Below are 141,567 nucleotides of genomic sequence, written 5' to 3' on the forward strand. Positions count from 1 at the left end.
TTGGGCTTAAGAGTAGGATTATAAACACTTATAAATAAAATTAATATTTAGATAAAAATATTGAATAACAAATGTGTAAAAATCTTAATAAAAATTCCTAATATTTTTTTTATGATAAAAACTTCACAAATACTTGAAAAATATAGATATTGGTTCACAACCTTAATGGACTTGTACAACAAAATAACAATAGCACACGACTATTTTGGGCCACTTCATATGCGTATCCCAAGAGTATCTCATAGAAAGACATCTAATCAATCTCTCCAAATACCACTATGCTTACTTCTCAAAATTATATATGATAAGTTGTTAAAATAAATGGCTCAAAACAAATCCTTTGAATTTTAACTACGTGCGTGTGTGTGCACATTTTTAAGCATATAACATGTGTTAGATCCATACCACATCATCAATCTTCGTTATCTCATGTGTAAGGAACATCGATATAGTCTGACTCTTTATCAAATCTTTATCAATTTGAAATAGATATTGGTGCATATGGGAAACCATCTCCAATAAACATAGTAAAAAATGCAAAAAAATTGTGGGGTAGAAGATGGTAGCTTTGTTAACGGTGGTGGCCGCAATAGGTTGACCTGTACAAAGTCTCAACAGTGATAACCATCTAAAGGGATGATTTGACAAAGTGTCCTAACCTTACTAAGGTAGTTAGGATTTTACCCCCACTAAGGGTCCTTGGGCTCAACTTATGCATTTGAAAACATGATCCAATAATTAAGAACTTTGAAAGAAAAAAAAATCCTAAAAAGAAAATTTATTTTCAACTGTTGAATTTCAATTTTAAGTTTGGGAGTTATGAGGAAGTTCGGTAGCCATCCATTTTCAAAACCTTGGATCAAGTTAAAAAATATTATTTTTCGTTTTTATTTTTATTTTTTATTTGAGTTTTTCAAAACAACTTAGAGGGTTGTGGTGTTGGATTAGTGAGATGATAATCCATTTGAATGAAACGACCCTTAGTAAGGCTCAAATCCTTACTAAGTTAGTCAAGGAAATATTTCTCTTCGATAGAAATCACACATTATGTTGGTAGAGATCAATTCTACATTTTCACGTTCGCTATGACGCTGAAACAATCCACCATCAAAGCCTTATCCCAAAAATCTGGGATTGGCTAAATAAATGTTATTCTTCCATTCCACTCAACCCAATACCATACATTTGTTATTAAATGAAATGTCTGATCAATTCAAAAGTAGTAGATTTTTTACATTGACTTCCAACTCAATGCAACTCTACTCCTTTATCCGAGTTTGGAATTGGCAATATCCAAGCACATAAGAAACACATAGATTTACTTCGCTCCCTGAAAATTGAGATTCATCCACAAATCCACACTAATTCTACTAGGGAGAGAAAACTCTTTGTTACAGATTATTCTTTTTCATCAAATAAAGAAAAACTTATCTCCCAAGAAATATAATAATAATTTTACAATAATTCCAATGAAAGTATGGAAATACCCTTAGAAATTTTTTAGTGGAATGATTAATAGTAACTCCTTGCTAACCAATACCACCGGGCTTTACAAATTATAACAACTCTAATCCATTTAGTATTTTAGGTTATTACAAAAATAAATTTGATTGATCAATCCTCTAAGACAGCATACTACATTTTGATCAATATCAAATACATAATTCTTCACTTGAACCAAACAAAAGCATACGCCATTGGCAAGTATTATATAATAAATTGAGATGAACATTTATCATACCTTAAGTATTTAGTATAAGCAAAATTAAATATTTTTTGCATTCCAACCTCCAGGACTATCAAGGGTGGTTTTACAATGGAGGCTATAGGAGCACTTGCCCCCACGATAAGTTTCAAAATATATGGATTAGTGAGTTATTGCAACAAATTTTAGTGGCAGATGTAAAAATTTGTCACTATTGCCCTTATACTTTTTTTTTCTTCTACTCTTAGATGCTCCTACAATTATTATTTCTTTTTTCACTCTTAGTTGTCCCCACTAAAAAAAAGATTCCACTCTTGATTGCCCCCACATGAGCAAAATCTAAGTTTTACCTCTGAGGATCATGCTAATGTATTATATGTAACCTATTTTTTTTTAATAATATATTTATTTTCTCAAAAAAATTATTTGTTATTTTAAATCAATACTCGTGACTTTTGATGATTATGGTTTCAATCACTTTTTTTTTCTGTTTTCTAAATCTTTTGTTATGTTACTCCAAAATTCTCTAAAATTTATCTCAAAGTAAATTAATTTCCCCATTTAAATTTTGGCATCATAGTAGCCTAAAGCACAAATTTGGCGTACACGTTAGTTCACATATTTGGGTATTTTATCCTTGGATCAAGTGTATCTAAGGCGAAGGGCATTTCAGTCGTTTTCTACAAATTTAGTGTGATATTGTTTTTCCAAAAATGGGAAGAGTGTTAGCTTAATAAAAAACATTCCTCTTTGGATCTCAGAGGTTTGCTAATTTCGTAAGTCACCAAATGACAGAAACACCCCAATGGTTACAAATAACTAACTAGTATCTTCGCTTTTCAGTGACTAGGTTATAATTTTGTTTTATTGACGTGAAAGCCCATGAAAAAGGACAGTAATTACTGTCCCCATTCACAATCGCTTACCATCTCTGCACCCGTGACGTAGCCGCAAAAGAAGACTGTAGTATAATAGATACGACTGTACATCTACATTGGTGAGGGACTTATATAGGGTTCTAGCCTCATAGCTACTAATCTGATGAGGTGTAAAGTCAACGTAACGGCATGATTTGACCACCTATGGACATTTCTGTAACTTTTGTCAGATTTTCTAATAGCCAATATTGATGAGTGCCATCGTTTTTATTTTATTTTTTTACTAATTTGGTAAGAGTAAGACACAGCTTCCGTATTTGAGCTGTTTATCAATTATTATTATTATTATTATTATTTTTTAATTTGAGGGTTAGATACATAAAATTTTAAAATTTATAAATAAAATTTGGGTCAGGTTGAAAATACATGACATACGGTCTCACTTGACTCTTAACTAATATAAATATTTGTTATTACATATTTATTTCGAGTCAGGATGTGGAGCATGTTCTTGGGCCTCCAATGTTTAAGGTTTAAATAAATTTTACTTAGAAGAATAGTTAATTTTTTTATTTTAAATATGATATATTTTTTTTATTGATAGAATTATTTTAGGAATGCAATTTGATCTTGTTCAAATTGATAATTTTAAAATGATTTGATTTGATTTAGAATAAATTGTAATTTAATTTTAAATTATGAAATAAAGAATTAATTAATATAAAATTGATGAAAAATTATAAAATGAAATTGAGAATCGAATTCTTATGTAATAAATGATATTCATTTCATGAAATATTGTCCATAGGCATCGATCATTCATGTCTAACTATGATGGTGATTTCAGTTTTCATTTTATTGGGATAAATCTATTTTATAAAATAAGGGTATTATGGTAATATCGTAGTTCCACTCTACAGCTCCACTACACCGTGCAACATTCTGAACATCTGACAAAGTGGGACCCAAGGGAGCACCGGATCCTTTCGATTTCGTCTTCGCTGTTTCAGCAGGTGGACCCCACTAAGGGGCGCGTCATGGTAAGTGCGGGGCAGACAAGTATCATATAGCATCCAAAGACGTTTAGACACGTGGTCCCCACTGTCCCACGTTTCTGTTAATTGCTTTTTTTTTTTTTTTTTTTCTGTGGGGACCACATTAATCCAGTACATGGTTATTGCAACACGTGTCATACGAAAATGACCTTACTTATTAAGACAGAAGCGTCGGCAGAGAGAAGTTCTGAACCCAAAAAAAAAATAATAATCGAAATTAGGAAATATTATAATTCTTCTTTCTGATCTTTTCAATGACTAATATACCCTTAGCTTAACTATTAATACTAAATAGTATGTTTATGGTGTCATATACCCTTAGCAAATTAAATTCTCGTTTCTTTTCAACTAATTTTTCATACTTATTTTTTTTTATTTTAATTGGATAACTTTTATAAATCTTTTTATTATTCTAGTATGAATTTCTTTTATCATCAATTAGATTTCTTGTTATGCTATTGTTATTAAAGGATTAACAAACAACATATATTTCTTCTAATTTTACATTTGAACCAAATTTATCACAATCTATCCACCCTTCCCATGTGAGACCTTAGATTATAGATGAATAAGGATACATAATTGTATATATTTATAGGGATTTGCAATTGTGTATCTTAAGAGGGGGGGTGGGGGTTTGTGAGGGAGAGTTAGAAAATCACAACTCACAACTCATTATAGATAGTTCAAGGTGACGTGTAGTCCTACATGCTAAATGGCCATCTTTCACTCCCCATATTAAGTAACAAATTAGCGTGAAGTTATTCTCAAATCACTTGTAATTTAAAGACAATCACAACTGAAAAAAATAGCTCATTATTGTGAGTACTAGGCATTTTTTGCTGGTCCCAAGCCTAGATATAGGAGCATGGGTGTACAAGATAGGAAGTCGGTGCGTTAAATTATGTCAAATCCTTTAAAATGGATCCTTAACACGATCATGTATATCGTTATTAATCATGGATCCTACCACTTTACAAGATACTATCATGAGCTTCATTCCCTATCACATCCGCCTAACTACAATCATTGTATCCATTCGTCTAAAAATCAAATTCTATATGCTCGGTAAATTTTTTTAACCCACCAAGGGTTAGCTAAGACGGAAAGAAACGACTAGGTTTACTCCTTATGTCATGACTTCAAGTCTTTATATGCCCCTCCACATAAAGTGTTTACTTACCTGTCGTAACATGCGACAAGATGGGAGGTAGATTAGTCTCACCTAAGGTGGGGATACTACCTAGGTTACCAACAAACAATGCTCGATAATAATTTTTTTTGTAATTTCTCTACAATTCCAAATATTCTATCTTATTCTTGTAAGAACAAACTTCCAATTGGAAATTACTTGCTTCGATGTCTAAAAGACAATTAAAGAGACATCAAATTATAAGATTTATATAGTTCATTATCAAGGCATTCCCAACCACTTACATTATTTAAATTCTTCAAACCCAGATCAATAAATTACGAGGATACATCAATAAATAGCTAATGTCCACGCCGTAGAATCACTAGATTGTCCATTTCTCAATCATCATTAATTTAACATAAATTATTAAAAATATTACCTAATACACAATATATATTTTAATTTAACATAAATTATTAAAAATAGTACCTAATACACAATATATATTTTTATTTATAAGTACGAATCTATTATATAAGTCCTAAAGATAAAATGATTAAAAAAAGAAGAGGGAAACAAAGAAGGTTCTTCCATGACTTGGTTTTGTAAAGAGAAATTCCTTTGCCAGCTTGTATGATGGCATCTTCAATTAAAAAATTCACTTAGATGGAATAAATGGGTGACATTGGGAGATGGTCAATGGGAATAATATCAAGATAGCTGTAGGCTGTAGCTTTCTTCTCCAAGATTCAATATATGTTTGTTTATTATATATATCCATAATATCATCACATCCTTGGCCCTATTGGGTAATCTTGCAAAAAGTGATAAATTCATATAAACACAAAATTTTGCAATCCCCAACTTTGTTTTAAAATTTATTGCAAAACTTTGCCAACTTAATTAAAAAATTATTCCAAAACTCTGGTATGATTCTTAGACTTTGAAGGTATTTTTGTTTGTTTGTTTGCTTGTTTTACTAATCAAGAGCTAAAAGTTAGACTAACCTTGTGACATTCAAAAATATTATATGATGCCATGGGGTTGTAGATTCTAAGAACTTAAAAAAAAAAAAAAATTTGTCACCGTTGAATTTTAATTTTAATTTTGGGAACTCAGTAACCGTCCTTTCTCAATTCCCTAGATCAAGCTCAATTTTTTTTTTTTTTTTTGTAATATGAGTTTTTTCATAAAATCTAGAAGGTTGTGGTGTTAGATTGATAATGTAATAATCCATGTGGATAGAGGACATACAGACAAGAGAGAGAAATTTTCTCTCTATTACTGATGTCATTTGCACCACATGTCAAACGGCTGTTGGGCTTTGAGAAAAAAATCATTCATTCAATACTATCTCCTATTAATTAAAGTTTGTAATATTTCTGCCCATGATTTTAACATTTTGTACAGTTTTGAAAAGTTTCAATAAATTTTTTGATTTCAATTATAGCGAAACATTGATATTTCATGTTCTTGGATGTGTTCAAAGTGTTGCTGGCGAGAGTTTCAATTGTTCTCCTAATTGAAGTATTACTTTGAAACATGATTTTAAACCTTTTTTTTGCTAAATTATAAAAAATAAAAAATAAAAATAAAAAACAATAATGACGTTTCTAGTGAGATTGGTAAAGATTAAAGAGATGTTATATATATATATCCCTTAATTAATGGGTCTTGGGTGGGGAATGATTGATTCATGAATTTCAATGAAATTATTAAATGTATGTTGGAACAGTTTATATTTATTTACATCAGAAGAGTAGAGTAAACTATAGTTTTTCCATATAAGGTGAGGAAACCTTTGCTTTCTTGGTACGAAAGCATTTAGAAATTATAACCAAACACACAGCTTTCTTTCTTTTATATCCACACAACTGTCTTTTGAGGCGAAGTTTACGCGTTTTTAGATTCGTTATGCCGCGCGTAGAGACGTATAGTAGAGTCCCTTCTCTTTGCTTATCTGTCACTCCTAACCTTAGTAGCTCTAATTTATTTGTTTTGTCTGTAGATCTCAAACAGGAGGTACTGAGGTATGTGAGCGTGGATGACTGAGTGAGACTGCCTAACTTCTTATGACAGACAATGCTATAATGATCCTCGACTCAACTAACATCTAATTACACCACACCTCCATGTGCCAAGTGGCACATTATATCGAGCCCCACCGAACATCAATGTTTTCTCAGCCGTTCGATGGACCTACCAATTAAAAGTCAAATCTGATTTGTGAACTTTAGTCTTTGGATTGAAGCATTTTTCACCCATATTAAGTCAAAATCACAAATGGCTAAAATTTGAACATATTGGGATCATGAATTCTTTGTGTCCAACATTCGTTGTCTTTTTCGCGGAGTCTCCGATGCTTAAGTTAGATCTATGATTATTTTAACAGAAACCCCACCTTAAACTAACATATAATTTTCTTTCTATTTATAGGTTAATTAGCCTTATTAAATCCAACTTTGATAGTTTTCTTCCATTATGCTTCTCTTCATGACCTATTATTTATAATCGTATGGACCCATGATAGTCTATTTTTGAGATTTGTGCGCTTGGATTATCGATAAAAGATTGATTTTGCACATTTGCATCATGAGTTTTACACTTAGGGATTTTAGGTTATGATTCCAGTTCGATTAAGGTGTGTCAAGATTAGGAATATATCGCAACGAAAGTTTTGATTCTTAATTATTTTTTATTTTTGGAGTACTGTGACGGTTAATCTCAAGATCATAATATAAAGTATTCAAACCAATCACGTATCAATTAATTATTTACCCTTGATATCATTTCTTAAGGGGTTTCAAATATCAATTAATATTTGGATCTTCCAATCACAATGACTGGTATCAGCCAAACCCAAGTGCTCCTAGAGATTGAGTTGGGTTAATTTTACAGTCAAGTTGCACCCAAAACAAGCCGATTTGGATTAACTTTGACGGGTCAATGCCAAGTTAGCCCAAGTTTAAGACGACCTTGATTAATCTTGATGTTTCATGGTTTTATTTTTGTGTCAATTCCAGTATTTTATTTTGTTTGTTGTTTTTTTCCTTTGTGTCTTTCTGTGATCTGTTGGTGTTAAGCTAGCAATGTCATCTCAACACCTTGTCGGTTGGATATTCATCAAGATTTTTGGTGCAACTATGAGGATCACAAGGCAGTCTTAACTTTTGTTTCCAGATTTTTTTTTTTATTATAATAAAATAAAATAATTTAATGATGGAATGTACAACCGTAGGGCCCAGTATAGGAACGAGACAACTGGCCTCTTAGAGTACCATATCTCATCCAAATTCCCCCCGACAAATAAAATACCTCACAAGCCACACATACCAGTTAATAAGCCGAGATAAATCTCTGTGGGGTGACAATAAGGAGGCTTGAACTTGAGACCTCTCCCTTTTTCGAGGGAGGCCTTAGTCACTAAACTCAACACTCGTTGGTTTTTGTTTCCAAACTAGTTTTTACTAAACAACACCACGAACCAATTTGTGGTATGGGTTTGTAGAATTTCAAGAATGACTTATTTCAACTATTCTGATTCGATGAATTTTGTAATTGAGTTGAATAACTAGCGACGATACAAAAGTAGATAATGCCTCTTCTTCTTCCTTATCCTTCACATGTAAAAATGAGAATTTTTTCTATTCAACATCTAAATTATTTTACGTTATACTTATAACTTTCATGCTTGAATTATATATATGCACAAGCAAACCGAACTAATGTACCGAGAAAAGAATTATCTTGCCTACCCTAATTAACCTGGTTCGTTCTTGAGTGACTAATAGCTAATCCAAATTCAAATCAAAGGAATGGATGAACAAGGTAACATAGGTCTTAACCTTGGGATGACGAGGCAGCTTATCCCTCCACAAAGATTAAGGCCCCATGGTGAAGAAGCACCTCTTTGCGAATCAATTTTATAAGAATTGCTATTAGGGAATTGTTTGTTGGGGGAACAAGCATCTAAGAAGTGTTTTCTGATAAAAAAAATGTTGTTGTTTTTTTTTATTTTTTTTATTTTTTATTTTTTATATTTTGATAGTAATATTAAAAGTTTTTAGTATTTCTTAATCATTAATTGAGCCATTTTGGCATTGATTACAAAACCCATAACATTCTCCTCCAAAAAATATGTTACCTTAAATCTTTTCATACTTCCATGCAACGAACAGTAAATTGATCTGAGGAATTTCAATTTCTGAGCCATTATTATGACTTGTGTGACAACAAAATGTTGAACCATCATCAAACAATAAGTTCATAGATATAAAAATTTACACTACCTTGGGATTCACACTGATTGCTTGAGATTTATTTGTTCATAAGCTCTTGGGATCTCCGACGCCCAAATTAGGTTATAAAGAAATAAATGGTAGAGTAATAATATATGGGTGTGTGTGTCCCCCTTATATTTATAGAGGTTAAACTCTAATATTCTCTTAGATCCTTATCTAATTTAGAAGGTGGATCTTGATTGGAAAAGTATCTAATTAAAATTATTTCCTTATTCAATCTTTCCTTTTCAAGATTTCCCCTTGTTAAGATTTTTGACCTCGTCAAATCCTTGATTTTTAGATATTTGGGTTGATTGAGTCATTCCCCCCGCCCAAAAAAAAAAGAAAAAACCTACAGAAGTCTAGACTAATTATTGAGCTAAGGATCAAATCGGTCGAGCTTTACCACCAATTACTCTAATTTGGACAAGTTAGCTCGAATTTTCAGGATATGCTAGGAACTCTAGGTGTCACATGTCACCTCCTAGTACCTTAAAAAGATACCATCCACAAAGTTTATACCCAAAAGCTCTTTTGGGAAACAATAGCTAGACAAAGAATTTCCAAAAAGCACCCAAATGCATGATAAGCTTTAGATTTTGTCATTGTTAAAAAAAAGTTTATATCTATTAGAAGCATTTAGGGGAAATCCACATTGGATTCACAAATTTTCTAACCATAAACAAAATATTAGGTCACTTAATTGTTAATTATAACAGTTGGTACTAATTAATTAGTTTTAGTTGGGGTGTCCCATTCTTTTCTGTCACTAAAGTACTTGATTGCTTTGTCTTTTGTATATGGTTTGTCAAATTTTTCATTGGTCAACTTTTAATCTTCATTAAAAGCTAAAACCCAATCCACAAATAACATAAACAATTATCATTTAGAAGAAAACTAAACATTAGCATCAAATCCTTAAAAGGAAAGAATTACAATAGGACAAAAATCTTTGATGGACTTAGCAATCATATACCAATACTAATCATGTTGCCGACGCTAATATTTATTTAAACCATGATCATAACCTAAGGTTAAGGAAAATTTCTTCAGACACTATGATTGAGTTGACTCGATTTTGTTTCGAGGTAACTTGACCATTAGACTAATGTAACATTGTAACCAACTTTGTGGGTCAATTCGGTAAATCATCAAGTAAACTCGTTAACTTGGCGAAGTCAATTCGAAAATCTAAATGACACTACATTTAATACTTTTGAGGAGAAAAAATAAAAATTATTTTAAATGTTATAAAGTTAATTAATTTTTATTTGACTCATTGAATCAACTTGTGAGTCAGCTTATTGGGCATCAAAGTCAAGGCGAGTTTTCAGAAACTGAGTTATATGAAAGATTGTCGGTTTTTAAGAAATCTACAGTTCAACTGTTAAATCTAGTGAATTATGGGAGTATGATAAATATTCTGAAAACAGAAGAAGAGATTCTTTACAAGATTTGGTTTTTGAGAAAAAAAAAACCAGATTAAAATCATTTAGATTTGTTGTTATCCCTTTTAAATAACAATAAATGAAGATAGTTTTATTTAAAGGAAATTCTTAATCTCAATGATTGTTTTGCTACTTAACTATTCAAACATATTATTTTACAAATCTTAGAAAACAAATTTGGTAATTTTGACAGACCTGTGGGTTTGTTGAATATTTGAGATTTTTTTTAAAATTATTTTTTATGATGGGGTGTTCGAACTTATGTCCAACCAGTGCAACCAAGTGAGGGAATGGGTCAAGGCTTATGGGTCCCTCCCCAGGGCACGTGCAACGCCCACACATCACACACACCAGATAAGTGAGGGTACCTCTTAAAATTTCAAATTGAAGGGATGAGCTCTTGCCAAAAATAAATTGAATTTTCCCCCAAAAAAATCCTTGGTATATATATATATATATACATATATTTGCTTTGACAGGCCGTACATACTAATCACCCTAGCAAGTGTTCAATAGTTAAATATAATCAAGAGCATATAAAGATTCAAAAGAATGACCAAGGAAGCAAACCCAGTCACCCGTACCATCTCAACTAACCCTTGATCGAAATAAAAAATTAAAAAAAAAATCCTTGATATGTTCATGTGAAATGTTGAGATTTTGGGTAAGATTTAAGAGCTGGCAAATAAATCAATGATTAGAAAATAAAATAAATTCCATCCTATTCCTATAGAACTTTGCCAAATAAATCAAGAGTTCAAAGTTATAGGCCCAAGCCCATCTAATTTATAAACCTTAAATTCAAAAGCCCATATTTGCAGCAACTTTAAAATGTAATTAGTCTGAAGTTCAGCCTATCTTGGCCTCATTTATAAAATTTAAACATCTAATTAAAACCCTCCAGTGTAGCACATTGTTACACACAAAGGATATTTTATTTGGGCCACAGTTCTTTAGGCCTTAGTATTTCCTGAGTCCCTTAATTTTCTTCCCATTTTTTGTTGAGAATTTCTATAGCCACACCTTCTTATAACACACCAACCTTAGTGAGAGAGAGAGAAAGTTATAGAAGACAATTAGGATTAAGATGTGTAGTTTCTCCTTTATGTCATTTCTAAGGCTATTTATTCTTCTTTATGAATTGTTAGAATACTCAATGACAGATAAAGGGAAAGCGAGGAGCACATAAAGTAAGATAAGATGTGTAAAGAGGGAAAAAAAGAGAGAGAGAGAGAGAGAGAAGGATGTCTTCACCACCACTCCAGTTGTCAATTGCTTTCGACGTTTCGTTGTCACCAACTGCCACCGCCACAACCTTTGTGACTTTGGGCCCCAAACCTTTAATCAAGGGTGCTTTTGATGCTTGAGAGAGGGAGATATAGTATCGTGTTATAACAAAAATCATTTGAGACCGTTTGATTGGTGTGTTAAAAGAAAACGTTGGTCTGATAATAATTTATATATTTCTTTTGGAGAGCTTCTATTGGCACACCAACTTTTACATATAATACACCAATTTGCACTTGAACAATGATTTAATTTCAAAAGGATCCGTGTGTTACAAGTAAAATTTGTTGTGCCAATAGAATCTCTCTCCCTCCTTTATCAGGGACAAAGCACAAGTTCCTCTTCGTCCCTTGTGAGGACTATCAATGGGCTTGGATTTGGCCCAGCCCTCCATAGAACATGTGTTTGGGGCTTAATAATTAAGTCCAGTTTCCACATACTACCTATATGTTCAAGTAAGTTGGGAAAAAACTTCAAATATAATAAACATAGATCTAGGATTTGATCTTGAACAGAATATAAACATAAGTATGACATGACTCACAAGACAGTCGTGAGCCGAGTTGTTCAATCCGAGGCTGACCTTGAGTTTTTTTTTAATGCACTAGAACCTATAACTGTTTTTTTTTTGTGGTTAATGGAGGTGAAAGTGGGTTCAAAGGGATGTGAACCTACAACCTCAAAGTTATGTTGCAACGTATCAACTAACTGAGTCATGGGTCCAATCGTGAAGACCTCAAACTGCCATTCCCACATCCTTCAAAATGGGATTAGTCCCTAGGGTCAAACATTCCGATTACCTACTTAGAAGTTTCCCAACGTACAAGAGAATAAGTCAGAGACCACCCAATATTAAGCACATGACCAGAGGAAGCAAAACCCTGTCGTTAGTTTTACAGTTGAACCACAAGTTGTTGTTGTAGATGGCTCTATTCATAAAGTTTATAGCAGAAATGGCCAGGCCCAACTCCTACCCATCAATCATCATGGACCAAACCAGAAATTAGCTTCGAGCCTTTAGATATTAACCTGTCTCCCGAAATCCTTGGCCCCCATGGGCTTGCTTTGGAAAGATTGACTTTTCATTTTCCCAACAAAAATATGAACAATAACATGGGTTTAAGAAGGTGGACCATGGCATCATCATTATAGATTACACACACACACACACACACAAAGATTGATGTAAAGTAGTTTGAGAGGTTTTTTGCTTTCTTTTATCTCCATGTTTTGATTGACATTTGAAACTTGATTGAAATAATGGCCATTATTTGAAAGATAAAAGTGGTAAAATAAAGTTATTGTGGATTGACAACCATCATTAATTTTCAATAATGGCTGTCATTAATCTGATAACGATCCCCATTAATTTGTACAGTAGATAGTACTGAAAATTGAACATATTAGCATTAGCTCAACCTATACCTAAGTTTGGCTTGAAAGACCCCACAGGCATCCTTCCAAATAGGATCAGAACTATTTTTTTTGACCGGACAGCCCAATCCATAGACCATGGTCTTGTCCAGAGACTAGTCCCGGGGCTTATACACCACCCGCACAGCACACACACCAGGCAAGTGAGGGTGCGCCATCACGGGTGGCCCCTGAGGAATTAATGCTCATACTGGGTATCAAACTCACGACCTACATGCATTAGCCGCTTATCGGTCCGAAATTTCCATTGAGCAAACCCCTCAGGGTTTAGACATTGATAAAATTAATTATAAACCTATAAATATTTGAAATTGTTGGGAAGGGACACTAGTTTCCACACAAAAATTTGCCATAACAGATCTCATAGGATTTGAGATCGACCAATCATATTAGTCCGCATGTATTGAATGACATCTGCAATTTAGAAAACTACACTCCTTAAGCTTCACATGCCAAGTAGTTGAGAGCCTCTAAGATCTGTGAGGAAAAAGTCTGCGAGCGAAAAATCTCACCATAACATCATCTCCAATGAATGAATGAACATGAGCAAATTGTGGTCCTCCATTCAATGTCAAGCTTAATTATTAATTGGATTGAAAAATAATGGAAATTAAATATGGATTCGTCATGTAATTGAGAAGTAAAAGAAAACAAATAAGTGAATTCAGAAGCCACGACCTTAAAATTGCATCATCAACCATGAACCAACTAAGCTTATGGGTCCAAGCCCATCGCAAGACACACCATAACGTCATATTTCGGTTGTCTCTACTTGTCTATCCTAAATGATTTTAGAGTGTGTAGAAAATCGTGTGCAATAACAATAAAAATAGAAAGAACTTAACACAAAATTTACATGGTTCAACAACCTTGTTTATGTTCATGAGCAAAGATGATTATAATTGTTCAATCTTAGTTTCTATCAGAAAAAGTTTTCTCGTAGAAATCTTAAAACGAGTTTGTTATGAATATATAAATCATACAAAGATGATAAAATCTCCCATACGACAAATATTACAAAATTGAATAAAAATTCAAACTATAACCAAACCATCAAACCATGACCTCGAGCCATCTCAGAGTGGAATTGGACCCATCCATGGTATCTGTTCCTTAGTGTATAGTTCCTTTATAGCCAATTCAAAGGGTACAACTAGAAGAAGATAAGACACAAAGATTATGGCTTATATAGATATCAATTCCTTGATAAATAGCTTTGATGATGATAATGATGTTGACATCGATCTTGATATTTTTAGGGGAACGTTCAATGGAACAAATGTTTGAAAGAGACTTAGAAATGACAAGGTTATCACCAACTCTCTATAGAGATTGCATATTGTGCAAGAGATGGAGAATTAACGATTGGAGGTTTCTTAGAAAGTCAATGCTAAGATTAAGAACAAAGTCAAGTTTTGTTTCACCAGCATTTGACACCAACTCCACCAAAAATAACAAACGTTTGAGAAAGAGACTTTGGAATGAGAGAAAAGATGACTACAAACCAATCTACAGCTAAGCATGATCAGAAAGTAATCTAAACATATTGCTTACATGTTCGTGTTCCTTGAATAGACTTTGATCGATGATTTTATCTCATTATCTGTTTCATCCCTTTCAAACTCTCGGAAATTTCTCTCGATCGCATGGTTAAGATTATCCAAGCACTTCATTTTCATATGATGGCTATTTTAAAAAAGATGCCAATCAGATGGTTTAAACTGATTAAGCTTGGTATATACAGCGATTATAGTCTTCTTTTTTGATAATCGGTTATCCTTGTAGACAGCGGACCAGGCTTGTATCTGGGCTTTGCATAGTCAATAATAGACTATGGTCTTCTTGTTCAAGGACTAGTCCCGGGGAACATGCAACGCCCGCACATCACACTCATCAAGTAATTGAGGGTGCGCCCTCACAATTATAGTCTTCTTACCTTCCTAAAAATTGATTATAGGCCAAATTTAATCATGTTTGATTAAATCGACCGTGCAATGAATGATACTCTGCCAAAATAAACAAAATTATAAATGATTATTAAATTTTATTCTTAATTTGCTCTCTTTTACATAAAAAATTTAATCCCACATCACCACCATCATTAATCAGTACCATTAAAACATTTGAATATTGTTAGGAGCTGACATTTTTTTCGCTTTTCAATTCAAACGAATGTACAAAACTAAATAGTTTTTTTTTATTATCAAATAAGGACTAAAATGTAAAAGTTTATCTATTAAACCTGTAGCCTTGATAAGGTCATTGGTCCAAATTAGAGATACTCTTCATTTATAACCATTGAGATTGGATCATAGGTTGATTTAGAAAGAAATCACTCTATCAGGGTTCGATCTTAATAATTTTCTACATTTTAAAACCATGATCTATCTGTTGTGGTCACTGAAAAGGACTTTTCTAATCTCCAACGACCTTTGACTCACAAAAACATCCAACTTATAAGGTATATAAGTCAAAATGCATAAATTAAATCCTACTAACTTTTGTTTTTGTCGGTATTAATTGAATATTAAAATAAAAAAATTCAAAGAAATCATTTTCTATCCATCAGAACGATACAAAAAACTGTCACGGACGTAATTGCATATATTTAAGAGATCACATTTCATTGTCACCTCTAATGTCAGTCAAAGGCTGCTTTTAAGCCATATAATTTCTAAATCCACCCATTTTAAGTAATATTTAATGGTGTGGGAGGTTGATTAAAATTTAAAAACCCAATCCCCACATCTTACACTGCGTTTGGATAGAGCTTCTTGACGACTTCTGCTCTTGCGGGGAGCTAGCAAACGTTTGGATAGATTTTTGCTTTGGCGTGGAGAGGTTTTTGCTCTTGCGGGGAGATGTTTTTTGCTCTTTGTGGAGAAGCTTCAAAGACCTGCTCTTCCGCGGAGAGGTTTTTTGCTCTTGCGGGGAGTGATTGAGCTTTTGCTCTTGCACGGAGAGTTGTATCCACACAGGCCCTTAGTTCTAGTCCCTAAGAAGCTTTTCTCGGCCTCATCACTGAACCATTGATCATTTCCTCGGGATACACAAGAAAAAGATTTATGATTATGCATATCTCGTGATAAATGATCTATGGTTCTGTGATGGGGGCGTAAGAAAATCATTATTTATTTATTTTTATTTTTTTAATGAGAGATTGGTGGTATGAGACAAGATCTAAGGTATAGGAGTGGGGTTTTAAATTTTAACCATCCCCCTAATGTAGGATTAGTTTAGTCATTTTTAGTAGCCTCTTCTGGAAAACCTTTGTTTGAACTTTAAAGTACATATACTTAGTTTATTAATATATTTATATGCAAATAAGTATACTTTTTTTTAATAAAATAAGGTACTTTAGAATTTGCATAATATCAAGATCATATTTTTATTTAATAAAATATTAAATTATAAAAGAATTTATATCTAAATAAAATATACGAGTCCCAATTGACTCAACCGAATTTTACTAACTCGATCGAGATATTTTTTTTAAATATTGTCCGAGTCATTTCAAGACATCTCGGTTGTCAAACAAGACAATGTACTAGATGTTTATAAACAGTACCAAGATGACTCAGGCAAGTCATGTTGGTCTCGGACGAGATTTGAAAGCATGCTCTCTACTTCAAAGTCATTTCCTTACATGTATTTAATGGTGTTTGTAAGATTTACTGGTTGGAGATTGTCCACAAATACAGCGAAATGGGAGGCTAGAACCCCTTTTCTGAAAAACTTCTAGTACTTATTAGTTTGAATTTTTATAATATTTTTCATTTTAAGACTCTCCATCAAACATACAATCGACATGAGAGAAAAAGCAATGGTTCCCTTTAGATCAGTACAAATTTTTTTAGGATTCGTTTTTATTTAGAGTCTCCAGAGAACTTAAAAAGAGCGTCAATTTATCAATAGTCTTATTATTATTATTATTATTTTGTGGCTTAAATTCCGCCACCTACCTCCAGTGTGGCACTTTTAACAATCTTGATTTTCACCAAAAACCAAAACATAGTCCAATTACCCAATAAGAAAGCTTGAGAAGGTGTTGTTTCAAAATCCATCAACGACGAATTTACAGGTTGGGTTCAAAAATGTTATATTGTAAAAATCAGCCAAGTTAAATACATTACATATATGACATTTTAGCAAATAAATATATTTTTAATTTTGTAATTGTGTAATATAAATAAATATTCTATCCAATCATTGAATCTAGTGTTTTTAAAACATTGAGAAGAATCCGCATTCTCTAATCATTAGAGCCCAAATTCTTTATTAGCTTAAATTAAAAGGATCTACAATTTAGTCCTTGTTAAACAATCAAATTAGGTTCCGTAGGATAGATTTCAATTTTTATGTGTCTCTGATACATGTCCCTAATCATCTCAAGTACCGGAATCGAGTCAAATTTCAAATCAATGGGGGGTACGGGGTACTTATCAATTTCACTTTGATGTTCAAGTTAAATTAACGAACTAAAGAAAATGGGATTAGTTGGGCTTTGGCTTGTTCTGAAAATTCCTTAATTGTGTGTTCGTCTTTAACTATAAGCTACGTGGATTAGTTTTTGCTCCCTAATATTTTCCTTCAACTAATCAAATTTTGAAAGATTGGGCACTAATAAGAACAAATCACGAACTCTGTTTATTAATTTAGATGAACAATCCAATCAGCAAACAAGTCGGTGTGAGTAATCCACACATCTCTGGAATTTGTCATAAATTATTAAAAATCAAATCCTTTTTTTTTTTTTTGATCTCCACCTTCTCATGGCTCTTGACTATTGCACTTTGATGCTAAATTAAGATCAATTCACGAAAGCAAAATAAAGAATCAAATCTTTTTGGGTCATTAAATATGACTATATTTTGTGAATTTGAATTCTTCATTTATAGACTTCATATGATTGTTATATCTAGGATCTAAGCCTACTCCTTTTCTCGAGGATCTGAATCTAACCCTAGATAAGTTTCTACAGATCCAATTGAAGTGCACGCTCTTTGGTAGGGACAGTGAGACTGGACATGCTGTTCAATTTGAAGTACCTCAAGGTTTATGGCCATACAATCTGTGGAGGGGAAAAATACCCAGCCAATAGGATTCCGCCACATATAAACCTCCGTAAAGAAGAGTGAACATTGACCCTGCAAATCACACGAGATCAATACGAGTTGTCGAGAAATCAGTGATCAAATACTTAATTGAAGTAGCTATGTATAATGAATAATCAAGGATAAAGAAGATCTATCCTACGGCAAAAACTTTATTTATAAAGTTTTCGCGGATCCAATGAAAATATGAGAAAATTCTTAGTATAAAACTCGATGAAAATACTATTAAGTGTTCCTTTTTAATTTGATCGTCGGAGAGATTATAGTGCAAGTTTCATTTCAACACTTTCCTTATTAAATTAGTAAGGATTCAAATCTTATTAAGGATCGTTATGGATTACCACATTTGCAATTTAACACCAAAATCTTCTAGATTTTATTGAAAAACTCGTATTCAAAAAAATAAAAATAAATAAATAAAAATTTGAAGTGTTAAAAATAACTTTAAAAAAAAATTTCAGGGTTCGGTGGCTTCGGATCATGTTTTTGGATGCCACAATGTAAGACCACGATGACCCTTGAAAAAAAAAGGATCGCTAATTTGATGGGACATTTATTGCGTATCAGTTACAGGGGATTTTAATTTAAAATAAACAAAAAGTATAAGTGAAACAGAACAATTGCGCGACTCTCTTGGATTCACGTGGGGTGGTGGGAACCACAACTCTCTGATTTACAGTTTCTTTCAGAAAATTCAAAATGAGAAAGAAATTTAAATAATAAATTCACATTTCGATAATAATAATCAATCATAGATACCACGTTCGAATTTCTCCACAAATTCGTTGATTAAGTAAATAAACACAGAATTCACAGAGAACGAGACCCAATCAACCCGATTCATCTCTCTTCTCGTTTTTTTTGCTACGAAAACACTCAGTTTCACCTCTTAAATCGTTATTTGTTCCTCCAATTCAAACTCGGGACGACTCGGTGGGACTCGGTGGATACCCCATTTGCCATCTCCATAGATTCTCCGGAGCAAAACTGACCCGCCCATTTGAATTTTACAAAAAAAAAAAAAAAAGATCAGACCCATCAACTCGTCTCCCTCAAATGGTAAGAGAAGTACATAAATTAGTAGCCCAACTAGGTCAACTCAGTCGAATCGGTTTTATATCACTGTGCAACTTCGTTACAACGGTCAGTACTCAGTTTAGTCACTGTAAGGCCCACGTTCCCGAGTCACTTTTAACTCAGACGAGCTAATTCTCGGAGTCAGAATCAGAGTTTTTGCCCCGGACGATTCGCTTACCAGACAGATTTCTCAGCAAGTCCATGAAGAAGTGGTCGATATTCAGGCCAGAAATCAAGATTATTCCTCAAACCCACGTGGCAGTACCTCTGGAAGTCCTCGAGGTTCACGAAACGTCCCGAGTTACTAGACTCAGATCTGGAAAGGAATCGGAGGATTTCTTCGAAGAGTAACTCGTCGCATGGAATCGCTAACGGTCCTTGGTTGGTGAAGCCGTACTCTTCTTCAGCCTCGACGAGGAGTTTCTTGAAGACAGGGTGGTTCAGGTACGTCGCACGCACAACGAATCTTCTACAACCGGTTCCCACAGTGACCGCCACGTGTCCTGCTGGAACATCAGATGGGATCCGCCCGGACATGCGAGAGGCCAATGTGGCTTTGTGACGCCATCTTCGGAGTAATTGCCGGAGTCTGACAATGTGCCGAATTTTGTTGCATTTTCCGATGCCGGCAGACATTTTCCGTCGAAGAAAGCGAGAAGGAGAAGATAGAGTCGTTTTTGGGTGACTTATTGGCTTTTCTTTGTAGGAGAGGAGAGATTGAGAGGGTTTGGGAGGGAAGAAGAGGGTACAATATATAAAGGTTCGAGTACTAAAATACCCTTGCTTTTGGATATTATTACGAAATTGGTAATCCGTTGATGGAACTTTGTTTGAGTTAAGAGTTAATGACTACTGGGTCAGGTCAACCAAATCCGAACCAAACCTTTTTTAGGCAGTAAGGTTTTGACCCATTGGATTGAGGTTTGCTTTCTGGGTCAGTTTGGATCAGACTTGGGTAGGGTTTGAATAACCAAATCTATATTAAATGAGTGATTTTTTTTGTTGTTGTTGCTGTTATGTATATTTGATTTTATTCACATGATGAATATAGTAAAAACGAGTCAACTAAAGGTTCAATTAGGTTAGCTGGCAAAGTCTTTAGGTGATGATACCGATAACACCGAGTTACTAAACTCATCAGAAATAAGCTTCGTAATAAAATAAAATAAAATAACTAATTTCAAAATCAACAAATGTTGGGCGCGGTGGCCAAGGCATCACTCCAAAAAGGAAAAGGTTTGAACTCAAGCCCCTTATTTGACCATGCACTGGGATTTATCCTGGCTTACCTGATACGCGTGGTTTGTGATGTATTGCGTGTACGCGAGGGATTTGAGTGAGATATTGTGTTCTAAGAGGCTAATTGCCTTGTCCTTAACAATGTAAGTCTTAAGTTGATCATTAAATGTCGGGAGATATACTATAAAAATTTTGATTAAATAAAATTGACCTAGCATATCAATTTTTCCTTATCAAAATTATATAATTAGTTACCTTTTATTTATTTTTAATGAGGCAAATAAAAGTTTGTGTCCCACAAAATTCTCAAGATATTGAGGTGATTTAGATATACCCTTTCACATTTTGGTGAATATTCAACATAACCCACAATTTTTTTCAAACTAATGGTATACCCCTTGACCTCATTATACTCTAATGGACTAACTAATGTCCTCATCTTCAACTTGTAGTTAAAAAATCATTGAGTTTTCTTTTAAAAATAAATTTTTTTAACCGATAAGATAAACTTTTTTTTAACTAATTTCATCTTTACCCTTTAATTTTATTTACTTCAAGCTTCGAGCCTCAAGCCAAGATAGGATTAATTTTAGGAGAAGTTGAAAATGAAGAAATGTTGGGTAAAAAAGAATTTAGAGTTTTCTACAAAGTGTTAATGTTTGGTTAAAGTCAATAGAATAGAAATAAGTTGATAGATTAAAAATAATATGCAAGAAGTCTGAAGATAATGTAAATGAAAGATTTTAGAAAGAAATATCACGGGTTTTTGGCTATGAGTTGAAAACTAGGGTATTTAGGTCATTTTCATTAGTCTATTTGAGAAGATTCTGGTCAGGGGCATGCCATCAATTTGAAAACATTGGGGATATCTCAAATATGTATTGGAGGGATATTTTTAAATACACAATTTCTTTTTTGAAGAAGGTCCCTTGTCTTCTAAATAGAGACTCTGATATATATATATAAGAAGATGGAATACCTAAGAACCAATGCACTATTTCTTTATTCGTCGATGCTGTAACCTCTCATTATTTTTCTTTATCCATAGTTTACCCTATTGTATTGAGAAGATAAAGGGTGAACTGTGAAAAGATGAATATGACAGAAAATAAATTATAGGCATTTTCATCATATTTTTACAGAAATGTTATCCTTTTAAAGTTGATTTTAGTGGGAACGGGCGATAATATGTCTTACTTATTATATTTTATGGCCTAGGTGCTAAGAAATTTCTTTCGGCAAAATTTATTTGGGATAAGAAAAGAAACCTTCTATTCACACCAACATTTTCTCATGATACACTAATAGATAAAATATATGAAAGAACGAATAAGAATAAAGACATACAAATTATTTGTCTATAAGGTATCCTTTGAAGAAAAAGAAAACCTAGAAAAAGGTTCTACAAAAATAAAGAAGCATTGATCCAAACCCTAAGTATTCCCTCCCTTAGAATACAAAAAAAATCACTATTTTTTGCCCAATTCTTAAACCACCCATGTATTCTTCCTTTTATGAAAATCACCCTCTATTTTTAAACCCCCAATCTCTCTCTCTCATCTCTTTTTCTCTAAATATGGATTTGTAGAAGGAAAAAAAAAACGATTGGTAAGGCATTTATCTAATTCTATAGTTGAAAATAGTAAAGCATTGGCGTGACAATAAAACTCATTTTACAAAAAAGAGTGTTGATTTTGTAATTCAATCTGATAGGATAAATAAAAGACTCACGACGTAATAGGTGAAAGAATCGTAATGTTTTTTCCCTTAGGATACACAACTACACATATTTATGAAAATGTGTAATTGTGCATCTCGAGGAAAAATCTACTATTCATTCAGGGTACACGTCAGTTGAGATTGTGAGTTGGCCTGTTAGGTTGAGTTACAAAATCATTACACTGAAAAAAAATTTATCCTATTCGTTGGTCAATGGTTTCTTATGTAATTTAAATGTGAAGCAGGGGTTTTGTGACAGTAAACCTACACGTGTAAAAGAAAGGAAAAAAGAGAATGTTAAAGTAGGTGAAGGACGAGGCGCACGAAGTTGAAACCCACCACATGTGAAGTTGGAAAAGAGAGATAAATATATAGTTGTTTAGTTTCCATCTGACGGCGACCATGTGCAACGCTACCCCACAACCCCCTTAATTATCTCATGTCCACTGTTATAAGAAAAACTAGGTTAAAATGACTACACTGCCCTTCTCTTATTCAACAATTTTTTCTACCACCTCAGGTAAGATATCAAAATTTGCAGTCCTTTTACTGTAATTTTCTTTGGACAACAAAGTTTAGCTAGATTTCTAAAACTTTGCAGTATAGTTGCAATTGCGTGAGGAAGGATACCCAATCAAAAAAAAAATTTGGTGATTAGAACTCTTGTGGGGCCAAGCTAAGCCCTAGCCCAATCTTAAAAAACTGGATTTCCCCCTAACCCACTCCCAAACCTCTATTGGGTCTGATTGACTAAGTCCTATCCTAGTGCAGACGTGCTCGAATCAAATTTGGGTTGAGATTAAGACTTGATAAATTTGATTATAAAATTTTTTTACTCACACTTATAGTCATATATATAATATTTTTGATGATATTTTATTTTTATATTGATTTCTTTTTGTTTTTTTGATAACCGGGTATCCCTGTAGACAACGGATCAAGCTCGTATTTGGACTTTAACTAATCCATAGACCATGATCTTATCCAAGGACTAGTCCCAAGACACGTGCAATGCTTGCACATCACACACATCAAGTAAGATTTTAAACCTTACTAAGGGTTGTTTACTCAAATGGATTATTACCATATTAGCAATCCAATACAATAGTCCTCTTAAATTTTTTTGAAAAACTTGGATCTAATTTTTATTTTATTGAACCTCCACATAACTCCCAAACTTAAAATTGAAATTCAACAATGAAAAATAATTTTTTTTTTAAATTTTATTTTCAAAATACAGATAATTATGTCCACTACTACCCAGAAGGATCAGATCATGTTTTTGGATGCCACAAGGTGAGCCCAAGGACCCTTAGAGAGGGTGAAATTCTTAATAACTTAGTAAGGTTAGTCAAACTCTTTTTCACAAAGTCATAAAATGTTGTAATAGATTGAATTTTGAAATATATCCTCTGAAAATAAATAATTCATTATACAATTGGATTATCTAACATGATATTTATATGAGCCCTGTAAGAGTGAGAATGTAAATGAGTGTATATACATAAGGCCAAGTTGGAAAATTAGGATTTAATCTATTTTACTTAAGATTAAGTTTTAAAGTAAGTATATTATTTGGTAAATATTACACGAATGCTTGAAGGAGACAACAATTTAAGAACACAATCATTGGTAATCTTCGTAGAAAATCACACCTCAACAACTATTAGGGTTCGTGCACCAAACGTGACTTTATGTCCGAATTTCAAAGTAACACTAATTAAAATCCATATCATCACCCAAATCTAAACTCTTGGATGCTATTCAACACAATCAAGTTGGGATTGAAGAAAAGAAGACCACAAATTGACTCATTAATCATTCAAGACCTCTTATGGGTCCATATGTGTGCAATGGAAGGTAGGATGCATCCCCCATTAGCCATTAAACTAATAGTGTGACCCCAGCTGTTTAGGATTTTAGGGTCACAACATCAGTGTTCAAACTTAAGCTAACCCATCCCTCCAAAAGTGATAAAAACTATTCACTTAACCAACATAAAGACATAATATTCTCTTAATTATTATCCTTATTTTGTTTTTTTCTTATTTTCTTTCCGATTTCTTTCTCTTTCAATATCTTTCTATTAATTAAAATACATTAATAATTAAAGTAGAAAAAAGTTATAAGATATAGGGAATGTATGTAGGTTTGCCCTTAAACAAGAAGAATAAATGTCATTATTGAAATTATTAGTGAAATCCAAGGTCCTTTGTTGAAAGCTCAGCTCACTCATGTCCCTCGCTTATGCTCACAGATAATCTCAGGTGGTTTTGGGAACCCACAGAAATGATGACCTGGCATCACGCCACGTGCTCCCCCTGGGCCTGGGCCCACGATTCGTTTTTGCGCGGCTGGGAAAGAATGCCGTTAGGTCGCATCATCATCACATGCTGATATGGCACCACTTACAAACGAGTCTCATGGTGGGACCCGCTTAGGTTTTCTCACCAAAAGGAGGTTACAGTTGTACGACCTTTTTCAAAGACTGTTTGCTTCGGTTCAGTCGTTGTTGATGTACGGCCGCAACTAATGAGAAAAATAACTTCTAATTTTTTATTCGATTATGATCCAATGGTAAGTATATCGTCAATGCTTGTGGTCTATCGTTGTCCCATTTTTTCAGATGGATACTTAACACTTTCATAAATTATAAAAAAATCCTTAAAAATCATAAATAGATTCCACACATCCAAGTTTGATATACAAGAGATTTTTTTCAATTTTGAATTTGATATTAAATGTAAGCCAACATTTGCTAACATTTCATTTTTTAGGTCAAGATCTTGGTTGATGCTTATTTCGAGGTTAGAAATAGTGAATTTTGAACCTACGTAAATTATGCATGAAGGGTTCCATCTATGTTTATGGACTCTGACTCTTATCTTTTTTCAGTAGAATTTTCTCTTGATTCCCTTCAAGTATTATATATCTTGTTGTCGGAAGGGGCAAAATCCTTGAGTTCAGAAAGTACGTTGATCAATAAATCATAGTGAAAAATTGAGACAAGTTGTATTACATGATTTTATTAAATTTTATAATAAGGGTACATATTTAAGGGAAACAAAAGAGAAGACAAAAATCTAAAATTTGCTTAATTAGTTGTTTGATTGATGTTTGTTGGCACTAATATTGAGTTACAAATTTATCTATTTTAATTAACAACGCTAATTATATTTAATCAATGATGAATCTTCTACATAAAACAATTGATCAAAAGATTAGGACCAACTGATTGTATATCTGAAAAAAATTTGTCGTCGTGGTCATTATCATCATTGTCATCATGATCAGGACTGATCAGTAGTGAAGACCCATTGTCCATCTCACAATGTGGAAGCAAACACATCATGATAAGACCAATGTTGATGGAGACTAGGACATCCTAATCTGATATGAGAGTCAAAGACTAGAAAAATCTACATACATTTTACTCAAATATTCTCCACTAATATCAACCAACCAAAAAGTTAAGAAAAGAAAAAGTACAGGGAGGTGTAGTGTGAAGTACCCTTTTGACTCAACCCATGACTTACCCTTACGTGTAATGGTTTCTATTTTTAGTTTTTAAACGCACAACACACACACTTTTTGCTTTTATATGAACTCACGCTCCAATCTAAAATCGTTATAAGTTTTTTTAGTCCATAACTTGGACGGTGCAGACTGCAGAGAAATCTCTCTGCTTCCATGATTGAAAAGGCCAACAGATTCACTATGGAGACTTGATGGAAGAGAGAGAGAGTCAGACTGAGTGCCCTCTTTAAGATGTACACATGGGTGTTATTATCAAGGCAAGTCAGCCCAAAGAGCCAACCACATCCATATCAACTTATCTTATATATTAAAAAAAAAAAAAAAAACCCAATAACTATAGATTGAGAAAACAAAAAACAATAACAACTTGAGAAAGCATTCCCGAGAAACCCTTGCACTCGCTCCATCCCTCTCCAACCATTTTCATTCAAACCCACTCCTACTTCGCCAATCAAAGCCAATAACAATAAACAACTTACAACTTCATCCAAACTTGCAGAAAAGATGAAATGCAATAAAATATCTTCAAATTTTCACTTCAAAAAATTGGAATATTAATGAAAAACGATCAATTTTTTATAAATTTATGATTTTATATTATTGATCATTTTAATTATCAAAATATAAACGATAACAAATTCGAAAGTTTTTAAAGTGACAGTTGCTAACTTCAAAATTGTCATTTTAAACCTACAAAATAGGCATTTTAAAATCATTGAATTTGTTATTATTCAAAGAAAAAAAAAATTAATTCATTCACGTTTTGATACTTAAAATAAACAGGTAGCTGAAATTGTAAATAACTCATTTTTAACTCACAAAATGGTAATTTATCCAAAAAAAAAATTGCATTAGAGATTTTAAACTACCACCTCTTTTTTTTTTATTACTTTTTTTTATTTTTATGTTTTATAAGTTAAGCTTTTTTTTAAAAAAATATATTATATATAAGTAACATCCCTATATATATTGTATAAAATCTTATAAATGTACTGGATGGAGAAAGATATTAGGGGACACCATTCTTTATTGGGGGTGCTACAAGAGAACGTTAGCGTGGCAACATCTCTCTAGCATTATAGGGTCTCTCTAGCTGCCACACAGCTTGTAAAGGTAGGTATTACTATATTATCTGCCATGAAATGATCTACTCTTTCATGAATATAAATATAAAATATTTTATATGTATTAGCATTTAAGTGTTCATGCACGTAAGCTACCATCCCATGTAGGCACGATGATGTTGCTTCTATATTCCAGTGCCATGGAGTATTGGCCCACATTTTTACTAAGACAAAATCTTGAAAATAACTAATAAACCTATGAAGAAGTCATGAAGAGTAAGACATAAAATATGTGAATTGAAGCACTTAGAATGGATGTAGCACTCTTGAAAAGAAGATTTGGCTTAGATGGACTTGGATAAAGAAAATTGTGATCAACCATGAATGTAACATCCATGGAGGAGTGTGGATATCGAAGACTCAATGGGTACAACTTTGGTGATGCCACAAGTAGAGATCTCGCAACCTTCCATTAATACTTTGATGTATGGTTTCCTTGAATTTGAATTTGATCATCATTGTCAAAGAGTTGTACCAAAAATTTGGGGATCACATATTTCACAGTCAATTTTATCTAAAGTCATGTCCTTTGATTAATTGGAGTAGATTTTGATATTCCATTTACGACTTTTTCAAAATTTTAACAAAAATATTAGTTGTACAGTTCCCCATACCTAGACATAAGTAAACCACTTTATTAAACAACATTATACATGAAAACCAAGTCTAAATTCTCAACTAATTAGCTCCAACTTGTTAAAATTTTATAAAATCCTTGACCACTTCTCTCAAGATCCTTCAAATACCAAGAAACATGTTGTAATATGAGAAAGAGAGTGATGTCAGATGTGGGTCAAATTATGAAAGGTAAATCTAACAAAGATTCTAAGCTGATTAGTCTCTTTTAATTTGTAAAAATAAATCTAAGACCCTCGTACGCCCCCACCGAGAAGAAGATACAGGGTGGATTAGGAGAAACCATGGGGCATGTTCTAGGCAAAATTTTGTCACGACTTCATCTGTTTTTTTGTGAATAAAATATTAACAACTCACATGGAAGTAGAAGATAGCATCACCCACTAACCAGAAACCCCCATCATCTTTCTCTCTCTCTTAGGCTTCATTATTCTAACTAGCTAGCTAGCATTTGTTTTCTTCTTTGAAAGAAGCCAAGAAGGAATATGGGGGTGTTTTTGAAAAGAACACCATACCTGATGATGATTCCACGTATGGGGTGTCTATATTTTAATAAGCCTCTCCTATAAGTATCAACTTCCACCTCCCCACGGTTGTTTGGTGGGGTGTGAGTGATATTGTCAGGTACAATTTTATATTAGCTACCTCATGATCACATTGCACAAGTTTTTTTTTTCCGGACATTTCAACTAATCTAAATCATGTTTTTAAGACTTTTTAAGTAAACTTGAAGAAATTAAATAAAAAATAATCCTGTCAATAACAGTTTCCTATCTTTTATAGGATATAATATTGTGGTGTGAATATATTTTGTAATACCAATCATAAGTGCACGGTGGTGCAAAGAGAATAATTAATGTACTCAGTTCCCCAAATCTGCAGAAAATGATTGATGGAGAAAACCAAGTTCAGCCTTATTATTATTATTTTTTTTAAATATGTTGTGCAATACCTGATAAAGTCTCTACACATTCAACATCTGTCCAATCTGGCTGTAGCAAAGAAAGATTGGGGCGCATAATTTGATGAATTTTACATAAAAGGTTCTCTCATAAATTGGAGATTGATGAAATTCGTTTATTCAAACAATCCCAGCCATAGGCCCTTTGTAGTGATGGTAGCTTTATCCATCTCTGACCCTTGAAAAGAATGAGATACTGTAAGTTGTAAAATTATATCATTATATCTTAAAGTATTTATTATATTGGTATATAATATATGATAGAGCTTTGCTACAGTAACTTGAAGTAGTACAGTGTGTGCAGAAAACCATCCATTCTGCACACTTCAAGTACACCTGGCGGTCCTACATCGAATGTTAATTCAAGTCACTTCAGCATTTTTCTATTTCATATCATAATTGTAGAAAGAGTCACCAGGAAGTTTTCAAATTTTAGGTTCTAAAATCAATTTTCTTTATATGATTCTGTAAATCAAAATCTTACATCAGAATCTGAAAATCTCTGGCCAACACCCTTCGTAAGTTTGTTTTTTATCGGTAATAGAGGGGGGGTCATATGCTATCTTAAAATTTAGGCCTTTATAGGAACTTGAATAATGGGGAGAGAGGGGCATTTCAACCTTTCTGGATCAAATTGTCCTATTGTTCTCCATTGAACTCGACTCAGCATCCATTTCCAGGCACCAGTATTTGGGGTGAAATCATTCAAGCAAAAGTAACTTGTGTCGATTGATCAGTCACCCTTGAAAAAACCTCGAATATCGAGTCATGTCACCTCATATGAAATTATCCCAAACTTTTGTCTAATAGGCAAAGTTAATGGATAAAGTTTTAATCACCTCTTCCATCATTGGCCTTGGTCTTGAAGATCCACGATAAATTAAAAGAATTTCCTGTGAAGATTTTGTATTTAAATGGGACACTATTATACAGGATGATTTCTTGGGGATATATTTTCCATTGATGAAGGAGTTGTTGTCTGTCTTAGGGTTTATTTACCGACGCTCATTGGCAAGTTTGCCGTCCATTTAAGCTTTTTTTTTTTTCCCTGTATTTCTTGGTTTAATGAATTGCGTTTTTTATCCATCAAAGAAAAGGGAGGAAATGGTTCAAAATGGGGTCAGGAACTAGGATAATCTTGAGGGGTCTATTTTTGGACATTGTGATCCTGCTTGGATGATCAGAAGCAGGTTAATATCAAACCCCATGAATGGATAGAGATGATGGCTTATACAATGAACTTGAGTTAGTTAGAATTACCGATTATCCATCTAGGACCTTATCAAATATTTCAGGTGAATCATCATTAAGTGGGTTCATTGTACAATGACTCCCCAAAATGCACTCATTGATATAGATTATAGAATATAAAAAATGATGGGCACTCTTCAATAAACTAGAGTCAAAAATATCACTCACAGGTGATCTTAACTGTTTAATGAGGAGCATTTATAGGTATGAGAAATAAATTATACTCGACGATGTTGAGTAACAAACCCTGTAAAATTCTTGATGTTATCTCTATTTATTTTTTATTATGTTCATTTGATGGTAAGCAATTACAGATGATTGTCGAGGTAAATCTCTGAGGCATAGACGACTACTAGGAATTTACTCTAATAAGTACCATCATTTTCATCACACTAGAGCATAGTAAGTAAATTCGCGATTGATTTGCAAATTAGATATGAATTAAATATATATTACTCCTCCGGATCAAAATTGTCTTTGGATTCAAAGATTCAAATTAATTCGTAGATCTTTGAATCCCAACAGCTAAATCGCAATTTGTACGTATATTCTATAAGTATTTTATTAAAATATGTCGTATTTCTCTGTTCTCACTTCAAAACTCAAGACTTAAGAGAAGGGAAAAAAACCCCTAAGTTAAAAATTGCCCCCACCGACCCACCGTGGAATTTACTTATTGACTATTCATTGTCCGATGAAATTTTCATATACTTCTCATTAATAACTTTTTAGAAACAACAAAAAAAATTTTATTGAATTTAATTAGATCATGGGACATGATGATCTTATCATTAATTAGTATATCATATTTTATACATTTCATTTACATTGATTATTAGATGGATTAAAACTAAATCTTTAATTGCGAATATACATTTTATTAGATGAACGTAATTATAAATTGTTTATTTATTTACTTAAGATGTTTTTAATTTAAATATTGCTAATTTGATTAATAAATTAGAATTGTTAGATCGTATCATATGTTATATATATATATATATCTGAATTTTTGAAAGTTTTAAAAATTATTGAATTCGAATCATTCTTGAACTATTTTCGTATCGTATTTTTACTATCCTATGTTTTTTTGTCAAATTTTTTAGTGAATCGATGCATAACTATTCCGAATGATACCCAATTTATTTTCGTACAATTTTTTCCCCATTCACCAAATTACTAACCATGCACTAGAGTGCAACTGTGATACACCAAAACCCTTTTTCTAAAAAGGTAAAACCACATAACCGGACACTAGATTTGTCGAACCATTCAATCACCCTATGGTTCCAGGTTAACCCACCCAGGGCAGGCCTGCTGCTAAATTTTGTAGGCCTGGAACCACGTACGGCCCATCACAATTAAACTCAAATTCAGGGCCAAAATATCTCTCGGCTTGTTTGAGATTCACCCTCCATGAAAAGTTGGCAACTCATTTATTTGAGCACCATAAAATTTGTTACCTCACTACGATCCTATTGTTCATGGGTTTTCCTACCGAACTACATTAATATGATAAATTCATCCCTGACATCAAAAGTTCACCACTAGGTCGACCCAGCGGTGCAATGGACAGTCTTTTTATTGGAACAAGCCATCTTTCTTGCTTGACAAACATTCCAGGTTTAAAATCATCATCGCCGTCCATGCAGTCTTTCCTCAAAACATTTTGGCCTGCATGATGGGGGAACATGATTTGTTCAGCCAACTCCAAACTTTTAGGATAGAGTTTTGATGATGATAGGAGCGGGGAAATAATGTTTAGGTATTTTATATGAGTTCAGCCAACACCAGTGATCAATTTATATAAACCAATAATTATATGAATTCTACAGTATTTTACAATGGTGAACCAACAACGAAAAAGTTACCTGGTTCAAGATAGTCCAATGACAGCTTCAGAACTCTTCGGTAGCTCTCTTCAAGAGTCTTCACCTGTTCTCCGCTTCTTTGACTTCTTGTAAAGATGGGCTTTGCTTGAAATTTCTCCATCATCAAACAGTCCATGATCAATATCCCTTTCTCTCCTCTTGATACTCCTGCAGATATTTCAGTTAAAATTAATGGTGAAATCCATTTGAACTCTAGCATAGGGATCTTAATGTCTTGCCACTTTAAGGATTCTTCTTCTAAGGCCTAAAGATTCCAAAGCTCTTTAAGATTGAGGAATAAACATAGAAATCCTAACATCTCAAGGATATTAAAAATAAATAAAAATAGTATAATGGAACAGTATAGCAACAGGGTCAGTGTTCCAAACCTCTCCAACTGTGGACCTTCTTCCACATGTTTATCCAACCATTCAATGCTTCCGGTATTGGATGGAAGCAAGGACCCCGAAACGTGTAGTATTTCCTCATCCAAGCTATACAAGGAAAGATTCATATAAAATCACCTCTGAAAGAATCAAAGTAATCCCTATAACTACAAGAATTAATCAATCTGAAGAATATAACAGAAAAGTAAAAAAGAAGAAAAAAAAATCTGGGATGAAAACAAGGTTGGGATCAGAAAAATTATTTATTTTCTAATCGTTAGACAAGACAAACTATCAATCTCTGTATGTCTAAAAATGAAACTCTTAACATCAAACACTCGAATATTACCATAGAAGAATAAGTTACTTAACCCCGGTCCCTACGCTATGGTTGCACTTTGGAGCAACTTTGATGGCATTAAGCTTTATACAAACACCTCAATGAACAGAACATACTATAGCTATGCCTCCATCATCCAAAGGCGTATCAATATTCATTACAGCATTGATGCAATTGCAAGCAATGAATGCCTTTACCCGATCATTGAAGAAGTCAATGCGGTGACAAAATTAGCCAATACATTAGGATATTGTTCCTTCAACAGAATACTTCTTTTATACGCCATGCGCACATGCCTTTTCAAGATGATCAAATTAAAAAAAAAAAAAAAATTGAATATATTATCGGGAACTTTGTGAACATATAACAATCAAAGCGTTGGTGAGATAACCAAGACCACACCTCAGGAAGTGGAGGTCTTGAGTTTGAATCCCTCCTCACCCTCAGGGATTTATCCCAGAAATTACCTGGTGAGTGTGGGGAGAGGGGACTGCACATTTCCCGAGGATTAGTCAGGTGCTCTAAGAGGCCCGGATACCTCGGTTCCCAAAAAAAAAAACTTTGGAACAAATAAGAATGTCCTAGCTTGATTTCATAATGCTCAGTAGCATCAATCAGGATAATTTTTTAGCAAAACAAGTTCTGTATTGTCCAAGAGGGAGAAAGATCAAGTACAGTTTTTAGTGGCTATAAGCCTCTAAAAAATAATTAAAAAATACGGTTCCCTTAATTATATGTAAGATTCACCACCTTAAAGCACAAAATATTGCTCATCTACAATGAATAATCACCACTCATTGAAAATTGTCCAAGATGTGGTTCTAATTTTTTATAGGAGATGTGGTTCTAAAATTTGTGATAACCATTACGATTTATCCACCTATTTAAGTTCAATTTTGAGATCCTGATTAGGTTAGCAAGAATTTAACAGAACATATGGCTCTGGACAGAATTAAATGGAGAAAAAAGATTTGTTTAGCCAACTATAAATCTTTGGGACAAGGCTTTGATGACATGATGAGACACTGATCAGAAAAACCTTCTACACAACCTAACTTGAATTCCACTAAAGAGAAATAATAAAGAAAATCTTCTATAAGTCAAAGGGGGACAAAGATAAAGATGGCCATATTGAGCATATTTTAATTACTATAAATGCTTGAAGGACATAAGAGCAATATCACCTTTTAACCATGAAGCGTATCATGCTTCCAACCTTGATCACATGTCGCTTGTGAGATGTACTAGCAAATACTTCCTCGCCACGTTTCTCAAACAAAATAAATATGCAAAAAAGCAAAATCACCAATCAATATGGTCGCTCACATAATAAAATTGGAAAAAAAAAAAAAAAAAAGACAATATATATATATATTCTTGGAAAATTAAATCCAAAATTTTTGGGGTAAAGAAAGTTCTTACAACTTTATATCTGAATTCTTCACGAATATCTTCTTCTGTAATGGAAGCAGCAGAAAAACCAAGGACAATAACATGTATGGATTCTTGTCCAAGCTTCACCACCTTCCCTTCTGGTGTAATACAATAAAAGGATATAATCAGTTGGGTAAAGAGAAACTATAAAGCCCAATCTTATAAGTACTCATCAAAATTATAAATTAAAAAAAAAAAAAAAAATCTTATTAGTAATATACATAACTTTAACCCGAAAATGACAGCATAAAACCTTCATGATCATCCTTTATACCACTATTCAAATATTAAGGAAGGCAACATAAATCCTACATTACCATTGAACTCTATCAAGAGCTATATCTTCTATCGAAATATGTGTTGTCATATCAATTTTTTTTTACTAACTTAATCCACTTCAATTTAAGCTTTCCTCCTGCATTTTCAGAACTTCCAACAAGTACTACTCACAGGCTTCCTCATTGGCCTTTGTTCTACATGCCCAAACCATCTCAATCAACTTTCTTTTATTTTATCTTTTCTTGTGACTATTCCTAAATTTCCTTGAATGTAGTATTTTAATTTTGTATATCATAGTCTTTGCACTCATTCATCACAACATCCTTATCTCTGCTACACTCATTCTGTCAACATGTTGTTTATTGATTGCCTAACATTTGGCTCCCTGAAGCATTGCTGGTCTTATTATTGTCTTTTAAATCTTTCCCTTTAACTTTAAAAAAAAAAAAAAATTTTAAAAATATTCAATTTGATCAGTAAATGTATCCTATTATACTACACTCATTCTATGAACATGTTTAGTTGACTGTCCAACATTTGGCTCCCTAAAGAATGGTTGGTCTTATTATTATCTTTTAAAACTTTTCCTTTAACTTCCCATAAATATTTTTTTTTTTTATTTAATAAGTACAACTTAGTCGCATACTTTAGTAGACATTTCCAAATCACAGAAACCATGATAAAAAGCCCAATTTTAAATACGAGTTGATTCTCCCATTTATTTTCTCAGTAAAAATAATTGCTATTTTGGGAGCAACATAAAATTACATTAATTCTTGACAAATAGGTCAATCCTTCGAGTACAAAAGGAAGTGTAAAAGGTTGACTCGGTAACATAAATTGAGGTACTTGAAGTTCCTAATAAGTTTCCTTCCAGGCCCCTCCACATCTCATGACCTTAATCTTCATCCTAACACAGAGGCCAGTCATCTTTGAGGCCAACACCAACCCACACACGCCTTGAACCATCATGATTATTCCGACAAATAGCAACTAGTATGCCCTAAGTAGGAATTAGAGGAATACCCAACCACAGTTTACCAAAATGGCATCATTCACAGGCTGCTCAAGCAACCTTTATCTCTAATTTTTCAGAAACATGTGGAAACAGATATTGACAACAAAGCACCACAAGGCATAATAGCTCTCCAAAATCCCAATTTAAAAGGGATTGTGATTAAAAGTAAAACAAACTTCTAATAATGTGATAAGGACAAAGATGACAAGTACCTTGAAGCATGGGGAGTAGAATATATAAAAAGGGGTCAGGCAAAGGTGTGCAATTCTAAATCCATCTTACTGTGACTCTGCTAAAATTGTGTTTAACTTGATCATTGGAGAGTTTTCAGGTCTCCCACCTCCAACAGGCGGTAGAAGAAGCAAAGGATAAGTACCCTCAAAAAAAGGGAAAATCAGAGAGAGATTCGAAAAGGCTGAAAGACCAAATTTTTATCCCCCACAATTATTATCCATAATTACTAGTTAGGCAATATACACACTCAACCATCAACTTGAAACTCTCAATAGAAAAGAATATAGATATGACTTGGGATGGTATATTGCGGCCAAAATTTAGTTTCTATGTTCCAACAAAATAAGTTAAAGCAGTAAAAAAATTTCTTATTGATATTGAAAACAATGGAAGAATGTCATTGACTTCATACACAATCAAATCTACTAGTAAATAAAAGTCAAAGTTAGATCACATTGCTTCCAATTCCAAATAGTGTCTTATAAATTTACAAATTGATTTTCAAACTTATAAATTGATTCGCCAAATAATATCCAAGATAAACTCAAAAGTAAAGTAGAATTGTTGACTAGACGACAGCTCTCGAATCTGCAATGATGCGGCCATTGTTGCAGCAATTATATAAACAAATAGAGGGGCTTTCAAATTGGGAGAAAAAAAGATTGTAAAGGGTTAGAATAACTCTACCTAAAAGCATGTTGGGTTTTGGAGAAAAAAGTAACAACTTTGCTTTCAGTCTCACACCAAAATATGGATGAATTCCAGGAAGAATAAGTGCATTTTTACTTCGGACAGCCACATCATAAGCCAAAACCACACCATCAAATACTTCATTGAATCTGTAGAAGAGAAACACTATTATATCAAGTTAGTGATTCTACCTATAAAGTTTTCCTTTTATCAGAGATTCTAATCCTGAGAAACAAAATCAGAAAATGTAAAATTGCCTATAAATAGAGAGAATGAAAGACTGCGAGTGAGAGGGAGAACCTACTTGAAGAGCAATGAACTCAGCTCACGAAGAATCGCTTGAGAAACCCTATTTGCTTTCGATGGGTGTACATATACAACCAAATTCGCATCCGAAACCTTCAATCCCTCCATTGAAAACTGCAAATAAAATCAAGATTTTGAGTAATAATTAGGGTTTCTCATCAATGAAAGACCCTTTGCAGAGTCTCCTTTCACTTCATGCATGAGACCCCCCCCCCCCCCCCCTCCAAAAAAAAAAAAGCTTGAAATCGAAAGAAAAAAAAAAAAAAAAAAAGCGATCTTTAAAGAGAATTCAAATGAGCACTCACCAAATTGGGGTTTTGTGGGTTAGGGTTTTGTCAGGAGAGAAAGGAAGAGAGGATGTGGATTAGGGTTTTCTACAGGAGCAGTAGTCTTCGAATGGGAGAGATGGAGGGAGTGGTAGTTCGTAATTGTTTTAGTTGGGGGAGGGGGAGTTTGTAATTAAACGAAACTTTAAAATGTCAGATGCTTTAAACGATACCTACACCGTTAGACCTATGAAAATCTAACGGTTGAAATTTATTGTCTGCGATGTTGGCTAGGCTATATGTTCCCGCGTTCACTAGGGTTTTTGATGATTTAAAGAGTGGGCGCTTAACAAGCATTCTATTCCAGTTCTCTTACAATTACGATCATTTAGGAATATTTTATGGGCCAGCAATAGAATGGGTGGGTTCGGGTTGGGCTTCTTTAGATTTAACTGGCCCTAAAGAGGTGGGTTATACTTAGAAATCCTAATCCTATACTCGTATTGGCCCTAATTTAGTTATGCCCAACACGGCTCTCACAGATCTGGGTAAGGTCCAAATTGATTTTTAAATTCTATTACATAAATCATGCATTTAAAAAAAATGCACTTTTAAATCTTCTTGACATTGTTTTTCTTAATCAAAATATGGTCTGGTTTTCATTCTAATTGAAAATTTATTAGAGAAAATACAATTTATTTATTTATCATATGCTTTAGTTATCTTTTGATAGAAAATCATACATCTATCCATGAATAATAAAGGATTGGGTTCTAGTGATTCATGAAGAATGACTCCTGAGAGAACAAATGATCCTGGTCGCTAAAAAAATGAAATCCAATTGTTGGGATTTATAGGTATCCCAATAACACACATCTCAAAGATACTTATCTTGAGAATAAATCTCAACCTTTGGATTTTGTTACTTAAACAATTAGAATCATGTGTTTTTTCCACAAATCATTTGTTTTTTTTTAAGATTAAAAGGGGTTAGGCAAACCCCCAACAAAAAAGAAACAATTACATCCTTACATACATACGCTCATTGGCATCGTTACATAAAAATTCTTTAAGCTCCCTAAGAAGGTCCAATGAGTCCAACATTAAGTTGTCATGAGAGGTTAGTTGCTTTCCCTGTAGCAAAAGGAGTAGTCAATGTTGTCGAAGTGTAGCATTGTTGTCTTAATAGTCTTGAGGATTCTTTTTTTAGTTCACGACACTCTGGTCTCTCCCATTGATGTTGTCTATTGCCACTTTCAAGTTTGCTCTAATCGTAATGTGTCTTATGTTAAGGCTCACTATCATATTCAGGCCTTTTAAAATAACTCGTAACTCATGGTTAAGGACCAATTTTTCTCTAATATTAACAACGAATAGCTCCCATCAATTTCCACAAATCATTTTTCATGAGTCACTGGATCATAATAAATACATATAAAATTTACTAATGGGTCGGGCCAGGACAAGATTAAGGTCTTAACCCTTCTTTTTGGGACAAGTTGATGACCAACGAGCACAATAAATCTAATTATTATACTTCTCATTCTCAATTAAGAGATAAATGGGCGACGTAAGACTCTAGAGATTGTGCCATTGATGTGTATCTTATTGATGATCTCAATCTAATGCAACCAATGAATTCCGAATCAACCAACTAAGTAAATGATTGGAAAAAAAACCTAATTATAATCTTTATCACCACACTTTCCATTTTATTAATGATTGTGATATGTATAGAGAGTGAGACCTGTTATTGGCACCCCCAATTTCATTTATTATCTACCATATCTCAATTAAAAAAATAAAATGTATCATTTAAATATTAGAAATGTTTGGCTCAAATTGTTATCTCAACATTACAACACTCGTTCAAACAATTTCAATAGTTCTTTAAGATTATGATTACGCTCATATAACCTTAAACATAAAAACAAAAGATCTAGAAAGAAAACAAATGAGAGAGAACTTTTATTAGCGCCCCATCTTTTACTCATTCTCAAACATTTATTCTTCATGGGTAAATCTTCATTTCGTGTGCTGAATATGACGAATTCTGATTTTGGTACATTATTCATTTTAATTCTCAAAACATGTTTTTTACAGTGAATTCGTCACTTTTATAATCTACATATTCATGAATTCATTACATTTATAATTTACGAATTTATTGATAAAATATTAACGATTTTCCCTTATGAGCGATCTCACTGATAATTTATCAACAAATTCGTTGATTATGAAAAATGACGAATTCACTCGAAAAATATGTTTCGAGACTTAAAATAAACAGTGTATCGAAACTGAAATTTAAACATTTGTTTTGGGAAAAAAGTCAATGGTAGTAGAAGCCACGAGATAACATATACACGCAGCTCGTGGGGCCTTGGATATTTCCCAACCAGTCGATTTTTATCTCAAAATTACCAAAATACCCAAAAATGTCTGCTAGCTTCTGCACCAGTCCATGTTTCTCCTTCCCAAATCCCAAATCCCAATTCCCAATTCCCATCCATAGTTCGAACATTTTTGTTGGTTCCCTGAAGCCTAATCCCTAAACCAAGAACTACAGAGACAATTCGAACCCCAACTAACAGAAAGATTTGTGTTGTTTGATCTAAAATGTCTCAACTTCTCCATTATCAGCTACATCCACACCTCCCTCGCACAAGTATCATCGTCAACAATCCCTGCAATTCATGTTCAATCACCCAAAGAAGACCAATAGCCATGAAAACCCTAGAAAAGTCTGTTAATTTCCATGCCCACCAACTGAATTTCACTATAAAGTGCATGGCAAACCCTCGAAGAGTGAAAATGGTGGCGAAACAAATACAGAGAGAGCTCTCGGACATGCTTCTCACTGATAAGGTCCTCCAGTACGCCATTCTTCCCGAAGCCTCACTCGGTGCGGACCGATACTTGTCGTCCCTCACCACCATTTCTGATGTTGAAGTCTCTGCCGATTTGCAGGTAATTCTGTCATGTTAATGGTTGCTAAATCAAATGCTGTATTTATGGTTGAGAAATGTTAGTCTTGTGCCCTAGAAAACATTTCAAGCTCTCTATATTCTTTGAATTTAGACAAAAGGAAGAATCTTTATGAAAGGACTAAATTAAATTGAAATCCCTGAATGAAAAATATTTGAATAAATGAGATTGATTCAGACATCAGATGTGTTATAATTTTATGCTTGGTAGATTTAGTTTTGTATGAGAAGACCTCTATTTTTCGAATGCGGGCAAACCTGTTTTGGGAATAATTGCATTTGCTTGGCACGAAGCAATTCATAATGCTTGCTAAAAGGCCCCAAAAAATCTCGTTTTCCTGACCTTTTTCACTTTCAAGTTTCAATCTTGCACCCCTCTAACATACCTGTTGAAGGTGCAGAAAAGGTTGAACTAAGTTCTGTTATAGATGTCGATATTTGTCCGTGCACTGCATGATATATAAATTGCAAGATTTTTTTTATTTTTTCTGCTTCCCCCACCCCACCACCCACCCACCCACCCACCCACTCATTAATTTGAACTTATTATTAAATTTTTTGAATTTTACAATCATATGTTTTAAATCCTAACTACCTGAAATTTTAACAACATTGATTGGGGTAAGTTATTGAGTGTAGACGATGATGATTTCACATGGCCTCATGAAGATAATAACCAAAGGGTAAATAAAAATTTCTTATGTTTTACCAAGTGGTATGCATGTCAGGAAGGACACTAGAAATCCATCACCACTGCCTCATCGGTATATGTGGAACATACAGGGGTTTGGGACATAGTATTCTATAGATCCCACCAAGGATATCCCGCAGTTGAAATTGATGTGACGGGAGGATCATAACCACTTAATCTACTTTCGTGGCATTGTTCCTGATACATTTTGGTGCAAGACGGCGAGGGGAGATAAGAAAATGGAATTTGATTTAAGTAAAATAGGGGATTTAGGGAAATTTTGTCGGGGATTGAGTTAAGGATTTGGGAGACAATAGGAGAGATAAGAAAATGGAATTTGATTTCGAAAAAATAAGGGATTTAGGGTATTTGGGTATATGTTAGATTTGATTTAGGAGATTAATGAAATAAAGGTTAAAGAAAGTGTGGAAGGATTAAAGGATAAAACAAAATAGGATTTGTGGGGTAAGGAAGGATTGAAGTTAAGGTTCATAGGTTTCAAGAATCAAGAATGAAGAAAGGGGTTTCAAGAATCAAGAATTTAAGAAAATCAAGAAAAATAAAAGAATAAAAAATAAAATAAAATAAAGATTAGAAGAAGAAAGAGATATTTGACTCACTCTAAAATGGTCTCACACCACACCAGTAATGGGAATATCAAAACTTCAATCTCAATTTTATTCATCATTCAAGAAAAGTACACTAAGAAGCAAGTATTTATAATGTTCTCTAAACCCTAAATCAAATTGCAACCATCCAACTAAAATAAGGAGATCCAATGGTTGTAAATAAACTTAAAACAACTTAAATAAAATAAATGCAGAAATATCATTTATGTCCTAATCCCGTAACTTTATTTTCCTTGGATTTTCAGCCTATGAAAAACTCATTAAAAAATCAATATAACGTTACCAAATTGCCCCCTAACATCTATTCTAACATCATAGGCTAATAAAACATCAAAATAAGCTTAAAAAACATAAAATTAAAGTCCTAAAATAGAAAACTAAATAAAAATTAAAATCTGCTCTTCAATATTTGATGTCCCCATCAATTCTCCTCGACTGGGAAAATTTCTCCATTGACGAAATAAAAATGTAGTAATTCTCATCATCAGTTGCGTTCCGCATTACATTTTCCTTGAACTATCTATCTGAAGGAATGTGAGATGAAATGGTTATAATCATTGATTTAGGTTATCTTTTTGGCCGACGTCACTTAGGTGTGTCTATTTCAGAGATAGTGAATGTGACTGCTGCACACAATCCATGGGTACAACATACACATGAAAGATCATTTGTTCATGTCCTGACCTAAGTGCTCTACTTTTTTTCCATTTATGGTAGGAATTACCATCCCTGTTAAGACAAGTTACAATATTCATGTTGCTGAAGCCACACAGTTCCTTTGTTCTCAGGTGGTTAAAGTATATGTATCTGTCTTTGGGGACGAAAGAGGTAAGGAGGTTGCTATCGCTGGGTTGAAATCAAAGGCTAAGTATGTCCGTGGTATGTTGGGGAGGCGTATGAAGTTGCGACTGACTCCTGAGATACGTTTTTTTGAGGATGAATCTCTAGAGCGAGGAAGCAGGGTAAACTTTCCATCTGTTTTCTTTTATATGTTTACATATTTTATGCTTCAAAAGCACAAAGTACACCCTCAGTTCACTTTCTGCGAAAAAGGACTATGGCCTCATTAACCAATTTCTAGTGATTTGCTTGGTGTTCCTGGTCGTAGCCTGAAAGTTTGCTGCTCTCTGATTTTAGTAGTGTGACAAAATTTTGGGATTCCAAATCATTTTGGGGGTGCTTAAAACTGAAACAGTCCCAAAGTTTCAGGAATTTCATTGAAATCCAAATCTATGTTCCCACTTCCCTGCATGTAAATCATTTGCAATTTATGCCCATTCGCACAACCAATATCATCTGAACATATACCAGTATCCAAATTGGGGATTTGATTTTGCCATATATTAGGGGGATGCGGAAAGAAAGAGACTCAATTTCTATTGTCCTTTTAAATATGTTCTAGATAATCATTGCTTTGAGTCTATAAAATCTCAGGTGGAATGCTGTTTGGTTGGCTATTGGGGCCTGAAGCATGCCGACAATGAAGGGTGTCTACCTGTATTATTTGAGAGAACTATCTGTTTTAGCCTTAAACTGGACAGTCATCTGGTTTCAGCAACAGTTTTGCAGTTCCCCATTTTTTTTCGATAGGTGAAATTTTATTAGATAAAAAGGAAAAGGAGGCTAAGAAGACCTGACTACAACAAGACTCACTCCCTTGCTTTACAAATCGAATCCTACCTAAACAAGAAATCCTCAGAAAAGGTCCCTTTAATGTCTTTGAAAAGCATACACACACACACACATACACAAAAAGAATAAAAAATAAAAACTCACACATGCACAAGCACAAACATACAAAAAGAAAGAGAAAAAGAAAAAGAAAAAAAGAAAATAAAGAAAGACTTATTAAAAAGAAGAAGAAAGAAAATAAAGAAAAGAAACGAAGTGCTAATAATCACTTCTAGGAGCAGATGGATTTTTCCTTGAAAGATTCTGCTAATCCTTTCCTTCTAGATGACCCAACACATGGCAAAATGAGTTGATTACTACACAAGCCTTTCTCTATGCGAAAATGTCTTAATCTGCCAATCTGGATCAAATCTAAGACTGAATTAGTAAAGTGCTACGAAGTATGGAACGAAGAAAGAAATGTGCCCAAACCTCCCTAACACACGAACAATGGGTAAGATAACGATTAACAGATTAGTAAGGTTACCTTGGACGAACTCTGAGACCCCAAATTGCAACAATCGGATAGGAAGAGAGAGGAAAGCTAAACTTGAACCCAATGTAACAGGTAGGCCTGGTCCAGTTCACTACACATCAACCCATGGATTCAATCTATTGAATGATGGTCATGGTAGAGAAACCATGCATGAAACATCTACCCCTTTCACTTTTATTTTTGGATGATTAACGAGAGAGTATACTGGTAAACAACAATGACAAAGCTAAATGTAACTTCCAATGTACAGGATTGGAATCACAGCTGGACAAATGATTTCTCATGATCTATGTTCTATTATTGTCGATAAAAATTGGTTTTGCTTAAATTCTACCGAGTCTTATTGTATAGCATGGTTGTAAATCCGTCATGGACCACTTCTATTTTGCAGGTCATTTCAATATTGGATAGGTTAAAGAATGAGAAAAAAGATGCAGAAGGTCTAGGTGAAGGACAGTCCGAAGCATCTGATCTTCCTCAAGATGACGGAGATTGGGATGTTGACGATCCTGACGAAGACATTATTTATGTAAAGTAGCATCTCCTTTGGTTGCTTGCCTGTGTTTTTGCTCACTTGGGTGGACTCTACCGCATCACAGAATCATTGGTTAGTCATATCTTAACCCATCACAAATTTCAATCTTGAGTGGTTACAACCATTGATACATAGATCCGATCACTCTTTATGACCTTTGGAAAAGATAAAAGGAGGCCAAGATATCTGCATACTAATTGTCACCTTGGTCTTCCAGTAATGTTCATTCGATCTCACTGGCGAACTATACTTATCACCTAAAACCCAATTTCAGATACCTAACATTTAGCTTACCACATTTATAGGAACTTTGGGGCTTAACTTAGATTTTGATCCCACTTAAGCAGCCAATGAAGTGAAGTTGAGTGGAGAGAGCTAGAAAATGAGAGAATCTTAGATGATCGTGGGTGGTTTAAGGGTCTTTCCACTAGCAGATTTCTTCCTTGCTTAGCTTTGTTGACAGATTGAAATTATGCATGTGTTTGGGTGGTCCCTCTTTGGAGATTCCCTTGGTCAAAAGTCTTAACTGTAAGATTGGATTTTATGGCTGTAAAATGGTCCAAGAAGGTCTGTCAATTAGATGATTTTGACAATTTGACCAGGTTTATTTGCAGTTCTTTTAGGTGTAATCCATCCTGTCGTCGGATCTTAATCTCCTCTGCTTCTGCACCCATGTTCTCAAATGATGGCTTCAATCTCCCACAATCCTTTGAAACATTTGGTCGTTTTATTATTTGAACAGTTCGTCAATATTTTCATTAACTCTCTTATCTGCTTTGATCACCTTCACTGACTCTAGATCTCAGAAATATGACTTTTTTAAGTTAGTGGTTGTATCATGTTTCTTATTCTACTGATATATGCATCCATAAAGCTTTTGGTTTATCACGAATTCGAATTATTTTAAATGTGATTTGTTCTATTTATTCAAGGTACCGAGTTGTGGAATACTGACATGCAGTGAAGACTTCCAACTATGACACCTTTTGAAGTACAAAGACCAACCTTGATCTTATATCTAAATTACCTTGCCTTTGGTCCATCAATCTTCATCTTGGTCCAGTTCTATGATTGTCATTATCATTATTATTGTTATTTTTTTCCTGTTATATCAACGAACATAGCTTACACCTTACAATCTCTCAGGTTTTCTTTATGAAAAATCTCTCTCTCTCTCTCTCTCTCTCTCTCTACATAAGGGCTTCACCATTGCTTTGTAATGTTTCAGAGTTGGGGAAATTCACATGCTCAGCTTGGTGGTACTTGTTAGTGGAACCCAATTATCTTACTTTCATATGGTTTAATCGTCTGTCATGCAGATCCCATGGTTGGTGATTCTTCTCAGGGTTCTATTGAACTTGATAAAGAATTGACTTGCAATGGTGTCAATAGCCAGCAAAGCCAAAGGGCTTGTCTGGTCCATAGTTAGCAATTCGGTGTACACCAAAAAAATATATACGGCATTAATTTGAGGACGATTCAGTATTTACACTTAGTAGTTCATTTAAAAATTTGGTCAAAAGTTGGAGAACAACAAAAATGCGATACAAGAATTGGTTGGGTATAATTTGAGTTCAACACTCTAAAAATTTTAAAAAATTCATGTGTATACATACTGATTTTTTCACGGTATTCATATCCACATATTTAAAAAAAACACCCCAATCTTTCTTAGATTTATTATTTTTATATTTATTCACTACCATTAGCTTTCATCTTTGAATTCATGTTTATCAGACATTTAAGCCTTAATACATATCAAGAACCATTGAATACTTCCACACATATTTGTTAGACATTCCATTTTTTATTCTAAAATAGCGTAGAACGAAGTTAATACTAAGAACATAAATTTTTTTATATGAGTAATCATATTTTTAACACAAATCATAATGCAAATTACATATCCTTTGACTTAATTGAGTTACCAAGACTCCTGTTTGAAAAACATACGGAGATGAGAGAGTGAAAAGGTATAAAAGGAGTGAGACAAAAAATCAACTTGTTGGTTGATAATCTTGAGATTCGATGATAAACCATGGTTAATTATTGAATAATGGTAAAACTTGTAAGTGAAAAAAGATAATAATGAAAATATTATAATATGATATTGAGATACATATTTTTTTTATAAATTAAAATTTAAGTTATGTTTTTAACCCTCTTTGCAGAAAGTATTTTTGATTTATTTAATTTAGGAAAAGAATAAATTGTAAATCATTTGAAAAAGGCTAAAAAGTCACGAATTTTTGCAAGGAGTTGAATTGAACGGAAGTTTTACTCATTTGTTGTATCATTTGGAAACTTGGGATATAATTTGTGAATTATTCCAAGAATTACTAATTATGATCTGGACTCAAGAATGTCATATGCTCGTCTCACTTTGTAAACCTGTGTATGGTTCAATACCAATTCCAACGTAATCATCATCCACTATTTGCATCAATTACACAGATTGGCCAAATTATTTTGTTTAGCCATTTAACTCTATGCAGAGCTATAACAAGTAGGAAAGAGGTGGTGAAAGTTGGGAAAGAGAGTAATAACTCCTAATGGGAAAATGGTGGTTTTGTGCCGTTAGAGAGATTTCTTCTCACTTATTCTGATCCGTTTAACAGTTAGAGGGTTTCGTGATGCTTTTGCTCAAATCAACTAGTGATCTAAACCTACTCTTATTAGTTAAAGTGTTTCCTAAAGGTTTTGCTCCATTTATGTGATGGAGATGGTGATGTGAAGTCCACTTCGTTTGATGCGAGATAACTTTTGAAAAAAAAGAAAAAAAAAAAAGGTTTGCAAGTAGAAAGCGGATCCTCTGTACCACTCTTTCCACTGATGAGAGGGAGAGCCATGGTATAAAAAACTAACATCACAGTCAATTTGTGATCATGTTTTAGACCGAATTTATAAATTAAAAAAACTAAAAATAAAAAGTTTTTTTTTTATATAAGATCCATGTCTTTACAAATGAACGGCCATTTGAACTCTCAATTTTTTAAGGGTGGGATTTTATCGTCTCGCTGATGTGGCACTCTTTCAACCGTCCAAACATTGCTACAAGGTGATACAGGATAGTTGTGCTATAGAGGATCCACTTCCTTGCATCTAATGGTCTAGTCAAAGGTTTCTGAAATTTGGAATGACCATTTTTAATGTGTTTAATTAATCAAATAAGAATGAATTTTTACCCCTAACCCATAGCAAGGACGACTTTGAAGTGGGCAGCGCGCTTCAAAATTTGAAGGAATTCTCTTCGTCACTAGACATGTGGCATTTTGAATTTATTTCACATTCCATCAAATTTTAAAATATCTTTTTGAAAATGCTACATGTAATCTAATGGGGAGAGTTCTTCAAGATTTTGAAGCAGTATGCTTGCTTCAAATATATATATTTTTTTTAAATCCGTAGCCCTTAGGCACTTCTCATTCTCAATTTTCCTTTTTGCAGCCCGTAATTCTCCCAGGTAATTTTTTAATAGCTTGGGACCTAAGTTTTAGGATTGGCAATGATATGAAATGTCAGGTACACAAATTAATGGAGCATGCTATTTGCACCCACCCAATTGTTTGTATCACCTACCTTTGCCTCAGGAATTTGATTCAGACTCCTCATCTTTCTTCTTTTTCTCTCTCCTCTTTCTCGTTCTTATGCTTCTTTTTTTTAATCTACGTAAATTTCAAGTAAGGTTTCATGGTATAAGAAAACAATACCCTCAAAACTTGTAAAATAGGTTAGTAATAATGATTGTGAGAACTTCAATTCCAAATCTAGTAATTATTAAAAAATTTCAATAATAAAAAAAAATCCAAATGAAACTTCATTCGATAAGTTAGTATCGAATTCATCAACATAGATTCGATAAGTTGATGTAGGGGCAGAGCAAGGATTTTGCTCATGTGAGCGCAATCAAAAGTAGAAAAAAAATTGTGGGGGCAATTAAAATTGAAAAAAATAGTTGTAGGGACAACTAAGAGTGGAAATTTTTTTTTGTGAAGATAATAGTGGTAAATTTTTTTATTCGTCACTAAAATCTGTCGTAATAACACATTAATTCATAGAATTTGAAAACTCTTGTGAGGGTAAGTGCCCCCACTCTAAATCCGCCCCTGACTTGATGAATTCGGTAGAAATTTACTGAATCTATCTAAAGAGGTTTAGGGTATGTGTTGATTGAATGGAAAGTGACTTTCCATGGAATTTGAAATCCATAGAAAAATAGTAGTGCAAAATAGGTAGGGTTGGAAAATCAAATTCCATTCTTTGATAAAATCATCAAAAAAAAAAAAAAAAGAGAAGAGGAGAAATAGGAAGAGGATGAGAGGAGGGGGAGATAAAGAAGAAGATGAAGAGGAAGAGGGAGGGGAAAGGATGTGGCGACGGCAGCGACAATAGCAACGGCGACAGCGGCGGCTGCGGCGACGGAGACAGTGGAGATGACGGTGGTGGTGGAGGCGAGTAAGGAAGAAGAAAGGAGAACATGATGGCAATGGTGGCGACGACAAAGGTAAGTGAGGAAGATGGGGGGGAGAACTTGGAGGTGGTGGTGGCGGAGGAGGTGAGGGATGGAGAAGAAGAAGAAGAGAGAGAGAGAGAGAGAAATAAGGTGATCAGAGACTGTGATGACGGAGACGACAATGACGACGGTGACAACGATGGTGACGACGACGACGAGAAGATTAGTGTAATGGTGGTAGTGATAGGAAAGAAAAAGATATGAATAGAGAAGAATTTGGATGAGAAAATATGGGTGAATTTCACTTTCCCACCCGTATGAATGAAAAAGTGAAATCCATGTTTTGGTGGACTTTTTAATTAAAGTGAAAATTAAAATTTTATTTTCATGTACAATTAAATACTTGAAATATCATTTTTCATGAAAATTGATTTTCCACCTTATTTTTCATGTGCAATCAAATATAAAATTAATTGATTCCTACAGTATTTCAATCGATAAATTTTTATCAAATCTTTTCAAGTGAATTCAATAAAATCCTATTAAGTATTTTTAGCCAGAATTGACAAGATTATACCGAGTTACAATATAAATTTTCAATAACTTCTTGATTAAAAAAAAAAATATAGTTTTTTTTAAATAGATGTGACAGAATAATTTCGTTATTTATTAAAAGAAAACTTTTGAATGGATGAGGCAAGAAAAAAAGTGGGTGCAACATGCGAAAGATCTAAATCTCTCGTGGAATGTGCCGAATTTAAGTCCTTAACATGTAACAGTTGATATTCTTCTACACATGAAATTGAAGTTGCAAATGGCGAGCTTTCTATGTTTGTTGTCTAAAGTCCAGTCATAGGTGGAGTGGACCAATAATTCGAGGGTTCAAAAAACATGCCACGTGGCATTTCAGGTTTTCAAATCTGTAGTTTACTCAATGTCGTCCCCACTAAAGGTGCCAATAGGACAAACGGAAAGGAATTATTGAAGAGAGAGAGAGAGAGAGAGAGAGAGAGAGAGGGAGTGGGACCCAATAATCTGGAATATAAAGTGAGGATGATGATGATGACGAAGAGAAGTGGGGACAAAATGGTGATCCCTCCCCTATGAGAAGCTTATGTTCCCCTAAACCCCAACCACATTGTACCTCTCGACTCATAATAATGTCAGAGGTAATCAGAATGGGACCATCATCATCATCGTCACCAACACTTCTCTAAACTCAACATATTGCCTTGAGTTCTAATTATGTTGAGGGGGAGTGTTTGATCCCTCACAATTCAATTTAATGAGTTAGTTATGAATATGTGATCAAGTTTTCTTATTGAGATTGATGATAGAGTAATAGACAAGGATATAATTAAAATTTAAAAGTGAACGTTTTCAAAAAAAAAAAAAAAAAAAATGTAAGAATAATCTCAATAATAATAAAATAAGAAAATATCAAATGAGATTTAGATATGTTTTAAGAAGTTTAATTACAATTTTACGAAGAATAGTGCTCCAAGCTGAAAATTTTAAAAGGATGAAGAAAAATTTATAGAAATAGTAAAACAATTAACTCGCTTAACATTCAGATTTTAGTAATTTAAAATGAAAAAAATAATATTTGCATAAACAATATTAAATCATCAAGAAAACTCAATTCTAGATTGAGAAGGTGGCATGTGTAGATGCACATGTATCTGAAGGGTTTACTTGTAGTTTAAAATATTAATTAAAGGTGGTTTGAAGATTACATAGTAAAAATGATATTTTTGTAAATTTGAAAATTTAAAATAATTGTGATTTTCTAACACATCTAACATACACCCCCCTTACATGGCATGGGTTAGAATCATAGATTTTTTTCCCTCGAATACACAACTGTATATCTCCCATAAATATGTGTAAATGTGTATTTGAAGGAAAAGAATCTATGGTTCTAGCACATGCCATGCCAAGGGGCGTGTATCAGAATATCATTATTCAACTAAAAAAATATGATTTTAGGGGTGTGGGATTGCAATTTTCTTGGTCGTTGACCAAAATGACCATAATTATAGTAAGTTCAAATGTTTAAGTGGAGACATTTTTTGTTCAAGCCATTTATAATAGTAAAGAGAAGGCTTATCTTTGTCATTATTGTTGTTTTAAATCATATTAATTCTTACCATTGTATTTAGGACAAACAATGGATTGGATTGGTTAATCCAATATTTATCTGCTTTTTCATGGTATTATCCATATTCATTTCGATCCGAACGGATCACAAGTTGCTGAACCAAATCCAATCTGATTGTATGCTTATTCAATCCAAAATTGTTTCAATCTGAACCAGATCAAATCAAGATAAATAATTTTATAATCAACTCTCTTGTTAGGATTTCATGATTTATGAATGTAAAGGAAGATGCAAGTACAAGAGAAAGCATTACAACTCTCATGATTATGATTTCAATTTTCATGTATGTGAAGGAAGAGGCATGTATGGGGGAGAAGAACAACATTAATGGTCATAAAAAACACAAACACACACACATACATAGAGAAAGAGAGACCTAATCACATGTACTTCGTTGACGTGCATGGACTTTTGATGGTGGTTGAGAAGATTTTCGATGGTGATGCATCGGTTATGGGGTTTTGCTTGGAGGAGAAGATGAAAAAAAAATAAAACCCTAAAAATAATAATTCAGAGAAAAATAGAGATTAAAAGTTTATTTTTATTTTTATTTTAATATTTATTAACTTCATATTTGATTGGGATTGATCCGAATCCAATCCAAAAATTAAAAAAATCTAGATATGTATCCTCTTTTTTGGGATCATCCTAATTGTATTTATGATTATTCCTTAATGCTTGTTGACCTCAAAAAGGCCACATTTTTTTTTTAAAAATTCAAGATCTTATCAACTTGGGGGGCCATTTTACTTTAGTAACCCGCGAAGTACAAAGTAAGGCCTTAACTTTGGGTGAAGTAAAGTTGACCCACATGATTGCATAGAGTATAGACACCATTATAAGGGAATCTTGGTTAAAAAAAAAATAAAATAAAAAACTAAAAAGCACCACACCTTTGCTTACTACACACTGATAGTCTAATTCACCTTATCAAGGGCCTTAAATCTTCTAGGCAAATATAGGTGGTCAGAAGTCAAGAAGATCCAAAGGTCAAACATGTAGACCCCACTTTGACCCACACCTATCGTATCTATACACTTTAAACTTTTCTATTTTTTGACCATCAGATCAAGTCCTTAAATAATCACTTAAGTGGGACCCAACATAACCAATTTGCATCATTGCATGTGCGCCATGTTTAATTGCAAGACTTTTGGAGGAATTTTTAATTTTTAAGTTCCAACGTTTTGGACCAGTTTTTATTATTTATTTAAAAGCTCCAGTTCCCAAAGATTGAATATTAAAGGAAAAAAAAGTAATCGATTTTAACGGTTAAGATTATCTGATACGAATGAGTTGAGTTTAATACAGTAGCCCTTGCAATATAGAATATCTTCTCTTCTAATTGGTTTAAACTGTTGCAAACTTTTGCAACAAACCCCACAAAAGTGACGAAATTTTCTTTTTCATGCAAATATTATGAGCTGTGCATGCATGCAGCCAACACATCAATCAGATACGCTAATCTTACGACACGTGTCGTGAGCCCACCATTTATTTGTCGTGAACCATACACGCGTGAAGAACTGTCAAATTTCAAACAAAAAAAGTGAGAAACAGAAGAAAAACTGCCATTAAAGAGGAGGTGAAGCTCTAATCAGAGAAAGACGAGACCCTGATAGCCTCGTAAAACACGTGCTAAAATGCGCCACCTTGACATTCTCTTTATCCATCACACCCCCGACCCAGCTTTCTTAGATTCTCTGCAGCGGCAACTTTTCTGACTTCTCTGTTCTTTCAGTGCTGTTTACGTGTTTTCTTCGTCTCCTCTATGTACTAATTTTTTTGCTATAAACAGATAAGAGAATGTCCACATTTCCGGTTTCAAGTGTAAAAGAGTGACGAAACTAGCTTTAGTTCATTAGAAATAACAACTCCTTCATCAATGGGTCGGTTTCTTTTCTCCTGGCAGAAGATAAGAAGAACAGACACTCGAGAAATCGACCACTCATGCTTCGGTTGGCGTGCTTGAAGAAAAATCACTTTTCTCTTAGATAGATTATTGGAGACCCCACTTAGATTTCAGTACTTTTTTCTGCAGATTTTGTTCCTCAGTTTTGGATTTGAGACTCTGTTCTGTGTTGAATTTGAATTTTTTTTTTGGAAGAAATATGAGAGTTTGTGAGTTGGGTTGGTGATATTTATAAGAAATATGAGATTTTGTGATTTGGTTTGATGATGTTTTAAAGAAAGATTGGATTTTGTGAGGTGGGTTTAGCGAAGTTTTGTTTTTTTTTAAGAAAGATGAGATTTTTGGGAGGTTGGTGGTGTGTTTTGTAGGTATTGAGCTCAAAAATGAAAGAATTGGTTGAAGTGAAGGTCGGTTCTTGTAGTTTGACATAGAGAGAGAAAAATGGCTTGTTCTGTTGAAGAAAGGAGAAAAACGGGGGTTGGATTGGTGAATGGGGCATCTACCCTGCTTGAGGAGATGAAGATTTTGAAAGAAATTCAGGATCAGTCTGGTTAGTTTAGTTTTCAATCCCCCACTTTTTTATTGCTTCAGAGTTGATTCGGTAACTCGACCAAGAATATATGAAACTTGGAACTATTGAAGCTTGAATCTCAAACAAATAAGCTTGTTTGAACTTACAAGTGATTTGCTTGTGTATTTAAATTTTGTTAGAAGTTCTATCTAGTGGGTGACCTTCTGTGACGCTGTTTAGAGCTGCATTATTCCCTGTATATGTTTGTTTTTCTCTTATGAAGGACATGGAATTTAGGCTTGTCTTTGGTTGGTTTCAGAGGCAAAGAAGACCATAAATTCGGAGCTTTGGCATGCTTGTGCTGGGCCGCTTGTTTCGTTACCTCAAGTAGGGGGCCTAGTTTATTATTTTCCACAAGGACACGTCGAGCAGGTGTGTTCTACTTCCTTTAGTGTTGATTTAGTTTCTTCTAATAACATCCGAAATACTGTACCATGAACAATTATATAATGAATATCAGTTGTGTAATTTCATGAAAGATGAGAGGGAGAGCTTTGTGTGTTTTTGTGTGTAATTTCATTGTTTAAGGTTCAATGATACTAGATGTCCTATGAACAGTCACCAACTAATAAGAAAATATTCTTAGTTATCCATTTCTTGGAATATTACAATGGAACCAAACCTCCTCGTGCTTGAAAATATTGATTTTTTCTACTTGGTAACATTACTTTGGATGGTTTTCATTTGCTTCAATAGGTGGCATTTTCAACCAAGGGAGTAGCAACCTCACATATTCCCAATTACCCAAATCTTCAGTCTCAGTTGACGTGCCAGGTTCACAATGTTACATTACACGTATGTACTATTAATCGATATTGTACTTCCTTTCCTTCTTTTACTTATTTATTAAATTTTGTATTTTTGGTCTTGACATATGTTGCTTGAAAGATCTTCTATGTTCCTCACTTCGTGTTACATGATCTTCTCCCAGGCTGACAGAGAGACAGATGAAATCTACGCCCAAATGACTCTTCAACCGGTGAACACTGTAAGCTCAATTAGTTGTCAACTTAGTCTAAAATATTTCATTCCTAAAAAAATGCAATTGATATTGTTAAGTTTGTTGGAATCAAGAGAAGTGTATGTGAATGGGCTTCATTGATCAGGAAAAGGAGGTATTTCGTATTCCAGGCTTTGGACCAAAGCCAAGCAAGCATCCAAGTGAGTTCTTCTGCAAAACTTTAACTGCAAGTGACACAAGCACGCATGGTGGCTTCTCAGTTCCTCGTAGGGCAGCAGAAAAGCTTTTCCCCCCCTTGGTGAGGCTTTTACCATGTTTTGCAAGAAAAAATAAATTTACTTTGATGGAAAAGTGAGTACTGGTGTGCAATTCTCATGTTATTTGTCTATTTTAGGATTATGCAATGCAACCTCCAAGTCAGGAACTATTAGTCCGAGACTTGCACGATAATTTGTGGACATTTCGTCACATATACAGGGGTGAGATTGAGGTGTCTTTTTTTTGTTGGTATTTTTTACATTTTTAAGCGATTTCAGTGTTTTTTTACATTCGTGGACGATAAATACTAGTTTGACAATTTAAAGGCCCAATACTTGTTTTTGTTATTTGCAATATAGTTGGATTCAACGTCTATATGGTTTTTAATTCATCTAGGGCAGCCAAAGCGACACCTTCTTACAACTGGTTGGAGTTCATTCGTGGGAGCGAAAAGGCTTAGAGCAGGTGATGCTGTTCTATTTATAAGGTAATTAGAACTCCTACATCTTTGTGCTTCGTGGGTAGGGAAGCTATTGACTGCTTTCAACATTTCATGGGTTGGGACACGTCCTCTGTCGATCTCACAACCATACTTGGAGACCTTGATCTAGTCAAGTCATTTTTACATTTTTAATTGCTAGTTTTCCGACCTTTCTCAAAACACCAGATTTAACCATAGGATCACTGATACATTAATGAGGTTATGATGTCATATATGCTTTGGTTTTGATGTTATTGTCTCATTTTTCACTTTGTTCATGAAGAAGTTAGAATTTGTTAAAAAAAATTATATGAAATCTGGTGTTGCTTTGAAAAGTATGGTATAAGTACATTACTAAGGCATCTAATCTACCTTCCTATCTCATAAAAAAGGGACGAGAAGTCACAATTACTATTGGGGGTGAGGCGTGCAAATCATCAGCAAACAACAATACCATCATCAGTTCTCTCTGCTGAGAGCATGCACATTGGAGTCCTTGCAGCTGCAGCTCATGCGGCTGCTAATCGAAGCCCATTTACCATTTTCTACAATCCAAGGTATGTTCAATATTTATCACCTGTTATTTGGTTTTTGAATTAGTTGTATTTCTTGCTCACATTATCTTTTATATAAATCTGCATAGGGCCTGCCCTTCAGAGTTTGTCATTCCTTTGCCCAAATACCAAAGAGCTGTATACGGTAACCAGCTTTCCATTGGGATGCGATTTGGAATGATGTTTGAAACAGAGGAGTCTGGTAAGCGCAGGTATTTTCTCAATTACCATCCAATTTCCTTCATTTTTTTTTTATTTATTTATTTACTTTCCAGGTAATTTAAAACTTGTTTTTTTGTTGCTGTTATCTATGGTCTAGATTGGTTTGTATTGAATTTTACAATCGTGTTCAAATTATAGTAAGTCTTTTTAGAGATGTTTCATTAGGTTGGAAGTATAAAATGATTATTGATTGCCAAGGTATTAAATTTTAATGTCTAGATAATATTTTGATCTCTCTGGAAATGTGTATTTTCGGGGAAATCTTTGCCATAATACATTTTTACAAGGAAATAATATAATATTGTAGAAATTGTGAAATATTGAGATAATTTTCCCTTTAAAGTAAAGGGAATGACACAACTTATGTGAATGCACCCCAAACCATCAAAATATAATGAACAACTCTATGGTGTGTAGAAACGAATGTCCATGGCGTTCTGTCATACATTGGCCTAAAAGCTAAGTAGCAATATATTTATGTTATTTAAGTACATCAAGGCAAAACACAAGTTCCCTTTAATTTTACTGAGTTGAATGGAGGAACAAGATTCATTTAGCTGACTCCAAATCTTAAGATAAGACTCGGTGATGATGATGAAGCTCCCTATAACTACATAGACGTTTTGAGATCCACTTGCCTTAAAAACTCAACCTCTTTTCTCATCTTGTATGGTAATTTCTGTGTACCCTTATAGGAATCTCACTTCAATCAGACAGGTTGTACACTATAGAAACTATCAAATACTAAGTTCATGAATCTTTATATATTTTATTAATTTTTAAACAAAGTATTGCTGCTTGCACTTATTAGAATGAAATTATTGTTCTATTTAATTTGTAGCCTAAACACGTTCATGAGACAGTTTATAAAGAAACATTATGGTTGAGAAGTTCTATTTTCCTGAATTTCAAAATTAGACATAATTTGGGAGAATAATGAAATTTATACATTTTCTATGAATTAAATAATAATTTCAATTTGACCGTTTCAGGAGAGAAATATAGGTGCTTTATTCAATTTGACAGCTTGGATTAACTTTTTTCTCCTGTTGAACAGATACACGGGAACAATTATTGGTACTAGTGATTTAGATCCACTGAGATGGCCTAATTCCAAGTGGCGAAATCTTCAAGTAAGCAAGGATATTTCCCGTGTGTTTTTGCGCGCACTTGCGTGAAGCTATTTTCCTTTTAACCACAAATGTGGGTCCTAAGATCCTTTTACATGTGAACGACTAATGAACTACGTCTTCTTGGAGTTATTTTCTTACTTCTTTGGTGGCTTAACATGCATCCGTGCTTTATATAAACAGGTGGAATGGGATCAGCCTGGATGTGATGAACAACAAAACAGGGTTAGCTTATGGGACATTGAGACTCCTGAAAGTCTCTTCATATTTCCTTCCCTGACTTCAAATCTCAAACGATCTTTACTTCCTGGAATTGTTGGTAAGTCTTTAATATTTAGAGTTTCTAAGTCTTTTAAGTTTGTAAGATCTTGAATGATTGCTGTGATGTCAGGAGCGGAAGCCGAATGGGGGAATCCGATCAGAAGACCTTTTGTCCGGGATCAAGAGAATGGAAATGTTGGTCTCCCATACCCTCCAATTCCAAAGCTTGATTCAGAACAATTGATCAAAATGCTACTCAAACCTCCAAGTGTCATTGGAGGATCTCCCACACAAGACATAGCTACACTAACACAATCATCATCCCCACAAAATCCTCAGTTTCTTCCTTCACAAAATAACATCCTACAATGTCAGAAACCTCCTCGTAACATCTTTGAACAACCTATCACCATGGATTCAAGTTTAGTATCATTGACGGCACCTATATCCGAAAAAGTCCCTCTAAAACAATTTGGAAATCAGTCGCCAATCAAAACACCTGTCGAGAAACCCGAAATACCACCTATGATTCCATCAGATCAGCTGAGCCAGTTGACTTCTTCGGAGAAGTGTGGCGAAGACAAATTGGTTGGGATCCCCTTTAATCCTCAGAACTTTTTAAATCAGCTAATATTCCAGGACCATGGACTGCCACAGGTTCTGTACGACATTGATGTGCCCCAATTGGAAACAAGTAACCCAAATGGCTTATTTCCATACCCATGTAACCTCCCATCTCAGTTATGGGACACCGATGATTGGATGTTGCACCCTTCCGGGTGTGGAAAGCAAAGCTCCTCCATAGTGTACCCGGAAATGGTTAACCCTATAGTGCCGCCTTCACTCAGTCAAGAAATATGGGACCCTCAGCTGAATTACCCAAGATATTTCTCTCCAGCAGAAGAACTTGTTCAATGGCCTCAACATGATCCAACTAACATCCACAGTTTCTCTAATTCATGTGGATTGAGAGATCCTTCGGAGGAGAGCAATGATCAGAGTGAGATTTACAATGGTCTTCATTTTGTTGTAAGCAATGGTGGTGGAAGCACTATTCTAGATCCTCCTGTTTCGAGTGCAGTTTTGGATGGATTTAGTGTATTAGGGGATGTTGGTCTACAAAATTCTTCCAATTGTTTAGTTGGTAGCGTCGTGTTAAATCAAGATGTTCAATCTCAGATTACCACTGCAAGTATAACTGACTCTCAAGGATATTCCGTACAAGAGTTTCCGGACAACTCCGTAGGAACATCTTTGAGCGCTCTGGATTTTGGTGAGAGTAGTCTCTTGCAGAAAGGATCATGGCAACAAGTTACACCACCTCTGCGAACATATACTAAGGTATGCCATCGAAACCAACTTGATATTCTTTTGGATTGAAATACTACATTTTCGGTTGACTGGAAAGGATAGCTTCGAGGGAGATGGGTCTGTTCCTTCATTCAAATCCAAGTGAGCCCACTATGTACGCTTCATGTTCATGCAAATGGGTTGTGACTTTTTTTTTTCCTCTCTCATGTGTGTGTAATGGGGGAAAGGGGGTTGTACTTAGATATCTTATACAGGTCCCATCTAATGATGGGTCCCAATAGGGCTTAAAATGGGCTTTGACTAAATACGGATCCAATCCGACCAAATTACGTGATTCGGGTTGGTCGGATCAGATAATTTTGGACTGTTCAACTCTTTTGTTGGGCTATATTTCTCTTTTAATTGTTATACTATTCTATTTTACTATTATAATTCTTTTATTTATAAGAATTCTTATTATATTAGAGTGGTAGAAAAAAGATATTTTGAAAAACATAAAAATATAAGTTTCAATGCAATATATCATTCGGATCTAGGCAGATATAGGGATGGATTCTACGACCCGGATCCGACTCAGGTCAAGGGACATAAACCCATATTCTACCCATTTTTATTTGGGTCTACTACAAGGTCCAAACCCATCAAATTCGGATTCGGATCACTTGGATTTCAGATAAAATCCGACCCATTTTTGCTCTAGGTCCCAAGCCCTCACCTCTACGACACAGTGGTGGGGAATCTGAAGCCAATTCACAAGTCTGGACTCATCTCTAACCTGTCCCTTCGATAACATTGAATGTCTCTGGCTGGCAGGTCCAAAAGCTGGGATCGGTTGGGAGATCAGTTGATGTTACAAGGTTTAAGAACTACGAAGAGTTGCGGTCTGCAATTGCATGCATGTTTGGCATCGAAGGGTTACTTGATGATCCAAGAGGTTCAGGATGGAAACTTGTTTATACAGATTGCGAGAATGATGTTCTTCTTGTTGGGGATGATATGTGGGAGTAAGTCTCTCTTTCTACTGCTAATGTGTGTGCATGTACACTGGCACGAGCATAGTAACTTCCATTGTTATGATGTGTACTCATTGGGTTCCCCACCAATCAAATGAGTCTCACCTAGGACTTAGGAAATATCTTTGGTCAAAAATGAAACTAAAGATGATCAGAAAACCTTTTTCACTCTAAAATGCTTTCTAGTTCAAGTTTTATCAGATCGTTGTGTGTTGTTGTACCCGATACACTGAAGATAAAAGACTATATGCTTGATTTAAAACATAGTTCAAACGACGTTATAAAGCCCAATGGTCTGTTCTAGACAACACTCATTATCAAGTTCACTGTTTGCGATGATGGCAAGTCTGCTGTTTATTTTCTTTTAAAGAAGTATTTCAATACATCTCTGATGAGCTTAAGTGAATGGGTATCATTCTTATACAGGGACTTTGTTAGCAGTGTCCGGTGCATTAGAATTCTATCACCAATCGAATTTCAGCAGATGAGTGAAGATGGGATGCAGCTTCTCAATAACAATGTAATCTAGGGGAGAAATTTTATCTTGGAGGGTGATAGCCAACGTTCGATGATCCTACTTGACTAGTGGTCTTACAGCTTATCATGGTGGCTTCACAGTGAAATCAAGCACAACTCATATATTTCTGCGTATGTGGTGGATAATGGACTTAAGTTTTACAGATTGGCATATGTCGAGCTGATCGGATAACTTGTGCAATCTTGATTCTTTGAAGCATACATAACTCTTTCAGAGGTGTGGACAGAATGATCATCATCTCATGACAACATACTTGGGGGATAGAATCATGTATGCCACTAAAGTTTCAAAGTTCTGTTATGTTTTAGAGAGTTTATGTAAGGGATTGTTGTGATATGTATTTAAGGTGAAAACCAGATAGCTAAATTTGCAGCCATTCAAGTAGGACATTATACACGTAGGATGTATTAGCGCTGCATGAGGCCCACTTGTGCATTTCAACATGCCCTACAGATCTTCCATGCGAACTTTGATAATGGTAGGCTCCATGTTGGATTCATGTTATAGACCAAAATCCAGCAGGTTCAGAAGATCTTACTCATCAAACAAATATTTCAATGTTTATAGTTAAAAAAATTATATTTATTAAATTAAATACTGAAGGGTGATTCAACATACCTTACCCCTTCATGTTTTGGTGGATATTTGAGATACCGCCCATGTTTTCAAACTGATGGTATGCCTCCTTCACTTCTGTCGTTTCTAATAGACTATTGAAAAATGACTTCAAAACCTCGAGCCAAAAGCTCTTCAATTTTTTTCTCAAAACCAATCACTTAACCAAAATGGGATTTTTCAAATTAAAACTACACCTTCAACCTTAAGATTTTATGAACTTCAAATCTCAAGAACAATGATTTTCGAGGAAGTAAAAGATTGATCCAAGATTTTGATGAAAGGTTAAGGTGAGGTTGAGGAGGTTGAATAGATTAGAAGGTGCCAACTTGTTATGTTGGTTGGATTCTGCACGTAATCGACTGATTTCTAATCAATAACTTGTTCGGTTATCAAAAAAGGAGAAGAGGTTGAATAGATTATAATAGAGGAAACCACAATACAACAGGCATTATTGTCAATAAGATACTATAATCTGAGATACATTACTTTCTCCTTTTCATCTTTCATTTAAAATAGAATACCATTGCACCATAATCCTACTACCCTAATTAAAACAGTTTCCTCTCAAACAGATCCAAATAATGGTACCCCAAACCCCACTTTCACTGCCGGTTTGCTGTAAGGAAAATAAACAGCCCATGAGTATTTTTTTTTTTTCGCACAAAAAAGTCAATCTGGAATTTTCCAGAATCTTGAATTGACCAATTGTAAGACTCCGTGAGTATTAAGGACTTCCCAAAGGTACTTTTGTAAATTGGGAATGTCCTCGATACAAATTTGTGTGAACAAAGATAGAAATTACAACAGCATTATTAGTAACTCTTGCCATTTCCAGCAAAAGCTCTCAGTCTGATCAGACTCTCACCGGCTTTTGTAGAACCGCCGACAAGTAAACTTGAGACTTTCCAGTCCCAGCAGCATCAACCTTCTCCCCCACCACCCATTTCAGTTTCTTGTACCCGAATCGTTCAATCAATCGTGTTAGAATCCTTCTCTGCTCATCAGTATCACATAAAAAGTTATCTAACCAAAATAAGCCCCCTACCCTCAAAACCCGATCGATATCAAACATCAAGAACTCCATTTTCTCTTGACGAACACCATCGCCCAATGCAGTAACCGCATGAACCAGATCAAACACATTGTCGTAGAAGGGGAATCTCTGATCTAAACTTAAAAACAGAGGAAAAAGTCCTCTTGCAGCAATGAATTCGTTAAATGGTGCATTGACATTCAAAGTGGATGTCACCACAGTGACATTCCTCTCTGCCATCCTCGCGGCAAAGCTTCCAGACCCACCTCCGATATCAAGCCCAATTCTGATTCCACCACTCCCCAAAGCCAAAACATCATCAACAAGAAAATCATTCTTGCTTTTGGCCCTAATAAATCTTTGTTTCTCAGTCCCATTAATCAAATCAAAGCAACCAACACAATCCCTAACAATTTTCTTACTATTCAAACACCCGAAATTCTTGCAACCAAGACCACTCCAAGTTACTATTTTATCACTAACTGAATTCCAAAGCGAAATAGGAAAAGGAGAGAGACCAACCTTAGGGACCAACTTCGCGAAGCACCGCCTTCTCGGCAATGGCTCGCACCCTCTCAAAATCAGCTTCTGTGCAAGGCTCCAATCATCAGGGCAAGCTCCCCACACCTTGTAATTCATGTATTGGGACAACAAGTCTATTGATTTCTCGCAAGAGTGGCCGACAGAAGCCACCATCTCTGTGATCCCACTTCTTGAATCTTTCCCTAGAGGCAGTGAGTGGTGTTGTAGGAAGAATTTTAACTCATTTGTGACATTGGGTCTTGAGATATCGATGTTTTCGTAGCCAAGAAGCTCTTTTTCCATATGGGATAGCTTCTTTTGCGATGAACCGATCTCTCTTAGTATCAGAGAGACTTGTTCGGAAATCAGAGAGATGTGCTTGTGAGTATGGTGGGTAGGGTGGTTGTTTGGGGAGGATGTGAAGACGTAGAGTGCAAAGAGATTGGTTGTGAGGATAGAGAAGAGCATGATAAGATTGAGAGCTGAAGAACACAGAGTTGTTCTTCTAAATCTAGCGGTTCCATCTCCTATTGCAAGAGAAACAGTACCCATCACTGCTCTACACGAGAGAGAGAGAGATTTGTGGAGCTTGCAAGTGGTGGTGGTAAAGTAGAAAAGTAGAGAAGATTAAATAACTAGAGAGACATTAATAAGAAATTAAGAGGGAATCTTCCGTTTCTGCAGTAGAAGGAGATTGTTGTCGGTTGGATTTAAATTATAATTAAATACAAAGAAGGAAGTAGTTCTTCTTAACTCCTCTTACACGTGGCAAACACAGACTATCGATTCTTGATCACTAGGTCTCGTGAACATTTGGGATATTAAATACCATTGATGGTGACCCACTTTCTTTCTTTTATTATCTCAAGAAACAGATCTTGTGGAACGAATTGAACTGATTTGAATAAGAATAATGTAACCCATCTCACTCAAAAAGAAAACATTACTGTAAATCTAAATTTGGATGTAAAAATAAAAGATAAAAAAAAGACAAATAGTAATAATAAAAGAAATCAACTTCGATGTCATGTTGTCGTTTTGTTTTAATAATTTAATGATAAAGTAGTGGGTCCAGAAGACCTCCCAAAGTTGTTCATCGCTAGGTAAAGTAGATTCTCAGAATTGATGAACCCAAGAGGGATTGTACAAGGATTTTAAACTATGAATCTACCGCCTTAATGATTCATCCAAAAACTGATTCAACCATTAATGAGTTTCAGTGGCCCCTTAGTTACTTTTATCTGTTTTAATTTCCTTGTTTTGTAGAACGAATAGCTAAAACATTGTCATGGCATATTATAAACCCCAGTTTTGATCTCTACCATTGAAAGAGATAAAAAGAGGTAAGAGGAACCCAAAATCACGTGCTCTGGAACATTTAGTCGCTCCATTTGACCCACATGCAAAGTAGACATCTACTTGACAGAGCTTTTGGTTTTCTTTATCAGAGATGGCAAGCATTCCACTAATACAATCCTGACCCAGACCCACATCATGTAGATATTTCTGACAATTTTTGGTATTTCATGTCAGTGTTGCTAATGCCAGGCATTCCAGTGACCTGCGCAGTTGTCATATATACTCAGATCATACAAGGCAGCAAATCTCAGCCATGTAAATAAGCTTAAACATCACATAAATGTGGATACAAAAGTCCATGTGCCTTGGAATCGGAATCATCTAATAATTGTGATCAATTGGTCACACATAACAATCGTCCCAATCAACCAAGCATCAGGCGTACAAAAGCCAATGCAGCCTTTTAATAGAATTATGTAATTTGGGGTGGTGGGGAGACATCTCCAACTAAGCTAAGAACAATGATGGACAAACCATCATTAAGGCATTAAGTAATTAAAGAGCCAAACTCTGTGTTAAACCATTATTTTTCATGTTGAGGGATGGTGAAAGCATCCTCTCTTAGCATCACAAGGCAATGAAAGATACAACTACCATAATACTGATTTGGCAAGCAAACAAACTTCAGCAAAACTGCAAATCTGTGAATGGAGCATAAACATTATCCATTTTGAATGATTATTCAATCAGAAATCAACAATGATTCTCATCTATCCTTCAATGATGAGCCTTAACCTCCGCCTTACTTTGTGACTTTGCCTTTGCCTGAGACAAAAAAAAATGAACGAATCAACAAATACTGAGATGATTTGTTTATCTTCACTTTGCTCAAATAAAAAAAAGTTTTCCTTCAAGTATCCTATTTGTCTATTACTAATACGGTGAAAATAATAACTATAAGAGAACACCATAACCTGATTTATCCTAAAGCAAGTAAACAAATGTGGAGAAAAACCAAGTGAAAGGATATGCCTTTATTTCTTTAATATCTACGATAGGAAAATAGATCTAGCCTTATTTTAAGATTCATCCAATGCTTCCGTAAAGATCAGAAACTCATGCACAACTTTAAAGGAAGCCCCAACTAAATGGAACTTCTCAAATAAAATCCAAGCATGTCCATGAAATAAATAACATAAAACATAACCAATTAGGGATAAGGCTTCGATGATGGTGATAAATACACATTCTCACTTAATTTATATCTTCGGTAAAAATGTGGCCCTTCTCGTTTACATCCGACTGCTAAAGACTTCATACATTTAAGGGGTGTTCAGTTGCAAGATTTGAATGAACTTAACGGTACTATAAATGGGAACCATGTTTTTCATATAAAATACATTATATTTAGGAAACTTCCGTGGGGTCTGGCCATTCGACCATAGGGACTAGTCCCATCCAAAAAGAGTGTGTGATATCCACAAGAAGAAAGAGAAAGCCTTTTGGAGGATTTTTTGGTGAGGTAGGATTGGGTTTGTAATTGTTTGGGAGGTGGTTGACCCTTGACTCTTGTACTTTCTTTTTTTCTTTTGTTGTTTTTCCTTCCCTCGGGTAGGTCATCTCGACCTACCTTTCCCCTTTTAATAAGATCTTTCATTCATTCATGAGAGAGAGAGTAATTTGCACTCACAAAATGTATGAACAGAATTGAATGGAGGAAAGGGATTCACTTAGCTGACCCCAAAACCTTGGGATAAGGTTCAATGATGATGATAATCCATGTAAAAATGTGCCTTTGGATTGCATCGACATAACTACTCAAAAACCTTTAATGGTATCATCAGTTGTGCTCAGAGTCTCTGTACGTGTTCTAATGCTAAAATTATGTTTCTCAATAAAATAAAATAAAAATTTATCACTGTGGCAGCTCTATGCCTTGGATCCAATCCCATGATTGCATCACACTTGTCAACTTGTTTTTTTTTTTTTTAAGCTCTCCATTTCTTTCAGTGAAATCATAAATACAGATATTTTGCTTTTTCTTAGGTTTGTATGTGTTCTATTCAGAGGTTTCAGTTAAGCATAACATTGGTATAATCCAAGTTGCTAGCCTTTTCCTCAAGTATCTAAACCAATGGATTTATCTTAAAATGCCCCCAATAGGAATAGAAAGCCAAGTAAGATTTAGAATACTGGAAATCTAATTTGCTTGTTGACTTGGTTAAATCTTCAAACTAGAAGTTTTGGAGATGAATGAATGGGCAGGGTAGTGGAGAAAGTAAATCACGATGAGTATTGTGATATTGTCAGCTTCCAGAATGCATGACTTTGCGCATTTGGATGTCCATATGGGGTGATCTTTAGCTCATTTTTACACTTTTTGGAATGAGTTTATCATTTTGGGCCTCAAAAAGTGGCTTACGTGTGAAGTGCCAACTTAGTTAAGTTAGTAAGACATGTAAAGTGTTGTTCCAAGTCCTAGGTTCAAAGCCCTTGAACCCAACTTCACTTGTTAACCATTAACCCTTTACCTATCAAAAAAAGTAATGTGTCTTACAAACTAGCGATGAACAATATTAGTGTTGTGATGTGGACTAGTTAGAACAAGTAACTTCTTCCCCTGATTTTGTCCACTGAGTAGCATTTCAGTTTTCCTGTTTTTTTCTTTTTTAGTTAGGAAAACAGGTGAAGATAGGCAGAGTGGTGGTATCATGACTCACAAACTTGACCAACTTACAAAGTGGCAGCTACAAAATCAACTATGTGGCTTCCGAAGCATGGTTTTAAACTTGTTTTGACGTCTTATCTCGTCCGTGAACAAGATGGAGTCATCTCGGATGAGATATCCAGTTTATTTGATTCATCTTGGACAAGATTTTTTTTTTAAAAAAAAGCCTTGGAATTAGAACAAGCCATGTCTATGAGACGATTTGTCAAGTCATCCACTTGGTGGATAATACCGAGAGAACTCGGATGAGTCGTCTCAGTCTCGGACGAGATTTAAAACCATGTTCCAAAGTACGTCCTTAAGGAAGAGGAACCATGCCAACTAAATCCTTCATAAACCTAATGCTACATTATGTAATTAAAATATAAAGATAAGAAATGCCATCGAACCAATCAAGCCTCTCACACCATTTAGTCTATCCAATCATTTATCTTCCACTAACCATCAGGAAAGAAGGTCCGTTGTACACTAAATAAAATTCAAACTCCACAATTGTAACACTGATCCAAGCAAATAAAAATATAGCATAAACCCTAAATAACATGTAAACCTTAGATTTCTAAAGGAAACAAACCTCAGAGGATCAAACCAAGATCTGAACAATAAATTTCATAAATTCAATAAACAGTAACAACAACAGCAATTATAAACAAAAACAAAAAATTGCACGACTACTCAAAATTTTCTGATTCAAATTGCGTAGAGAAGTCTACAATGAAATTCAAATAGATTGAAGGGGATAGATAGATCGGAGTACCTTGAGATACTTGAGCTTCATACTTCCGTAAACGAGACCGAAGGTGAAGGCCGATGCTCGAGCCACCTGGAAAAAAAAATGGCGAAACATTGAGGAATCGGGCAAAACGTAACGCGTTTCGGAAATAAATTCAGACTACTGGAAAGAATCGTAACAGATTACCAGAGCGAGAGTGCTCGTGCCAGAGTAAGGGCCTGGAGGTGGCGCCATGGAAGCTTTGATGAGACGAAGAGAGAGAGGGAGAGAGAGAGAGAGAGAGGTTATGACTTGTGAGTTAACTCATCTTTTGAACTCTGCTAAAATACCAAAATGTTATTGCAATATTTCCATACTTTGACCATAAAGCCCTTGAAACTTGGTAAATGAAATTTTTCCTTAGGAATGTTATATTGGTAGATTCATGATTTTGTAATAAAAATAATTAAACTAAGATACACGAAATTATTAATAGATTTATTTTATTTTGATAAAAAATAACATTAGACAACTCTAAACAACTTCGAAAGGTATATAGATTTTTTATTTTTATGAAAATGAAAAGATCAAGCTGTTCAATTTGAACATGTTATAAGGCTACAATTGGGCTTAATCGATTTAGGTCTCAGGAAATTTAGTATTGACCATCTTTTTAGGAATAGGGTTCATTTGTATCTAATATGAACTCGTCCATTGACAACTCTAAGTAAGTGCCATATATCATTTTGTTTAGAATAATGTATAAAACAATTTTTTTTCCCTTCGTTTTCCCTCTCTTTTTTCTTTACTTTGCTTCTCTTTTTCTTCTATATTTTTCCTTTTATTTTCTCACTTTAGTGCTCCCTCTTTTTGAACGTGTTCTCTTATTTATTTGGGTCTATAAAATTCTTTAAGTCTAGGCATGTCAAAGAATAAAGATTTATTTGAAAAGTACAAGTTATGAGTGAGAACTCACAACTTGTGTGAGTTGATCAATAATCCGTGTTTGGATGAGTAAAACTATGTGAGTTGTCAATTGTCCAACTCTCAAACTCCTATTTTTTAGAGACTTTTCAACTTTCTTCGTGAGAGAGAAAAGTTTGCAACTCTCATGTTGTGCATCTCTTTTCATCTCTTCCTCAAACGATTCAAAATCTAAAATTGAAGGATTAAGTCTCTCTCTCCTCCTCCCCATCCTTGTTTCACCTTATTTGAAAATCTCACAGAATTGATTGGTATTAATGTTTACTCAATAGATGGTTTCAATAGTTCTTTGATTTTTGGAATTGAGTTTAACTAGTTAAATTGTTGAAGAAATTTGAATTTAGGGTATCGTGTTTGTTTCTGATATTGTAATTATGAGTAAATCAATCATGTATGATACCTACTTGTTTGGTTAAAGATTTTTTTTTTTATCTCATCTCTCTAGTTCTTGATCAATTGATCTTTCTTTGTGTGTGTTTATTTTTTTAATTAGATTCAAAACTATCAATCATTTGGGTGGTTCGATTTTTTGTTTTTAATTGTAGAGATGAATGCCAAAGTACTTCTACTCTTAAAGATAGTAAAATTTTAGAAAAAAAAATATGGTGAGAAAACATTGTAGATAGAGCTAGGATTTTGATGTGTGTCGAAGGGATTGAAAATAACTCTCACTATCAACAAAACACAAAATTTAAAAAATTAACTCTCACCTTAAACATTTGGGAGTTCAACTGTAGATAGTTGATCTTTCAAGAGTTCAACTCTCTAGATGAACTTGTGATTTTCAAACACACTCTAATTAATCAATTTCACAATGAAAGCAATAGAAAACCCCCATACCTTACCCAACCATGGGACTTAAGAGAACATTTCAATAGTTATTAGATTTAAATAATTTTATTTATATGATTTATTTATATTTAATTAGAATTCTTAAAAGTTTAAATGGAGTATAAATAAGGATTTAAAAATTAAGATTAGACAGAAGAAAAAGAAGTAGTTGGGACAAATCCTTTTGAAGGCATTGTCCTCTCAAGAGGAAAGATGCAGGAGTTCAACTATTAAATTATGGATGGGTATTTTCGTCTTTTTAGAATAGTCAACATGTTTGACTTAAAGATATACAATCTATGCGTCAGCGACGCACTGAGGTTCTATCACTGTAGTGAAACGAGAGGGGGAGAGACAAATGAGATAAAATCTCTGTAAAATTCCAGAGAACGAACGAAAGAGGAAGAACGCTTCGATCTCATCAGATCGAAGAGGGAATAAGAGGAAGAAAGCCAAACGAAAATGTCTTCAAATCAAGTTAGGGCTTCGCACATCCTGATTAAGCACCAAGGCTCCAGAAGAAAAGCTTCATGGAAGGATCCAGAAGGTCGTGTAATCATGAACACCACCAGAGATAGCGCCGTGTCTCAGCTCACAACCCTAAAAGAGGACATCATCACAGGGAAAGCGAAGTTCGACGTCATCGCTTCTCATTATTCACACTGTAGCTCTGCCAAACGAGGCGGCGATCTAGGTCTGTTTCTTCTATGTTTAATCTTTATTCCTCACTGAACGATTTGTCAATTTAGTTGGAATGGTTGCTGATAAGTTGTTTTGTGTTGAAATTTGATATTAGGTTTTTTATTTTAGATCCGATGTTTGATTGTCTTTAATTTTGAAGGTAGTGTGTTTGATTTTTCATTTCGGATCTCTGTTTATGAAGTTTATTTTTGTTTGTTTTGTCCTCAAATTTAGGAAATGATGGTCTTAATTTTATGTTTCTTTTTTTGATTGATTTAATTTTATGTTTCTTAGATTTTAGATACTAGGAATTTTGCATTTTGATCATCGATGATTGTTATTGTTGTTGATGGTGATGATCATGATGTTTTTTTGGTTTACTTGGAAGGTTTGCCGATTAGTGGTTGGAATTTAGTCTCTTTATACCGATAGCTGTTCTAATTTTGTTTCTGGCGTAGAATCAATTTGAATATATATTTTTTATAACGCTGTTGTTGGCTGCGAATCTTCCCAATTAGTTAGATGCCAACTACTCTACGTCCATAGGTGCTTATTTGTTACTTCTATCACCAATGATAATGTGTTTGTATTTCTATGTGGAATTTTTGGTTGAAATGTGGTGGTCTTAATCTTGAAGAGAGTGATATTTGATGTTTGTTTAAATTGGTCACGTATCAATTTTAATGATTGATGTTGGTTCTGGAGGAGGTTCGGGTTCTATTCATTTTTATGCAAAAAAAATAAAATAAAAAATGAGCAGCTCATCTGTTCCTCTCCTTCTAGCTGACTGCAAACAAAATAAGGCTCCACAAGATCTAAACAAAGTTGAAACCAACATTGGAAGAGGACAACTGATTTTAGGAAGAACCCATTAATATCCATAACACGGAATAAATAAGCTTAATTCATTCTAGTGATCCATTTCGCAAACTATTGAGAATCGACTAATGTTTAACCAGGTAAACTCATTAGCAATACTGTCTTGTAAATACACCAACTTGTAGTAGGCCTGTCAGGTGAACATGTCAGTTGTTTCCATTTTCAATACAGAATTGCACAAAAACATGCAATTTGTGTGCTTCTGTAAAAATCTAACAAATAGTCAACCACGAAAATGCATAAATAAAACCAAAAGGACAAGATAACCATGCTTGACGCCTTCACAAATCCAATTTGTATTTCTTCTTTGACCCTTTTTGTCTTCTCAATCATCATCAAAGCTTTATCCTAAGGATTCTCCCTTTGTTCCTCTTGATAAAAAATGTATACATCTTCCCCGAATTCTTTCTGCAACCACAGTTGATCTGGTGTTTCTATTCAAACCTCTTGTTTAGTTTCAAGTGGCACTTCGACTTTGTTAAGTTTCAATTTGCAAAGGTGGCTGGGAGAATCAATCGTCCAAGTGCTTAAAATTGTCGCCATCGACATAGCCTTGTCCCAACTATTTCCTGTTGGCTACTCAGAGTCACGGATCCGGCTCTACCATTATATTCTATCTATGGCCATATCTCCCTGTTAAGCATCTTTGTCACTATCTCGCTTGATGGCCGTTTGGCCTAGTATAGTGCTTCTTCACGTTTGTACTACCAATGGTATTTGTGCGAAAAATAGTAGCTGAGAATGAAAGAAAAAAAGCTTTCTTTTGTACAAAGAACTAATGTCCAGTTTGCAGTTATCTATTCGGGAAATTTACCAAATAATTACCCATATTTTCATTTATTACCAAAGCACGTTACTACACTTGGTATTCACCTTTTTCGTCGGCTATTTGGTTGACCCAATGACCTCATGCTTCAGACATGAGGACCTTTCTGTTTGGGGTACACTCTTGACCTTACTAACTTGCTAGTATCTGATTAGTTCTAGTTTAATAAAACTTCTTCAAATAATTATTCACACAATGCATCATGGAAATCTTCCCTCCTTTGAAGTTGTTGTCGGACAGAAATTTTCTTCAAACAATTATTCACATTATGAATCATCCCTTCTTCGAAATTGTTGTTAGACAGAAATTTCCAACACATGTTTCAGGGACATTCCCTGTCTAACTTACATTGCCTATGTTTCAAGTCATAAAGAACTGTATTATTAAACGTTTACCCTTACCATTAGCAAATTTGACTGTTTCTTCAAAGCTATTTGGTTCCTACTTGTGTGCTCCTTTTTGTTTTCCTCTAATATTTCTGTTCACCATCTGTTAACAAAACATTATCTTATTAGGAACCTTGTGATTAATCTATTTTATTTTCTATTATTTATGCTCTATTACCTTGACATGCATTCGATCTTTGATCATCCTCGATGATAATTCTGGCAGGTTCTTTTGGCCGGGGCCAGATGCAGAAGCCTTTTGAAGAAGCAACATATGCTCTGAAGGTTGGTGAGATCAGTGACATTGTGGATACCGATAGTGGGGTCCACATCATCATGAGAACTGGTTGATTGTTTGCTGGGAATTATTGTTGTTGCAACACTAGTTCATTGTAGGTTGTGACCAGAGCTTGACTGCATTTGAATTGAGTGTGCGCTCTTCCATTTTTTGGGCAATAGAGAGCCCTAACATTCTTATTGTGCCGTTCAAATCTTTTCCTAAGACATTAATAGTTCATGCCAAGGGGGTTGGATGGATTCTTATTTAGATCAGTCTTCAAGTAGTACAAACCTTTGGTAGTCGTAAGAAATATTTGTAGGATACCATTGTTATAAGTGCTCTAGTTTCAGTTTACTGCCCATGCATTGTGTTTTTGATGAGTACAATCATTGGGATACAATCGTAAAAAGGATCCAAATAGTCCCACATCGGTAAAGGATGGAATATTTTTTAAACTTTTAAAATAGTGTGATATTAGCTGTACAATTTGCCTCAAGACGAAGCAATTAGGTTAAGGCGTGCCATGGCCTGGTTCTTAACCTAGACCGGCCAGAGATGCAGCCTCGGAAACCAGTGAACCTTTCAAGCATCTAAATCTAGTCTGTCGCTCATGCGGCGTGGCAAACTCAATTTTTTAGATCTGCTATTGGCAACCCAACTTTTACTTATTATTGGCACCCCATCTTTTACTTATTTCACCCCAATTAGAATAAAAAAATAGCATTTCGGGAGCTGAATATGCCGGAATTTTGAGTCCGATATACTTTTCATTTTAATTCCCAAAACATGTTTTCCGGTAAATTCAATAATTATAGAATCAATGGCTGATAAAATAGCAGTGAACATGTTATTAAAAATATCAATGGTATGTGACTTTTAACATTACTTGTAATCTTGCTGGTAATTTATCAGCGAGCTCGTTGATTATAAAAGTCACTTTAAAATTATCTACGATCTCGTTGGTAATTTATCAACAAATTCATTGATTATAAGTGACACACTCGTCATAAAATATATTTTGGGAATTAAAATGAACTGTGTGTCAGAACTGTAATTTTGTCATAAGTTATGCATGTTTGAAAAAAAATTTAAAAATAAAAAGTACATGGATGAAATTAAGTAAAAGTTGGAGTGCCTATGGAAACTCTCTCTAAATTTTTATTTGTTAGATTTAAGATTTTATATGGGCCTAATCCTATCTGTAAACTTTAATTATGGTGTGATAAAAATTTCCAAAAATTGTTGAGGGGGACAATTTGTAAGAGGTATTGCGGTTGATATCAACTATAGTGGTGAATACATCCGCCTCAATAGCTTGAATTTAAAATTTTTTAAAATTTTTGAACTCAACATTGTAAATATGATTTAGATATATTTTTATTTTTTTTAGATTTTATATATATATACATATATATATTTTTAACTTTGTTATTGGATAAATCTGCTTGAAATACCCAAAATGCATATATCATATTTTTGAAATGACTTCTTAAATCAAAACTTACGACGTAATAATAACAAAAATAAGTCTAAAAGATATATTTAAATGTTCATTATTAGGAGAGTGTCATTTACTGCAAAAAAAATTATCGAAAATAGTTCTTAAGTTTCGCACGGTAACTTAATAGGACATTTAGGAAACTTTTTATTTCTTAATGATTCCTCATTAATGGCAAACTCACTGCATTTTATTTTATGTCGAGGTCACAACTTTTTAATAAAAAGTGGTGAAAACATTGGTAAAATCCACCCATTTTTTATTTTTGAATTTTTTTCTTAAAATACGTGAAAAGATTGATTAAAACATGAGATAATGACTTGTTTAAATGATTTCAACCCAAAAAAACCATTCTTGACCAATTTTCATTCAAAAACTAAAAAAATAAGTGAAAATCTTAACTTTTTTTACATGCATCTTTAAAATATTTGAAAAAATCATTGAAAATGACTTCTTCCTTCTTAAATCATTTCCGATGGAATAGAGTCTCTAAAACTTGATTGAGATGCCAAAAATCCAAAAAAAAACTTAATGAAAAAGATGAATTTAATCGATTACGACATTCAATCGTAAGAAATGTGGGAGATGACATGAGGTCGAGGTTGTTAAGAAAAGAAAAGTTTACTAAATGGGACTATTGAGAGACCGCCCAAAACTTAGGGACTGTTTAGAAAAAAGTCCCTCCGCCAGGGTCCTTTTAAGTAATTTCCTCTAATTTAAACCCTTTTCTAGGGTTCAGTCTTTTTAGTTCCAGTTTTTCGCGCCGATTTCGTTTGCTTGCGTTCTTCTTCAAATCTCGCACACAAAGAAGGTAACTGTAAGACCATTCAACAGATCTTTGTTGGCTTCGATTTTCCACATTTAAGGTTTGTATCTCACTCGCAAGTTCGGATTCATTTGCTACGGAAAGTTTGGATTTACCCATTATTTTGTTCTATGTAGTAGAAGTTAGGGTTTGATTAAGTTACCATTGACCTGTCACGTAGCCCATGAATTTTCATTATTATTTTTTATTATAATTATTGATTGGCGTTCTAGGGTTTCGATTGTGCTTGTATACAGCTTGGAAGACGAGCTTTGATGGAGCTCTTTGATTGATTCTCATTCTAGGGTTTGTGCTTGTTTTGAACTATAACTTATTTGATAAGTTTTCAAAAAACGAGCTTTCATGAAGCTTTTGGCGGAACGAATCTCCATCTTGTGGTATACAGGGCGATGGGTTGATAATAAACAATCTTTTTTTTTATCTTGTTTGGTTTATGAAATTTTTCGTGATTATGACGAATTTCATGTAATTGAGATTTTTATGTCGTCCAAGTTCTGTTTTTTAAGCACCTTCAGATTTTGGGTTTCTCTCATTCGTTGTTAGTAGTTGTTGTTTTAGGTTTTTCTCATTGACCCTTTTCTTTTATATATGTTTTTGGATTGTTGTAGTTGTGATTTTGAGATTCGAGACGATGGCATTGGGTATGATGAAACCTATGAAGCCTGGCCTAGAAGAACCTGAGGAGCAACAACATCGTATTAGGATTACTCTTACATCCAAAAATGTGAAGAATCTTGAGAAAGGTTGTCCATTATTTATTTGTTTTATCATCCTTTTGATCCTTCCCATTGAGAACTAGTATTAAACAATTCTCCTTGTTATTTTAACAGTATGTGCTGATCTTGTGAGTGGTGCAAAGAACAAAAAACTGACAGTGAAGGGGCCAGTAAGGATGCCCACAAAAGTTTTGCACATCACCACCAGGAAATCTCCCTGTGGGGAAGGTAAATTTGTATACCCTTTGCCTTTTCTTGCAAGCAAAAAATTCGTTGGGAAGCCTTCAATAATGGTACAATAAGATGGATGGGGTAGTTACTTATTATATAATTAGAGAGCTGCTATTGGCGCTCCACTTTTACTTATTGCACCCCAATAAAAAATAAACAAAAATAAGTGAATGATTGAGAATAAGTAAAAGTTGGGGTCTCAATAGAAGCTCCCTCTTTTGTTTTTTTTGTAGTTAAATTTTTATTTTTTGGGTTTAGGATTTTATATGAGCTTAATCATGGTAAGGAGAGTAATGAGCATACAATGTTTATGGAAATTATAGGGTTATTGTTTCTTTGGGTGAAACTAAACAAGGATTTCATCAGTGTTTTCTTCGAGGATTTGGTGTTTAGATGGGATCGTCTTTGTAACTTGTAGTTTTGTTTTGGTGGTTCTTTCGTTTTTTTTCTTTTCTTTCTGCTATCTTTTTTGGGGGATATCCCAGCCTCCTTTGTACTTCTTTTTTATCTTTATAATTATCACAAAAAAAAAATTGTCTGATTTTGGCACACCAATGATTCTGGTTCTACATTTTTTTTTCATAATCTTTCCTTGCAAGAAATTAGTGGCAATTACCACAGATTACAAGTATTACATTTCCCATTAAAGTTCAACCCCAACTTTGGGCCTAATTTTTTTTTAGAAGTCTTGGAAATTGGCACATGGTCATGGTCACCTGTATCTGGTGGTATTGTTATGAAATTCTTTGATCTGGAGTTCCTAGTCTCCATGAACCATTTTATTATTTAAAATTAATGCCCACAATTTCTTTTCCTGCATTAAAGATATTCAAGTTGAACACTTTCTTGGATTCAAATTACATTTCCTATGTTTTCGCAATGCCTATAGTGTGGCACAAGACAGAGAAGGTTATTTTATTTAATTTAATTGTTTTTTGTAAGGAATGCTCTAGGTAAGTCTTTTATCCTCCAATTAATTGGAAGGATATTTGTACTCATAGGAGAAGGGGGAGTTTGAGGATAAAGGATATGAATATTACCCTACTTGGGAAGTATTGATAGAGGTTTGAGAAGGAGTCTTTTAGTATTTGGAGAACATCATTTTTGCTAAATACATAGAGGTAGAAATTTCGTTTTGAGATAGTGGAGGAAGTTGAGTATCTTATGGTCGCAGAGTGTGAAAAGGTATACTAACGATTCAATTTGAATTATCTAAAAGCATTTGTCTTTATTTGGTATAAAGGATAGAGCGTCGTTTTGTTAGGATAGATGGTCAAGGATTCACCTTTTAAAGAAGGTTTCCAGTTATTTTTTCACTCTTCTGGGAAAGATTGTTTCTACCAAGTAGTTCATGGTATGTAATGGAGAATCATTTTCTGGGAACTTTAGTTTTATGAGGAATCTCAATGATTGAGAAATTGATATTATTTCTTACTTAAATGAAGACAGGTTGTGGTCCTAGAATTAGAAGGGTTTGTTCTTGATAAATTCTTTTCACCTAGCCTTGCGCCTTGCATTCTCTGACTTCCCAACCTTCTTTTGTTTGGGGATCATAGAGTCATTTTTTTATTATTTTGTGCACACTTAGGTGAATTGAGTAACGTAGATGCAACAATCCTGAGCGTCTCAGTTGTCTTGTATTGGATTAGTAGAATGTGGAAGAGTGATGAAAGTATAGATGAGGTGCTAGAGCTGAAAGTATAATGATGGGAGATCTCCATCCATGGTTCCTAAAGATGGAGGTATGAACTCACCTCATGTCGGTAAGGTCCTCAATCCATGGTTCCTCCCAAAACATGGTGTGTCATGCCTCCTGCCCTTCTCACTTGCTCGCTTCACACGTGTAACTACTAAAAATAACCAATGGGTTAAGCTATGCAGTTTAATATTAAATTAATTATATATTATCAAATTATTAATGAGTAAAAAACATTAGGCCCTCACCAAAGAGATTATTGACCAAGATTTGGATGATACTCATCTTTGGTAGGCAATTGACTGAAGGAGGCTTTTCATGCTTGTTTTTTTAAAAATAAAAATAAAATATGAAGGATCGGTAGTTTATGCTTCTTGTTTATTTTCAGGAACAAACACTTGGGATCGCTTTGAGTTGCGTGTACACAAGAGGGTAATTGATCTTGTGAGCTCAGCTGATGTTGTGAAACAGATCACTTCCATCACAATTGAACCAGGTGTTGAGGTTGAAGTAACCCTTTCAGATCCATGAATAATCTTGGTGGGCCAGATGTTTTCACTCTTGCATGCTGGGCCTGAGAGGGAGGAACTGATTTAGAGGATTAGCGCATATTTGCTTTTGTTGCTTCTGTTGGTATTTGTTTAGGGACTAATTGGAATGCTTAGCTTCCATTTCTGCGATCAATAGTTTCTGATTTTTGAGGAATGCTTAGAGGCCAGCTTCAATTTTATAGATTCGACTAATTAATTAATTTTAAACAGGTTTTATAACGTTTATAGTTTCGATCCCATCATTTTTGTTTAATGTAGGAAACCTATTAAGTTGTTATCTATTGGTGTTAACTGTTCATTGTTGTGTTTTCTGATTAGGCTCACCTTTGGTCAAAGTTTTGAATCAAGCAATATTGATATTTCAATGGAAAATGGATGTGGAACATTTTGTAAGCAAGACTAATTCTTTGGGGTGATTTAATTTTATATATTTTCCCCTAATGCCATGCTGTTGTGATTGCGATGATCTTTGACTTTTAACCATTGCACCACCTCTTGCCGTGTGGAATGGAGATTTGAAATGTTCCAATCCCAAAGAAGCTAGACTTGACTTGCCAAAGGGTGCTTGCTTCTTTTGTTGTGTTGCGCTTCCCTATATGCAATTCAATCATGGATCTGATTGGCATCATGCCTAATACTATTCTCGGGATCTGAATCTCTGAATGCAAGACAAAATCCAATACTACCAACCCCATTGAATATTGTTAGGATCCTGATGGTTAAAAAAGTTAAAAAAGTATCTTTAGGGAATTCTCATTGTAGAGGCGTTTTTCTAAATGTAACTGAAAATACCTCATTGATCTTCTTTCTTCTTTCTAGTTGGGGCACCAGTCTGGTACTTGCCCTCAATTTACTATCAAAACATTATGCCAATCAATTTCCTCAAAACATGTCACCCTTTTCCTTTTTTAAGGGGATTTTCGATGATTCTCTCTTTCATCTTTAAATTCGTTAAAGGGAAAGCTCCCTTAGCAAGATAGAAAGTTATCCATGTAGGGGGGAAAAATTTGTAATGTTTCCTTCCAACCCCCTTTAAACTCTGCAACGTGTAGGATTAGGATTCAATCCTATACAATTATAATTAAAAAGAGTAAGAGCTGTGTGTACTAGTAGTGACTAAATGCACCAAAGAATGAAACCTCTCTCTTGGAACCAGACAGCCATGGAGATCTGGTCTGGTCTGGGACAACCTCCATGTGTTTGCACTACTGCTTGTTTCGTTTAAATATTTACCTCACTTTGTGACTTTAACAACACCACCGACAGCAAAAGTGAAATAGTGTTAGCTTTTTCTTATTATTATTAGTTCTCACCTGAGTCATGATAAAACGACTCGCCATCCATAGATCTTTACACCTCGGGATACACTTTTAAAAATAAAAAAAAATAAAAAATGGGGTTAGTGCAATCGTGTATCCTGAGGCGAAAACATCTACGGTTCTGAACTTATCACATCAGTCGAATCGAGTCAATTGCGTATGCCACCTGGCGAGTCATTTTATCACGACTCTTCTCACCATACCATGGATAAAAATCCCTTAAATCCCAAGAAGACCATTGGAGAGCTGTGTTATTGTTTGCAGTAGATCTCATCTGAATGCCACAACATGTGTCTCCCATTTCTAGCCGTAATTTATGGACAAACCAGAGTCTTACCTTCTTCGTTTCTGTACACGTGGCTCTATGCAACCACATGATCATAATAATCGTAACTTTTATTTTTATTACAAAAAAAAAAAAAAAAACCAGTAAATAATATATAATTGATTAGAATGATGGTTAAGTGGGTCCCCACCAGTCTTATATATAACATAAACATATATAGAATCCAATTATAGCATGCATTTGTCATTTGCTTGCTGTCCATCTTCTGTTGTTGTATTACTACATATCTGACTGACTTTCAATTAGGAAAGGAAACAGATCCAAAAATTCCAAAGTAAATATGACATCCGAGAACGAAACCACCCCCAATGGCAGAGATGTAGTGGCACCGACATCTCTCAAGCGTAAGATAGCACTGATCACTGGCATCACAGGTCAAGACGGTTCCTACCTCACAGAGTTCCTCCTCAACAAAGACTATGAGGTTCACGGCCTCATCCGTCGCTCATCAAACTTCAACACCCAACGCATCAACCACATCTACATCGATCCCCACAACTCCATTAAAGCCCACATGAAGCTACACTACGCTGACTTATCTGACGCTTCTTCTCTTCGCCGCTGGCTCGACACCATCCTCCCCGACGAGGTTTACAATCTCGCTGCCCAATCCCACGTCGCCGTCTCCTTTGAAATTCCTGATTACACCGCTGATGTCGTCGCCACGGGTGCCCTTCGTCTCCTTGAAGCCGTCCGATCTCATATCGCTGCCACCGGACGATCCCACATTCGATACTATCAAGCCGGATCATCTGAAATGTACGGATCCACGGCTCCTCCTCAATCCGAATCATCCCCATTTCATCCCAGATCTCCTTACGCTGCATCGAAATGCGCTGCCCATTGGTACACTGTGAATTATAGGGAAGCTTATGGTCTCTTCGCTTGCAATGGAATTCTGTTCAATCATGAATCGCCTCGTCGTGGGGAGAATTTCGTTACGAGGAAGATAACTAGGGCTGTTGGTCGGATCAAGATCGGGTTACAGAGTAAACTGTTTTTGGGGAATTTGCAGGCTTCGAGAGATTGGGGATTTGCTGGAGATTACGTTGAGGCAATGTGGTTGATGCTTCAGCAAGAGAAGCCCGACGATTACGTGGTGGCAACAGAGGAATCACATTCGGTAGAGGAGTTTTTGGAGGTGGCGTTTGGGTATGTTGGGTTGAATTGGAGAGATCATGTGGTAATCGATAAGAGGTATTTTAGGCCGACGGAGGTCGACAACTTGAAGGGGGATTCAAGTAAAGCGAGACAGGTTCTTGGGTGGAAGCCAAGGGTTGGGTTCGAGAAATTGGTGAAGATGATGGTTGATGAGGATGTCGAGATAGCGAAGAGGGAGAAGGTGCTTGTTGATGCTGGGTATATGGATGCTCATCAGCAGCCATAAGCGAATTGGGGGTACAATTTGTTGAAATTCTCTGTTTCATTTGTTCTTTTTAAAGATCTAAATAGGTTCATTGGGAAGTTGGGTATTTTTTTTGCTTTTGTTGTTGTTGTTGTTGTTGTTGTGGTGTTGCTTTCTTGTGCTAGGTGGTATGGGATTGTTTAATCTTTTTATTGATCTGATTCATTCGATTCTAGTAATTCGATCAAATTTTCTGGCGATTTCTTTCTTAATCTTCTTTGTTTTTTCTTGTTGGTAGTACTGTTGTTTGGGCATTTTAGATTTGATCTTGCTAACCTTAAGATCATGCAAATAGTTTCTGTGCAAATATCAGATCTGCTATTTTTTTTCTCTTTTGTCCTCAAAACTTGAAGGTTTTTACATTATGGGAAATGGCGAGAACTAGCTATAGATCTTGACGATGTGCTTAGGTCCAATTAAACTTAACTAGTAAAAGTTGGGTTTTGTTATGTGAAGTTCAACTCTGTTGCTGAAAATCTCTTACTGAGGATCTTTTTTCTATTTCAGTTAGTTTTAGGTGTTCTAGAGTTGAGATTGGTAGGAAATGCCTTTAATAGTTGCTTGTGAAATTCTATATTTAAGCTCTTTTTCTAGATTTTACTCGGTCTATGGTGGGGGCTCTTGTGGGCCTCTCTCCATTTCTTTATTTTCTATTTCTTCGAGTGGTTGCGATCTCATAGGCAAAATATGATGTCCGTTTGATTGCATCTTGCGTCGGCAGACATATTCACTTCTGTTTTTTAAAGAAAAAATTGAATATTGTTTCTCCATTCTACTTTGCCCATAGCCACATCTTATATTATCCAAAGTTACACCATCCCAGGCATGTTTTAGAATTTCAACTTAATATTTCTTCTAACTTATCATTGTAATCAACTTCTGTTTAATATGTTCGCTCAAGTCATTTTAGTTGACCTCTTCGGTGGTTGGAGGAACTTCGATTTTTTTTTTCTTCGAATGAGTTCATTTTTAATTTCATCTTTTCTAATCTTTTCACTCATTCATCTCAATATCTTCATTTCTGGATGCTTCTCTAACTCTCCAATAGAATGATTCGCTTCTTACCAATTAAAAAACGATTAAGTAACTTAGGAAGCAAGTATATATGATTGGGGAGTGTTCGGAGAACCCAAAGAGAGTCAAATGTTTATCAATATATGGGTTAGAAGTTTCGAAATGAACTGATTTTTTGCGAGGATGATCTCTATGATGAGATTATCAATTATTTGTAAACCACTTTGGATGTGGTTAGAAGTTTAAGAATGGGCTGGTTTTTTGCGAGGATGATCTCCTCACCATAGAAAGCAAGTATATAAGATTGGAAAGTGTTCGGAGGCCCTAAAGAGAGCCAAACATTTTTCTATATATGGGTTAGAAGTTTCGGAATGGGCAGATTTTTTTGTGAGGATGATCTCTATGATGAGGAGATCCTCTTCACAAAAACTTAGCCCATTCTGAAATTTCTAACCCCAGTTTACAAGTTGAAGAATCGTGGACCGTCAATTATTTGCAAACCACTTTTGATGTGGTTAGAAGTTTGAGAATGGGCTATTTTTTGTGATCATAGAAATCATCCTCACAAAAAATCAGCCCATTCCACAACTTCTAGCCCATACATTGAAAAATGTTTAGCTCTCTTTAGGGCCTCCAAACGCTTTCTTATAAGATTTACTTTTCACATTGCAGGATAATATTCATGAACCTAGACCATTTAAGTAACTGATCATTGCCATGGATCACATTGACTGAATGCTCCAGGGGCCGTAATCCACCATCCCAAAGCAAGGGCTAACACTACAGATAAAAAAAACCTGGTTGGATGGTTGGGATGATCTAATCAGTGCTTGAGGCTATGAACTACCCAAGAGTTGACCTGTCAACTTGAAAGTCTTAATTACAAGGGTTTTGAGCTTTCACCCTTCAACCATTGTGTTTCAGGTGCCTTGGGCACACTTTGCATTGTTACTATTGACCAAAGAAAGCATAGCAAATTCACTTGTGTACAATGGGGCAAGTCAAAAAGAAAACAACTACAATTGACAATTGTGAAACCCACTGGGGTCCTATCCATCCTCATATGAAAAGAAAACAAACTACAATTAACAATTGTGAAACCAACTGGGGTCCCCTATCTCTCGTCATATGGTGGCATACATGTTGGCCAACCGACTCATTCATCCTGATCATTAAACCAAGGTGCCTGTCAACATCAACATCAGTAGAACCTCAATGAAGGAAAGAATGAAAATGAAAAAAAAGTGACAGTAATAAGAAAATCAAAGATTCTGAATGGGCATGAAAAGGGAAGATATGAAACACTCATAAAAAGGAAGGATGAACTGAAAACAAAAGATAAGCACCACAAATAATTGAAAAACACAATAAAAACTTTGCAAATGTAAGATAAAATTGTATTTGGAGCAATAAGGAGATCGGTTAACATTGCCTAGACATGGAAAGATAGATATACATGATTGAGTATAAAACAAACAGAAGCTCCATTAACATCTTAAAGACATGAAACTTGGATTCAAAGGAAAAAAAGAAAAAAGGGAAATCATCTCGAGTTATGCAACTCACTTGGCCATATCACCAAGTGCTAAAAGGGGCTCAATCATACTCCATCACAATCTCGAGTTCTCTTCATCTGTTTCAATAAAACCACATTGTAATAGGGATTCAAAAGAAAATAAACCTCCCATAAATGTAGATGTTGATCCAGAGGTTTCCAGGCTACTAGTATGGAAGTTGTTATTGTTCTCTTCTACCAAGAAATGGGTATTTGTAAGGATGGATTCATCATTTCCACCCTGATTGCTTAAATCTGCAGAAGAGGCAGAGACAGGAACAGAGGCCTGTTGCCCAACTACATTAGCATTGAATTCAACAACGTTAGATTTCAGAGTTTTAAGTCCTTTGTTTTCCTGCAAAGTAAGTACAGGAGTGTGGCCATGGAAGAGAGCAACGTGTCCGAACAACTTGTCCTTCCTCGAGAAAGTGGTCCCACAAGAACACGTCCACTTTTCATTGCCACAATGCTTCTCATGGGTTTTCAAATCCGCGACAACAGAAAATTTCTTACTGTTGCATCTGCTGCAGACATAACTCTTACTACAATGACTTCTTTTATAATGGTTTTTGACACACAAGATAGTCTTCAAAGGTTGGAATTTCTTGTGCTTCTTGTTTCTTTTGCAACCATCAAAGGGGCATGAATACCTTCTTGGGCAGACAAAATCCAGCTTTGCAGCCTTATTGGGGTTGGCTAGAGCTTCAGGAGTTTTGAATATGTCCCCATGACCTCTCATATGCATTCGAAGATTTGCATCTCTCTTGAAGCCCTTATCGCAAATTAAACAGAAGTGTGTATGTGGTGCTAGGATCTCCTCCTTTTCTAGCTCCACGATTTCGTAGCCAGGGAATGTGAGCTTCTTGTCCTCCCCATCTTCACTATTATCTTTTACTACTCCCGAGAAATCCAAATCTGTAGCCGAATCATGTTCAGCCTCTTGAACTGTGTGCACGGGTTTCTCCACGTGATCATCATAATTCCCTTCACTTCCCTTGAATGAATTATTACTGACACCCAAGTTAGTCCCAATTGTGGAACCTTGAATTCCTACCCCCATAGGAACACCGAGTAGATCACTCAGACGAGCAATCACGGGATAAATATCTGGAGTGCATGAGACCCTATCCTGACTCAAATGGAGCAATCTTCCAGCAGTGGAGATCGCCTGAATTATGATAGAAGCAATCTCCGTCACCACCATTTGTTGTCTAGTTGAAAAGCTAGCATCCCTTACCGATTGATTGGGATTGCACCGCTCTTGAATCATGGATTTGATGACACCTTCTAGATCATGGACCTTCTGCTCAAGAAAAACCAAATTGTTAAACAAAACGCCGGGATCACACACTTGATACGGCGGGAGCTCTGGTATCCCTCCGAATTGGTCATCCATGTTTCCTCGGTGGGCAAACCCTTCAATTTGATCATGCCCACGGCTAGGCCTAGCTGACGTAAACCCTAGAATGGATTGCAGATTTGAGTATAAATTATTCCTACTGTTAAGATCATCACCACTTCCAAAAGCAAGATTGCTTGCTGGAATATTCAGAGTGTCACCTACCATATGGTGATCTTGCCCAAGCCTAGGAATCTCAGAATCAGTAAATTCCATCTGCAACAGATGATTACCATCCATTTTGCAGAATTCTTCCAAATGCAATAACCCCTTTAACAAACCTCCTTTTTTCACTAAAAAAAAAAAAAAAAATGAAAATCAGTAAGACAATAAACATCATATTATTTCATAAACCCTAGAGCAGTTTAATTTAAAGAGAAACAACAAGAAAAGAGAACAACAAAACAAGTATCCCCAGAATCTCATTAAAACCAAACTCATTAAACCCTAAATAAGAAGAGATTACAGTGATCCCATGTAGCAGATGAAAACCCTTTTGAAAAGAAAAAAAAAAAAAAACCCTACTTTCTTTAATTTCTGTTTGTTTGCAAGAGAGACAGTAAGAGCAGAAGTGTTCCCATGATTTCAGCAGAAAAGTTGAAAAAAATAAAAGAAAAAAGGATCCATCTTCTTAACAGATGAAAGACAAAGTTGAATTTTTAAATTAATTTTCTTTTTTTTTTAAAAAAAAAAAGGGGAAAAAGAAACTCAGGGTTTGATCCAAATGATTTGAACAAAGAATAATTTCTTTTTCTGAAGTATCGATCTTCTTAACAGGTGAAGAATGGAAATTGAATTTTGAACTCACCATGATGAAATTGAAACAAGTTTCCCCTGCAAATCTCTAAACTGGGATTAAAGCTGGTTCAACTTTCATGAATTCTTTACGTCTCTCTCTTTTCTTCTTCTCTTTACTGCACAGAATTTAGTGGTGGTTAGGTGCAGATATGTAAATTGTGAGGAAGACAAGTCACATCACACAAAACTTATTGGGTCTACCACTCTTTGTGATTCTTCAATCTTCAAGGTCTTGTTATATCTTTACCGTCTCTTTTATTATGAGATGAGATGAGATGAGAATGAGAGGCATTTTACAGATACGAAGGAATTTGTTTATGTTCGCATAATTACATTGATAACCTAACGTAAGACATACAGAGATGAGTCAGATATGATAGTGGGATTTCGAGGGTGTCAACGTGTCGTGGCCTTGGACGTTTGAACAACAATTATAAGTAAAAAGACAGAGAGGTTTGGATGATTTACACGTACCCCACTACGTTTTATTGAATATTTAACATATCTTTTTTAATTACAAAACTACCCCTCTATACTTGACATGACAAACACTGAAGACTCTCAACACTGTAAAACAAAACGTCTAAGGGCACAGACTCCTCAGTGCTTGACACGTCAAGCATATAAGAGTAGTTTTGTAACTAACAAATTTACTTTTGCAAATCAAGAATGATATTTAATACACGTGGATACATGTGATTGGTGGATCGTAGATATCTATGCGCAAATTTTATTACTCTATAATTCAACATTGAAACCTTGAAATCGAGATACGTTAAGTATAACGTGAAGGAATTTTGGGTTAAAAAATAATTGAAATTAAGGGATTGAAAATGAGGATGAGTAAATAGGGCTGTCAATGGATGCTTATTGGTTCGGATACGATTATATCTGAATTTGAATATGTATTCAATGGATAGTTTAAAATTTTATTCGAATTCGAATCCAATTATATTATCGGATATCGAATAATATTCAATTCAAATTTGAATAATTTGTACAGAGAAAAAAAAATTCAATTTTTCCTTCAAATTCGACCAATCTTTCATCATCCAGATAAATAAAAAACCCTCATCTTCATCCTGTGTCAAAAATCTCTTTCACTTTTTCAATTACATTCATCTCCATCTCTTCCATTTCCTCAAACCCATCTTCAACCTTTTTATCAAAACCAATCATCTTCAATCTCAAACCTCTCAAGGTAAGATAGGATTTTATTTGTGGAATCTCGAGGAAGTTTTCAGATGACAGAAAGAGATATGAGACAAAGGCAAAGAGAAGGTTTTGATGGGATTTTAAAAGAGGTGGGTGGGAGATGAGAGGATGAAACTTTATGTGGGAAGAGATAAAGAGAGTACACTTACCTAGAAATGAAATGATCGACCATTATTGTTGGAGAAGATGACAAAGATAGTAAATTTTCCTCGACCCAAACTAGGGTTTAAAATGGGACACATTTTATTCGCAATTTGAATCCAAATTTAACAAGTTTGGTTCCTTCAAGTATATCTAAATTAAAATATGATTTAGATATGGGTTGATAGTCCCTTAACCCGAGTCAGATTTGGATCCATCCTTATATCCATCAAGATTCGAATAATATATTATTGTGCAAGTTGTATTTACATATTTTTTAAGATATCTTTAATCAACCAATAATGGTTGGGTGAAGTGGACAAGGCCTCTCTTCAAAGAGTATCAATGATATGACGTAGTTTTTTGTGCACACCCTTGATGTCTCTTGATGTGTTTTCCCACAGCCCAACAAACGTTTGACATATAGCGCGAATGACATCAACAATAGAGAGGACTTCTCTCTTTTGCCCACTGCCTACAAATTTGTTTTTTTAGATTTCAAATCTTAGAAAGAGTCGTTAGGCTCACACTGATTATCACATTGGCAATCCAACAACACAGCCTTTTAGATTTCATGAAAATATTCATATTCAAAAAAATATATTATTTTTCAATCTTGATCCAAGGTGTTGAAAATGGATGGTCACCGAACACTCAAATTTAAAAATAAAATTCAATAGTGAAAAATAATTATTTTTAATACTTCATAAAATTTTGTCTTCTATAACTCCATTGCATCAGATCATGTTCTTGAATGTCACAAGGTGATTAGATAAAAAAAATTTCTTTTTTTCCCTATGGCAGGAGAGAGAAAAGGGCATCAAGAATGTTCAACAAAAACCACGTCATTTTATTAAAATTTCAATTCAAAATGTAGAGGTCTTGAATTCAAGTCAGCATTTGGCAAAATTTTAGCAATTTTATTTAAAATAATTTAGAACAATTTGACTTTATCCGATTCAATTGACTCAAATCAATTAATTTGATCGAATTGGATCCAGATATAGATTTAGTGAAAGTAACATGGTTCGGATATGATTTTAACTAGTAGGACCGAAATCGAATTTGGATATGAATCCGAATAAAAAATTTGAATATGGATATAGACATACTCATATTCGGTTCGAACCCAACTTGTTTTTAAGCTCTAACCAAACCCTAGTCGGAGAAGTGTAAGAGGAGACATGTTAAGGAAGAAATTATTTTTAAGTTATTATTATTGTAGAGGGTTAATTTGGTAAGACTTCTGGATCCTACATGTGTCAAAATACTAGATTAGTAGGAAACCAAAGCTAATTGATTTTCTCCTTAGTCCTAGGGAGCCCAACTCATCTGAAGGGTAGAGCTCGAATGTCAATTCTGCCCATCATATGAACTGAGAATGGTAGATTTCTGAGTGGTCTTCTAATCAATTTAGATCCCATGATTTCAGGGAAGATTCCAAGAATCAAGGAGTGAATAACGAAGTCCGAGAGAATCTCTTCCTTTTCAATATCCTCTTATAAAGGTAAGGAATCCTTGTTGGAGATCTCTGAAGATCAGGGATGTCGAAGAATTTTTTTATTCAAAGAGATCTCTTAAAGAACTATAAATAAAGAAGGAGACCAAAGAGGGAAGGGGTCAAAAGATCATATAGTCCATTACTAATTAACTAAATAGTTGACTTTATAATCGGAGAATTTTTGGCAAATACCACACTAGTATCACCATCGCAGATCGAAAGGAGCAAGAGATACGTGACGATTAAAGGGAACTGAGTTGTACATATTATATATTATATATCATAAAATAAATAAATAAAATAAAATAACATATATTTTATTTTGGATCGGATATTATCAAATTTGATATGTTAATATCTAAATCTGTATTTGATAAGAATTTAAATAGTTAAAATTATCTAAAAATTTAGGATAATATCCGATTTTTCGAATTCGCATCGAATTCGAATTTTTGACCGTCCATTGACACCCGCCTACCTTAACATTGATACCCGCCGACCTTAACATAGATGAGAATATATGAGGTATATGAAATATTTGTCAAAATGTGAAGGGGTATCTATTAAATCACTCGAAAAGCCGTGTTTACATCATTACCTCAGGTAGAAAGACCCCACCAAACGTCAAGAAAGAGTTGGCTTGATAATAGGAGTAGGACCAACTTTTGATGTCCCAAGGGTCTAATGGGTATTTCCTAGAATAAATGATTTTCAAGTCTACGATTGGACACTTTGTTTGGAAAATAGTTTTTCGAACCAAAGCAATATTTCCTCTTGGTTAGAAAAATATTTCCACATCAATTTTTCTACGAAAATGATTTTTCCACCAAATGTTGATATTTTGCCACTACCCCCCACCTACAAAAATAAAAATCTACCTTGATTTTAACATTTTCTAGGGTAAGCTTACATTTTTTAAGTGTCTAGACCTAAAGAAATCCGAGATATTCATTTGCCTACCATCAAAAATCTGATTATAATGGAAGAATTGGGTGACTTCAGCCTTAAATTTCTGATCCCACTTTTTTCCATGAGAATCAGAAAATGGATTTTCTAACAAAGCGGGAAAATAAAATACATGATTTCAGAGCAAACAATAAAACAAGTTAAAAATCCACATTTTCCCATAGCTGTTCCAAAATCCAAACAGACAACCTTCTATGCATACATTAATGTTTTCCAGCAAAAGAAAACTTTTTGAACCCTGAATTACAACTTCAAGAGTTCAACATCAAATATAAATAATGAGAAGCGAAACAAACAAATACCAACGAGTAATTGTTATTTTTCTTGAAAAAGATTATATGCATTTGAGAATATTTTCCAGAGTGGAAAAAAAAAAAGAATCAAAATCAAGCTCCAGATGAGTTTAAGTAAAGGTAGTGGTAGATGAGTTTCTTGTTAAGTCACTTGACAAGGATGAAGAAGAGCTTTGGCAGGGCTCTATATCTCTGGAGGAAGCAGAAAATGGCTTGACTGAAGATCGCAGTGATTCTGGCCCTTCTGCTGCAATTCTCTTGCATAATGCATCACAATTACTTATTACCTCATTCAGTCTTCCTTTCAGCTCTCCAACCTCCACCTGCAATGGTTGAACTGCACAAATCTTCTGATATCAGATTAAGAGTCTGATTGGATCAACATTTTTGTGCATATATATATATGCACTAAAACACATTGAAACGGTATAGTTGTTGAAGCAAAAGTAGCAATCAGAATTCTATGGAAAACCTAATGATTAAGTGAATATAGTTACCTACTACAAAATAAAGACTAGCTAAGGGAATTCTGTGAGTGATGGGTCGCTTTAATGTGTGCCATCCTTGCTTTGGATGTAACACTGATCACATCCCGGTAGGAGAGCGATTTCGTAGTTATCATCAGACACCAATATCCCGACCCGAAAATTTTCTTACTTTCATCATCATCAAAGTCATTCCCGGAAAATTAGGAGTTGGGTACTTTGGTAATTCTAAATCTGAGAGGGTACCATTTACCAGAAAATTCTATAATGATTCCAGGAGATCCACTGTTGGGACCCATTGGAGAGCAAGTAAGTTCTTACCCCTGGATGCATATGGTATTATCAACATTGTCAAAGCCATGTCCAAAAATCTGGAGTTGGCTAAACAATTCCCTTTCCTCTATTCGATTCAATTCTAAGGCCATGTCTTGCATCATGCATGAGACACATTATGGCAGAGAGAGCGATATCAGTATTTCTTGTCTCTATTAGCACACCCAGATACGGCTATGCATCAGGAAGCCCAGACAAAAATGCATACATCCATCTCTATTCACATTAGACTATGTGACCCACTTTGGATACAGCCCAAAAATTTCATCAATTTGGGCGATCACAACTGATTGATCAGTCATCTGAGCTAGTGTGGTTAATGGAAAATTTTCTGTTTGAGGTCTATTAAGTCCCAGGTGGTGCTTTAGAGCTATGGAACAAGAGGTGGCCTAATAATTTAATAGTGGCATCTGCAATTCACTATAGTGCAGAGAAATTGTTAACCAAGCATAAGCTTCCAAGTAAGCTCACCACACTTCACTAAAAGCAAAAAAGTTGCTTAAACTAAAACAAAAGTTGAGTTCACTACCTTCTGATAAATGATGGGCAGTCGTTCTCATAGCTGATACAGAGTAATTAAAGCGTTGAAGAAGTTTAACTGCCAAAGCATCCGCAACTTCTATTTTGTTTTCAACCTCCTCCTACAACACTCAATAATAATTTACAAGTTACCACACAAGAAGCCACACCTCCAATTTTCTTCTTTGAAGTTAAACAAATATCAAAATGACCCAAACTTACACCGAGATGATACAGATTATCAAGATACTACATAAAATTAAAACAAACTAAAGATTTCAAACATGAGCACACAATTTATAAAAGAATCTCAATAATTTAGTAGTCTAAAGTTGTCCAGAGAATAGCAGATCATCATCGACGTCTTATCCCAGAGAATAGCAGATAATAAGCAAAAATGCAAAGAAATTCAGAGTATTTAGTTTGCTCTCAAGATGCCAATTGCCTTCAGAAGCACTAGTTCTACAAATATTGCAAATCACTAACCATTTCCATTACTTGGGGATGCAACAGTGTCAACTATTCTACAATTATTTTAGTGACTCATTCGTGCCTTCTATTTTATTTTGTAAAACAGAAACCTTAACTATTTTAAATGTTTTCAGATCTGAGGACAGCATGAATAATTGGAAATAATGACATTACTTTGTATGGGAGGGCTTCATAAATTGAAGTGTACACATTCCTGTCCTCTACGCCATATTAGCAAATTATTGGAAATTTAGGCCCATATTTAACAATCCCTGATGAGTTGTTCTCAAGATAATTTCAAATAAAATAATAATAAAATTAGGTAGAGAGCCACCTGTCTCTGGCTAATTTTTTTGGCTTTTTCCTCCTGCCAATCACGGTACATAGAGAAGAGTTCCAATAACACCTTGGGATTTAAAGAACCTGTAGCGTCCATTGAGAAGGAAGAGATCAGATATGGGTCACTCCAAGAAAACCTGTTTCCTTATAGCTTTTAAATAATGCAGTGGTATACAACTTTGTATGTTCTTATGAGTTGTAACCTCAAAGAGGCAAGCATACCCAAATCAACTAGATTCAAACCTTCTATTCTCGTGGGAAATACAAAACAGAACACACCATAGAGGAAAATCTGTGCGTGTGAACAAAATCTTAATATATGGGAACTGCCAACATCCTTGCTTTTGTTGTGACACTAACACATTTCTTCCATTTTCTTTGACCAAAATCTTTAGACTTTTGTAACTTGTTTAGGAGCATAATTGGTCATCTTGTTATCAACAAGCAACCCACTTCTATGTGTACCTGATAATGTCTTTTGCTAAGTCACTCTATGGATAAACACCATTTGAGCCTGAACAGCGTGATTTGAGATGGGTTCTATTAACTGAGAAAATAACTGAATGAGAGAGGTTATGGCTCACCAATTTGTACATAATTAGAATATTATTTAAAGACATTCATCAATTCATGATAGTGAATTAATGGTAAATAAGATCATTGCAGCAGTTTATAGGAACAGATCATGCAAACTGTGATCAACATTAGTCTTTGAGAAAGTTTAAAACCAAATGGTGTTGATACTCTTCATGTAAACATCATGGTTGAAAGTATAGTTGTTGAAGTAGTTCTCAGCAGTAAGGTGCCAGGATGATAGTGTGAAAGTCATCAGCTCATACGGAAGAATAATTCAAGTACTTAAAAACTTCTATTAATAGCATTTGTGTTATAAGAACTAGTATTATATTAATAATTAAAAAAACCCTATATTTTAGACCGATAAAACAGTAAATAGTTTACCTTGTGTTTAAAGAAACAAAGATATTTAACCTTGGAGAACTCCAATCGGCGATTTGGGTTTCAATGCTTAAAGATTATTAACCTGAGTATTTTGCTCGATGATAATCTATTATCTCTTTTTCAAATTTTCCTCTAGCCTTGAGATCATCAATGATATTTAGAGTTTTGCGAGGAATTTAGAAATTATGTTTTTTTTTTCTTCCAAATTTCAATCATCAATATAGTACCTTGAATTTGATCATACTCATGTCACATTCTTTGCCCAAAGTAGAGGCTAAATTGTTCCTGGCACTAATATCGATTAAAAAAGATCATTCTCAAAGCGAATAGCAAAGCAAAGCACAATATTTCAAGAAATCATATAAGAAAATCATGCAACAAGACCAGCTAGAATGAGTCCTTCGGTGCACAGCGATCTACTAATTAACAAAAACAGTCCATAATTTGACAAAAGTCAAGTAGAACCCCGAAAATTTAATCCCAAACTCACATAATTTCAGGAAACTATTATTTCACTTCAATTAAAAAATCAATCCGAAACAAACTGAAATGCTAGCTCCAAAACCCTACAATCTCACCTGGAACTGAAGACGAAGATGGTTTCCTCACGAGAATATCAGTCAAGCTGCCCTCCGTTGGTGGCGATGTCAGTATAGGTGTTGTCTGCCATTAAGTAAGAGCCAAATCGAAACCCTAAAAGGGTGACAAAAATAAAATAAAATTAAGGAAACAGAGAGAGTAAAACTCACGATTTTGAGGGATTTGATGCGTTCTAAAAGGGGATCTACTCCCTCTGTTCTCTCTGAAACGATGGTGATCTCGTCGACGGACTTTGATACATTCAGAGAGAAAATGGCGGGAAAATGTTAAAACACGAAAAACAGAGAGAGAGAGAGAGAGAGATGAAGAAGAAGGAGGTGAAGTACCTCTGAGCTTCGTGAGAGAGTGGACTCTGTGGTACCCATGTGAGGCAGTTGGGGTGGTTGGCCTGTACGGTCTAACTCTTATGTCAAGATTGAAGATTCTAGCGTTTTGAGGGAGAAGCTCAAGGTGGAAAGGCAAATTCTGCTAATATCAATGCTCAACAGGAGTAATTAGAGCTAAATCTACGCCTATTGCCTCTAACTACGGGTGACGTGGCAATCTTAATTCTTTAATGACAGAAAATTAGTGGGTTTCGATCATAAGGCTCAAGAAATTTCAACCTGGTAAATTCATATCGAATTAGGGCCTATCAATGTCCAATCCAGTCTGAGCCGACCCATTAATACACCTTATATGTATATAATATTAGAGTCTTGATAATATGTCGCACCCTACACCCTCATCATAGAACCTTAGATCATTTGCCTCTTACACCAAAAAAAAAAAAAAAGATTTTTGATTATGCATATCCCGAGGCAAATTATGTATGATTCTATGATGATGTGTGTTAGCAGGGCGTTAGGAAATCATTATACACATTATTAATAGATAGATAGATAGATTGCATGCTTTTCTACCAAAATATATTATAAATAAATAACTTACTTTCATCTCTAATATTTTTTTTCAATTAATATAGAGATGTTGATGAAAAGATATCAAACAATTCCAAATCAAGTATAACCTATCTCTTGGGTTAGGACTTAACCAAGTATTTTGTATTACATTAGACATACTTGAACCATTCTCTGTAAAAATTGTTTTGGGGGATCCATTCCACATATAGCCACTACTTGCTACTCAAAACAAAAGAATCCATAGATAGAATAAGTTCCATTTTATTACTCTCCACAAATCATAAAGCTTTCTGAAACTCTCCTTGTACAAAGTCTAAAACTTTGTTGTAGAAAATGCCCATATATTTCAGAAGCCAACAGTATTATATCACACAAATAAACATAAAAACAATACACATACAAGCAAATCCATGGGGAGCACTTTCACATACTATTATTTTACATGAAAATTCCATATTCCAGCCCCTCCATTCCAGATGTCATACTCAGATAAATCTTCAATACAAACCAGATATCATAATCCTCTACATGCAAACCAGAGATAAATCCCTATATTCGGAACTGACTACCCTGCCATGAAGCTCAGCATTATTCGACATCAGATGTGAGTGACACCAGTTTGAAGTATCTGGCACTAACTTCCGAGTGTGAAGTCACTTCAAATATAACATCACCTTTGCCATTTTTTCTCTGAAACAAGCAGGATTCAAGCTGTGTAAGAAATTTGCTCTCAAGATGAACTACAAGATGACAACAGTATTCTTCTATGATAAATTCAATGGGGGGAAATTTTAAAAAGGGATTAATGACTGAAACAAGGATATGGTGGGATAGACCAAAAGGATGGTCATTCTTCTATCAAGTATAGCAGTATATATTAACCATACACGGTGGAGTCGTCCACCAAACCAAGAGGAAAATACATGAACTATTGACCAGTGAGGAAAGGCGGAAAAGTTACCAATCGTAGGTGTACCGTTTCCTTTTGCACCATGTTGCACCTGGGATGTTGACTGCTGCTGCATTCGAGGGGAGCCCACCTTTCCATTTGCACCAGGTAGGGAGTGTCGCTTCTTGAGGTGAATATCCTTGTCTTGCATGTCCGGATTCGATCGTGGAGAGTAGTTTGGATGAGCTTTGGCCCTTGCAGATTCTGTGGCTTGCATGTAACTAGGGAGGGAACTACCATTACTATCCCTTGGCGGCTCTTGATCAACTTGATCGGTTCTTGCCGAACCAAATGAGTTTTGCCTCGTACCCCTTTTCAAGTCCTTTGACAATTGGTCTGTACTGCTTCTGGCATCTGAATCACTGTACGGATTTGATGGAGACCTCTTATCTGCGGACTTGGACTTTCTGTTTAGGGTGGGCACACTTTGATCCAATTTGTTCCTTTTAGTCTCTACGGACATCTGACTTGGCGGCGTATCATGCAATTCAGGGGCAGTTATATGGCTTGTTGAAGATCCTTCTGGCGAGGACCTGTGCGTTTCTTGATCTGTTGGAGTGTCTACTTCAAGCTGCACATCCAATGCACTCCTCTCTGGTTGCTGCCCTACTTGCAGGAAGTCTTCAGCTACAACTGATTCAACAGATTCTCCATTAACGTCCTCTAACTTAACATTTATATCTCCAAGTGATGCATTATCAATTGTTCTATCTGGTGAAACAAGATTGGGAGAAATAGATAGATCAGTCTCTTGAACTTTGCTGAAACCCACATCCTCAACCCGAGGCTTCTCCATATCAACTATTGTTGAAGAGGTTGGGCAACATTCCTGAAAATCAAAGTTATCCGCATCATGAGTGATCTCATTCTCTTCACCCTCGTGCGGCGGCAGCATTGTTGTTTTCCTAGCAGTGGAATTCAAATCCACTGACTCTGGGAAAACTTCACCAGGAATTTCAGTTCCTACTTCAGAAGGAGTATCAATTATTTCTTCTTGTTCCTGGTAATCTGGACAAAACTGTGGTTTCTGCAGCTGCGCAAAGTCCAACGATACAGACATCCACCTCTCCAACCATTTCCATGCAGAATTGGGGCTTGGAGGATCACATTTTATGTAAATTCGTTTTCCCTTTGGTGTTGATTCCAAGAGCTAATAGTGCCAAAATAAGTGTCAGTTTCAGTCAGAAGAAGCATATAGCAGAGATAAATTACTTGCTTCAAAGTGAAATCATATGAACATACCTGACGAGCAAACCCATTGCTAAGCCACTCCTCAGTAATTGCTTTTGTTCCTGAATTTTCTTTTCCCTAAAACAAGAATGAAGGATCAGCCATCTAAGAAGCATAACAGAGATAATACCATTTATAACATAACCTATATTTCATGGTATGAGCGAACAAACCGAATCTCTGATAAAGGGTATATACGCTAGGGGTCATCACTTAGCAAGCCACAAAAGAAGTCAAATGAAAAAGGAGGAGGGGGGGGGGGGGGGGGGGGGGACAGGACTTCCATCAGAAACCCCACGACACCAAAACTGACTTGCAATTAAGTCAATTCTTCAAGGCTTAGCCAAGCCAGAATCGAATAAAGACATGCATGATTTTGAAGCTATCTCAGCTCATATGAACCCTAGGCCAGTAATGAAATAAGTTTGTCACCTGCATCCCATAAAGCTTCTCTTCAATTACCGACCCTGGTAATGACATACGAGCAAGGCGAGCACGGACAAGAGCTTGCATTTTGACAATGGCTTGAACACAACGTAGAGTTCCCGCAGCTTGCCTCCTGACCAAATGCCCACGGACAGCCGCTTGCAACTTAACTACATTCTTAATTTTCAAGTGTACACTCCTAGCCTGGTAGAATTGATGTAGAAAATAAAATTTAAAAACAAAATCCACTATAATTAACTTTCAGAAATCAGAAATACTGGAACAAGAAAGTACCAAGGATGCTCTGATAGCAGCCTGGATAACAATGGCAACAGATTCCTCCAGGTTGTGAGTAACATTATTTTCATTCTCTGTGGTAATTAAGGAATCATCCTTATCAGAGATCTCAGTAGAAATGGAAGAATCGATCTGGCAGGCATTCTCCGAGGCAATTAAGGGATCGGGAACTTTCAAGTTCACTTCAGTTTGTGATACTGAAATTTTTGCAGGAACAGTAGAGTTACTCTGTGCATGGAAGTCAATACTAGTTGATTCTGGGCTCTCCTTATTTCCAGTAGATTGGGTTTCTGATGTCACATTATTGCTTAGCACTTGATGCTTGGTTGATCTCTTTCGGAAACTCCATGCACGCTTGTCTGTTGAACTTTTGCTCTGGAGCAAGATTTATAGAAAATGATAAACAAGAAGACAAACCCACAACATAAATGATACTCTATCGGAAATGGAGCGACTAAAAGAACAGTATCCAATAAAACATGTTTTTTAAGTAACTTAAGTTTCTATTTCTGCTTTATTATCCAATTTGCACACAACTGGGGACTCTGTTTTAAGTTGAAAACCTATTGGCTTAAAGGGAAGGACAGAACCATTCTGTTCATAGTAGCTACTAAGAATCATTACTAGAATATGCACAAACAGAATATGATTCATAAGCAACCCAAATAATGAATAGAATTAGTTCTTAATATAAGGTACATGTAGTAAGGGTTCACTTCAGAAGTTCAGATAATGATTTAAAAGAAGAGAAAATCCACACCTTCTGCAAGCCATACTTATACTACTATCATGGCAGACTAAGACTCTGATCGCTCTTTCCAGTTTTAGCTTAAAAGATGGATATCAAATCATGTTTATTAGTGTTATAGGAACCATCGATCATCCCTTTCTCGAAAAATTTTACCAAAAATTTTGAATAATGGTTGAGAATATTTAAACCACATATCATGTTTTAGCATCCTATTCAATCACAACCTCCAGATTACCTAGTTGAGGAACATATCCAATCAACCCAAGTGAAGTAAAATCCATACCCAACAGTTCCTCGAGCATAATAGTAAATAAGTTAATTAGTGATCAAACATCTTTTTCTACCATTTTTTTTTAAATAAAAAATAAAAAATAGAGATGATCTGTGGAAGGAAAATTGGCATGGATTAAGGAAAAAAAGAAAAATAAAATTACCCAACATGGTATTGACTCTTCCATATACTCTACCAAAAAATAATTTCCATATGAGATGAAATGGTCTTCCCAACAAATTGTGAATCAGCATATAAAATGATCTTTAGACTCTGAAATAAATGATTTTAATGGTGAGTTTCAATCAGTTGGAGTGTTTCAACCAATACTTGTTGATCCACTGTAATTTATAGCTAAAATAACGGGGAAAAAAAGATCTCCAAGTATTAAATTGGAGTAAATATGCTTAACAGAGTTCTATTACACAACAGATCAGGATTAAACGAACCAAAACCTTTAAATTTGCTAAAAATAGTAGAAGAAAAAAACGATACCTCCGTTCGTTCTAGATCATCCCCATCAATGGAATCGCTGCTGCAAGCAATGATCTTAAAACAAGAGCTCGTCGATCTCACCATTCTCTCTCTCTCTCTGATGTGTGAGAAACCAGAGCTTGAGAAGACGGACCTTAACACACTTGTAAAATCTAGCTAAATCTTACGTTGGGATCCGCCATTTATCAGGTCTGCTTTACTTCTCAGCCGATTCGTTGAGAAAAAAGAGATGAAGAAAGTTGTTAGATACATATGCATCGGGGACAACTAAATGGTAACCTCGTATGGCCCACTTATGAAGCAATCAATGCCGTTGAAAAGATAGACAGAAGTTTGATAAGATAAAGAAATGGATCAGTGGGGTCCACGTGCACGAGACAACGGTCATGTCTAGGATCCCTGCAACACTCGTACCTTGCCATGTTATTTAACGACTCTTTTGTACTTATTTGCCACGTATTTTACTCAATTGAAACTGTGCCACGTGTTACCATGTGATACTCATTATTCACTTACTCTTAGGTTTGTCAATGGGGTTGGTTCCGATTTGGTTATATGATTTTTGGAATCATAACCTTTATATTTTATTGATTTTGATTATTTTCGATTTTACTTTTGATTTTAAAATAAGTAGAATCAGAACTGGAATCATCAAAAATCATACGTGCCCATCGATTCTGATTCTCAATAATCGAATGAGAAAAATTATTTCAAAATCATTATAATAAAAAAAAAATTCTAAAAAATAATATATTATTTGTAAAGTATCAACTTAATAATAATTTGTTCCACTGAAATGATGATTTAATGACTTTTATTTTTAAATATTAAAATTTATTTTCTTTATAAATAATAAATTTAAAAATAAATGACTCATCTTAAATTCAAATATTTAATTTATATGAAATTTGAAGAATTTTATATCATATATGTCAATTTTAAAATATAAGATTACCTTAAATCATGTATAATGTAAAAATAAATGACAAAATAAATCGGTTCCGAGTATCCATCGAATAGAACCTAATGGTTCTGGTTTCTATCAATTCGATTTCATATTAGATCCAACTCTAATCGGTTCTAATGAAAAGGGAACTAGAACCGGGGTTTTCGATTTCGATTCCAGTTCAGTTATGGGTAAATGGGTACCCATTGACACCCCTAGTTACTTTGAACGAATGATCCAGTATAACATGAGCATGCCATGCTTCGTTATAGCAAGCGAGGACGCGTGGGTCCAAAGCACAATGGACATCAAGATTGAAATACGCATACGCATAGTTACATTTGATTGCTTAGCAACAAAAAAAGTTGCTCTTAATTGATATAAAAAAAAAAAGAATGGGTGATTTTGACATATCCCCTACTTTTTGAAGAATTTTAGAGATACCCCTACATTTTCAAATTGATGACTTAGATCCTTTGACTGTTGTCCTTAACGAGCGACCAACAACAAATCACGTTTTGAGAGAATAAGTACTTGTCAAAAGTTTGAAATACCCTCAGACTTTGATGTTGATTGCCCTACCACTATATGCGTAAAGGTTACCAAATTGCATCTCAGACCATAACTTTGCAACCAAGGGTTTCACAATCCCACTAAGGACACCATGAACCTCATAGTACTTTGTAGACCTACACTACAAAAACCAGCTTATTTGGTGATCTCTAGCCTTGTTTTAAGTACTCAAAAATAAAAATGATCAAATCCTAAGCATAGTCACCAAGTCCGTGTATACAGGTTTAAAATTGCAAGGGAAAACTTAGTAAAAAGGGAAAGAAACAGAAAAAAAAATAAAAATGGATATATATATATATTAAAGATCGTGAAAAAAATTATTCATAGTATGATGTATTAAATAAAATCATAACATCAAGACATTATCATCAAACCTTTCAAGAATGAGCCAAAGCACAAACAACCATCAGGCCATAAAAAGGAATCATAGTCCTAAAAAAATATGGATGGTTACAAAAACGTATTTAAAACGCAAAAAAACATGGTTAAAATGTAAAAGTCATGTTTAAAACATAATTTTTTTTTTCTTTTTTAATCATTAAAGGTTCAAAATGCATTTTAAATGATTCTTAAAAAAACGGAGTTTTTTGTTACTATGATCTCAAGATCTAGATTACTTCCGGATATGCACGAATCCAACAAACATAAATCATCAATTAAGATATATTTCATTGTTGGGTAGGATTACCAAGGGGTCAGCCAAACCAAATGCCAGACGATATTTTGGGATGTTTGTATCTCATCGAAGTTGAGCTCTAATACACTTATTAGATAACATTTGTACAAATGAGACCAATACGACCATTCCAACTTGCCCTATTCTTACAAATTTTCAAGGATTAATGTGGATGGACTTTTGTAGGGACTCGAGATTAGCATGATATTATAGATGATGCAATATAAACCAGTCTATGTGTATGCTATATGGGACTAATTACAACGAGTGAGATGGAAAAACACATTTAATATGGGCCACAAAGAAAAAGTAAGATAAAAGGTCTTAAGGATCTCAACGTGTATAATAGAGCCCTCTCTGTTCTTCACATACCTCACCGATCATTGAATAAAAAAATGGCATTTGAGTCTTTTCGTTAACCAACCAACTACTCCAAAAGACCGCTCTACCAGAGAGGGGGAGAACTATGAATGTAAGAGGGTCACGAGGCTTAACTGGAGTATGACACATCTGAGAGTTGAGGAAAATATACACTCAACACTCCCCTTTACCCATAAAGGTAAAAATATTCGAATCTGTGATTTATACAAATCTAGCATTTTGATACCATATTAACCAACCAACTACTTCAAAATATCGATATATCGGAGAGGAGGAAAACTATGAATATAAGAGGGTCATGGAGCTTAATTGAGGGTATGACACACCCGAGAGTAGAGAAAAATATACACTCAACTCTTTTCACCATTCTTTTACCTAAACATAGGGTTTCTATGGCACAAGCAAGCGTACCTTTGAATACTCATTTTCTTTTTGATTTAGGAGGAAAAGCGTGTAAACACCACAGTTTCATTTTATAATCATGTTTCCAAATCCTCACCCATTGTGAGCGATAGCCACACATCACCTGGATCTCATAACCTTGGGCTATAGGGCAATCCTCACCTGACAAGCCGATTTTGTGAGGATAAGTTAGGCCCATGGGCTTCTACACCCACAACGATTAACACAGGCTTGGTTGAGTTTAAGTGCTCTGTTTCATACTCAAATGCAAGCCAAAATAGTAGATTCCTTTCATCATTTTTAGAATTATAAAATTAGAGGAAATTATTAAAACAGCCACGTAATTTGCCCAAAATCATAGAGCTAGTCATTTAAAAAATATATATTTATGAAAAAGGATATGCGTGCCATTTTGTTATTTTCTATATGAAAATTAACTATGCTGTAAAGTCAACTGATAATTCCATGAATTTACCTTTATGCCCTTGAGTTGAATGTTATCTAGGTTCACATGAAGGATAACTAAGTAAATAACATGTAATATAATAAAAAGTACAAAACTATTGTCAGAAGTGTAACTAAGTAAATAACATGTAATATAATAAAAAGTACAAAACTATTGTCAGAAGTGTAACCAAGTAAATAACATGTAATATAATAAAAAGTACAAAATTATTGTCAGAAGTGGGATTTGAACCCACGCCTTCTCACGAAGACCAGAACTTGAGTCTGGCGCCTTAGACCACTCGGCCATCCTGACTTGTGCCACAGTGTTTACTTCTTTAAATTATATAATGAAAAAGTAGAAAGTCGGGTGTGTAAATATCTGATCATAGAATGACTACAGAGTATTATATATTAAACTATATCCAGATACATTTTTTTTTTTTTTTGAAAGTTCAACAGGGTTAAAACATACCCAAATCAATACAATCGAAGAATCGGGACACCACAGGCATCCAAATAAATAACAGAGACAAGATCACTAGACAGCAACTCACAATTTAATTCAATACATCCTAAACTATTCTGATAGGAAGCAAGTATGTCAGCAGCCCTGTTGGCCTCTCTAAAGATGTGGGTCAAGGATACTTCGTTGAATTTGTTAAGCAAGTTCCTTATAGCAAGGACCACGTGAAGTACACTCCACAGGGGGCTCCACCTACCTTTCAAGACTTGGATAGCGAGCAAGGGATCAGATTGGATCTGAATCTTAGAACATCCTTTAGAGATTGTTAACTTAGATATAGTTATTTATTTTGTCTTGGCTGATATACCACACTACAATAACTCTCCTACTGAAAAAACCTCTATTTTACTGGTTAAAGTGGCAATCATTAGGGAAGTAAACCTACTATATTTAATCAATAGCAATTGAAAACCTCTTATCATGACTTAATTAGTGTCACCAGTTTGTTTAATCTATTTTCAATGTCAAACTGGCTTACAATCAAGCAATTCTTAATCAATATTATTAATAGATACATAATGTATTTTTAACAATTAAATGTCTTCAATTTTGAATGTTTCACATGAAGTTTGCAATTTTAACAATTTTTATGATTATCGAACCATTGATGAAATGTTTACAGATAGTGCTACCACTTTGATTGTCTGAGATTAGGCTGGGCATCAAAACAAAATTCTTCACTGTTTGGTAACTATACCAATAAAATTGATTTTGACAAACTGGTTTTGGCTGAAGTCTGAGCTAATTCTCGAAATAGATTTGAGTCTTAGCTAATGCACTATGCCTTTCTTATTAGTAGGTCCCTAATGGCGCATCAAGGACCATGTTTAGACCGTATGATGCTTCCGCAATCAACCATGGCCCCTGCCACTATATCAGGTGCATCACATTGTACCAGTTCAAGTGCTAGAGAGAGTAATTTGTGCTGAGTGGTTAAGTACCTGATCTTCAAAAACATGAAGGCCTCATCTTTGACAGTTGAGTTCTTATCATTTGTTTTGGAGGCTACATATAATGGATAACAACTTCGGAATGCACTTTCGCTGCAACACTGAATTGAATTTGAATCTAATCAAGTTGACTTTGAAAACCAAACTATAATTGGATAGAAAAGAAAGATTGAACATATCAGATCCTAATTTACATGCATTAGGGACCCTATGCCGTGTAGACATCCACATTCCTGTGATACGTTCATCGTGCTTCTTCACATTGAGAAAGTGAGTGCAACATGTTTGTAAGCTTGATGAGAGAACTAAGAACACTCTCAATCATTCAACTAATATCCTCATTTATTTATTTATTCTCAAATAAATTTTATTTATAACAACAAAAGATCGAGCTGACCCGAGGGTCGAACCAGTGGCAACCACTTTCACATTAGCCAACTGGTTTGGCTTTCAAAACACAGGTCCTAGGACCATCAAATTTTATGGTTGTTCCACACCTACCAGTAAATATGGTGCACAAGTATGTGGATTTGGCCTACATTCAATCCATGGGTTGCCACCCATATTTGACACATTTGTTAGGCAAAGATTTAACAAAAAGGAAACAATGAGAGACATGTACAACAGTGATCATCTTTCATTACAAGAAAAAAGAACAGAGGAGGCTTCAGGTTACTAAGAATTCACATTAAAGACAAAATGCAGACAGATGATCATAACTTTCTGGGTGAAAACCATGGTATCCTCCCTTGGCAAGATACTTTACAATGCTCTATAATCAGTCAAGACCTTGGGATGATGTTGCTATCCATGCAAAGCAAGGATGTTAATACTTATTTTTAAAAGGACTAAAACCAAGATAGTGAGAAAAAGAGTTAAGATATGTGCTTTAAGGGAAGATATAAGGTCTAGATGAAATTGATAGAGTAGACCAAGATCTTGCATAATCGACTACAAAGTTGGGATGAGATGAGAACTATAACAGTGACTTCTGTCATAAAGCTTGGTGAAGTTTTGAAGGTCACCTTTTGAGTGCCCAGTTAGAATTGTCGAGGACACGTTCCACAAAGGATTTGTGTATTAGTCCAACTACATAGCTATTACTTACCTCTATGTGATTTCCCAAACTCTGAAAATGTTAGATGATTTCATCAAGAAAGGTTGGTCCATGCATACATGATAATCAATTTAAGTCCTGTTCATCAGCTCTGTTAAATGAAACATCGGTTTCAAATTACTAACTTCGAGAAAAGGGAATACGACGACAATAGTGGCATATAAATAAAATGGATGATCCGTAGCTCTAATTCTCTTACAGCATTTCGGTTTTACATGAAGCATTTAAGACGGGTAAAGTTCAAACATATATAATGGTTTGGTCTTCTTCTCCCTAGTTGGCTCCATCCCATTATAGACATGTTCTTACATGAACTAACACATGAAAATTATTCAACTAAGTGTACAAAAAGTACAATCACAGAAATCTATCTTCCTAGCCATCCAGTGCATTCCTAGGAGCCGATTCAAAATTCCACACACGCTGTTCAAGCAATGAATGAATGCTAGATCCATTCCTCTGTTTACTAATGGTGCATTAGACTAATCCAAATGAAATAGAGAATCGTGTGAAAATGAAACGATCTTCAATCATCAAAAATTCATTTATGCCAAAGAACTACTAACAGTAATTAAAAAGTGAATCAAATATTTAACTCTTCAACATTATGACATTTTTTTTTATTGCAAACCTCAACCTAGCTATTTATGACACTGAATCCATTAACATTGCTGCTGTTAACTTCAACATTTTTCTTACATCTTAAAAACTTGAACTACGATTAAGCTTTAAACTACGAGTATAAGACATTGGTACTGAAAATGAGATGTTGACAATTGTCGCCTTGCGATTTTTACCTTCTGGAGTGACTATCCCACTCGTCATCGTTCTTGGCAATTCTTCGTCATGTGTCAGATCCTCCCCTTTTTCTTTGTCTTCCTTGGAACCATTTGGTTGAGATCCTTCTCTAGGACTTAGAGGTCCCATATCTTTAATCTCCTTGTTATCATGCCATTGGTTGTCCTCTTCATTGGGTTGCGTCTGTACCGAGTCTTCTTCACTCTTTATTGTTAAGGTCACAATGTTTTCAGACGTAATCTTTGAGTCGTCGTTATGCACTTCGGGCAGTGGTAAAGCTAATGCTTCTCTTCCACTTATCGTCTTGGGTGGAGAATGTACAGCAAGATAATGTGCCAGACTAATGGATACCATATTTGTTAAACTAGGTTGTTCTTGGGGGGTTTGATCATGTGTGACTTGACCTTGAACAACTTGATATGGTGGCGACAAATGTGTTTTTGGGGTTTTGTAGAAAGTAATGGCGAAGAGGAGGCAAATGATCCATACGAAGAGTGGGAGTGCCATCATCACCGAGGCGTAATAGACGAGCCAATGATATCCAGTGTGGTGTCGAGCATGGATGAACCACTCGATAAGCATGGCAACTCCTAAGAAGAAAGTTGCATTGCTGCTGATGAGGAAGAGTTTGAATATTATTGGGTTGGGTAGGTTGAAGAAGGGTATGAAACGAGCAACCCACGATGGATTTCTTGATGCTTTGTCACCCATAATTGATCAAATAAGAGAAACAAAGAACGAGACTTTCAGGGAAGAAGATTTGAAATTGAAACTTGAAACACCTGGAGAGAGAGAGAGGAGTCTATCTATTGTTCAGAGTTTGTTGTACGGATGTACCGCCGAAGCCCAACTAAGAGAGGCTCAGGTTGAGATAATTTGGCCTTAAAAAATGGCCCAGTACAATTTCAGAATCCCCCGGTTCTCTCCGAGAGTGTTTAATTGCTAGCATTCGTTTTCTAGGGAAAACGAATTTCTCGAGGAAACGGCAATGAGAAATGAATTCCCAGCATTTGATTACATCTAGAAAAATGACAAAGACACATTTAGTTTTAGGGTGTTCGTTTCCGCTTCAAAACGCAGTGTTTCATGCTTTTGTGTCAATAATCTGCATTTTTTACCGTGATTATCGTTTGGTACAAGAAGTTGTAAAAAATTGCGTCAGGTTTTTGCGTTTTTAAACACAAATATTAAAAGCGGATATTAGTCGCTTTTCTAAACTGCGTTTGCGGGAGCAATTTTTACCAAAAAACGGCTCACGCGAATTTACTGAAATATCCCTCATACTTCAATCAATTTACAAATCATATCCTTTACATATTTTCGTCCATTTTCTTCTGGACAGAGTCTCACAGACCCTAACCCTCAATCTCACAGCAGTCATTACCGTTCGTTGGTAGCTCCGATCAACGACAACCGTACGTTTGCGATTGTTCTACTTCCTTTCTTCTTCATTGTGATTTTCTTTTTGAGAGAGAGAAATCTGCAATTCTAATAGTGTCAACTGCACCCTCACAATCTTCATGCTTCTTCGCTCATGGTTTCTCCACCCAATTTCACTTCAATCCAACAACATCAATTAGGAGAAAATCCATCTCCATTAAACCCATCCAAAGCTCCAGAAGAACGCTATCCATAGATTGGAATCTCTCCGACTCTTCTTCTTCCACATTTGATGAGCTCGATACCTCCAACATGTTACTACGACAGAGAATCGTTTTTTTGGGTTCTCAGGTTCAAAAACCTTTTTCCCATCTCTGTCTTATCTTCTTTTTTATGGTTTAAAATTGAGTATTTGAGATGGGTTTTGCTGATTATAGATTTTAATTATGTATTTCTCTCTAACGATGTTGAAGGGTGGGTTTCGATTCCCTCGTTTTATCCTAAATAAAGTTGTTTTTTTTTTTTAATTGAAGATTTGAATACTTGAGGTGGGTTTTGTTGATTTCATATATTTTATTCTGCATGTATTTAGTTCTAATCATTAGAAGGGTTTAATTCAGTTTCCTTCTCTTTTATCCTAGTTTTTTTTTTTTTTTTTAATTGAAAGATTGAATATTTGAAGTGGGTTTAGCTGATTAAAGCTTTTTAATTCTATGTTTAGCTCTAAATATGTACAAGGGTCGGTTTAGTTTCCCTCTTTTTATCTTATAAGAAAAAAAAGTAGTATTTTGGTTGAAAGATTATATCTGAGGTGGGTTTTGCTGATTACCGCTGTTTTAGTTCTGTATCTCTAAATATGTTCAAGGAGTTAACTAGTTTTCCTCTCTTTTATCCTCAAACAATTTTTTTAAATTGAAGGATGGATATCTGAGGTCGATTTAGTTGATTACAGTTTTTTAATTCTATATTTAACTTATCAAAAAAAAATGTATTTAACATTAAAGATGTTAGAGGTTGGTTTAGTTTCCATCTCTTTTATGCTCAATTAAAAAAATAAAAAACAAAATTAAAAGATGAAATATCTAGGGTGGATTTTTGCTAATTCTTTCTTATTTACATTTTTTTTAAATGTCGGAAGATTGGTTTTTTAATGAATCGATGATCACCTTTCTTTTTTTGGTTATAGCTTCATTAAATAGGAAAAACTAGTGAAATGTTTGGCAATTTTTTTTTTTTTTCTATTAGCCCTGTCATTCCTTTATAATCAGTAGATCACAAGTAAGATTGATCTGGTATATACATATTCCAACTATGCATAGATTGACTCATTTGATCTAGGTCTTGTTTGTGGTATCACTAAGGAATGAACTTCATTCCTACTTATTTGTTTTAGGAAATTTGTCCACTTATATAGAAATTTTAACCCATGAAATTTTGTGTGATATGCATATTGATCATGATAAATTGAGATGTGAGCTAGGTCATTACTTTGATCAACTTACATTTTTGTGTTTTGGAGGCACCATGTCACACTCCAAAATTCTAACACAAATCCCCATGACTTTGTGTTAGTTTCATAATATTGCAATTACATAGCATAATTTGTGAAAAATTGATGTATATTTTTCATGTTTTTATTTATTTCAATTTTACTTGTTATATTAATTATGATTATTATGTTTAAATGATGTCGGAATGTAAATTAAAAGTTATGTGGATGTGTTATATATATATATGATGTGATGTGGATATGTTATGTATATATGATGTAATGTGAATGTTGAATTGCGTATTATGCAGGTATTTTGTTTATCAGGAAAATTTCATATGTCCATTTTTAAGAGGAGATGCTGTCAAAATTTCTGTAGAATTATAAATTTTTCTATAATTTTTTTTTTGAATTATAAATATTTTAAAATTAATACAATTATTTTTAAATTTTTTATATAATTTTATTATATTTATATATATTTAGTGTAATTATATATTTATAAGGGTATTCTGATAATTTTTATGCATTTTGAGTGTTCTATCAACCTTAAGGGTATTCTGGTCATTTTACCCTAAACAGCAGATTCTAGAAGCTGTATCAAACAATAATTACCAGATTTTGGTCAACAGCACAGCACTTTTACAAAGCTCTATCAAACAAGCTTTTCAGTATTTCAGCTTCTGACAGCAGATTCAGACAACTGAATCAAACGGGACCTTAGTTTTCAGTGTAGTTTTATAACTTTTCAAGCATACTTTAATACTTTGTTTTTTCGGATTTTAAGGTGACTCAAACCCCAAAATTCGATTGAACCAACTCACTTAGTCAACTTAGCAAATCAGGAAGTCATTTCCTGAAAATGCACTTAAACAGGTCGAGAGTCAACAGCGTTATTTGAATATATATATACATAATATTTCTGTTGAGAACAAAGTTATAGATTTTATTAATTTTGAAATGTTGAAAATTATTTTTAAAATATTTATAAATTAAATTTTTTATTTTTTATTTTTTTGATTCATTAGAGTCTAAGCACAAGCTGTGATGTTTATTCAATGGACATCCAAGTCAAGCTGAGTTTTAAAACAATTGTTATGTGAAAATCATTTTCCTAAGGGATGAGATGAGAGTCCATTTTCCCTTCCAGGATGGAAAATTATTTTAACAAGAAATTGAATTGCAGGAAAAATACATAATCAAACACCTAATAATTGCATTTTTCTGGGAATTCATTTTCCCAGTCATTGTCATCAGCAATCAAACAGACCATGGACGAGCACTAAATGTTGGGTCTGGGCTCTGGAAATTGCAGTAAAAAACTTGCTCAAAAACTTGCTCATCATGAAAGGCCAACGCAGCCATTATTTTGCATCTCAATCTATGAGGTGTCCCGAAGAATCATCAGTCCATAATAAGCCCCAAGAGATCGAGATCCTCATACCCAATCACGTGGAGACCCAAGCTAAATTACTAAGCCCCACTTATATAGCCAAAGGAATGCTGAAAACAAGTAACAAATAGAACCATGCAATCTTGACATCCAGTATGACCCAATGCAGCAGTCTGACATTTCCGTCTTGACCAGTGGGCATTTGGCACTAAAAGCCTAACCATCCAACTCTATATCTCATATATAAAATGTACAATATGGATGCACTTACGAGGCAACGTTCGGATGGGTAAGGATCAGCCTTTCTTTTACTCGACCCTGACCCAATCTAACCTTTTTTATGACGCTTTTACTTATGAGGGACAGAAATACAAAATAGATTTAAAGAGTTCAAAATAGAGGAAGAGAACGGCCCATCTACCCACCTTTACAACATTCCCAACCTAAGATGACAATCCCCTCCTTAACGACCATGTATCTTTTCTCTGTCCAAGAATGCTAGCTACTTGATGGTAATGTAGCGATTCGTCCCATGTTTTGCCCAGTGATCCTTGAGATCAAGCGGGCTTGACAGATCATGACCCTCTGCAGCTAGCCGGCTGAGCAATTTTGTAAAAGCACTGCCACTCATCTTTCGGCCACCAAGGCGTGCATGGCGCTTATTGGGCATCATTGGTAGTGGATACATCGACAAGGTGGTTGTGCAGCAAGCAGATTGCCAACCCCCTTTCCCCCATTTGTAGCACTGTTGGAGGGCACCAGTGCATGAGCAGCCAGGCACTGGCATGGTCGAGTCATCAAAAGCAACCTGGTTCAAGCCCAGGTCCTGACCTTCCCATTCGGACTTTGGCACTGCCAGTTGTTTGTTCAGATCTTCGCCGCTGCCACCTATACACTGCCCATTTTTCCACTCGAGTGGCTTAACAACAGTGACCTGTGCATCAATGTCCTCACCCTCTCTCTTAACCTTTCTTGATGGTTTTGATGTCTTATTTGCTGAAAAGGCCTTGGTATCCTTCGTTCGCTTAGCCCGCCGTGGCTTGGCAGATTCCGAAGTTGCCCCTGACATTGGGAAGGCATCATTAATGTGCATCTCCCTCGAATTGTAAGGAACTTCACTCAAATGAGATGGATGATGGAGGTGGTGCATGTGCTTAGTCCCACGTGGAACTCCACATCCTGGTGGGCATGAGGGTGCACTACTGCCATTTACAGCAGAGTTGTCACGGTACTCCAGGGCTGCCATGGCATTGTCTCGTTCCATTAAAGCATTATTCCGTTCCGCAATGGCTGTGTCTCTCTGTAAAATTGCCATATCTCGCTCGGCCATGGCTGCCTTTTTTTCGGAGAGGGCCAAGTTCCGTTCCTGGATGGCAGCATCCCTTTCAGCTAAGATGCTCATGAACTTCATTGTCAAGGCATGATGGTCCTTCAGCAGGTGAGGGGGAATCATCCACTGTAATAAAATTTAAAAAAAAAACAGCAGAAGTTGCAATCAGTTAAAGAGTTGGACTACAACTGAATAGCTGATCACTCAATTTGGTCGAGAGATCCAACTCTTTTAATTTGTTTTATCTGTCATATGGGTAAAGAGATTTTCAACAATAGAACAAACGAAGGGAAATAACTAGGAGTCTTGGACTGAATGCTTTATTTAGTAGAATTTTGTGTGGCTTACCTGAGTGTGATTTGATTTATATTGATCCTGTTTGTGTCTCCCATTTTCACGTTGCCCACCATCATCCATGTTAACACCCGCTTTCAGCAGTAATTGTTGAGACTAGTTTTTAGCATCTGTTGTAATGTCAATATCCAGCGGATTCTCCTTTTTTATTTAAAACATAAAGGAAAAGAATTACCAGTCAGAAGTGCAAATGGAATTGGCTTCCGATGCAAATCAGCAAGTGTTGCAAATTATACGTCCTCATCACAGAATCTTCAGCAGGTAAAAACCAACCCTAGAAGAAATCCTCAAATACAACCTTCTCTGAACAAATAAAAACCATTTATTAGAGAACCCCAAAATCATAATAGAAACTCCTAAATTCTTTTTTATTTAGTTCATTATATCTAACACACGATTCACTTATTTAGATTCTTAAATAAATTGTATACTTTTTTTTGAAGTGTTATTTCTCTAAATAGGAGTCTTAAACCTTGTACCCCAAAGGATTTAAGTCCCATACATGCCTTGCATTTTTGAAACATATTCACCACACTCATTCATGAGCATAGTATATCAAAAATCCCCGCACTCAAGGCAAATGGCCTCGAGACCTAAGCCCCAATTGGTTTTACACCTTACCTAATAGGGGCTTGAGGCAAGGCAAGGCTCAAGCATCAGCTCATAAGCATATATACTGAGAGACCTATGAAAATATCTTTTTTTTTTAAAAAAAAAAAATTGTATTCCTTTCCAAAATAGGCCTCCTATTTTTCACTTACGCCAAATACAACCATAATAGAGATGATTTGAACTTTTTCTTCTCCTTTATACTAGTGCCTGATATAAAAATTTTATAACAGTAAATTTGTAATATATGATGTGGGTACCCTCACCTAACTGAATAATATTTATTAGTTATTATTTACCTATATGGTAAATATAAATTATTCAAGGGTTTTCAGTGTTTTGGGCCACTTACTTTGTTTAGGAGAAAATGGGACAGGTGCTAGTTGATGAAATCCTGTAAAACCTACTAATCAAATAAACAGATAAAAATAAAGATGAAACAAAATATACCCAGCTTATCTAGGTAAGGAATTTATGCTTCATGAGTATAAAGATGTTTGTCAGTTTTAGAAATTGCTTAGGACCCATTGGAATTTTATTAAGAGGAACCTACATGATTACAAAGGGACTATTACCAATTGATTATCATAACCTAAACATTGTTGGTCGGTTTTAAAAATAAAATGATGTTAGCATTCTTATAATATTGTGCCTAGTTGAGAGAATAAGAAATCTTCACAGTATAACATGGAATAGATTAATCAGATAAATAGTGACACTTTAATGTGTATCATCTGTATCATATGCTAGACAATATGTGTGTACATCTATATAGATACATTTATATGCATATAAACATTCAAAGTATGACGTATACATGAGAAGAGACATAAACCTCGATGCAGTTTGAGGAGAATGCCTCAAAATGTCACAGAAACATTGCAACAAACCTACATTAATATGCCAGGGCTTTTTCAACAGCACATGTGACAGGCTGACCCTCGTCGCTCACCATTACGAAAATTTTAACCATCCTTTCTTTTGTTATCATACCAAGTAAAGATTTGGAAAAGCTATAGTTAATGTAAAACCCCCCCACCACAAATCTTCTCCAAAAGAATTTTGCCACCATTAGCAAACTCGAATATGATGCTCGTATTCACCTCGGCCAAACACTAAGGCCATACAAAGACAGAACTTCATAACTCTCCCACTTACAAGAACAGCATCCAGAAACACCTTCCTCCAAAGACTATCCACCTCCACCCTGAAATTCCAAAGACACTTCCAAGAAGAGCTTTTCTATGCAATAAGTTTTCTCTCAAACCTCTAATTCATTGGGTCCCAAATCAACTTGGTGAGATAATTGGATCCAGGGAAAGACCCAACAATGACGAAGGAAACCTATCCCCATGACATCCATATTGGCAGTCAACTCCCTGATGTCATCAACTTCATAATGTTACATTTCCCCCTTATTTAGTCCAAATTTGCTTATATCAGAGATGAAATAACAAAATATCTAGGAGCTTTTCAAAGCACAATGAAGAAATCATCCAGTAATCAAATGCCTAGAACCTTTGCAACAAAACAATGAAGGAAAAAAACCCATCTAATATTAGAAAAGATACCACCTGTCAGATTTGTCATCCCCCAGGTTTCTAAACTCAATAATCTCCCAATTTCATTAAAAAAATATGAATTGCATACATATTTAATGGTCAGCAAAGGTTTGAAAGTTCTTTTCCCTAAGCGAGACATAAAGGGGAGACAAAGCATATATGAGAAGGCATAAGTTTTTTTTATATGAAAAGGATAAGAATAATTATCTGTCCAATAAGAATCCTGAAAATAAACGAACTGATGAAGCATGAGAAATATACGCTATATGCAGGACTTGTTTATTTCACTTTCTCTAGACAACATGCACAAGTAGTGAAATTTCATACCATCTTACTAATATAAGTATAAACAACATAAAAAACAAGAATTGACCTATAACTTGCATGTAATGGACAGGAAACAAGCAGAAGAATAAATTAACATCATGTGTCTCAAAAGTGTCCATACACTATTATCCATCAAAAAAAAGTATCCATACACTATTCATGCTATTTCAGCACATGAAATTGGGGTCAGGGATTCTATGTTTCCGATAGAAATCTTCACAGCTAATGGGCATGTCCAATTTAGCCTAACTTACACGGAGCTTATAATTAGAACACTTAATTGGTAGAGATTCAAGATAGATTCACTCATGGTTAACTTTCTACTAGCAGGTACTGACACATCACATGGTGAAAAGTTAGTGAATGGCAAAATAACACTGAGGGCATTGGATATTTAAAAGTTCTATGTATATGTGGTGGGAAAATGAACAGCCAAGTTTAACGTAATCCTTAAGGTGTGATTAGAGAAGAGAAGGGTGAGATGCTTAAGGTTTTCTCTTGTAAGAATCAAAGATTACAACAAAGCAGAGAACATCACTCTATGATAAGATCTAACACTTTTTGGAACAAAACACTTAAAACAATGGCTAGACTTGGGTAGTGTTGGAGCTTGAGCATGGAGTACCTCCATGAAATTTTGGAGGTTTTCACTATTGCTGGCAGTACTTGAGATTTACGGACAGACCATAATGTTATGCATAATCATGCTCAAAAAAAAAATATATATATATATATCTTCTTCACTCTACTCAGTACTACTTTTTCATATTCAGCTTATTAATTATTAGAAACGGTCTTAATAAGAAATTGAATAAAATAAAATTGATTGAGATGGTTTAGGCATGTACAACATAGACCAATACAAAACTTATGAGAATGAATGATTTGGAGCAATCGAAGGCCCCAAAAAAGATGAGTGATTTATAACACTGATAGAGGTTTTAAGAGAAGACATGGAGATACAATCACTGAATGAAGATATGCCTCTCGATTGAGTTGAATGACAAAATAGTATTAATGTTATCGAGCTCAATAATTGACATAAGATATGGTTGACACTGCGAGTGTCAAGCAGTGTCGCTGAATTCAATTGATTTTAATCAGATGCTGATTTAGGCCAAACGAATAAGGTGTCATAACTAGAATTATGTAAGACTGTAACAAGATTGAATGTCTACAAAGCTAATAGGAAACTTTGTCCTTTATCTAGAAAATGGAATCAGTTAAATGTCAGCTACGTGGATTAATTCGAGAACTTCTACAGCAACGAGATTGAATGTCTACGAAGCTAATGGGAAACTTTTGTCTTTTATGTAGAAAATGGAATCAGTTAAATGTCAGCTGAGTTGATTAATTCGAGAACTTCTGGATTACTAACACAGATCCTGTTTTGCCATTTATAATCTTCATCTCCTAGGTATCTTTGAACACTTAAAAGAAATTCTGCTAAGGACTGAACCAAAACACTAAAAAGCTAATTTCTTTCCACCATAATAACAGTTTCTTATAATAAAAAGCACATTTTCTGCAAACTAATCAAACATCGGAACCTATAATGCTCGTCAGATTCCAATATAACTCCAAAACCAAAGAAGAAACTAAACAAGACATAGAAACAGAAAGAATTCGAAAACCTCCAAAATTCAGCAGAAATTGAGACTCGTAAAACTAATTCTCATAGAGATTGAAGAGAATTTACCTATGCCTTCTGCTATTGGAGAATCAGATCCAAACAACCAGAAGTGGAAAAAAAAAACCTCAAATCAAAAACCTAGAAAACAGTTAACCCGAAAACCTGTAGATGGGATTTTCGTGCACAAGAAACATCAAAATTATGTAAAATTAAACACAAACTCACCGCGTCCACTACTAAAAACAGGATAATTTTGCTCAGAATCAGAAACGAAGTTTTCGAAAACAACATATGTGTAGATAGAGAGAGATAAAAAAGAATCTATGAGAGGGAGAAAAGGAAAAAAAAAAAAAAAAGGCATTAAAGAGAATAGAGAAGAGAAAAGAGTTGCAGAGGAATTGAAGCTTACCTAAGAAGCTAAGAGGGAGGAGACAAAAGTGTTGCAGAGACTTTTCGATTGTAAAACGCTTATTAAACAGAAAAATCTGCAAATAAACAGTTCAGGAAGTGAAGATATTTATACGTCTCTGTAACTTCTTTTGTTGTTTTTACTTCTTATTTCCCCTCGCTTTTCTAAAGGTTATTTTCCTTTTAATTTAACTCAACGAGCTCCATCGCGTTTGAAATTAGGATTTGCCACGTCAGAAAAAAATGAGATTAAGTAATAGATGAGTCAGCATTGTTAAAGGGATTAGAACGATTCCAAAGATTGAGTCAAGTCCGAATCAAAATTAAATCAACTTAAACTCAGATAATTGTGTGTTTGGCTAAATTCGGTTTATCAATATCAGAAGTGTTTAGGAGCAAACTGCTTGGATCAATTTTTGGGATTAAAATAAATTATTTTATTAGTAAATGAAGCAAATGCCACTCATCCAAAAGTTGTTCTTAGCTGATTTCGCGAAAAACACTTACAATTTCTGGAACCAAAAAGCACTTTTTGAACCTCGTCATTAAACAATAATGTCATATAAAATGATTCATAGAAAAGTGATTTCACATGAGCAGGGTTGCTTCTAAGAAAAGTAATTCATACGATCATACACAATCTTATCTTTGTATATGTGAGATCCAACGGTTGGAATTTATCTTACAGATCTAAGATTTTTCGCAACAGTTGGATCTCACTTACACCCTGTTGTGATTGTGTGTCAACATGGGTTCACTTTTCAAGGTTATTTGATTGTAATTAGAAGAATATCTTTCAATATATTTTTTTAATGCATTCAAAATAATTCATTTATAATAATATAATATTATAATTAAAAAAGGGATAATATAATTATCGTAAATGCTTATTATTTGAAAATATGTAATAAAAAGTCCCTTCATAAAAAAATCGAACAGAACTCATAATGTATTAGTCTAAAAAGACCATTTTGTAGCATTTTTTTAATTGAAATATCTTAACTACCCATACAATAATAATTTTAAATGTATAAGAATACCATATTTTATAAAATTGATGACATGCTCCTTGACCCTAATCTTTTATTAAAAATTAAATAATAATTATATAAATGCCCCAAAATTTATTGTTTTTTCTACTCAAAACTTGTCATCTAACTCTCATAGATGATCGATTGGATTAATTTTTTATGCATAGGTAGACTGATGTAGGTTTATTGATTTTGACAATAAAAATGTTGAACTCGACTATAAATAAAAAATGGTAAGCTTGTCGATAATGACTGACCATTAAGAAAAAAAAAATATTTTACTAAATAGACTATTCAGAAATTACCCAAAACTGAAGGACTACTTAGAAAGAAAAAAAAACCTTCCACCAAGGTCTTTAAAGTAATTTTTCCCATTTTTAATTTATTTTATGACACTTCAATTTTTTAATAGCATTCAACACCAATGGCAGTAAATTGATTGTGGGTTTTTGTGTGTGTGTGTGTGTGTGTGTGTGTGTAAGAGGAGGGTTTTGAGCCCAACTATGAAATATTACCACTCTGCACACTTTACCAACTAACCAAGTTGGCATCCCCACTTCTTCACTAAAGAAATTAAATTATGTACAACCATTGAAATTTATTCCATAGATGGAGGAGCAGTATCATACATACAAAAATAAAAATAACAGAAACAAAGCCGAGAAGAAGTTTCATTGACAAGTAAAAGAGTACAGCATCCAAATGGCCGATAAAAGACCAATTTTGAAAAAGCTAACCAGTCTAACATAAGTAACTAAGCATGTATTTCTAACAGAAAACAAAGTACCACCCAATACCCAGAAGTCACTAAGCATATCACAAGTAAAAAAGGCATCAGCACCGGATAGATAGAATAGTTCACAGCAAGGACGGTAGTAAAAACTCCTCATATGGCTCGGGGCGGTTCCATCCCATCTCCTCTGCATCCATAAAAAAGGATAATTCTGCCAAATAATATGATTTATGTAAGTATTTAAAAAAAAAATTCAGAAATATGAACATTTTCATCAATCTAAACCCAAGTAACAATTTAAACTTTGATCCAAAGCAAATAACAAATATAAAAGTTTATATTACCAAGATCTGCCAAATAATATTTAATTCTATTGCTTCTTAAGTACTCACAAGTCATGATACAAGCCTTCACACTACAACCCACTAAATATCCAGCAAGTTAACTTTACCATTGTTTCCTCCAAAATCAAATCAAATTAAAAAATCACAAGAGTAAGGTTTCAAGTTGAATTGGGATTAAGCAAGATGGTAAGATTTTTCTTCACAAGATAAAGAATTCATGGTGATTCATATTCTTGTAATATTACCACCCTGGTTGTGCATTGATTTTCTAGTACTGTTTATCTAGGACACAACAAACATACAAAAATGAAACAGTCTCCACACCAAAATGAATGCTATGTTTTCAATCAAATCAAAGGTCCATAGTTGTATCATAAGATTCACAATGAACAAATAAATAAATAAAATCAATGTATTTTCTATTCAATGGGACTCAATCCTAATATCCAAATCATATGGGTTAAGATTTCATTTGAATCAGTGGGTTCTAGTTCATAATTGTAAGATTATAAATATCTTAAATTCAATTCATTCTACATTCATATTATAGAGAAATAAATCCAACAGACCACCAACCTTTATATCATAGCATCCACACTCCACACAACTAAACTAATAATTAAGCAAGCAAGCCAACACTAGAATGTAATATGTTTATCACAAGGTGCCATTTTATAAACCCAACTGAAGACCTAGTCAGAAGGCTAGTGGTAAGCTATTTTGGCTGAATACCAAGTAAATGTAGAATACAAACCGAAGAATTGAATATCAATCAGGTGTTACATCATCATCCCACTTTTTTTCAATTAAACAACTATGAAAAGAAAATGTTCAAGAAACAGAGTCCACCCAAATAAACAGTGTAAAGTCAGGTGATGCTTTTTTTCATAGTTGGTAAGCATGTAATGCTTCCATTGCTTGATCTGAATTTAAAATGCCTATAAATTGGAGATTCTTTTTGGCAATGTTTCTGCTGATGGGGGGTGATAATTCAGATCAAGGGGTCCGAAGAGGATGGTGGGAACCAAAAGGCATCATTAACCATTTGCAGTCACTACCAAAAGACTATTAACCTCACATCCTTGGTACTGATCAATTAACAAAAGAAACCATCAAACAATTAACTGATAACTAAAACAAATCAGACATAAGAAAGTCTACAATCGGAACAATTCTCCGAGTTATAATCCAAACACCAACTACAAATTTCTGTCTCTGAACCTTCAACAAATTTTAAACTATCTAACCTATTCACGGAATTTAAATAAGATCAAAAGCTGTGATTTTACAGTGTACTCAAACTACATTCAAAATATAATAATGGAATTTACCATACACGCCAATAGTTGAAGAGTAAACCATCTCAGAAAACTCGGAAGAAAAAGATAAAAACCTTGTTCAGAAAATTAAAACATGTTAGCAGAATCACCTTTATATATGGAGGGAAAAAACATTTTCTTCAAGAAAAGACACTTTTTGAACATCAAAAACATGTCATTACAACCCCACAGCACAGGAGTGTGTCCAAATGTATCCTAAACAAGGTTACATTTGAGCTCTAATTTATCTGCTCTTCTGCTAAACTTGCTCATCCAATTAAAGACTCCATCATTTTAAAGACTAACGGCCCTTAGAGAGAACATATTACACAATCCAAAACTACAAGGTCAAAGATCACAGATATAACATATTGCATATAAAGAAATTTGAATCTTGTAATAAAATAGAAACAATAACTTACATCTGATGGAGATAACAAAACAACCATCTTTAAAGGCATATCGCCTTCCGACGTTTTTTGACTGAAACCACCGGCTCCTTTGGAGGGACAGCAATATCCCGTAACTTTTTCTTTATTTCAGATCTTTGAGGTGCAGTGGCCCTTGCATATCTTTCTTTTATCATTTCCCACTCCGGTGTAATATCACGGAACAATGAATCTTCAACAGACAATGATAATCTAGTCCAATGCTCATGAATTATAGATTTAGGCAAAGGTAAACCTTTCACCAAATAATGGATCAATTCATGAGCACATGGTAACCCCAGTGAATTCCGAAAAGCATGTTGACACTTATTAGAATCAACGATAATACCTTCTGGATTAGATTCGGCCATCTCCTTTTGCTCATTGATTTTTGCCAATGCAGAATTAGATACAAGCCCATAGAGTTCACTATACAATTGTTGATCGTAAGCATGAGACATCTTTATACGGCTCGCAGAAAATGAAGTTTTGATGTCGGCATGTTGTTGATTGATTAATGAATCAAAACATGCCCAATCCGTCATCAAATTTGAAGTTGATGCTTGAAGATATTTCTTCAATTGGGCATGAGCACTCTCCGTTCGACTGGCAGAAATACAACCAAGATGCATATGTTGATCAGCCCATGCAGACACAAAGTATTCTTTGTAAGGAATAAGCCACGTCTCTGAAATATAGTTAAGGACCTCTGGGTACAGTCCAAAATTATTGTTTAATTCCAAAAGAATCTCATTGTAATCTTCTTCTGTTGATGCACGTATCAATGCATTCCAATCTCTCATGAACTTCTCAGATGTCTCTTCATCTACAAAACACTTTTTGCAATTCGCCAATATATCATTTGAAATCTGCCATAAGCAAAGCAAGTTCTTACATGATGGAAATATGTTCTGAATTGCCTTCATCAAAGGGAGCTCACGATATGACACCAACACTGAAGGAAGTGAACTACCATTAAAGATTGACTTGAAACACTCCAACGCCCAACTATAATTCGACTCATCCTCCGATGATAAGAACACAAAAGCTGAGAAAAAAGATTTCTCAGTTGAAGTGATGCCAATAATTGACAAAAGAGGCAAATTAAACCGATTCTTTTTGTAGGTAGAATCAAGAAGATACACAGTAGGGAAGGTTAAGGAAAGATCGATGGAAGTTCGATGTGCAAAGAACAAATCCGTTAGAACATTAGTTGCTTCATCAGTGCGATAGAAAGTAACATATCCAAGGTTGTTGAGACATTCGAAAAGATGTTGTATTGGAGATCTTCCATTGAGTTCTTGTAAGCGTAAGTTAGCTCGAGCATTGTAGATCGCCCTAATGGTAGTCAGATTCGTAGGGTCCATTTGCTTAATAGTTCGGAGTACTTCACGAGGTTTAATTCCCGCCCGAGACATCTCTTTCAGAAATTTTTTCTGATCTTCCTTAAGCCTTCCAGCATATGCATGCCCTTCCAAATACACTGATCCTCTATGATTATGCATCCCACAAATGACTTTAACTGTCCATTCATCTCGGCCCGCTACTTTCTGCCCTTTCAAAGAGAAAGGACATCCGCATCGCTTGGTAGTAGTTCGACGTACAGCTTTACCAGTTCGGTCTATTGATGCTTGACGCTTTCGATAACTACCCGAACGATCACAACCGATAAATATTCTTGGGCAAGGCCGCGATTCTAGTCCATCGGATTTTTGGGTTGTTAGAACCACCCCATGACCGTGTGCAATATTGCGAGCCCACTCTATGAGATCACTCCTTTGTTCAAATACCTATTGATAGAGACAAACAAGTATAAGTGACAGTATTATACATCAATTATTTGGGAGAAATTCTATATGATTGGCATTAATAAAAATTAATGATTTTAAGACGAGCTTGCATACCTGATTGGTGATGAAATGCTCAGAAGCATCAAACCCCTCTGAATCATCAACCGGTTCTATACCTTTACGATAGGCAACTGGTTCTATACTGAGACCCTCATTGATTTCTTCTCCTTCGACCATAATTCCCTCGACTATATTTCCCTCGATTATATTGCCCTCCATCATACTGCCCTCTTCCATTAAAAAATCTGAAACTAAACCCCACAAAAAAATTTAAAATTTCATATAAAACAAGAACTCCATCTAAAAAACCAAACTAGAAGAATCAAACAAATTTATTCAGACAAAAAAAATTATATCATGATTTTAATTAATTGGTAAAGCATTGTATAAATATAAATTCTACATAACATCCAACAGATCTTGAACCCAATTGTCCAAACCAGTTCTAGGAACCCAAAAACAAAACAAAACAAAAAAACGAAAAAAAAAAAACTATTTTTAATTCTAATTTAAGTTCTCTAGATTCTAGACAAAAATAAGCAACCCATTGCCAACAATTCAGTCGAACCCTTACATGTTAATGCTCTAGAAAGAATAGCTTCGAATTTTTTAGACCAATTTTAATTGAACCCTATACCAAAAAGAAAAAGTTTATATTGGTCAAAATTTCGAGATTTGTTACAAAATCATAGATGGAGTAGGGTTAGGGTTTGGCGACGGAGATAGACATGAAAAGGGTTTCTACAACATGAACTTAGGGTTAGGATTTGGAGTGTAGAAGATAAAGAGCAGGAAATTAACGCAGAGATGAGAAGCTTACCTGTTTCTCGTTGCCAGAGAAGGCGAACCAAACGATCGCTGGTTTTCCTCTAGAGCTTCCTCGGAGAAGAAGAAGAAGAAAAGGGGTTGCGGCGATCAAAGAAAAGATTGGTTATCCCCACCCTAGAGTATGGTTTTGAGAACCGGATCTTGGGATGGGATCCTCACCACCGAGTATATCGGGCAAACCGAGTCGATTTAGACGAGTCGAGTTCAAGGTTCAAACACAATTTGGTTTTTATGTAAAAACTGGAGTTGGAGACACGTCCATCCTCCTCTTTGGAGTTAAGAGGGTAAAAGAAGAAGAATAATAAAATTAAAGAGATATTAAAAAATCTTTCGAGTTGAAAGGGTAAAATTGGATAAATAGTACAGTTAGAGGGGTAGGAGGAGAGCAAAGACAATTACGTTGGAGGGAGAATAGACAAACAATAGTGAGTTCATTGTAACGGATGAGGCGTTTATCACCCACGAGTGGGCCTAATTATTGTCATTTGCTATATAAATATACTTGAATTCACTCGTGTCTATGGCATGGGCATTCTCTATCGGATTAAAGGGTAAAAATGAAAAAAATTAAAATTAGAGTAGGTAGTAGCAATTTTAACACAACCCGTGAACACAACACGAAATTAGTGGGGTTTGAGTTAAGACTCAAGCCTAATTAGGTTTGGGTATTATTAAAAAACATTAAAGTTAAAATAAATAAAAAAAGTAAAAGATGAAAAATAATTAAATAAGATAAATGGGTAAAAGAATAAATAACAAAGTTATGAGAGTCAAATGTAAAATAAATATGTTGTAAAAATTTATAGTTTTATAATTTTTTTATTTTGTTTTGGGCAAGACTTGAAATCAAGACCATTTGCACTATGGATATCATCCTAAAGAATGCGAGAATTTGGTTTTAAGGACAGGGGCTCTTTCGTGCCTCAATCACTTCAAAGTCGATTAGTTCTTTTCGATCTTCACTTTCTACGATCTATTTTTTGGATTTATAATTTTTTGTTTCAAAAACATAGAATATCTCCAATAAAATAAAGTGGATCCCATAAAATTAGAGTTTGATAGGAGGGTTAAGAACATAAAAGTGTACAAAAAAAATTGGAAAGATATTATTAAATAAGTAAAAGATAAAATAAAATAAATTAAAAGAGGGTAAAAAAAATATAAGAAAATTCAATGAAAGAATAAAAAAAGTTGAGGAAAAAAAAGCAACAAAATGATTAAAGTGGATCTCACACAAAGACTTGTGTCTCACAATTATACCAACTTAGTTGTGTTTTATTATATAGATATTCTTTATATTTTGTATAAAAACCAGTGGATGCATGTATCTACAGCACATGTGTGACACATGCACATATTCCTTACTCGTTGAATTTCTAACAATTACACACAAAAAAAATATAGATATAAAAAATCGTAAACAATCACACTCACAAACAAAAATTATGAACCTCCTCTTCCTCAAATAAAACTAAAGTATGAGAAAGAGAGAGACTTAAGCCTAAGACATTTCCTCCCTCCAACAGTTTTGTGTTTCAAAGATGGAGAGGATGGTTTAAGGGAAATGGAGAGGGGGTAGTCTTTGGTAGTTAGTTGGTTTTAGATAGTTTTCATTTTTTTAGTGGGAAACAATATCCACCTAAGGATCTTCCCAAATAGATCAACACGTAGATTATGTTTATGATTCAGACAAAAACCCTATTTTTTGAAATAGATATATGGAGAATTACTTAAAGGATCCTGGAGGAGGGATTTTTTTTTTTTTCTAATTAATCCATGAGTTTGGGTTGTTGCTTGATAGTCCACTTAGTAAACATTTTAGTTCTTAATGTCCCTTGAACCTCATGTCAACTTATAATGTTTTTGAAATGTTCGAATTACCCATTTTTCATCTTCTTCACATACTTAGATTTTCCATCGGTGATTCCAATCATTTTCGACGATTTTTTTTATTATTTTGAATAACAAATGGAAGTATTGTATTTCTAATTGTGAACATTTAGATGTATTTTTTTTTCAACGATTTATAACAAAAAATTAAGAATGAAATTGAGATTCCAAAAAATTTATATAGTGTTGAGCTCAAATTTTTTTAAAATAATGTCAAACTTGACAATAGAAAAGTTGATCTCAAAAATAAACAGGTGTATTCTCCAATACATTATTATGGATTGGATTAATCTTTCTAGTAGCTATCCTTAATTCTCTTATCCCTCAAATCTATTTGGTATTTTCTGTATCAAAAAATGCTTTGAGCTTGATATTAGTAAAATCCATATGTTTTTTGCTTTTCTAGTTTTTCTGACTAATTTACATGGAAAAATCGACTAAAAAATTAACATAACAACTTGATGATTTCAAATCAAAAGAACCATCCTTGATTACGTACATCGAAAAATGAAGCAAACTAAAAATAACTTTTTACGTACATCTTCAAAATGCTTGAAAATTTTTTCTTCTTAATTCTCAAATTCTTTCCATTGGAATAGAGTCTCTGAAACTCAATTAGGATGTCGAAAATCCAATTTTTTGAAAGAAAAAAAATATGAGTTCGAATGATTAGGGTAGTGTCAACATTTCAATTGTAATATATGTTTTATCCTCAAGTTCATCATTTTGTTGTTACTCTTAGAATCTTTAGTTGTGTTTGCTTTCATCACTCATTTAAGTCTGAATTGGCTAAATTTTCCTAAAAATAGTATAACTTTTAATATCCTGTCATTCAACACTACTGTGTAAATGCTGATGTGACATTCGTTGAGGTAATATCTTTTTTTTTTTGGGTATTTCATTTGATTTGGATTTTGAGTCTTCTCGTTAGGTGGAGCTGTTTCCCATAATTTTCTCCTCTCCTGTGCTTTCAATTCTTTTTGTTTCAATTGGTTCAATACTTTAGAAATCTTCCTTTTAATAATTATCTTCATTATTTTTTCTATTTTCAAATATTTTTTTTCATTTTATATTTGTTTTACTAAGAAAAACTTAGATTTAGTTAAATTTTCATTAGTAGTTGTCAATTTTCCTACATATCCTCTACTTTATAGCTATGAAATGACGGAGAATCTCAATCTTCAACGCTCTATTGTTCCATTCACTCATTATTTTTCTTGTAACTTTTGTATGATATCAAGAAATTCACTCTTATTATTTGTAATTTTTGTTTAACAACTTAGGGAGTTCAATTTTTTTAGTGCAATCATCCCAAAGAGTGCAAAAAATAATTTTTTAAGTGAATGTGCCATCGATTGTAGGTGATCTGCAAGTAGTTGTTCCATATTTTTCCATGAGTTTATAGATGTCCACCATAAACTAAAAATAAATATATTTTTTATTTTATAATGATCAAAATATTAAATTAAAAGATAAACAATCCAAAGCAGTTGACTTGGTCAAGTTTTCAATTAATGAACGAGTCAATAAGGTTCCAATACAGGGTGGGAATTTTGTTATGCGACTTCCGAATTCACTCGGATTCGGACTCGGACTCGTCCTAATCGTCTTAAACATGTTCCTGTGGCCTGTACACACCAAAACAAAATTCATGATGGGTGGTGTGTAAAAATAGATGGTGTGAATATATCAGCCCTCAAACTACACGACAATTACAAGTAAACCAGAGATGACAGGAGTTGTATTGTCGCGCTCCCGATGCCTTCCAACACACTATATAACGGCACGTGGCATGTCCACAAAGAACGTGTTGGCCCACAGTCCCACACTTGGTAGAACTAATGCAATTGATAAACTTAGCCTTTAATATGTGTTTAAAATCTGGCTCTGGCTCTTGCTCTTGATCCTTTTTATTCAATTTGATTACTGCTTTAATAAAAATAAAAAATAAAAACTAAAGATTTCATGATAGGCTCCCAATTTATTTCAATTTCAATTGTTTGTATTGTGGAACTCATATTAATTCCAATAGTGTGGATTAGGATTCTAGATAGTTGGAAGAGTCCAACTAGCCTTAATAAGTAAGGAATTCACCCTAAGGGTCCTTGGCCCAACTTGTGGCATCCAAAACTATGATATGATGTTTAAGGGTTGGAGAGGATAAAATTTTGTGAATTTAAAAAATAATAATTATCATTTTTCATGATTGAATTTTAATTTTAAATTTGATGGTTAGGTCGAAATTCAATTATTCAAACCTTGGATCAAATTCAAAAGATTGTTTATTTAAAATAATAATAATTTGGGATTTAAGTTTTTTCATGAAATGTAGAGGACTGTAATATTGAATTGTCAATGTGATAATCCATTTGAGCAAACTGAGGACTTAAATCCTTACTAAGTTAATAAGGAAAGTGTCAGTGCAACATGAATTCTTCATATCGATAGACATTTATTAGTTTATCAACATCAATTCAATCCAGGATCTACTCTCAATTGCTTCTTCTGTTAGCAATCTCGATATTATGCCTTGAAGAGGATTCGGACATCTACACTCTTAAGTAGTACCAACTTGCTTGCTCATTACCATCTAAATAATTTTGTCTTAGGCTTCATGATCATTCTCATGGATTGCAAGTGTTAGTCAAGACTGCTTCTATTTGATGAATATGATTCGAAGATGAATTAAAAATAGTATGTGCTTTTAATGGCTTTGGAACGTTATTGGTCACGTAAAAGTCGTGCTCAACTACCAATGCTTTAAAGGCGCCACGTGCCACGCCAAAAATTGTCAGAGTCATCCTCAATGACCCCACCCAGAGACATGAGGCTTCAACTAGGACAATATGTCATGCTTTACTTTCTTCACCATTGCAATATCTTGCTATGTTCATTCAACAACGTTGGGCACTGTGAAAAAAGTTTTGAATGGAGGAGTTTAAATGTAATGTGGATTTATATACGGGTCGCGTTCGGCGCCAGCCTTAAAATCAGCCAGAATAACAAACGTCATAAGACCGTTAGATAAAGGTCGGATGAAGGGCGCAGATTGAAAGTTACGTTAAAATTAAACGAAACGAGTTGATTTACAGCGCCATCCTTTTATTTTTGCGTAATTACTACTACCTCCCAAATGTCTTTAAAAAAAATTAAAAAAACAGAGACGGGCTACTTTCTCTAGTTGAGTCTCTTTCTTTCTCATTTATCAAAAAAAAAAAAAAGTCTCTTTCTCTCTCAGCCTATGTGGGACTGATTCTTCAACTACACTTATTAACGCATGATAGTGTTTTGGCCCTCTCTCTGCTAATGTGATCCTCAACTAATCTCCCTGTGAAGCAATAATCAACAGCCAACTCCACCATTAAAATCGAAGGGAAATGAAAATAATAACAGAAACCCAATTAACAAAGGAGAAATGTCCTTCAATCGATTTCGTCCCTTTGTTGTTTGATAAGGGTTGGCATGTCAGGAATCGGAGAGGGAATATTGATGAGAATGTCTTGAAAGATTAGTTGCAGTTGTTGGTCTTCTCTGAAAGCCAAACGAAGACCAGCGTAAGAGGCATTGGGTCACTTGTTGTGGAGTTGTATGGGGTTTACGAGCATAGTTGAAGTAGGTGCTGCAGCGGCAACAACAACGTTTCATCACCCACTGCATAGAACATCAGATGGAAAACTTTAGAACCATACCCAATTCATTTAAGATCCCCAAACATCAATCTAAATCAAACCAAAATCAAAAGTTGAAAAAAAAAATCAAATATCGAATGATGAAGTTAAAAAGAAGGGAAGAAAAATAAAATAAAATAACACAACCTCCATTGTTGATCAACATCTGGTATTAATTTATATATTTCGACAGAGAGAGGTTTGAAACAGAAAGAAGAAATCACTCAAAAATCAGATTTTAAATCCTTAATTACACTTGTGTATATATATATAGAGGGTCGAGAGAGAGGTAGTTGAGGGGAGGTAGTTGCAGCGAGAGAGAATGAGAGAGTGAGAGAGAGAGAGTCGAGAAGGTCAATTTTTAAGTTAAGAGAAGGTGAAGGAGACAGAGAGAACGTCTGTCTCTGTTTTTTGTTTTTTGTTTTTTCTTAAGACATTAGGGAGGTAGTACTAATTATGCAAAAATAAAGGGATGGCGCTGTAAATCGACTCATTTGGTTTAATTTTAACGTAACTTTCAATCTACGCCCTTCGTCCGACCTTTATCCAACGGTCTTATGACGTTTGTGTATTTTGACTGATTTTAAGGCTGGCGCCGAACGCGACCCTTTATATACAAGTATGTATAACATACCAACCCCATCTACAAGCAAAGTGAACTCATATATGAGGTCCATGCACATATTAAAAAAAGTAATGAATATGTTGGTTTCTTCAATATGAAGATATGGATTCACTTTTTATTTTCCTTTCTTTAGGCGACGAAATACAACCCTAATCTTGGTTATAACTTTTGATTCGAGCATTTGATTGGTTATTAGTGATATATTTGCTACTTTCAAAAAACAAGGAATTTATTAATCTAAACAAATGAACAAATTTGTTATTTTCAAAAGCATGTGTGATTCATCAAATACGAGGGGTGGTGACTTTACATGGATGGATGTATTCAATAAATATCATAATAAATATATAATAATAACAAAAGAGAAAGTTCCAAAAAAATAATAACAAAGAAACACTGAAATCAACTATTAGAGCATCTACAACAATGCTCTTTGAAATAAAGAGTATATTTTGTTTTAGCTAACGTATAATTTCTTATGTGCTCCAACATGCTCATTGAATCTTTCATTTGTTGAAAATTGATTCAAATCTTAATAAAAATTGTGATCTCATATTTTGAAATCCAAAAATATAATTCGATGCCACAGGCTTGTATTGTAAACAACGAAATTCTAAGAATTTTGAAAAAAATATATATTATTTTTTACCATTAAATTTTAATTTTAAGTTTTGGTAGGATCAGGTTCAACGGACATGTGAGAAAACATATGTAAAAACAATGTAACATTAATAAAATTTTAAAATATGGGTTAGAAGTTTCAGATTGAGCTGATTTTTTGTGAGGATGATCTCTATGATGAAAAGATCATCCGAAAAAAAATCAATCCAATATGAAATTTCTAACCCCATTAAAAGTTATTTAGAATGTGGACCATCGATTTTTTACCAATTTTTGTCAATAATTTGTAAATCACTTTTGATGGATTTAGAAGTTTCTGATTGAGCTGATTTTTTGTGAGGATGATTTTCTCATCATAATGACCATCCTTGCAAAAAATCAACTCAATCGAAAACCTCTAACCCATATTTTGAAAAATCATTGTTTTTTCATATGTTTTTACATATGGCCCTTGAACTGTCCCCATATATATATATATATATATATATATGAGAAATGTTCAGCAATAAACATTTTGATAAACATTTTGGCAGAACATGGGTTAGAAGTTTTGGAATGGGCTGATTTTTAGTGATGATGATCTCCTCACCGTAGAGATCATCCTCACCAAAAATCAGCCCATTTCAAAACTTCTAACCCCATCAAAAATGGTTTACAAAAAATGGACGGTTCACGATTTTTCAACTTGTAAACTGGGGCTAGAAGTTTTGGAATGAGCTGATTTTTGGTGAGGATGATCTCCTCACCAAAAATCAGCCCATTCCAAAACCTTTAACCTATGTTTTGAAAAATGTTTTGCCAAAATGTTTGTTTCTGAACGGGACCCTATATATATATATATATATATATGGGTCAAGTTCCGTGTACACACATATCTGCTCATATATTTACAACGTGTTTTGTCCTAGTAGCTAAAAGTTTCGGATTGAGCTGATTTTTGGTGAGGATGATCTCCTCATCATAGAGATCATTCTCACCAAAAATCAACTCAATACGAAATTTTAAATTTCATCAAAAGTGATTTACAAAAAATGGACGGTCCACGATTCTTCAACTCATAAATATGGGATTAGAAGTTTTAGAATTAACTGATTTTTAGTGGGCATGATAAGGGGAGATCATCCCCACAAAAAATCAGCTCAATCAAAATTTTTTAGCCCACATAGGACAAAATACGTTGTAGATATATGAGTAGATATGTGTACACGGATCCTAATCCTATATATATAATTCTCTTTGAACTTGTTCGAAAGGGTTGAAAATACATAATTATCGAACTCCCAAATTAAAATTAGAATTTAATAATAAAAATTAAAAAAAAAATTAAAATTTTTTTTCTTTAAAATTCTTAAAATTTTATCCTTCATAACTCTATAGCATCGGATCATGTTTTTGGATGTCACAAATTGATGTGGTTAATCCACTTCAAGTTAGGTTAAGAAACAAATTAACAACATCAATGAGAGTTTTATGACGTGGATCCGCACACTCGAGGTTTGCTGGATAACGGTGGATAACAAATTTCAGTAAATAAGATTCGCTTGGAGTTGTGTAGAACTCCACGGAGTTTTTTAATAAAAATACAACAGTGAGATCTGCCGGGAAATTTCTCTCATATTTAAATGTATCTCGAGAAAAAAATATATGGTTATCACACGATGTCCAAAAAGTCAGTGTAGCACGACTCTTAAATAAGCCAGAATCTTACACGGTGTCCAGTTCCTTATAAAAAAGACAAATTTGAGTCGATCTCTGTCAAGTAAAATCAACCAATCAGAACAAAGCACACGGATTGTGTGTTTTCTCAGAATCTCTCTCTCCCGCCTTAAAAGCCATCCAACTGCTCAAGTCCTCCCTCGTCACCCCTCTCACCCTGAAAACCGCTCTGACCTTTGCGTATAAATATCGACCATCGCTTTTAATTTTCCCAATTTATTTTCTCTGTTGGAAAACCCTAATTTTCGTAATCTCAAATTCGACGATCCCTCTCCCACTTCCTTCGATTGTTCTCAAGGTAAATATCGAAACCCTAACGTTATATTCTCTTTTGTAATTTTAAATCGACTCGCTTTCTGCATTTGAATTGAAGTAATTCGTAGATCTGATTGAATTCTTCATCATCTCTGATATACAGTTTCGTTAGATTTTGGATTTTGAAGTTTTTTTTTTTTAAATTTCTGAAGTAAGATGGCCCGTACGAAGCAAACAGCTAGGAAATCAACAGGAGGCAAGGCTCCGAGGAAGCAGCTCGCTACAAAGGTGCGTCTCTTTCCACATTTCTTCGATCCCTCTAATGTCTCGAATGTTTGTTTGTTTCTACAGGATTTCTTTCTTTGAATCTTTAATGATGATTTTAATTTCTTAAAGTTCTAAAAAAAAAAAAAAAACCGAAACTTTTTCATCAATTTGACTTGATGTCTCGAATGTTTGTTTGTTTCTACAAGATTTCTCTCTGAAATCTTTTAATCATGATGATTGTAATTTCTTCAGGTTTTCAAGAACCCTAACGTTTTCATCGATTTGATTTCTCAAAAGTTTGTTTGTTTCACACGATTTCTTTCGTAAATTTTCCAATTATGATTGAAATTTCTTCAATTTATCCCTAATTACTTTTAGGTGTTCTCATGAAATTTCTACTTTAATCTTTGTGAAGGCGGCGAGGAAGTCAGCGCCTACTACTGGAGGTGTCAAGAAGCCTCATCGTTATCGCCCTGGAACAGTCGCCCTTCGGTACGGATTCTCTCCTATACACCTTTGTTCATTCAAAATCTTCTTCTCGCATCGCGCATTAGAAACCCTAATTTTATTTTCTTCTTGTTTCTGTTTAAATAGAGAAATCAGAAAGTACCAGAAAAGTACTGAGCTTTTGATCCGCAAACTCCCATTCCAACGTTTGGTTCGTGAAATCGCTCAAGATTTCAAGGTAAATATTTCATAGAGGACACCAGAATGTATTTTTGGTTTTAATTATCTTATGTGACTAAATATTTTCTTTGTTTCTTGTTCTTGTAGACCGATCTACGATTCCAAAGTCACGCTGTCCTTGCTCTTCAGGAAGCTGCTGAAGCTTACCTTGTCGGTCTGTTTGAGGACACCAATCTCTGTGCTATTCACGCCAAGAGGGTGACTATCATGCCCAAAGACATTCAACTCGCAAGGCGTATTCGTGGTGAACGTGCTTAGAAGTCTTTGAATCTTTCTGGATGTTCTGTGCAACTGCTACTTTGTTCTTTTTAGTTTTGTGTAGGAACTATGTGTTTCTTCTTTAATAATCTGTGTACATAAAGTTTTATACTGAGACCTCTTCCTTAGATAATATTAATATTCAACTTCTTTGTCTAGACTCTAGACCATGCTTTTTTCCCCCTCTCGTAAGATTGCCTTTGATATTGTGTGTGCATGAATCGACGCTGAAATTGCTCTTGAAATCTCATCCAAGAGAACAAAATATTATATTGTTCTGAATGTTCAAATACATGGATTTGGATTGTTTTTTTCCCTCACAAGCGCGTATGTATATAAGAAAGTTGGGGCATTATTTTGATTTAAACAAAAGAAACAAAACATTAAGTCTTCTTGGAAGATTAACGTTAAACCCACCAACTATAAAAGATCGATCCGCTGGGGAGAAGTATGAATGTCAGAGGGTCTTGGGGTTTAATTGGAGGTAGAGGGCTTAATTGGGCTATGTCACACCAGAGAATAGAAGAAAATATACATTTGGCAATCCCTCGCCGGGGTAGAAAGAATCGAACCTTTGACCTATCTGAACCACCTAGCGTTTTGATACCATGCTAACCCATCCAACGAATCTAAAAAAGAATGATATGTTGGAGGGGGAGAATATAAGAGGACTTAACGATTAGTAATGCCTGATTTGCCCGTGGAATTGAATTTTAATTGTCAAATTTTTGCCATCTTCATTGGGGAGAGGGAAGGAAAAAAGGATTAGATTACCCTCAACTGTGTGCGTACCTGTGAAGTAATCCGAACTGGGATTGGTATTTTATTCTTCTTATAAGTTAGAATTGATGGAAGTGTACCAGACATTTTCTTATTTCTGATATGATGGGGTGGGTCGACTAAGACTGATCATGAATGTTGTGTTTGAGTCTGGTTTGTTAAGATTGAGGGGGGTGAACTCGGTTCTTCATCTGCCATTTTGTATGTAAAGGGTGATCAAAAGGGATTATTATTTTTGTTTGTTTATTTGTTTTTTAAAATTATTAAAACTAGCACATACTCTATTTAGCACATTACAAGAACCATTGTGTCAATGTGGGTGTTTGAGGCTTAACTGACAAACGTGAGAAGAATGTATATTGATCTTGTGCTATCGTGGAACATGAGAAGGATTCATGAACTATGGGCAAACATGAGAAGATATGAGGTCTCATAAATGGAGTTTGATGGTGAACTCATTTAAATTCTTCATTGAAAATACTATTGGGTCTGGGAGTATTTCTCTTATGGAGTATCGGATGATGATCCCTTTCAAAAGAGTGATGTTGAAGTATGTATTTAAGAACACAACCTTAAAAAAGTCTTTCAGGGTGGGGTAGATTTTTACTAGAAGTATGCAGTCCATGAACTTCGTTAACGAACTTAAAAAGCTCGGTCAAATATATGTGATCAATTTTCAGATTGAGATTATAATTATCTTTAGAAAATGATAACCTTGTTGAAACTGATCCTTCTCAAACATTTATAAAAAAAAAACCGATTAAACCAAATAGACATAATATTAGGAGAGAGAATAAAAAATAAAAATAAAAGAAAAAAAGATAACTATTATAGAAATAGTATTAGGGAAGAAGAATATTTCGTTTTGGGGGAATTATACTCCAAACTCTCCACATGAGATGTCATCCTTTAACGAGGCTTATTTGTGAGTGCATTGTAGCAAATCACTGTGAAGGATTACTTGTGGACATGAACGCGTGCATTCTCTTAGATTCTTGGGCTCCATGGGTACATGCGTGCAGTGTTTCGAATTGCAATGTTCCATAATACCTTTTAGCCCTTATATTGATGAGCCAGTGTGTTCAGATATGGGCTAAAATTAGCTATCATTATTCATTGTTCCCTTTTTTTTATTTGAAACTATCAAATCAGTAATCTCTGAAATAGTGCTTTCTTAGCTTATCTTGTTGCATGAAAAGCTCATGAAAGTTGGTTGGGACTTTCCTGACATCATGATGAATCATTGTTATTGTCATCCAACCAAAAGAGTGTTTGGTTTGGTCAACCATGGTTTTCATTCCTCGACTTGTTGTATGGATCTTCCTGCGGTCTAGGCATCTATAGAACTTGAATGAAATCTCATACCCAGATTCAAATGAGTATGAGAAAATAGATCTAATATAAGCTATCAAACTAGTCCTTGATCAATATCTAAACTTTCAGAATCAGTAGAGAAAACGAGAACGACAAGGAAGTTGAAAGAAAGGACTCGCTTTCCTCACATAAATAGAAATTTCCAGATTGTATTAAACAATTATTCCAAGTTCCTACCTCCTTTACAAAATATTTGTATGTGTAGAACCACCATGGGAGTTTTTTAAATTACCGAAAAGGACATAGAGAAAATAAGTGGGTTAACCCACGATTTGATAGAACGGTCCAACACCATTCCCATCTCTCCTCTCCTTTATGCCTTCAAAACACCCAATCCTCTCATTGCCCCTACTAAAACCAATCTTCAAATGCTTTAAAGTATGTTCAGTGTCGACAGTAAGATTAGAATCATTGTTGTCAAAGCCTTAATCCCAAAAATTTGGTGTTTCAACCGAACAAAAACTGTTTGTTCAATTACTATTGGAAGACTATCCCTATTCATGTTCTTTTGAATCTTCCTCTCTCTCTCTCTCTCTCTCTCAATGTTAGACTTAGAAATAATTCAAATAACCATAACAATATTTGGGTTGCCCAATAGGCCTGCCCTATTTTTTAATTTATTTATGGAATAGACCCAATCAATCTCTTAACTTTGACATTTGTAGCCCCAAGGTGATCATGGCTAATTATCAAATAGGGCCATGTTCGAAAATAATTACAAATAATCATGAAAAAATAGAAATTCATATGGACGACAAGTTTTTGGATTTTCCTTCACAAATCAATTTTCTTTGAATTAGTATATAAAGACTAGATTTTGAATTAATATTATGATATCAATATTTACATACTTTAATCAACTTAAATACCATTTTTTTTTTCGTTTGATGGTTGATTACGTTCTAACCTTTCAACCTCAAAGCAGGTAAGTAAGACTGCAGCGCAAAAAAAATTTGTGGTACAAACCTTGCCAATTGGCGAAGAATTGAGATATGGACCACAGCAGAGGTGGTACAAACGTTGTCAAATGAACTCAAATCATTGGCCCAAGTACATGCATGAGCCACTGATCTCTGTATATGGTGATTAGAAAAATGTAGAACTGAGACTCTATTGAGTAATATGACCGATTTCTGACACGTGTTACATGGTGAAGATACAGGGACTGTTGTGTAGAACATTTATGGAGTTCTCGTGATTTATAATTGGATAAGGTGTGATAATGCAGAAGTCCGCAACGTGTCACAACGAGGTATTAAAATTGATGTCATGCGTAGTTAGCATATGCATGCTACGAGTACAGGTGATAGGGTATTACGCATGCTAGACCAGATGCTAGACATGGGTCCCACGTAACAGGACCCGATGTCTCTGCCGACCATATGCTGCCATGCTAGTCAGTTTCTTTGTTCAAACTTCAAAGTAGTCAATATTGTTCCTTATTTTCAGCTTTTCGGCTGTTTTGAAGAACGACTTCTCCCATAATTATAACATGGACTTCAGCTAATAATGGACCAGCTGGTTGAATTTTGAAGAACCTGGGTCAACTTTCTCAAAAACAATTTAAGATTGGTGCAAACCAATTTGAAGAAGAAACTTGTGACAATTATTTCAAAGCACTCCAACGTTTGTTGGAAAGATGATAGAATAACGATGAGTACATAAAAAATTACGTATCTTTATTTATAATCGAATATCATATTTTGATTTTGTCTTCTTATAGAAGTTTTTTACTTGGTGTAAACTCCATTTTTGCATGAGATTTGGTGCGAACTTCATACCAGATGAATTAATAACTATTTGTAAGGTGTAGAAAATCCCACCCTTGATTTTTGGAGGTATTTAGGATTTAACCAAGCGGTGGGAGTGTTCTCGAGACCTTTAGCTTGCGCTCGAGGGTTATGGAGCTCACTCTAAAATATTTTGTGATGGGGTTTTCACACGTAGTACATTTTACACATGTACGCTTTCATAGCTTATGCCCATATTGGGCCATTAAATCTGGCTGTCTAGATATGGGATTATTTATTTTGTATGCTTGTAAGCAATGATCATTTCAAGTTAAATTTTCTTTTCATCTAAGGTTTAAAGCCTTAAGCCAATCTAAAGTGGCCGAAAGCCTAAAAGCCCATTGAGCTTTAGCGTTCAGATATCTTTTTATGAAAAAAATACTTCCTAGGATTATATAATATCTATATAATGAAGAGAAAATTCTTAAAATGTGATCAACTTTTGATGAAATTCTTATTTCGGCTCAATTCATTAGTTTAATTCTCAAAACATGAAGAATGAGATCTTAGGGTTTTAAATTGATGATTTCCCTGATATAAAATAGTTAGATGGTTGATATCTATTAGAAAAGTGACAATCTCTCTAGATATAGCGACGATCTCGTAGGTTCGCTATCTTTTAGCTGGATCGTTAATATATAAATTAACTAATGGGATTGTCACTTTGAAAAAAAAAAATATTAGTGATATCACTACTTTATATCAACAAGATCATTATTTTGAAAAATCTGTGATCTCATTCTTCATGTTTTGAAAATTAAAATGAACAGTTAGTTAGACTCAAAATTTTGTCATATTTAGCTCATGAAATAATAATTTACCCTATAATGAAACTTGATTCTTGACTATGATTTTAACTCTCAATTCATCATCTTTTTCGCATAGGATGGACTGATGACTAGGTCAGGTTCTTATCTCAAATGAGACGAGTTTTTCTTCAGATTTTGGACCAGAAAAAAGAAGAAGATGAAAAATTGTAGATCTTCCTCACGACATCTCATCTTGGTGATGAACAATACCGACATGACTGATATCAGTGGGCAAATAGGCAAAAGTAGATATCTAAGAGGGAACTACACGTGTTGCTGACTAGCTGCAACCTGTGTGAGAGAGAGAGAGAGAGAGAGAGAGAGAGAGAGAGAGAGAGATTCCTTCACTCATCCATAACCATATATATAATTTTTTTTTCTTCAAAATATTAAGTCTCCAAACTCCATCTCCCACTAGTCCTATAATATCAAATAACAAAAGATCTCTCTTTCATTTGTCAAATATGCAAATACCATTGTCACAGTCAGAATCAGAACTCAACAACCCATTCAACTTGTTATCTTCTTCCTTACTACTCTGCAGTAAAACCATTGACATATATGAATTTTCATTATCTCCAAAGCTAGAGACCCCTTCACCACCATATCTATCTTCCTGACTCATCAACTGAGTAGCAACAAACTTGTCAAGGGCCCTCCAATCTGTCACCTTCTCCATATTATTATACCCTCCTATCTGATCTTCATCTTTGTTATTCTCCGAAGCCGGTGGCATTAAACTTGGACACTTTATTAGTGGTAGAGATGGACTCTCTAGCTGAGGAAGCTGTACAAACTGACCAGGGTGCATGAGATTCAAATTATCAACTGCAATCTCCTGCTTACATGGGAAATTCTGCGTTCTCCTTGAGTCATAGTTGATGAGATTGACGATGGGTCTGACCCCACTTGGCTCATCATAGAAGTAATTTGAATTCCATCCTTCATTGGCTCTTGTTTGGCTGTTAGTTCTTTTCTTGAATGCTCGGCAGACTACCCATCCTTCTTCCTGTAAAAGCTCCAAAGCAACTAACTCATTAGATAGAAGAAACAAAAAAATTATTTTCTTACCTCCTTGGATTATGATGTATATTTGATGTGTGTCCCTAAATTATATGAGGCTAAATGAAAATCCTTTTATCTTCTAATAGTTTTGACTTTTTACCCTTAATGCAAATAATAGAGACGTCTCCAATATATATCCTTAGAAAACCTACTCTAAGAGAAAATTCTCTATGAATTTGGAAGGAAGTGATTTCCATAAGTAGAAATAACAAGTCACTATACACAAACATAAATAAAAATAATAAAAGGAAAGTATTTCTCTTAAGAGGTAAAAATTAGGAGAGTTCAAAATTCAAAAGGAATCACCTTCTTATGGACCAACCCCAAATTTAAATTCAATTCCTTCTCACTACCCAAAGGATAAAAAAATGACGTTTTTGAATGATTGAAGCTATTGTAATTTCAAACCTCTATAAAAGCTTGAAAAATATGAAATTAATCTTTTCTTAGTCTTCTACAATAGTAGCACATCAGCTTCTTCTTGTGTGTGTGTGTGTGTGTGTGTGTGTGTGTGTGTGTGTGTGTGTGAGAGAGAGAGAGAGAGAGTACCACCTTCTAAAAGAGAAGTTTAAATTTCATAGGTGATTTTGTGATGTTATTATTTTGAATTTTGCATGTCAATCTTTTTTACTTTGTATCTTGCTTATCATTCTTCTTTCTATATATCCTTAAAAGGATACAACATAATCCCCTCTTGTAGTTAATTTGGTTTCTTTTCTTTTCAATTTCTTCACTTCTTGATTCCTGATTACCCACTTTATTGAAAATAGGTCATAACATGAAACTGAATTTTACCAATTAATTAATGGAATTGGTGCTTGCCTGTGGAGGTCCATTCTCATTGGATTCGATCCTATACTCATGTATGATCCAGTCAGTTTTCTGCCCATTGGGTGCCCTCCCTTTGTAGAAGACGAGTGTCTTCCTCATTCCTATGAGCCTCATCCTCTCATACACTGCCTTATCCCGCCCAGTTGCCTTCCAAAACCCAGCCAAGGTTGCCCTATTTGTTCGAGTACCAGTCGGATACTTCTTATCTTTGTAGCTGAAGAAATACCATTCATTCTTCTCCTTGTACCCAAATTGACACCGATCTGTGCAATTCATATCAATCATCATTTATTTGTTAAGAAAAAAAATAAATTGAGCCATCTTCTTCATCACAAATATATCGAGGTAAGTAAAAATCAGGTGCTTGATTTATCAATTTCTTGTTATAGGACATAAAATTAAGCAGCCCAAGCATGGTTATTAGATCAATATGAAGCAACAAAATTTTTGTGGTAATTAACAAAGTATTTGATATTGGTAGGCTATAGAGTTGGAAAACCCACTGCTCATGATATATTTTTTTCTAGTGAATTTTCTAACATGTTCAGATCCTACGGGGTGCAGGTTAGATTTTCCATGAAAGCCTTTCACTAAGTTACTCTCAGATCCAAAATTCAACAAATCTAAATGAGAGATTGTTAGTCTCTCATTTAAGATAAGAATCATTAAATTATTGGGTGTTAAAGCATCTCTACCTTGTAGATCCCATGGTTCAATTTTGTAAAGATCGATCTCTCTGATAACATCGAGATCGATCTTCTGTGATGCAACTTTCTTCTTCAGATAATACCCAACTAGCTCCTCTTCTGTTGGATGGAACCTAAAACCTGGCGGGACTGATGGTTCCATTACCAACACTGCATCAAATTCACCACCACACAGACCCTTTACTCCATCATCTTTAAACCATAACAAAGACAGATAGAAAAGCAAACCTAAAGGTAGGGAGAAGAAAAAGAAAGAAAATGTGATAAAGGCTACAAATAAAATGGGGACATGTATTATCAAAGACAATCATCAACTGAATTGTGATGACCGACAGTCACCATTTTTATCTCTAAAAGGAAATAAGCGTGTTATAAACAAAACCCAATTTCCTTTAATAATGATATCTGGATTTGAAAGAAGAGAAGAAGTGAAAATTAAAATGGGTTTAGTAGTTTAGCCTTAGGGTTTGATGTTATAGAAGCCTGGAGTTTTTACATCTCTGAAGAAACAGACAAGTAGTGGTATGGGCTAATGATGTTGTCTAGTGATGCTTGAATGGTGGAAATGATTCATCAAGAACTAAACATACCCACATATATTTGTAAAATAATAAATAAGTAAATAAAAGTAACTAAATATTTGTGTTCATAAAAATTCAAACAATTATACCAATATCGGATTTTTATTAAGTCATAATTAAATTTGTTCTTATGAAAATTATGACCTACTTAAAATTAGCCAATGTTTGAACTAATAAAGAAAAATTAAAAATGGAACCCATCTCAGATTTAAACATGGTAATTTTAATTTGAGACCATTAATAAACTTTATTTTATGTTGTATTTTTTGCCTTTATAGAGGATAAGTGGTGATCAAGTAGCTTTAGCTCTGGTTGCTGTGTTGATATCAAAGAGTTAAGCTAGTATAGTTAAAATAGTTAGGATTAAATGAGCCTAATTTGACAAAAAGCAACTAAAAATCATGGGACTCGTCTTGAATTTGAAGAAACAAAAATCCTAAATTTTGTTTTTTAGTGCTAAATCTAGTAGTGTTCGAAGCCTTAGACATTAGACATTAGCATTTTATATATCTTGAAAACCATCCAACCATCTGTACCTTGCTGGGCCAACTTGGGATGATGGTGCTTAGGATGATGGGAAAGCACATTACTTTCAAAACACTCAAGTACCCCAATTTGTTTTGTTTAGAATTGGTAGGGGTCAAGTTTAAATTTATAATAAGAAAATTGGGTTGAAGGGAGATACTTTGGAAAAGATTAATATTTATTGCAAAGTAGTTAAATTTCTTGTTCTACATGTTATTGGAATGGTACACCACTATAAGAATCCAACGAATTATAAAAAAGAAAAAAAGAAAAAAGAAAAAAAAAAGGAAAAAAAGAAAAGAATCCAACTAATACATTGAAAATACTAAGTGTTAATGGCTAAATGTTAAACCCATATCTCTCTGGGTCATATCGAACCACCATGTCCCATTTCCATGGTTGCCCATTATGTGGTAGCTTTCACTTTGTTGCACTGCTTGTTGGGGGCCAGGTAGCTTGTTGTCCCTTCCACAAACACCCTCAATTTTAAAATCAGACGTAGTGTTGGCTCTAATATCAAATTAATGATAGGAACCCAATCCAATACACCAAAATATTTTGGTATTAATGATGCAAAAAAAATGAAGCTCATAACTCTTTGGGCTAGGTAGACAACATGATTAGTAAATTGCCGATGTCCCAAAATTTCAATTTCTTATATATCATTTGATTTTTTCACTTTGTTTTATGGATAATTGTAAGCTTGTTTTCTTTCTTTGCGATGCAACTACTGAAGAAGTTGATCTAGTGTGAATCCTCCTCTCAATGAGGCCTTCTTCCCTGTAAAACAGACTCTCTGATGCCAAAGTTAGACTTTTTCAAGGATGAATATACAAAATCTCTCTTTCTTTTTCCTCACTCTCTCACTTACCTTTCATGCATGGCACCCTCCCTCTTTATAGAATCCACCTCCTCCTCTCATGCCTTCCTTTTTTCCTTTTTAATCTAAAGAAGTCAAAGCCTAATCCCTTGAAATCTGGAATTTCCTAAGATATTGCGTTCAAATCCCTTAAATCCCAAGGTCTAAGGGCATTATCTTCTTGGGCGGTTACTTCCTAGATCTCATCCGATCTTGAGGGAGTGGGAGCGCTATGCACACCTGAGCTGACAAGATTTTATCCCCAACCCACACGCCTTCTTGCTTGGTTGAGGGGTTTGCCCCTCCACAATAACATTTCAATGAAAATTGGTTTCCATGGAGACAAAGCACGTTGAAGCTCTCTGAGTCTTTCACGCATAATTTTACAATTAAATTTTTAGTTATAAAAAATATTATTAAATATATATTTTTTTTAAATTAAAAAAATTGTTTAAAACGTAAAAACATGTTTTAAATATAAAAATATATATATTTTTTTCCGAAAAAAGTCAATTTTTTTATTTTAATTGTTAGAGTTGCAAAATGTATTTAAAAAAAAATGGAGTTTTTTGTTACTATGCTTAAAATGCCATCAATTGGCCATTTTCTTTG

The 141,567-nt window shown here is 34.6% G+C and overlaps 15 protein-coding genes, 1 non-coding gene and 1 pseudogene across 33 annotated transcripts; 6 read left to right on the forward strand and 11 right to left on the reverse strand.

Moving 5' to 3' along the window:
• Positions 1-18,945: 18,945 nt before the first annotated feature.
• On the reverse strand, positions 18,946-20,129 carry LOC147408813 (auxin-induced protein 6B-like). The gene has a single exon (XM_086422083.1). It carries the CDS (start codon positions 20,047-20,049, stop codon positions 19,588-19,590), a length of 462 nt encoding a protein of 153 aa, XP_086278209.1. The 5' UTR covers positions 20,050-20,129; the 3' UTR covers positions 18,946-19,587.
• An 11,168-nt stretch (positions 20,130-31,297) lies between these two features.
• On the reverse strand, positions 31,298-36,901 carry LOC147408814 (DNA-directed RNA polymerase). Of its 2 annotated transcripts, XR_015171694.1 has the most exons (8): positions 36,744-36,901; positions 36,437-36,552; positions 36,130-36,281; positions 33,900-34,009; positions 33,662-33,747; positions 32,141-32,245; positions 31,752-31,919; positions 31,298-31,554 (listed from the first exon to the last, which is right to left on the reverse strand). XR_015171694.1 is itself a non-coding variant. In XM_086422096.1 (7 exons), the coding sequence occupies exons 2-7, from the start codon at positions 36,544-36,546 to the stop codon at positions 31,802-31,804; spliced, it is 681 nt and encodes a 226-aa protein (XP_086278222.1). In that variant the 5' UTR covers positions 36,547-36,552; positions 36,744-36,901; the 3' UTR covers positions 31,660-31,801. The 2 variants fall into 2 exon arrangements, 1 of the variants encoding a protein (XP_086278222.1); XM_086422096.1 differs by lacking the exon at positions 31,298-31,554 and having other exon boundaries at positions 31,660-31,919.
• Positions 36,902-39,140: 2,239 nt separating this feature from the next.
• LOC147408815 (ribosome-binding factor A family protein) lies at positions 39,141-44,895 on the forward strand. Of its 2 annotated transcripts, none has more exons than XM_086422107.1 (4): positions 39,141-39,674; positions 41,785-41,973; positions 43,570-43,785; positions 44,646-44,895. In XM_086422107.1, exons 1-3 carry the CDS (start codon positions 39,324-39,326, stop codon positions 43,714-43,716), a joined length of 687 nt encoding a protein of 228 aa, XP_086278233.1. In that variant the 5' UTR covers positions 39,141-39,323; the 3' UTR covers positions 43,717-43,785; positions 44,646-44,895. The 2 variants fall into 2 exon arrangements, with proteins under 2 accessions (XP_086278233.1, XP_086278242.1); XM_086422116.1 differs by having other exon boundaries at positions 39,145-39,674; positions 41,800-41,973.
• Positions 44,896-51,870: 6,975 nt separating this feature from the next.
• LOC147408816 (auxin response factor 5-like) lies at positions 51,871-60,052 on the forward strand. Of its 2 annotated transcripts, XM_086422149.1 has the most exons (15): positions 51,871-52,535; positions 52,608-52,789; positions 53,070-53,182; positions 53,507-53,605; positions 53,742-53,798; positions 53,917-54,069; positions 54,166-54,250; positions 54,426-54,516; positions 54,903-55,067; positions 55,154-55,276; positions 56,344-56,419; positions 56,600-56,735; positions 56,808-58,018; positions 58,802-58,992; positions 59,428-60,052. In XM_086422149.1, the coding sequence occupies exons 2-15, from the start codon at positions 52,681-52,683 to the stop codon at positions 59,528-59,530; spliced, it is 2,712 nt and encodes a 903-aa protein (XP_086278275.1). In that variant the 5' UTR covers positions 51,871-52,535; positions 52,608-52,680; the 3' UTR covers positions 59,531-60,052. The 2 variants fall into 2 exon arrangements, with proteins under 2 accessions (XP_086278275.1, XP_086278266.1); XM_086422140.1 differs by having other exon boundaries at positions 51,871-52,789.
• Positions 60,053-60,543: 491 nt separating this feature from the next.
• LOC147408817 (putative methyltransferase At1g29790) lies at positions 60,544-62,526 on the reverse strand. Its single transcript, XM_086422190.1, has one exon. It carries the CDS (start codon positions 62,262-62,264, stop codon positions 61,011-61,013), a length of 1,254 nt encoding a protein of 417 aa, XP_086278316.1. The 5' UTR covers positions 62,265-62,526; the 3' UTR covers positions 60,544-61,010.
• Positions 62,527-63,519: 993 nt separating this feature from the next.
• LOC147408818 (uncharacterized) lies at positions 63,520-66,814 on the reverse strand. Its single transcript, XM_086422233.1, has 3 exons — positions 66,659-66,814; positions 66,497-66,562; positions 63,520-63,836 (listed from the first exon to the last, which is right to left on the reverse strand). Exons 1-3 carry the CDS (start codon positions 66,704-66,706, stop codon positions 63,789-63,791), a joined length of 162 nt encoding a protein of 53 aa, XP_086278359.1. The 5' UTR covers positions 66,707-66,814; the 3' UTR covers positions 63,520-63,788.
• Positions 66,815-68,576: 1,762 nt separating this feature from the next.
• On the forward strand, positions 68,577-71,590 carry LOC147408819 (peptidyl-prolyl cis-trans isomerase Pin1-like). Its single transcript, XM_086422128.1, has 2 exons — positions 68,577-68,960; positions 71,265-71,590. Exons 1-2 carry the CDS (start codon positions 68,729-68,731, stop codon positions 71,387-71,389), a joined length of 357 nt encoding a protein of 118 aa, XP_086278254.1. The 5' UTR covers positions 68,577-68,728; the 3' UTR covers positions 71,390-71,590.
• A 1,885-nt stretch (positions 71,591-73,475) lies between these two features.
• Positions 73,476-77,134, forward strand: LOC147408820 (small ribosomal subunit protein uS10y-like). Of its 2 annotated transcripts, none has more exons than XM_086422222.1 (4): positions 73,476-73,627; positions 74,251-74,385; positions 74,473-74,586; positions 76,674-77,134. In XM_086422222.1, exons 2-4 carry the CDS (start codon positions 74,274-74,276, stop codon positions 76,814-76,816), a joined length of 369 nt encoding a protein of 122 aa, XP_086278348.1. In that variant the 5' UTR covers positions 73,476-73,627; positions 74,251-74,273; the 3' UTR covers positions 76,817-77,134. The 2 variants fall into 2 exon arrangements, with proteins under 2 accessions (XP_086278348.1, XP_086278340.1); XM_086422214.1 differs by having other exon boundaries at positions 73,541-73,682.
• Positions 77,135-78,683: 1,549 nt separating this feature from the next.
• Positions 78,684-80,118, forward strand: LOC147408821 (GDP-mannose 4,6 dehydratase 1 pseudogene; annotated as a pseudogene).
• Positions 80,119-81,833: 1,715 nt separating this feature from the next.
• Positions 81,834-85,010, reverse strand: LOC147408822 (protein SENSITIVE TO PROTON RHIZOTOXICITY 1-like). Of its 3 annotated transcripts, none has more exons than XM_086422180.1 (3): positions 84,683-84,940; positions 82,487-84,167; positions 81,834-82,106 (listed from the first exon to the last, which is right to left on the reverse strand). In XM_086422180.1, the coding sequence occupies exon 2, from the start codon at positions 84,112-84,114 to the stop codon at positions 82,531-82,533; it is 1,584 nt and encodes a 527-aa protein (XP_086278306.1). In that variant the 5' UTR covers positions 84,115-84,167; positions 84,683-84,940; the 3' UTR covers positions 81,834-82,106; positions 82,487-82,530. The 3 variants fall into 3 exon arrangements, with proteins under 3 accessions (XP_086278306.1, XP_086278297.1, XP_086278289.1); XM_086422171.1 differs by lacking the exon at positions 81,834-82,106 and having other exon boundaries at positions 82,276-84,167; positions 84,683-84,788; positions 84,874-85,010; XM_086422163.1 differs by lacking the exon at positions 81,834-82,106 and having other exon boundaries at positions 82,276-84,167; positions 84,683-84,939.
• A 3,484-nt stretch (positions 85,011-88,494) lies between these two features.
• On the reverse strand, positions 88,495-93,111 carry LOC147408823 (uncharacterized). The gene is made up of 6 exons (XM_086422260.1): positions 92,822-93,111; positions 92,645-92,725; positions 92,474-92,558; positions 90,931-91,019; positions 90,136-90,247; positions 88,495-89,125 (listed from the first exon to the last, which is right to left on the reverse strand). The coding sequence occupies exons 1-6, from the start codon at positions 92,858-92,860 to the stop codon at positions 88,899-88,901; spliced, it is 633 nt and encodes a 210-aa protein (XP_086278386.1). The 5' UTR covers positions 92,861-93,111; the 3' UTR covers positions 88,495-88,898.
• A 527-nt stretch (positions 93,112-93,638) lies between these two features.
• Positions 93,639-98,056, reverse strand: LOC147408824 (protein IQ-DOMAIN 32-like). Its single transcript, XM_086422246.1, has 6 exons — positions 97,817-98,056; positions 96,297-96,674; positions 96,009-96,206; positions 95,589-95,654; positions 94,359-95,496; positions 93,639-94,087 (listed from the first exon to the last, which is right to left on the reverse strand). Exons 1-6 carry the CDS (start codon positions 97,898-97,900, stop codon positions 94,068-94,070), a joined length of 1,884 nt encoding a protein of 627 aa, XP_086278372.1. The 5' UTR covers positions 97,901-98,056; the 3' UTR covers positions 93,639-94,067.
• Positions 98,057-101,470: 3,414 nt separating this feature from the next.
• On the reverse strand, positions 101,471-101,554 carry TRNAL-CAA (transfer RNA leucine (anticodon CAA)). The gene has a single exon. It is a non-coding gene; the product is annotated as a tRNA-Leu (tRNA).
• A 7,538-nt stretch (positions 101,555-109,092) lies between these two features.
• On the reverse strand, positions 109,093-115,271 carry LOC147408826 (protein BASIC PENTACYSTEINE6-like). 10 transcript variants are annotated; one of them, XM_086422310.1, is made up of 5 exons: positions 115,116-115,204; positions 111,537-111,578; positions 110,751-110,878; positions 110,570-110,685; positions 109,093-110,347 (listed from the first exon to the last, which is right to left on the reverse strand). In XM_086422310.1, the coding sequence occupies exons 4-5, from the start codon at positions 110,636-110,638 to the stop codon at positions 109,394-109,396; spliced, it is 1,023 nt and encodes a 340-aa protein (XP_086278436.1). In that variant the 5' UTR covers positions 110,639-110,685; positions 110,751-110,878; positions 111,537-111,578; positions 115,116-115,204; the 3' UTR covers positions 109,093-109,393. The 10 variants fall into 10 exon arrangements, with proteins under 10 accessions (XP_086278436.1, XP_086278414.1, XP_086278425.1 ...); XM_086422288.1 differs by having other exon boundaries at positions 111,537-111,587; XM_086422299.1 differs by having other exon boundaries at positions 111,537-111,590; positions 115,116-115,192.
• Positions 115,272-116,789: 1,518 nt separating this feature from the next.
• LOC147408827 (PKS-NRPS hybrid synthetase cheA-like) lies at positions 116,790-121,863 on the reverse strand. 2 transcript variants are annotated; one of them, XM_086422369.1, is made up of 4 exons: positions 121,640-121,863; positions 120,874-121,064; positions 118,964-120,759; positions 116,790-117,089 (listed from the first exon to the last, which is right to left on the reverse strand). In XM_086422369.1, the coding sequence occupies exons 2-3, from the start codon at positions 121,054-121,056 to the stop codon at positions 118,993-118,995; spliced, it is 1,950 nt and encodes a 649-aa protein (XP_086278495.1). In that variant the 5' UTR covers positions 121,057-121,064; positions 121,640-121,863; the 3' UTR covers positions 116,790-117,089; positions 118,964-118,992. The 2 variants fall into 2 exon arrangements, with proteins under 2 accessions (XP_086278495.1, XP_086278486.1); XM_086422360.1 differs by having other exon boundaries at positions 120,874-121,070; positions 121,640-121,861.
• Positions 121,864-130,300: 8,437 nt separating this feature from the next.
• LOC147408828 (histone H3.3) lies at positions 130,301-131,792 on the forward strand. Of its 2 annotated transcripts, none has more exons than XM_086422390.1 (5): positions 130,301-130,465; positions 130,586-130,710; positions 131,105-131,181; positions 131,284-131,374; positions 131,464-131,792. In XM_086422390.1, exons 2-5 carry the CDS (start codon positions 130,639-130,641, stop codon positions 131,632-131,634), a joined length of 411 nt encoding a protein of 136 aa, XP_086278516.1. In that variant the 5' UTR covers positions 130,301-130,465; positions 130,586-130,638; the 3' UTR covers positions 131,635-131,792. The 2 variants fall into 2 exon arrangements, with proteins under 2 accessions (XP_086278516.1, XP_086278508.1); XM_086422382.1 differs by having other exon boundaries at positions 130,635-130,710.
• A 4,943-nt stretch (positions 131,793-136,735) lies between these two features.
• On the reverse strand, positions 136,736-139,384 carry LOC147408829 (NAC domain-containing protein 37-like). The gene is made up of 3 exons (XM_086458987.1): positions 138,979-139,384; positions 138,275-138,546; positions 136,736-137,396 (listed from the first exon to the last, which is right to left on the reverse strand). The coding sequence occupies exons 1-3, from the start codon at positions 139,130-139,132 to the stop codon at positions 136,839-136,841; spliced, it is 984 nt and encodes a 327-aa protein (XP_086315113.1). The 5' UTR covers positions 139,133-139,384; the 3' UTR covers positions 136,736-136,838.
• Between the last annotated feature and the right edge of the window lie 2,183 nt (positions 139,385-141,567).

The sequence above is a fragment of the Akebia trifoliata genome, chromosome 2, assembly GCF_017979445.1.
Source record: "Akebia trifoliata isolate Shusen 1 chromosome 2, ASM1797944v1, whole genome shotgun sequence".
Classification (NCBI taxonomy): domain Eukaryota; kingdom Viridiplantae; phylum Streptophyta; class Magnoliopsida; order Ranunculales; family Lardizabalaceae; genus Akebia; species Akebia trifoliata.

Bases quoted from the DNA above. Each gene is read 5' to 3' on its own strand.
- LOC147408817 (XM_086422190.1), bottom strand. From the start codon at position 62,264: ATGGGTACTGTTTCTCTTGCAATAGGAGATGGAACCGCTAGATTTAGA.
- LOC147408826 (XM_086422348.1), bottom strand. From the start codon at position 110,638: ATGGATGATGGTGGGCAACGTGAAAATGGGAGACACAAACAGGATCAA. The intron at 110,348-110,569 runs GTAAGCCACACA...ATTTTATTACAG, and splicing joins ATAAATCAAATCACACTCAG to TGGATGATTCCCCCTCACCT.
- LOC147408819 (XM_086422128.1), top strand. From the start codon at position 68,729: ATGTCTTCAAATCAAGTTAGGGCTTCGCACATCCTGATTAAGCACCAA. The intron at 68,961-71,264 runs GTCTGTTTCTTC...TAATTCTGGCAG, and splicing joins CAAACGAGGCGGCGATCTAG to GTTCTTTTGGCCGGGGCCAG.
- LOC147408820 (XM_086422222.1), top strand. From the start codon at position 74,274: ATGGCATTGGGTATGATGAAACCTATGAAGCCTGGCCTAGAAGAACCT. The intron at 74,386-74,472 runs GTTGTCCATTAT...TTATTTTAACAG, and splicing joins TGTGAAGAATCTTGAGAAAG to TATGTGCTGATCTTGTGAGT. The intron at 74,587-76,673 runs GTAAATTTGTAT...GTTTATTTTCAG, and splicing joins GAAATCTCCCTGTGGGGAAG to GAACAAACACTTGGGATCGC.
- LOC147408824 (XM_086422246.1), bottom strand. From the start codon at position 97,900: ATGGTGAGATCGACGAGCTCTTGTTTTAAGATCATTGCTTGCAGCAGC. The intron at 96,675-97,816 runs GTATCGTTTTTT...ATCTTGCTCCAG, and splicing joins ATGATCTAGAACGAACGGAG to AGCAAAAGTTCAACAGACAA. The intron at 95,655-96,008 runs GTGACAAACTTA...TTCTTGTTTTAG, and splicing joins AGAAGCTTTATGGGATGCAG to GGAAAAGAAAATTCAGGAAC.
- LOC147408829 (XM_086458987.1), bottom strand. From the start codon at position 139,132: ATGGAACCATCAGTCCCGCCAGGTTTTAGGTTCCATCCAACAGAAGAG. The intron at 138,547-138,978 runs GTAGAGATGCTT...TGAATTGCACAG, and splicing joins TGAACCATGGGATCTACAAG to ATCGGTGTCAATTTGGGTAC. The intron at 137,397-138,274 runs GCAAGCACCAAT...GAGCTTTTACAG, and splicing joins ATGAGAATGGACCTCCACAG to GAAGAAGGATGGGTAGTCTG.
- LOC147408815 (XM_086422107.1), top strand. From the start codon at position 39,324: ATGTCTCAACTTCTCCATTATCAGCTACATCCACACCTCCCTCGCACA. The intron at 39,675-41,784 runs GTAATTCTGTCA...GAAGCCACACAG, and splicing joins AAGTCTCTGCCGATTTGCAG to TTCCTTTGTTCTCAGGTGGT. The intron at 41,974-43,569 runs GTAAACTTTCCA...TCTATTTTGCAG, and splicing joins CTCTAGAGCGAGGAAGCAGG to GTCATTTCAATATTGGATAG.
- LOC147408822 (XM_086422180.1), bottom strand. From the start codon at position 84,114: ATGGATGGTAATCATCTGTTGCAGATGGAATTTACTGATTCTGAGATT.
- LOC147408816 (XM_086422140.1), top strand. From the start codon at position 52,681: ATGGCTTGTTCTGTTGAAGAAAGGAGAAAAACGGGGGTTGGATTGGTG. The intron at 53,606-53,741 runs GTATGTACTATT...ATCTTCTCCCAG, and splicing joins TTCACAATGTTACATTACAC to GCTGACAGAGAGACAGATGA. The intron at 58,993-59,427 runs GTAAGTCTCTCT...ATTCTTATACAG, and splicing joins GTTGGGGATGATATGTGGGA to GGACTTTGTTAGCAGTGTCC.
- LOC147408828 (XM_086422390.1), top strand. From the start codon at position 130,639: ATGGCCCGTACGAAGCAAACAGCTAGGAAATCAACAGGAGGCAAGGCT. The intron at 131,182-131,283 runs GTACGGATTCTC...CTGTTTAAATAG, and splicing joins CCTGGAACAGTCGCCCTTCG to AGAAATCAGAAAGTACCAGA. The intron at 131,375-131,463 runs GTAAATATTTCA...TTGTTCTTGTAG, and splicing joins AAATCGCTCAAGATTTCAAG to ACCGATCTACGATTCCAAAG.
- LOC147408818 (XM_086422233.1), bottom strand. From the start codon at position 66,706: ATGGCGCCACCTCCAGGCCCTTACTCTGGCACGAGCACTCTCGCTCTG. The intron at 66,563-66,658 runs GTAATCTGTTAC...TTTTTTTTCCAG, and splicing joins GCACGAGCACTCTCGCTCTG to GTGGCTCGAGCATCGGCCTT. The intron at 63,837-66,496 runs GTACTCCGATCT...TTTTTGTCTCAG, and splicing joins TGAAGCTCAAGTATCTCAAG to GCAAAGGCAAAGTCACAAAG.
- LOC147408823 (XM_086422260.1), bottom strand. From the start codon at position 92,860: ATGGGTACCACAGAGTCCACTCTCTCACGAAGCTCAGAG. The intron at 91,020-92,473 runs GTGAGATTGTAG...TGGACGCTACAG, and splicing joins ATCTTCGTCTTCAGTTCCAG to GTTCTTTAAATCCCAAGGTG. The intron at 90,248-90,930 runs GTGGCTCTCTAC...TGAGTGTTGTAG, and splicing joins AAAAAATTAGCCAGAGACAG to GAGGAGGTTGAAAACAAAAT.
- LOC147408814 (XM_086422096.1), bottom strand. From the start codon at position 36,546: ATGGAGGGATTGAAGGTTTCGGATGCGAATTTGGTTGTATATGTACAC. The intron at 33,748-33,899 runs GTAAGAACTTTC...ATTTTGTTTGAG, and splicing joins AAGAATTCAGATATAAAGTT to AAACGTGGCGAGGAAGTATT. The intron at 31,920-32,140 runs GTTTGGAACACT...AAATATCTGCAG, and splicing joins GAAGGTCCACAGTTGGAGAG to GAGTATCAAGAGGAGAGAAA.
- LOC147408827 (XM_086422369.1), bottom strand. From the start codon at position 121,056: ATGGAAGAGGGCAGTATGATGGAGGGCAATATAATCGAGGGAAATATA. The intron at 120,760-120,873 runs GTATGCAAGCTC...CTCTATCAATAG, and splicing joins AGCATTTCATCACCAATCAG to GTATTTGAACAAAGGAGTGA.
- LOC147408813 (XM_086422083.1), bottom strand. From the start codon at position 20,049: ATGTCTGCCGGCATCGGAAAATGCAACAAAATTCGGCACATTGTCAGA.